Genomic DNA, 144,179 nt, shown 5'->3' on the forward strand with positions numbered 1-144,179 from the left:
GACAGCTGGCCCAAACTGGCCAGAGTGATAATATCCCACACCATGTGGCATCATGTGGGGCAATGAAACTGGGGGGAACTGGCCAACTGCTCAGTGAGCGGCTGGGCATTGGTAAGCTGTATCTACTTGTTTTGTGTAGTCTTGTATCATTGTTTTTATTATTTTTCCTTCCTTTTCTATCCTATTAAAGTGTCTTTATTGCAATCCACAAGCTTTATCTTTATCTTTATGAATGTCAGAAGATGTTAGTCCAACCCAGAATTTTGAATGAAAATATGACAACTTCAATCCGGTTTTGTTAAAAGATCCTGAAAACATTTAAGATAAAAAGAGAACTTTCCTATTCTTTGTTTCAAAATGATTTTGTATCTCAATAACATAAATGGGAAAAAAATGTAAAACAATTTTATTCAATTATACTGTTACCAACTTTGCACATAACTTTTAGAACGATTGAAATCTTTATTATTTTTTTAATTATTTCCATCAGGTAAAAATTTTCTATACAAGTCCATAACAAGAAAAATCTTTCATTAGAATTGCATTCCTAAAATTCAAGACAGAAATTCTCATAAACTGTATTTCTAGCAAAGGAAGTCCAGGAGGGACCTACTGGTCAAGAAACTCAGATTGCCTCATGTTCTGCTTGTAAAATGTGAAATTTGTGACAGGTTTGTCTTGAAAACAGCTAATCAAGAGTAGCCCAAAATAGCATTGGAAATTAAGCCATCAAGTAGTGTGGAGTATCGGGATGCAGTTCTCTTTCTCTGCCTTGATTTAGCAACACGGATCAGCCCCACAAAGTTCAGGACCTTGCTTTCAATGTTCTGAAGATCAATCTAGCAATGTTAACTTCTTCTGAACATAAAAGCTGGGTACATTAATGTTCTTTCACGTATGCAATCCTTACTACATTATGATTGGAACTGTATTTGTGGTTTTGATGCATTACTCAAATTAAGGAATAATTCATAAACTAGATAGGTTTATCATCTTGTTGTTTCTAGATATAGGAATCAATGAGTTTGCAATCAATTCTTGCTTTTCAGAACAGGTTGAGGCAAATAGTTTTACTCTACTCAGTCACTGAATCTCCAGAACCTATAGAACAGGCAGAACTTTCATACTTATTTGAGCTGAAACCAAAATAGCAAAGGATCATAAAATGCACTAAGACAACATGTCTTGTCAAAGAGACTCTCCAGCTGCTTGCCTGCTCTGGTTTTCCAGTTCCTCAGCACCATTAAAGACCATGACATGAATGTTGGCTTTACTGTTTTCCAAACAATGTTCTCAAATATTTTTCATTTGCCTACAAACAGCTGCATGCACATTTGGTAATTTCAGAATGCCACAACTATTACAGAGGAATGCTGCATTTCTTTCTCTCTCTCTCTTTTTTTTTTTTTTTTTTTTTTTTTTTTTTAATCAGGCTGCAGTTTTCTGGATTTTATGTTTTAATTCACAGGAGGAAAGAAAGATCAGTACACCAAAGTGATTTTTAATTTCAGAGACTGCTTTGGTATACTGGTTGTAGCATTCTCATTTAATGAAATACTATTTATAAAAAAATCAAAACTGATTTCTAAAACAGTGCTATGACTGCATAGTTTATGAAACTTTAATAGCTGTTTTAAGTGGTCTTAGCAATAATTGTGGAAGTAAAGCATCCAACATCCAATGTATTAGATCTACAGTTTATTTATTTCAGTGTACAATTGTGCAGAACTCACCAGGATGATTCAAAGTGTTTGGGAAATGGTCTGTAGTTTAAATCTAACAAACTTCATAAAATTTGTTTTATGTCAACTGATAGCAAAGAATTCAACATTGTGCAGCTCATGTTCTAAGCTTCCAAGTTTCTTTGAAATTGTTAATGAGTTGCATTACAATTCTCAAGAAGCTGCATTATGGCAGCAAAACATTTGCTTCCTTACTACTCTGCAAATATTCATGTGCTTGCTACCTCTGACTGCGTTCAGACAGCAATCCATATTATGTACTACAAAGACAATCAATTACATCATCAATGCATAACTTCTTTTTATCCAAACAAACAAGGTTCTGTCCAGAGTTCTGTATGAGCACTCAGAAATTCACTAGAATTAATTGTACAATTTATACCACCAACACATGTCCCAGGTAAAACTCTGTCTTTACAGAAGACAGGCTTTTTTTTGTCCATCTCAAAACACGTGCCATTTCAATCTTAATTAAACCATCCAAATAAAGCTGAAAAGGGACTTACAAGGTTTACAGATCTTGTGGTGCTTCTCAGTTAAAGAAATAGTTAAATTTCAACTATTTTTCATAATCACATAAGGTCCAAAGATATAGCTTAGAAGGAAAAGTACAGTTTGACATGTTTTTTCTTCAAGCGTCAACAATAATTGAGAACAATATAGTAATATGAAGCAATAAAAGCAGTTTAAAGCTACAGGAAAGTCAGAACCTACTATTCAACAGGTTGCATGTGTGTGTATGTATATACATATTTATGTATGAAATATTTATATGCATCTTACAGTATTTTTTGTTTAAACTACTTTCCTGTACCTTCTAGAATTGTTTCTATCCCCATAATATAAATATTCCTAAAAAGAAAATATTTGCCTAAAATTATTTAGGAAATGTTTTTTGAGAGCATTGAGTTTCTCTCTTTCAAACTTGTAGTTACACCTCAAAAAAAAACATAAAAGGCAAACTTGTTAATTTTGGCCTTTAGCAAATTTGAAAAAAACAAACATAGAAAACAATCAAAACATATTCAGAATTTCACTGTACAATAATTAGCTGAAAAATGTTAGCGTTTCACTAATGCTAGCCTAAAATCTAAACTCAAGGCAAAATCTAAATTCCTGTCTGCTTTTGAGGAAATAGGAATTTTACTTCTACTTTACTAGAAACAGGATTAGAACCAAAATAAATTCAAAATGAGTAAAAAACATAATACACTAGTATTATGTTTACTAACAATGGAGGCTCAGTAAAAAGAATACAAGGCAAAGAACAGAATAGTGCACTGTGGTTTTATTGATGGCAGCAATGACAATCTGCTTCTTTCATATGTAAAAAGTATTCAGCTTCACATAACTAAGAACTTTAAAAAAGTCTCCTGTGGTATCAGGTCCAAATTCTTTCTGCTCACGCCAGCTTTCTTTGTCCCACCATGTTGCCTGGAAAAAGTCAGAAGTTCTTTTAGAAGTCTTCAGCAAGTTGGAGCTGCCAGTGAATTTCCCCTCACCAGGAGAAGATTGCTGAAGAGGGGAAAGAAAAAAAAAAACACAAGCAATAAGTACAAAAACGCTGCTCTTTGTGCAACGTACACTTTACTGCTACTACTTTTTTTTCTCCTCCAAAAGAGTATACATCTGCTTTTCTGTACTTACAGAGATATGTATTTAGAAGAATAAGTCAGAAGATTGCACTTCAATGCAGTACATACATGATCGCTATAATACAAGAGAAGAACACTTTCTGGCAATGACTTCTTACAAAAATTCAATTTCTCCATTGGTAAGGACTTTAATACAAATTTCATAGTAAGTTTGAAAAGGTGTAGATTAATCCTGTCACTGCACAAAAGAAGACCAAGAAACAGATAATGACCAAGTACTTATAGGTTCGCAGTCTTAGGTTCTTTCAAGCTCCTCCAAAAGCCTTGACCCTTCAAAAAACACATTTCTGATTACTGTTCCCCTTCTTTTTCATACTACCATGACATTCTACCCAGCAAATATAAAGTCGGGACATATTTTTATTGCTGTTAGACTCTAATTCTTGTATCTTTATTCTCTAGAGGGAATATCTTAACTTACAGACCTGTTAAAACTAGTATTTGACTAATTTGAACCGAAACAACCTAGTCTGAGTTCAAAGGGTCTCTGATGCAGTGCTCTGACAAAATTCTGAGTTAGTGTCCTCTACCTCACACTGCTGGATATTAATAAACCATTTCTAGGGCAATTGCATCTACAGTGAGGTATTGACCTTAACATGATTACTCTATTGCTCTGCCTTCATAGTAATCACTAAGTCAGGACTTCCCGCAAGTCTGCAGCAATTTTTCTTTATACCTGAAGTACAGAACAGCATGGTGAGCTTTTCAGAAGGACACAAATTATATTAAAAATAGTAATAATAATTAAAAAAAAACACCTCAGGAATTTAGTATGTGTCAATACTAATTCCAAATTTGCAAGGGCAACTTCACCTAAACAAGTATGCTGAAAACTAATCCAGGAAGCAGTGAAGTTTTATTTCTGCGTTGTTGTACCAGTGCTAATAAGCCCTTCCTGTCAAGTGGTGCAACCCTGTGCAGGTACGTATACAGTTTTGGGGTATAGGATGATATTAATTACTGTATGAACCTCATGGTTCATCTTTGATATGTCCCTATCATACTCAATATAAACACGGCCATCAGACCTTGTTTTTAGAACAGCCTTATTTGGTTTTGAAGACAGGGCACCTTGGCATTTTTAAATGTTAAATATTGCAATATGACAATTTGCAACAGATGATTTATAATATAGTCATCAACAAGAGCTTTTCATCTCTTTTCAGGAAAAATCATTTTTACATGATAGAGAGGTACAAGGGATATAAACCCTCTTCTTTCAAGCAGCAGGTCAACGATCTGGTAAAACATCCTTCAGTGGAAAGCTCTGGTAAGATTATTTCTCACTAAATTCCTTAAAAACTTCCCCTGATAAATCACGTCATCTAACAGGTTATTGAAAACTTGAAATAATATATATATATAGATAGATACCATGTTCTCAGAAGCTCTTGGGAATAAAAAGGAAGAAACCACATAGAAATCCACTTCCAGAAACTGACATTCAATATTCTTGAGCTTTCACATATCATGACACTGTCATACGAGTCTAGGTAAGCTGAAAACAAATTAGAAAAGGACTATGTTCGATTTTCTGCCTACACTTACAATCAGAGAGGAACTGACTACATCCTCCACTTACTTTTGGTAAAGTTTAATAGATTTTAATTACTGGTTTCTCTCTAGTTCAGCTGTCTTCAACCACCTCATTAGGTCACATGTAATAAATACATTTCTAAGTTCAACTTAGTATAAAATCTATAGCAGCATGAGATGTACTATGGGGAACTGTAAGACACATCTGATAAATATAATCACCACAGTGTCAGGATGAACATTTCCTCACACCACCTTACTTATCTAACAAGGCAAATGACATCAGCTATACTGGACTCTACATAAACTTCAGGAATCAAACCTAGCAGGTGAAAGCTACTCTGTATCACACAGAAAAAGCTTTTAAATATAACATTACAATATTTTTACCACCAAAAAGACTGATGCGTTCTTAAACTGAGGAAGAATTGCCACTGTTTGATGCTATTCAGCGATACCCCCAAATGCCTCACTAAGAGAAGGTAATGGGATATTCAGTTGTTCACATATTCACTACAGCACTGTGGCAGAAGGTGGGGGTGGAAAAACAACACATTACAGATCCTTTGTAAAATTAAGGTTTGCCTTGACTAGAACTAGTATAGGAGCTAACTAAGCTTAAGTAGAGACCCCATCCCCTGCCACCACCCAACCCTTATACAGAAAGCATGTCTTGCCTCTCCATTTTCTTCTTCTGAGTGATCCTAGCATCAAGAATCTAAGACCAATGTATTTAATTTCATGTTGTCAACTTCTTTTTGGTGTTAACATCCCCTAGCTGTTATATTATTTCATGTTGAATTGCAATTGAGCTTAATACTGGAAATTTCCTAAATACAAACTTTTGTCTGATATGGAAGATAATTAAAATAGCTAGATATATGAAATCATTTTAATATAAAATACACAAATAGTCTAATTGAATAACTGTTACCCATTTAGAGATAGCTTCCACTTAGTTAAAATGGAAGACAATTCAGTTACTTCAGCCTAGGAAAACTGCATTTAGTATTTTGATTCAGATGGAATGAAATTTCAATCAAGAAGTAAATTGCATTTTTTCCACAATGAATTGCTGTTTACAGTGATTATTTAAGGTACACACAACTCCTTTATATTTGCAGAAGATGAAGCGCGCAATATTCCAATAAAGTAAGGCTTACAATATTAGTCAAAACTTGAGCAAAGTTTAAGCTGCCAGTGATTGCACACTGCATTGGGCTAATAAGCTCAGTTTGGGATGACACATTGGTGCTAACTGTATCTTGAGTAGACGCTGAAGGAAACTGTCCTGGGCGAAGAGAAGACAGATAAAATGCCTTATTTAATCACCTGAGGAAGAGTGTTTTAAATTAGGATTAAAAAAAAAAGAATATATTTTGAAGTACTGTCAATAACAGATGTACTTTCTAAAGCAAAATAAGTAGTTGCTGAAAATTTTTATTTAGCTTTATGACAGCTGCTACTTGTTAACAAATGTTTTTCACTTAACCAACAGTATTTACCATCTGAATCAAACCCCGTTATTTGGAGATGTCTGACAGAAAACAATAGCATTTGAATGGGGTGGAAGACTAAAACTTTTTTTGTTGTTGCTGTTTTTACAGTTGGTAGATTTTGATCCTTAATCTGCTATCAGTTTTAATCAGGATCCTACTGGAATTTTCAAAGCAAGGTGCAAGAAAACCCACACAGAGCAACCTGTGCCTTATAGAAGTTGTTCCCTACTTGTCAACCATTTATTCACTCTTCTTGAGGAGTTACTATTATTCTCTCTGGATATCTGTTTTTCCCTCTCTCCCAATCGGAGCTAAACCAAACACTGTTTTCCAGATCTGCTGTGCAATTTGAAAACATAAAAATTATTACCTGAAGACAAAAACAATGACAAAAAAGGTTTTGACTGCCCTCTACACTGAGCACATTTCATTAGGCTGATCACACTGACACCTCCCTGAGCTGAGGGAACTAGTTTAGAACGCAGCTCAGTGCATGCACCTGAATAATTTCTGCACACTTTATAATTATCTCACGACACATTTATTAATAGTGACTGATACATTTATTAAAAAAGAAAATTTAAGGATATGTACAAAAATCAGAATAATTATCACCTTGACAAGAATCAGGAATATTTTTTTTCCTTATATTAGCAGTAATCCCTCAAATGAAAAAGTTAGGTGAGCGTATGATCAAAATGCAAAGTCTCATATTATTGCATGTCAGAAATATCAAAAGCTGCAGAGATCAGCAGCACCTAGTTGGAAGTGAAGGAATGGAGAAATGAAAGAAACTAAAAAAAAAAAAAATCTTATAAAAAATAAACCAGCTAGTACCTAAAAAATCAGATGCAAACAACAAAGACACTGAAGACGTAAACCAAATAACATGCATCTTTGCAATGATTTATTCAGAACAGAGTTAATGAACTCTTGAGAATTAAGGTATTAGAAAATCCAGAAGTTAAATGAATGCAGTACAGCATATTTAATTTGGTTAGTTTTTTGTTTTATCTTTTAATGAGGAAAAAAGTTTTTCTAGTAATTAAGTTCTGTATTTGCTTGTATAATGGTAATTACAGTAACTTATTTGTTCAAGAACACTCGCGGTCTACCACCCAGTGCCAAGGGCTGTTATACAAACCAACTACTAGCAAAGTTGTAGAAAGTTCTCTCACAAACTTCAGAGACTGACGAACACTTAAGTATACAAAAATTCAGATCTACCTTTCATGAAATTAAAATCCATAAATAAAATGTCATTAGCATATATTTACCTTTTAATTCTTATTAATCAGTTTCTAGCTCTTGGGGGTTGATAAAATTGTTGAGTAGGTCGTGTGGACCGCCTTGGCTGACCATCACCTCCTCTGCGGAATTCTAGAGTTTGCTCATATGTTTCTTCTTCATCCTCCTGCAGGCAAACAGCATTGTTTTAAATAGAAGAGTAGTTAAATGCATTATACATGAGTAGGCATATACATATATACACACACATATGAACGAATGCATACAATGCATACATGCATAGAAACTGCTGCTTCTGTATGGATGACCACTTAATAAAGGGAGTGAATAGTCCCTTTTTATAAACCTAAGAAAGCTAACAAAAACAAAGTGAATAAACTCAAAACCCAGTCTTCAAGGCAGCCACAGAAGTTTTAAATATTTGCAGAAAAACAGCATACATAATAAAACAAAATTATTCTCCAGGAGTTATACAGGCAACAAACTCAAGAAGCAAAACAACATCAGTAACCTGCCAGAGCAAGAGAAATATCAGCTTTCAGGAGTTTAGAAATGTGTGTGAAATGAAACAAAATAATTAGGGAATGGAAATACACGGAACAAAAATCAGGCAATATGCATTCTAGAAACACAGATCTGAAAGAGCAGATACAAATCTGTGATGCAGTAATAATCAAAAAGCCTACAAGTATACTGGACAGCAATTTAGACATGAATTTGCTACATGCAGCAATAAAAATAACCTCTGAATAATGAGACAAGAGGTAATTACATGTTTGCAATATTGCATTCACTCCTGGTTATCTCAATGCCAGAAAGATACCGACAAATTACAAGGGATTTCAAAAACAATAGAAATAATTAAGAGACTGGAGAACAAGTTGCAAAGGAAGACTACAACAGCCACATTTTTTACTTTAGCCAAGAGATACTGAAAGGAAAATGATTCCTCTGATGCAGTATTTGAAGGTGGTACAGAGTGAAGAAGACTTTTAAGAGAATCACAATTTATAACAAAGAGAAATGCAAAAACAAAATTATACACTGAAAGTAGAACAAAATGTTATTGAGCAGGAGTATGACTGTCAAATGGTTTCTCAGTCGTAATTACTTTTTTTTTTTTTTTTTTTTTTTTTTGATTTCTTAAAACCAGCTTCTAGCAGATACCAGGTTCCCTCTAGAACATGGTGCAAGAAATCCATTTCTGGGAAAAGTACTGAGCATACAACTCTTAATTTCCTTTTATTCACAATAAAAGAATGTACAGAAACACAAACTAAGAATATTTAATGATTGATTATAAATTCTGCAACAATATCAACACTTAGGAACTGTCATAGAGTGTAACATGCACATAACGAAGAACAAGCAAATCAGAGCAGTAAAATATTTAATTACAAGAGGCTAGAAAAAAAAAAAAAAAAAAAAAACAAAAAAATACAGCCTAGGTTTCTTTCTTTTGTGAAAAATGAAATCTTACTCGAGAAACAGCACATCATTCTGAATCAGCTAAAATGTTGATAAACGTGCATTTTGAAACTGAGAGGTTCACACAACAATATTCTTTGTGATAAGGTCCGCTATTTAAAGGGCTTATCTGTGGTCACAGCTATATTTCCAGAACAGATTAGGCCCTACTAGGGAGAGTCTGCAATAACTGTAGAAGAAAAGAGAATTTCAGCATAATCAAATAGGGTATAATTGATTTAAATCTTTTAGTTTCACTGTAGCCAAAGGCTGAGAACAATCGAACTCCACAATAAAACTTACTTCTCTCAGTGTACCTCTTTTAGTGCATGCAGCACTGTTCCCTCACACGAAGAGGTTCAGAGACACTACTTATCCAAAGGAAATACGAAAGCAGAGGTCTAACCAAAAAATCCACACGTTTTGCAATAGTTAGCCCTAGTACAAACCCTGAGTATATGAAGCAATCTCCCATCACTGACAAGGCAAACAATACTCGCATCAACATTTTAAAAGGTAAACTAGGTGCCTGAAGCAATGTCAATACCTCTAGCTCCTTCAGTACACTCAAGAAGCTTCAATAGTTGAGAATAGGTTTCGTATTATTTGCCCAAAGCAAACAGCAATTGCAAGTTTTCTTAAGATTCTTTCCAAAAGCTTCAATCTAAAATAAAAGAGCTTACTCTTCAAGAGTAAAATTGTAAACCATCAACTGCTTGATATCTGGGTTCTCCAGAACTGGAAGACTAATTGACAGCTACGCATGAACCAAAAAATTAGCAATGCATACTGGTATTTTCAAGAGACTGCAGCGAACCAGACGTAAGTCGTTCCTTTGTAACCTTGTTAGTCTTAGCTCAAAAAGATCAGAAATTAAATAGTTTAGTGCATAGTGCCTCACCTGTAACAAACAGCCTCTTTCTGAGGGTAAGTATAGAAGAGTATATATAAGTATAGATTTCTACATCAGCAAATCTTCATCAAATTTCAGAGACAATGTTGTTGATCCGCTGAACTCAGTGATATCAAATTAAAACTAGAATTTGTCTTAAACATGTCTATTTCAGTGCAGTATGAAAAGCTTCAAATGCATTCCAATTCACGTATCTTCATTAAGAAGGGCAAAAGCAATGTATGAAATCACATTCACTTTGTTGAGACTTTGCATAAAATGAAAACAAGCATTGCAGCAAATCACACGAGCTAGCAACAGAACGCCTTTCTATCATTCCTTCCTTCCTATGTACTGTTGCTCTCCACAAAGTTACTGAATCTCTTTGAAGTCTGGCATCTTCATATCAGAAGATAATTTGATGTTTCTTGAGTTACACCTATTCATTTGAACCCATCTGGATCTAAAATTCACAAAAATAACATTTGGCCAAACCATAACTTCATTAAATATTGCTTCTTGTTTTACAAGTAATTGCATCTCTTCTCTTCCACCATTTCTCGTTCACTGACCCTCATCCACCACTGACGTTTTATCTCTTTTGATTGCCGTTTTAGTTTACTTCCATCTTGCTTTTTTTTTTTTTTTTTTTTCCTGGGTCTACGTCCTTCATCTCAATTTAATGTGAAATCTCTCTAACCCATGCTCAAAACTGTCTTCCCTATGCTGGAATAGCATCCAACCTAGGCAAAACTTAAAGATCACTAATGTTTACTTCCATGTTGCTTCTGTTCTCCTACCTAGCAATTTCAGCCATCTACATATCTTCTGTTACAAATCTGTAGTCACTTAAGTCACACATCTAGTTATCAACTCTATTTTTCTAGCCTTAGCTGTTCACGTTCAATTTATCAGTTGCTTGTGACTCATTATGAATTACACAATTTCCTACCTCTTTATAATGTAATGTAATAACTGCATTACATTTTATAAAGCAGAGATGGCCACAAACCTCTGATGCTGTCATTCTCTTTTTGTCAGAGTATTTTCATTCTCCAATTACCAGTACATGTTTTATACTACTGGCTTTATCCAAAAACTTGTGTTTGAGTAGACAAACAATGTAAGCTGAAGGATGGAGATAATGTTTTAGGATTAGAGACAGAGTTTTCTAGTACTTGCACAATGGCTACCTAGGGTTATGTACCCTGACCTGTCACTAAACTCAATAGCAAAAATACTGGAAACCGGCAGATTCATAGGAAAAAGCAAATAAAGGTTTATAGTGCAAACAATTAGATGCAGAAAAGTCACTGCAGCAACTGATAAAAATGACATGAGTGGTGGATTTTAGCAATTTTTAGGGATTTCAAATAAGATAGTGCACAAGGAAGCCTAAGTCATTGGGAATTGCAGCATTCATTCAAAGTTTTGCCCTAAGAATTTACTGTTACTATTGCTATTCTAACTCCCTCTCGTAAGACAGATAAGAACTCAGTAAGTATAAAACAGGAATAGCATGCTCAGTGCTTTTACGTTGGACCCAGGTATTCCGAAGAGCTTGTACCACCACCATACCTTATCAGCTGAGCTTAGTGAATCAGCAAGTTCAGTCAAGCTAAATGACTAGCTGCATGCTTTTACATACACTACAATGGATTTCACAGATGGAGAATGACGCTATAAATCCAATATTTAAAATATTTTTAACAGCTAATTTACTTTTTAAATAACACTCTTAGAGCAAAGTAAGCTTGCATTTCATAAAAGTTTTCTCAATGAATTTCCATTGCAAACTTCCATACATTAAAAATAACAGTTTAGAAACATATATATGAAGTGAATACTTATTCCAAGTCAGATCCAAAAAATCCTTTGGCACTGAACATTCTGCCTATTTTAATAAGGGTTCAGTGCTTGAACGACTTGTTCTGAACATTTTTGAGAAAGATGAATTTATAGTGACGCAAATATAGCAAATCTGCACTTAGGCTTGGAAAATCATAACCAGAGCAGTCATGTTTTAAGTTTTATTACAGCTTGCATAACTCTTGAAAACAATGAATATATGGATGATGGCAAAGAGCATGACAGAAGTCACAGGCTTTGACTGCTGCATGCTCTGCCCGTGTATATTTAGGATTGCTGTTACAAGTAACAGCTGAGCAGCTCCATCAGTGTGCTACCTACAAACATGTTTCCTCCATCTATTCCTGCTTACCAACAGAAAACTCTGTTCTGTTCACTGTGCCCTTCTGCTAAAGCATTTCAATCTGTTAATCCATGGAGAAACCTTCCAACAACAAATCGGTGTATAGCTCTCTGTGGGATACTACAGATGAGCAGCAGAGCCTGTGCAAGGATGAATGAAGGAGCAGCACGAGGCCAAGAATCACAAGAGAAAGAAGAGACAGAAGCCAAAGAAAGCATACAACATGTTCTCTTTCAGTAATGTCAAACCACTGTTTCAGTTTAAGCAGTGATTTTAACATCATCCACATAGTCAGAGCACGGAAAACTTGCTGGATTCAGTAGAACGGTGTTAGTTTACTTGAAAAATTAACTACTCTTTCATCTGCATTTCAACTCCCATTTCATGGCCCAGATTTTATGCTTCTCTGCACTGCTCACTTTGCTGGTGACAGCTTTCTCCTGCTGTTAATACACTAAGTGGTCTCTTGCTTTGTTAGTTAAATCCGTTTCTTAAAAAATTGTTTCTTTTGCCTAATCATAGAGTGTTGATCTCCTTGAGTATTTTAAGTATTGAATTTGCAGTTCCAAATCAATCAAAAATAGACTGTAGGGTTTTCCAGACAGATTAAACAAACAAACAAAAAAGTCACACTAGAACAATAATGAAAAATTCACAAATTTCCTACAAAAAGCTAAATTTAATCTTTAAAATTGCAATTTATTACATATCTGATATTTGGAAGAAAAGGCATTGTTTGAAGTGCCTATAGTATTCCCATAAACTTTTAATAAGGTTTTATCCAAATATTTAAATGGATTCTTTGAATTCCAGAACTAAGAATGAAATCAGAATTTTGAAAAATAAATAAATAAATAAATAAATAAATAATAAAATTGTCATTTAATAAACACCTGAAGTTATATCTTCTTAGAACAGGGGTAGGACAATTCCAAAAATTGCTATCTAGTGAGGTGTGAAAAGTACAAATAAAGGAAATTACCACTAATGTACATTTTCAAGGATCTTAACCAAGTACTGAATTTGTGACAAGCGCATTTTTGAAGTGTCTATTACAGAATAATCCAACATATTTGCTCATAATCAATTTTCTTTGCAAGTTATGCTTATTACTTAAAATAACACTTCCTTTTGCAAAGTAATCTTTGAGAGGGATAATCTTTGTCAGCCTGCAGATGTTCACAATTCTTTTTCATAGCAACATATCTATATTAGACTGAGCCTATAACCATACTGATTTCTCAGTTAAATTATGAATAAGAAGGACAATTGGGATTCAAGGTTACGCTGCCAGACCTGCATAGCAATAACCCTCATGAATGTCAGATGCTCAATACGCAGTTAGACCTATTAAAGTGCCTTTAAATGAGCCAGGGTAGCATCACATTTCTGGAAAAACATACTTTTAGTATGCTTACACACATGGTATAAGACATTACAGTAGTGTACTACTGATGACTGAAACTACACGTAACTAATTGTAAGGATACAGATGTATTTAAATCAAATAATATATCTTTAAAATGTTGTCTGTAGTAATTACATGACAAAGATTTTTTAAATTAACCTTTCAATTTAGAATATTAATGAGAAGTTGCACAGTTATTATTTTTATTTAGCTCCTCCCTGGATAATTTAGCATTCTTAAATTAGCCCCCACTGTAATTCATATCCTTCTAACACAACCATTTTCATCATACAGAATCAATTGGTTCTATGTTTCAGGATTTTACTTCTCTTAGCAAAAATAAGCTGCTCTGATTTCTTAAAAATTGAACAATATTATGATTTTTAAATTTAAAGGAATTGCAATGGATTGCAAGCAAATTTAGAAGCCAAAACATGTTGTCCAGATTTCTAATTGATTTTAAATTATCCTTAAGACCAAAACCATTAACTCTTACTAAAACAGGTACCTTTATATAGCATCTGCGAAAATAAATTGAGAGGAAGGCAAAGCTAATGATAACAATATGAAATCTGATACTTTTTCATTCTTGAATCAAGAATGAATGTGGAAAACAATCACAAGACACATGAAAGGCAACACACATTTCCAAACTCACAAAACCAGAGCAACAACACGTAAGCTAAATATACTTTCATCCTTCCCCACTGTCTGTATCACTATCTTTCTCCATACATATATATATAGATAGACATCCAAATATATTTTGCGGAATTGATGAAGAAAGAGCTAAAGCAAGCTCTTTTTCTTTAGTTTTGGATGAGAAAGCTTTTCTGAATCTGGTATCTAGAATATTCACAAAAAAAGCTTAAGGAGAAAAAACCCTGCAGAACACACAGGAAAAGACTCTTTAAATTATTCAAATAAGCATAAAACAAAAATCCTAAACCAAAGTATTTGCTGATGTGCTTTTCCACATTTTTCCTCTCTCCCATGAAGAAAGCACTGCTACTGTATTGACTTGTGGATAGAACCACAGAGGTGGTGAACTGCAGGATATTTGATCAGTAGACTAGCCAAGACCTATTGTAATGTATGGAAACAGTAGCATTATACTAAAAACAGCAGCAAAAACAGAAAAATGGTAACAAAATGGAAGGATCACGTATATTGGATATGTTTGGCCTTCCGGTATAAATAGATATATATATATATTTTTTAAGCCATAGACTTATTCTGAATTGGTAGGAATCTGTAATTAAATTAATCTGTTCATTGAATCTATCTATATATTTTTTTCTATTGGTCCATGCCCCATGAAATTTGACTTTGGCCACTTCTGATAATGAAGTGCAACTTCATCAGCAGTAGGGACTAGGGCTTCAAAGCTGCTTCTTTCTCAAGCTGTTTCTTTCAACAAGCCCTTTCTTAAGGGCTTCAAAGCTGTTTCTTAGCATCTGCAGCGTTACAGTGGCATTACTTTCTGCCTGTAAAGGACATGCAGGATACACAACTGTAAAGCATATATAGAGTATACAAACCCTTCTTGCATTGAAAGCCATGAGCCCTTAAGCATCCAGCTCAACAACCATAAACACCTAGCTGCATATGGGACATTACATGTGTTAGGTAACTAGTACAGATGACAGATCACTGTAAGACAGTGGTAACAGAAATAGCAATGTTAAATGTATTACAGAAATTACTGAGAGATTTACTACAAAATACTACAACAGCTTTGATTTTCCTTAAAGGAATAAAATTGAAGTGTAGTATGATACTGTATTGTTTAATAAAATCCTCTTCCCCATTTGAACTGTAATTTTACAATAATTGTTTGATGTCATTCCATATACAGCCAAAATAATTCCTGCCCATTTACGTACACATTTAACCTACTTTAACTAGGGCCATCTTTCTCTCCTCTGTTTCTCAAATTATGTGAGATTTTGACTTATTACACAAGTAAAACACTACATTCTACTTTCAAGCTCTGTATAAAACCTTTAACACAACAAATCCAGTTAAGAGTTTTCCTAGTGTGGGAATAGTCAAATTCAAGTCAGATTCCAGCTGAGTGTTAAACAGAGCTGATTTTCAATAGATTCTGGCAGGACAACATACATCCCGAGTTTTGAGTAAGACAAAAACATGTGATAACCAAATGCTGAACAAAAATTGTAGATTCTTCAGAAAAAAAAAAAATAAGAAATGCAAAATAGATGGATGGACAAGGAGGAGGATTTACATACTTGGATCTGAGACTGCTAACCGCAATGCAACAGTTAACTTGGACTCAGACATCAGAACTTCTTGGTACTTCATTGCTTTTCTTCAACTCTGAAGACAAAGCACTCATTTAGTTTCTAAGCAGACTACATTCCCATTACATTTCCATAAAGCTAGGATTGAGTAAACCCGGGGCATGATTATCCTACAGATAATTCCCTAGCTTATCTGTTCCCTTTAAGGGTATCATGCAGGTTATTCAAACTTGCCTTCATTCCCTATGGCATATAAAAATAAATCTGTAGCTTGTTGTGAAGTTTGGGCTTATGATGCAAACATTCTTTTCTGCAGGCTGGCATTATGTTCTCAGTAAACAAAACATTAATGAATCTTAAAAGTTCTTCAGAAATACATATTTAAGCCATTCACAACATACCCTAAAAGCAAAATTGAAATACTAACTTCAATTAGTAATAGCTCTTTCACATCGAGCAGTATCAACATATAACTATGAATGCTTATTTTTAATAGTTTCTAAAGGAAAAGCACTGAAGTGAATTCTACTATAGAAAGAACATTCACACAGCAGACATCAAATTTTTTAGCAATTCAGAAAAAAAAAAAACAAAACACAAACTGACAAACTGGAAGTGTTTAAAAACAAAAACAAAACAAAACAAAACAAACAAACATGAAATCAGAGTAACTACTTTAAGGAGTTATGTTACTATAAGAAGTAACTATGCTAATTTTGGGACTACAACAGCAAATCAAGTATCCATTTCCCCCACTTCTCCTACATATAATCCCTAGCCCTTCCCTCCTCCTTTCCTTTCCTTTTTTTTTTTTTTTTTTTTTTTTTTTAAATAAATTATACATCCAGTTTTTCAGAACATCAAGTTGAAAGATGAGCTCCAGAAAGGTCTTGTTTATTCTGGTTACACAGAAATAGACCTAAACATACTACCAAAAAGAGTACCTGCATAGACTTTCAGCATTCAGTTTCCTTGCACTAAGTGCATTCTTTTTAATTAAGTAAAACCACATACTTCTGGAGGGAAAACGAAGCATTTGCTGTACTGCTAAACCTATTTTGGTATGTAATTTGCTGCCAGCAAAATTTAGGAAGAAAATGCTAAATGGCAGTATGAGAGATTATCTATGCTTTTCTGTTGGGGCACGAAAACAGTAACAAAACCTGACCAGGAGATCAGTGAGCTTCCGTGACCTTTTATGCGAACCTTTTCCATTTTCAGCAGATGCTACAGATAACAAGCACTGGTTGCATTACTGCTAAGTACGTATTTCCAAACGTAGCAACATTTCTGGAAGAAATGTTCAGGAAGAAATATGTTCAGGAAAACTACCTCTGTATTCTTCCACATATTAATTTAAAAACAATTTTCATGGAGCATGCTAAGTATTTCAAGGATTATGTAGTATAAATGTTGGAAGTCTACACCCCTTAGATGTTAGAAATTATTCATTAAAAAAAAAAAAAAAAAAAGCAAACCACAATATAATAATAAAGGCCTTCTCTCTAGTGCTACTATTAGGGAAGATGATAGCTCTGTACCTGCAATGTCATAATCCAGTTCAAGTATCAAAATTTAAGTATATGATTCTCAATGAGGATTCAAAACAGCAATTCTTTACATTGTTTTATAGCTAACAACTGTAGTAGTACAAAAGCAGTAGCTTTGTAGTAGAAGACTTGAAGAGCTCCTTCCATTCAGTTTGTTGAAAAAGTTAAAGGCTGTCCTGATCACAGTCTAGAGGAAAGGCTTTGACATAAGGCTCTCAAATCTAACAGCTGAACTCTGATGGCCAAAAAAGTTACATTAGGTAAACTAGAAACCATGAATTAATTTGAAATAGTAAAGATTACGAGTGACTGTAACCACTTACCAAGATACGTGATGAATTCTTCATTCCTGTAACTTTCAAATTACACATTTTTAAAATTAAATTATATATTTTTAAGGAAAGCTTTCTGTATCAAATAGAAATTAAATTCAGCAGAATTCTACATCCAGTTTTATAAGGTATCAGGCTGAAAAAGCAAGTCATTTTTACACATTTCTTTTTAGTCTTTTTTTTTTAGACCTGAAAGAATGGAAATATTAGAACAATAAGGAAGGCACGGAGTTGAGAAAGGTAATTTAATTACAAAAGCTTCATTCTCTGAACCATTAGTCTTCTTATCATGACTTCAAGACTCCTATGCCTCGTTTGCTTTGAGAGTTTCCTTTAAAAATCCCCCAACTACAGTTACCACATAAGAGGATCAATGAAAAAACAAGGTAAGCCTTTCTCATGCTCAAACTACGGACAAACACAGAAAGAGAGAAAATTGCCTCAAACACAGAAAGGAGAAAGCTACATTTGCACTACTAATACATACATAAATACACGTAACTTAAACTGAAGCTAGCATCTAAAGGAATAAGACTAAAATGACTTCTATCTCCTTCTGACTCAGCCTTTAAAAAAAATAATAAAAAAAGAGGGAAATATATATATACACACACATATGCAAAAATAGTTTTATATTTACAAAAAGACAACTTGACTAATTTAGCAAAAACATTAACACACTTTGTGTGAAGTTTAAGCAAATATTCTCTAGAACTTTGAAAATTTAGATATACCAACCAAGTTCTGAGAACACTTTTTTTTTTCCTTAGGAAAGTTGTCAGACAAAACCATTTCCTCATCTGTTTATGCTCCTCAGAGACATTTCAAGAAAATCTGATTAACTGTTGCCATTCTTCAACAACATGAACAATAACATCCAGCTCAGGTAATATGCTCGTTTATTAATATTTAAAATGTCTCTCTTCCGAGTGAAAGAAGCTTGCAAATGACACTATTAATATGAAGAAAAGAAAGTACCACTAGAGTCCCTGCCGTCGTTACAAGTCTTACAAAAGCTTACCCTACCAGAATAAACCAACAAAAACAGAAAGCAGAGCAGTAATTCCATATTCTTTTTAAAATTATGCAGAGAAAACAATCCCTTTTCTGCAAACTGCTTTCACACTCGATGTGTTGTTACACTATGGAAGAGTTCTTGTTTACAGATATTGTTATGGGTAATGCTTACAAGTCAAACAAGAAGAGAAAAAAAGTCTTGGACATTAGCCATGTCTGTCCAACGAAGCCAGTGCACACATAATGCTTCAATTCAACATGTGCTGTACACAGTATGAGGGAATATGATGTAGAATGATATGCACATACTCCACTACTAATTAGGGTTGTCATAGCTTCTCTTCTGCAATACCAAGCCTTTGGTACCGTGTCTCTCTTCCCTAGAAAACAATCAGTTGGGAATACTATGCCAATTTCTCCGGTTTCCTCCTTAATTTAAATCCTTTGTATTAAGTAATGAAGGAGGACAAACTCGGTACCCTGAAACGTGAACGAAGCAGGAAAATCAGAAGAGAAACAGGTGACAAGTCCAGTCCAGACATTTTTACACATCCAACCTCTTGAACACACTTCAAGATGCAGAACGGTGCTTAAATGGGAAGAACTTGTGTTCAACCTCAACAAATCCCATACTGAGAAAGTCTTGAAATAAGAAAGTTTTTAATCACATGGTAACAGGATCGAACAATACTTAAAACAAGTTAAGCCATGCTATCCCACACCAAAACACAAGTCACTTTCAAGGAAGGTATTTAGTGAGGAACTCACTCAAAACAAACAAACTAAGGAGCCCATGTCCTGTGATCTCCAAGTAATCATCATTGTATGAAGCCACATTCAGTAACAAAAGGAAAAAGCAGCAGAACAGCGTGATGCTTAAAGCATCCTATTTAAATTATCACAAATGTTTATAGTAACAACAAACTCCAAAAAGATTGCATCTTTAATCTGATTTGCACAGCTGGCAACTCGCAAGGATAGGTCATAATGAATATTAAATGCTCGAGTGGGTGACTAAGAGATATTCTGCAATGCCTGATAAGCATTTGCCTAATGATACAGACAAAAAATTGAAAGCCGTTGTTTTATGACCACTTAGCGTAAATTACTTCCTCTCAACTGAAATTTGCCTGCTTTTAGTTTGTTAAAAACTAAAATGTGCTTCCTCTAAGTGTCAATTATTACATTTCAGCCAAGGGCCAGTAACTTTCAGAGGAATAGTTAACTTCAGCTGTAATCACCTGTCTGAATTCAGCAGATACATGAAACTAAAGTCCCAAGAAAGAAAAGAAAGAAAAATGTGATTGATTTATTACAGTAAGTGCTTTCCACAATGCTTCTCTCCAAATTTAAGGCAATATTCCCAATAAGTAAAAAAATAAAAAAAGATTTTTTTAAAGAAGATTGACTAAGTAATGTTTCATCCTCAGAGGACAAAGGCAACTGAAATCACCATATATTATATATATGGAAAATGAGACCCATCACTACAAAATAGCAGCCTAAATCTAAAAATGCTTTAGTAAAGGGGCAAGATAACCCTTTGTGGAAACTAAAGTAGTAACTTTTTAGATTAAAATGATTTGGTAAGTATGTTTCACCACTCAGAACAAAGAATAGTCCCAAATCCTCAAAAACAGCCTTCATTTACTTACGTTACTTCTACAAGTAACTAGGAACTATAAAATGGTTCTAGACACTTTCTTACAGCACGGAAGCCAAACAACTATAAATACAGAGTTGTTTAGATGCAACTATTTATGGACAGTTTTTCTATGGTGATGTTAGATTTGGTTAAGTAGACTGTACAGTTCTATTTGAAGAGTCTGGTTTCTACTATAGACAATGAGGATAGAAGCAAGGTAAGAGATCCAACCAAGACACATTTACCTACTGCACCTACTTAAGTACTTAAATAGAAAGACTTCCTGCCTGACACAAAACACAGTAAAGATCATGGTGTGATTTTAAGACCATCCAAGCCAAAGAGCCAGAGCTGCCATAACAGACAGCAGCCAATACTTCCAGTCAGTTGTTATTCATGACACTGCAATGGTCATGAACAACACTAGATTCAAAGTCTTCATAAAACAGATAGGCAACAGCTGCCAGCAAAAGTCATTTCCAGCTAAGGGCACAACTACCATTAACTTTTTACCATTTAGTGTCTGGAGGGTGGGTGGTCCAACACCTTCATAATGCCCATATAAGCTCACTTCTTTACTTACCTGAAATAGGTGATGGGTATAAGAAGGTTTTGAATTACAATTTAAGATTTAGATTTTTTTTTTTCTTTTTAAGAATTTTAAATTTAAGATTTAAGAGAATTCAGCACTGTTAGAAATATTTAAAGCTCTGTGAGGTACAAGACACAACATTACCAAATTTGAGTTCACAACAAATAAAACAAAACAGGACAAGATAAACCAAAACAAAGTAAAACAAAATGTCTGCCAGCATGAATTACCCATAGTTCAAGACTGTTTTCTTTCAGCACTTTCCTCACTGGAGGGCCTTAAAACAGATGAGCTGAAAAGTGGTTTTTCGGACTCCACAGAAAACAAATTACAGAAGAACTAGGATTTTACATACCTTGATAATATTTTTTGCTCCATCTCTTTAAGCAGAAATACAGTGCAAGATACAGGAAGAAGAAACTAAGCTGAACTACAGACTGCACTTTAACATTTTTAAGTGAAGTGCTATAAAGAAAAGGCTCCTATGAATTCAACTCTAGCTTGTTTTGAGAAGAACCAGAATAAGGCCATAACATACATAGGAGGAAAAACTACAATCTTTATTTCCTTCATACAACAACAGAAAACAACAACAACAAAAAAAGTATAATCAGTGCAAATGGAGGTACGAGGCCTATCAAATCATTAAGGAAATACAGAATGTGAAAGGGAAAGCAAGGACTTGGTTTGGGGAAAAAGTGTCACAAGATTAGTACTTAGGCTATATACTTTACTTACTAAGGAAAAAATCCTACGTATTAAGAGAATAAAATTAAGACTTAAGGTTTAAAGTATTATCTTGACTTTATTTATTTGTTTCCACAGAACAGACTATTAATTAAGTCAGAAAGGCCCTTAATGTTTCATGCTTTTCAGTTGTTGGTATAATCTTACATCTTTTACAAGAAAAAGCAAGCAGTTCATATTTCTACAATGTTTTCTGGTGATATTTTTGTTGAGATTATAATATTTTCATTAAGTGACCCTTGCTACATTGAGGGAAATAGGTTACAGTACTGTAGCGTTACACACAAGATACTGAAGAACAGTGCAATCCAAATGTAATTTTATTACTAAAAATACTATGAATTGCATTCCTTAGACATATTTTGCAAGCACTAAGAAAAAACAGTTTTAGTGTTCTCATATACAATCATCAATATGGCTATTGAACGTGATTATTGAAAAAAATCCCCACTTTTTGATTTACCTTATGTGAAATAAAGCTTTATCTTCTATACTTCCAGCAGTCAGAAAGATAAATAGCAGCACACTCAGAGGGACTGAAAAGTTGCAAGGGGTCAGGGCAAACTTGTGTGATGGACAGTATACATTCAATTATCTAAGAGTCTTAAGATCACCTAACAACACTTTTTCCATTAAAGTGGAAAGTTGAGTGTTATACTGACAATGTCAGGCAAACAGGATCTACATTCAAGGAGGGGAAAACAGAAACAAACTTTGTACTGATGCAGTCCAGTTTCGTATTATAGAGTCAATATGAGTGGAGAGTAGAATGTTAACCAGCTACAGGTGAAGTCAGTTCCCCAGTTTACAAAAATGTAAAGAATTTTCATTAATTTCCTATTTTTGATAAATGTTGCCAGTAGTAAACCAGAAGCTCAGGTTTATTGCTTAAATAATATGTCATGTCACAAAAAAGGGGAGTTGTGATATTTTGGTGATTCTTTCAAGTGACTCGTTGAGCGTTGCTGGTTTTTTTCCTCTTATCCCATTGATAAACTTTCAACACTATTTTTGATGGTCAAAAATTAAATTCTATATTTGAGTACCAAAAAGTATGCTGGGAGAAGCAGCAAAGAATCATCTCACACAAAGTCTAAACTCATGCCTTTAAGTCAACCCACTACAGCTTTTCTTTAACAACTCTTTCAAAAAAAGCCACTCTGAAAATTAGGACATTAGTACTCACATGCATTATATTTCTATGTTAGTAACAAGGCTTCAGTACACATGGCTAAGAAGGACTTAGCCCTCTCAAAGTTACCTGGAAGTATTGAAACAGAACTCAGCATAATGCCTCTTAAATGGGAGGGGAAAAAATCAGAACAAGGTCATTATTGCTGGTAACGTTGATCAAAGAAGAATAATTACTGAATTCAGTTTAAAATCTGTTTTGTTCTCTTGTAAACAGGAAACGTTAAAGTTACTTAAATCTTATGACAAAAAATTAAGTATTGAGGAACACAAGAACCTCATTTTGCATTTGTGCATGCTATCTAGACTTACATGAACACTGAGACATGGAAAATTAACCAACAGTGTTCAGCTTAAAAGACAACCCTGAGTTTCAGAGCTCAACGCCAACTGGTAACTAAAAACTGCAAGTGCAGAATGAGAACTAGAGCTAGCATCTGAACACAGAAAAGTGAAAAAGCAAAATGCTAAATAACTTTCTCCTAGAAAAATCCTACAGCTGCAAGGAACTTTTAGCAAAAAGATGCCAGAAAGAAACCACAAAACTTTTGTTTACTGTGAGGATGTTGGTTGGCATTTATGTTGCATAACTTCAATGACCTAAATTTAGTTGTTTGAATTTAAGCTTTTCATCTAATCTCCCTTGAGATTAAAAGCCCCTTGAGAATGGTACCTTTTATTTCTGATGAACTAAAAGGCTTTATTTCTTCCCGGCAACAACCGAGGAAGCCTCTAACTAGAACACGATGCAGCATTACATTAAGACCATGCTATTTCAGTTGCAGAATCCTCTCTCCATACATTCTCCCACCATCTTGTGTCAGCTTTAACAAACTCTGAAATAAAACAAAGCTGGGGAAAAAGCACTCCATCTGATTCAACTCATCCTGTGGCTACATGACTGATGATAAAATATGGGAGGAGAGGGACCTGGAAGAACAGGTAGTTAGTTATCAGCAGAAACAGAAAGAAGGACCACTGCTTCAAGTTGGCACTCCACTATTAGTTCTACTTAGTCCTAACACCAGGCCACGTTCTCAGACAGAGAGCTAATTTTCAGAGGGTTAAAGGAAAATAAAAACTATTCCTTAAGATTACCATCAAGTAGGATGAAAAAAGGCTAACAAGTATCCAGGGTTGCATTAAGCAAGGTATTACCAGCAGGTCAAGGGAGGTGATCCTTCCCTCAATTTTACACTGGTGAGCCTGTATCTGGAATGTTATGTCCAGTTCTGGGCTCCTCAGTACAAGAGAGACCTGAATGTACTGCAGAGTCCAGCTCAGGGCCACTGAGGTGCTGAAGGGACTGGGGCATCTCTACTGTAAGGAAAGGCTGAAAGAGCTGGGACTGTTCAGCCTGGAGAAGAAAAGACTCAAGGGGGAAGCTCGTCAATATATATATACCTGAACGGAGGCTGGAAAGAGGACTGGGCTCTTTTCAGTGGTGCCCAGTGCCAGGACAAGAGGCAACCGTGACAAACTGGCACACAGGAGGTTCCCTCTGAACATCAGGCAACAAGTCTTTACTGTGCATGTCTGAGTGCTGGCACAGGTTGCCCCAGAAAGGTTGTGGAGTCTCCATCCTTAGAAATATTTAAAGGACACATGGGCACAGTCCTGGGCAACCTGCTTGAGCAGGGGGCTTGGACCAGATGACCTACAGAGGTCCCTTCCAACCTCAACCGTTCTGTGTGCACAAACATAAGCTTACTAACAACCCAGAAACAGGGTCAAAATATGTACAGTCATATAGTAGGAAGTGCTGTATGATTGTAACTCAACTAGTGGGATATAAAGAAATAAAAACATTCATTTCCATAGAGACAGCAAATGCATAAGCTGGGAAGAGCTTCAGATACCTTTTAAGTAGAAAAAGGCCATCTCAGAGGCCATATGGGCATCTGAGAGCTACAGGCAACGACACAAGTTAAAAGACCACTGGCAGAAGACGGTAGTTGATTGTTCAGCCTCTGCAGCAGTACTAACATGGCTATATAACCAGAGGTAAGGGTGAAAACAGGCACTCTCAGCTCATCATCAAGGATTCAATGCACAAAATACAAATACTTTCTGTGCAGCTTTTTGTAACAGTAAACAGCAAATAACTATACACTCCCTTTTTTTTTTTTTTTTTGAAAAAAAACAGGATGTACCTCTATTTCCACATCATTCACAAATAAAGCCTTTTGAAATTCAACTTCCATAAGGCTAATACCTTCTAAACCTTATAGAACAGATTGAAGGCATACACCTCCACCATAATATTCAGCAAACAAATCATTGAAGCAAATAGAATCACAATACAAAATAAACTTGTACAGATGTGTAATTTTAGCCATACATTCACACATAGTAAAAACCTTTTAGAAAGACTGTTTTCTAGCCTTTACAGAAGAAAATACAATGTACTTGAAATGAAACAATAATAATAATAATCTTTGTTTAATAGAGGAAGCACAACTTTTAGAGAGAAAATATGCATAAAATTGGTTAGCTGACACGTCAATTAAAATATAGTCATTTTAAAACAATACAACTTAAATTTATTATACACAAAGAATACTACGTGATAACATTGATCAAATAGTAGATTCATATAGATAACTAAGAGTTGAGAATTTGTTTGTGTACTTGCCTCAACTATTTTTCTACACGTGCAATTAGCACTCTTTGCATAAGTAGGCATTCATTTGTGCAGGGTTACATATTTTGTACAGACTATGCAGTTTATATCTTTGTATACGATTTGTTATCACATACCCATGTGTCTGCATGAACAGGCCTGATGTTGCTGAGAAGCACCTCTTCATAATTTCCATAATCACAGAACTTAACAACTGCAGTTGTCCCAGAAGAATGGAGAGCTTCAATTTCTGCCCGGTAGAACTTAAAAGAGAAATTTTCAAAGGTAATAAATAGCGTGAAAACAGCCTTTTCATTTTCACTTTCTCCTCTACTCCCCACCTGGGTCAGCATTAAGTTTTGAGTAATATTTGTACCAGATACTTATATATTAAACTTCTGCATGGCCCATGACTGCAAGGACAGGGGCTGTGTATTTAGATTATTCATTGAAAACATGTGCTGCTTATGACATTAGACTGAACATTTATAAGACTTTTTTTAAAGGTCAAATTAATCATTAATAAAAATGCTGTTGTATACGTGAAGTGCTACTGTAAGACTTTTTTTTTTTTTTTTAAATGCCTGATAGGCACCTGCTTATATATATACACTATACATACTGATACCTATTTTAGCACATACTAAAATATGATAAAATTGCTCCTTCAAAAAGTCTTCATTTTTCAGCACACTATTTCATTTTTGTGACATCTGCAAACTGATTTATATAAATATATGAAGATATTCAGTCACTTTATAACTTACTGAACACAAAGAAATCATTATCTCCTAAGACGGTTAAACTCAGTACTGTATTTTATCACACTAGTTCAAAAACTGTCCTAGATGCAAGCAGCAGCTTTTATTATACCCATCAAAAAAATACTCTAATGCACTGAATACTTTTCAGGCAACAGTTTCGCACCTACTTATTTTGCAAGTTTCCAGAATTTCAGTACTCATCTATCAGCAATACAAAGTACTTCTCAAAACAGGAAAAAAAAACTTAATATATTTTTATATTTCAAAATAGTTCATCCACCCAAGATATACATTCTTATTTGATAGAAATAAAAAAAAAAAAAAACAAAACTTTTCTTTAAAGAATTAAAAAAAAAAAAAAATTAAAAGGAGAAGATGATGAAAGGCAAGCCTTTTGCCATAAAAGAAAGCTCATTAACTGGAAAAACAGCTGAAGAGGAAGTATTTAAGCTTTTAAAAATTAGTAAAACAGAACTCTCATGCAATATAATTAATTTGTTCCACAAATTATGCAGCTAAATTCTTTGGTCTACTGGTGATAATAAAAAGCAATCCTTCTGCTGTCTTCTTTCTGCAATGACTGAAACAAAAGAAATATTTTTGTTGTTGTTGTTTCTTAACAGTCCTGTTCCTGCAGAATGGGTTTCCCTTGCAGTAGTGAGGGCTGCACACCGACTTATTCTACAAGAAATCTACCATCCGTCTACTATTACAGACTGTTCTGGATAGCAGAACATCTTGGTTTTTGTTCCTTGGAAAATAACATGGGCTGCTAGATCCATGTTCATTCCTTCAAATTTTAGGCACTTGGATGAAATGTTTTAATTACAAGCTCAGTCGCCACATGTGACAGAAACAGTCACCTTGGAGACGACTTAATTTAAGCACTTTTGGGAAATGAATGCAAGCCATATCTCATTAAAATAAAACAAAACAACAACAACAAAAAACGGAACAGGAAGCTAGCCACAAAGCACAATACACAGCTATGAACAAAACCCCATGTCTTTGTGCTGGTGTGCTAAGTCTCCCCTCCAGCATCTAAGAAAACATTGAAGATACAACTTGAAATAGTTGTTATTTTGTAAAGGCATACCTTGTTGTCTTCCCAATAAAGAGCGAAACATTCATCCCCAGGTCTCCAGCTTTTTCCATACTCCATGTGAATCGATGGTTCCATTATTTTCTCTGGTTTGATAGGCCCCGATCTCCTTTTGGGTCCAGTGTTGTAATACAAAATTTTATCATCATAAGATGGAATCGTAGTGGGTCCTGATGATTTGATAGGACCTACACGTCTTCCTTTCTGATGATGTTCCGTATCTCCATTTGGTACAGCATTAAAATTATCAGTTCTACCAGGGTTTTGGTAATCGTTGTTTACACCAAAATGTTGCTCATTTTTTACCATAAAGGTTTCGTTATTTATTGTTCGTGCCTTCCTATCACAAAAGTTTTCAGAATTGTGTATTTGGTTTTCCCTTTTCCCACGTTTCTGGTTATTGTTGTCCATAGTATCTTGAGCAGCAGAGTTCTCCTTGAGTTCTGTGAAGGACACCCCTTTTCCTATTCTGTTCTGCATGTTGTTATCCCTTTTTTTAAAAGAATTATCACTCTGGTGAGCGGCTATGGGATAACCCATATCCTTTGGCCTATCATTTCTAGGATAATGTCTGTCACTTTTAATTTTTTCATCTGTCCAATGCTCTAAAGAGCTATGCCTTTCAGGACCTCTGTTTCTGGGTAACCCCCCACTTTCCAAAGCCTGCCTTGAATTTTGAAAATCTCTTTGAAAACGAGGGGGCTTCTCATTCCTTGGCTGTCTCATATCATTGCGAGGAATATGTCTTGAATGATTTTCTCTGATGCCATTCTGTTCTGTAGTCATAACTTTGGGCTGTATTTGATGTGGTGGCTGAAATTGTAATTTTGGTTCTATAAAGAAAAAAAATATTTTAATTATTAATATGCTTCATATAAGCGTAATTTTAGACCCTAACTGATAAATCAGCAGTAGAAAAGTAAGCAGTATTTAACTTTGTGACACGGAAATGGAATTGTACAGACAAATTTAGCAGACATTTGAACTGTAATTTTTTGTTACTGGAAGACATAAGTACTGCCAAGACAAGTGTGCGTGTGAGTTATTATTAAATGAGTAACAACCACTTCAGAGAGGAAAAACAGAATTCCAGGGCGAAGAAAGGAAGAGGAAGGAAAATGAGGGGGAAAAAATACTTGTCATGTGAATTGAAATTTTCTGTAAAAATAACTTGTTAACAGCTATTCAGCATTAAAGGCAACAACTAGAAGTGATGAAATGAACACAGCAGACAACCTAGACATAATGGGAATAGTAACAAAGTCCAGAACTGTGACAACCCTAATCAATGAGCCATAGCAGGAACCGCTCAAGTGTTACCTTCAAGAGATTCAGCCAGAACTCTAACTGATGATAAGGAAAACATAATTATCATGGACCTTATGAGACAGAGCAAACTTTTCACTGGATGTTGGGCAGGGCTGGAGAGAGGTGAGCAGGACAGAAAGATCATGGAGCTCTGTGAAGCTTAGCATGACTACAATCCTGATAAACATTTTACTGCAAAATTTGACATTGAAACCTGTGGTTTTTACATATGTAAAATGTAAATTTTTGTAAATTTTTATATTACTCAAAAACGAGTTTGATAAATGTTAAATTTCTTTTAAAATTAAAAGATTACTTTTTAAATCCATAAAATGTATTTGTTGGTTGTTTGCTTTTTTTTTTTTTTTAAATAATAAAGTCTTCCTCATAAGTTTAGAAATCTACCTCTTATCTATCCTTGGAAAGTGGAACATGAAAATATAGTGGTTTTTTGTTTTCTATCTGTAATTTTTCTGCAAGAATCACTGTTTAACTTTCCCACTTCTGTATAATACACAGGAATCTTCTCAATTCAATTTCTTCTAGAAACGTTTCTCTTCCTAATTAATTCACAAGTCTCCATTCATGACTTTATTCATTTACACATCTTGGTATAAACTGGTAGTAAAATCCTTGTGCTTCCACTCTTCCTATTTTCATCTTAAGCAGCAGTCACTAACTCTGTCATTAACGTGAGGAATAACATGTGTATTCCTCACGTTAATTACAGATTAAATGACTGAACTGCTTGACGACTTCCGAGTGCCTACTTCTTCACAGACACTCAGAACAAAGCATCAGACACTAAGAAGTCATCAAACACTCAAGTACTCCTGGCTTTCCAATGCCATGAACATTACTGCTGGTACACATCATTAAAGTTGTAGAAAATTCTAAAATGCTTCATTGTAAATCTTATTGTTTAATATTGTACAATATGAAATTCATTAAAAGAAGTCATTGACAGAGGAAAAGTTGTTCCAACAATAGAAGTAGAAACAGGCTGAATAGAATAGGCTGTTTGGACATTTTAATATTTTGCTGGTTGGCATGATTTTAGAATTTAAATCTTTCATCTGCAAACTTTGATCATTTTTGCAATTAAGAAGCATTTACTGAGATGGGTGTTCACCTCAGACAGCACAAGGACTACTTACAATTGCAAGACAATCACAAACCATGCAGGGCAGTTATTATCATACTTCCAGCTTTTCCTCAATGCATTAACTATATACGTTTTCTGTTGTAGCTGCAAAAAATCCCCTGAAATTTCTGTTCAATTTCACAGCATCTAGCAAGCAATTTTAGCTATTGTGTAGCCACCTTAACAAAACTACGTAGTCTTACTAGCCACCAAAAAAATCTGGATATAGTACATCTCTGAACAGCACTTTGATTCAATGGAGTGTGAAATTGCCTCCCCAAAATGGCCAGTTGAATGACAGAGGAACATTTAGGGTATTTGCCAGTTTCCGATAAGAAGTTACAAGCATTCTCAGATGAGACCATATTTTCTGTCTTTAGAAAAGCAATAACCTTCATAATTTAAAAAGTAGTAATTCAGAACTCAAATGCTATTCACCTACTTAACATAATTATGTGCAAAATAGAACCTTAAGAAACAAGTTTCATTTAAAGTTATGAGACCCGCTATTCCCCTAAGAAGCATGGAGATTTAAAACAGTGTAACAGCTATGAAAAAACAAACAAACAAACAAAAAAAACAATATATTTAACTGTTGACATGAATACCTCCACGCAGAATTAAGTAGATACTCCATGAGTTCACGTAATCTGTTTTTCAAGCAACGGAAATTTTAGCAGTATGTTATTATGTTAATGATTTATTTAACAACAGGAAATTTCTAACTTACTAATTGCAAGTAAACAGTAGGACTAGTGGACATTCAAGTTAGTTATTGATATCCAACATAATGTGATCACAATACAAAAGCAACAAGCTTACTTTAAAGGATGTCTGATTTTTCAGTTACAGAATGCATTTTAAATAATACGGAAAAAAATCAAGTAATACTAAATGTTAGGCACTTGGAAAAAGATTAGACAATTTCTTAACAGTGAATATACACATTTTTTTCTAGGCCTATTTACTGTGACACGTGAAAGCTGCTCACAGAACACTTGACATTTTCCAACTCTAACCTCCAGACGCATCAAATCTGATGATTTCTACAAAGATTCAGCTATTATGGTAAAAATGCACTAGCTTCTCAGTGGACTATATCATACACAGCAGTCCTGAGTTACCAGGACATGCCAATCTATCACTTAACATTCAAAAGTAATCCGTCTACGAACAAAAACTGTCAAATGACAGTAAGTGTTACTTGGTCAATAGCAGTCAATGGAAAAGCCTCAAGATAAAAATATTACAGGTTCTTCACAAAGATGGGCTGTCTGACCGAGTAGGTCTGACTGAGTAACTGAAAAGAATCTTAGGGATTCTAGAAGAAGTGAAGTGATGAAAGAAGTTATTCAGACATCGTCTCCGCTAGTAGCAGCAGCTGATTTTCACAGCATAGCTGAGGTTGGACCTTGAGAGGTCCTCTGGTCCAACCCCCTGCTCAAGTAGGGACACCTGGAGCCACTTGCCCAGGACCACATCCAGATGGCTTTTAAAATCTCCATGGAGAGAGAATCCACAACCTCTCTGGGCAACCTGTGGCAGTGCTCAGTCACTCTCAAAGCAAAGCGCTTCTTGTCATTTAGAGGAAACCTCCTTTGTTTTGGTTTGTGCTCATAAGCCTCCTGTCATGTCACTGAGCACCACCAAAAGGAAGAGCTTGGCTACATCTTCTTTGCAAGCCTCCTTCAGGGATTTACATACTTGGATGAGATTTCCCTCGTCTTCCTTAGGCTGAAGAGTCACAAGCCCTCTCAGCCTGTTCTTGCCCCACCTCCAACAAACTACTAGCCAAAGTTCCCAGAAAAGTTCCTACAGAGCAGTAACAAACACATTAATTTGGCATTTAGCACGAAGATTTGGTCTGCTATCCCGTCAAAGAGGGAGATGCCTCAGCACCGTCATTATCATTATAACCTGAAGTTGGGGAAAGCGGTCTGGAAGTCCATTTCAAAATTAATGACAAGGCTTTTGTCTTCTCTTGGGTAGTTTTAATTTACCCAGGAGAAATGGTAGCAGTCTTCTCAAAACTGTCACTCAGTTATTTTAGCCATTTTCGCATTTGCATGTGATGATTTATATATTAAGACTGCACAGAGCCACCACAATTCTCTCGCCTACAAGCAACCAGCAGGACCTGCTGCAGCTGGAAACCTCAGCCAATGCAATTTAAACAACACCACCCTATGTGCAATGGGTTTTCAGAAGTACACTTTCCTGTAGCTCTCTCCTGTGGATTTTTTTTCATGTTTAATGAAGTGGTTAAACTCAAAGACGGTGGCCTTTCCCACACCAGTGGCAATGATATGTGTTTTTTCCTCCAATGGGAATTCTGTTTTTATGCATACCTTTATGAAAGCACATCTTTAAGACACTTACTCCCAGAGCAAGTTTTACCTCAAATCAGCCAAAAGGCTCAAAAATTAGAGGAAAATTAATAACATATTAATGTAGTAACCCTAATGTATTAATACTACATTAATGTATTAACCCTAATGACATACCTCATGTCAATTATGACACCTTATGTAAACTCCAGTTTACTCAAGAGTTTTGTTTGTCAAATTACATAAAGATCAACATTATTGTTTCTAAAGTACACTATTTGGGAATATATAAAGCACAGTGGAATAAAGCATGAAAAAGATAGTTGAAGTTAGATAATATACGCCAGCCCAAAATTGTCCAAAAGAAAAAAAAAAGTTAGCATACTAAAAACCAAACCAAACCAAAAAAAACTATGTACTACACATCCTGGTTTATCTCAAGCAAAACACTTAAGTAGGAAAAGGACAGAAATTCTAATTCAAAAGTACATAAACGCCTTTAGCCTTTGGACAACTCTGAGGCTGGATCCCCAAGTGTTTGAGTGCACGTCTTGCTGCTTGTGACAAATGTTCACTCTCCACTAGTCGTATTTCCTCTGAGACATCTCCGAGCAAATGGTTAAGAATAATACAAGACAGTAAAAAATCTGTGTCAAAAATCTGTTATAAACCCTCCTATATGGTCAGCACCTCCTTTGTCACGCATCTCCTGCGGACAACACTGGTAGCCAAGAACGTAAGGGTTACTGCAGCTAAATTAAGTGGGATGCTCAGATCTGGTGTAAAGCAATAGCCCATGGGATAGTGATGTTACACATCACTCAAACCACTAAAATGCATTGTCTGCAATTATGGAATGCATATCTGAAGAAGAGAACTGATAAATGGGTTTGCTTGGAAAAGAGAAAAAGCAGTCTGAAAGAATAAGGCCTTTAATGAGAAACTAGGAAAGCTCAATCCACACAGAGCTAACACAACTGATGGATAACATACAAGTCAATTATATTTTATAAATGCCTATTAGGAAAACAAATTCTGAAAGCTCTCTTTAACAAGAAAGGCGTATTATTATATGACAGTTAGAAGCTAAGCATAGAAAAATCAGATTAGAAAAAAGATTGATTTTCTAAATGCTGATCTTAATTGCTCAAGCAATTAACCTTGGAATAAAATTATTTCACCACCTTTAAATCCCAACTGCATGTTTAAATTTGTATTTCAGTCAAAGCCTAACTATTGTCACAAGAAACAGAGACTACAGCCTAGGACTTGCTCCCACCTCCTAAAGAGCCCTTATTAAAAGAACAGATAGACGTGCCACCTCTAGCTTGCTTTTTCTGTCATCCCATTATTTTTATTATTATTTTTGCTGCACAGAAGATTCACTTTAACAGCAAGAGCATGAAACATCCACACCGAGCACAGCACCTCCCTTGGGAAGACTGCAGAATTGCCTCTTCAATCTGAAACTGCAAATGTTTTGGCCTGGGTCAATGATATGACCAAAAAAAATATGTTTATCACCAACTATACCAACTAATGATAAAAAATTATTTCAAAGTTAATCTTTTCTTGAATCACTCAAAGGTGTAGCTGTGTCTGCCAGAAGTTTCTGGTTTTTAGCAGGTGGAAACACCAGCTTGTTCTCTGTCCTCAAGAACCACAGAGAGATACAATATTGAAAATATGCCTGGTCCTAAGCACTTTGTCTGGTCTTCCTTAATTCTACAGTCAGAGCTCTTGGCACTGTTTTGTTCCCCCTGAAATCCCTGTGCTTACCTATTTGAGCTGGCAGAGATGGATGAACTGTTCCTTGTAACCAAAGAAAAACAGGAAGAAGATTAATGGAAAAATCTTTGTGTTCAGTAGCAGAAATAATTTAAGTACAAGCAAAGAAGTTTCCAGCAATTTTTGTCTACTTTTTTTAATCTCTCACAGTCATCTGGTTTCTCTGTCCACACAAAACTCAAGCTAGTTAAATTTAACACAAAGTTTTTCACAGGTGGCACCAATCACTGAGTTAAAAATAAATAATAAATAGATCTGCAGTAGAAGCTTTTTTTTTTTTTTTTAAAGAATTCCTTGCATTTCACTTAAATGAAGAACGCTTCCTAAATACTATGTCTTACAATTAATGAACTAGCAGATCATGCAAGAGTCAGATATTTAATTGTACCTTTTGACAGCTACAATAGCTTAAAAATAATATTTCTGTAAAAAAAAAAAAAATGAAGACATCAAAAACACATGATATCACAGTGCAAAAGATCCAACACACCTTATTTTCACTAATTCGTGCGTGTTAAATAACCAAGCAAGATACAAAACTGTTTTGATTTATAAGTATTTTTCTGCTTGGTCTAAATCCAAGTAGGCAAAGCTGCCAAATCAATGATAACAAATCAAGCAACTGGTTTGCAGTACCTGCTCACAAACAGAAGCACCTAGCTTGGTTACTGATAATTCAGAAGTGATTTTAGAAATTCTCAACAATGAGCAGGAAGTACTGAGGTTTCAGAGGGAATTAGAAAAGCAAAGAGACATACAGAGAAGAGCAAATCAATCCTCTCTGTGCTTGAGAAGAAACCATTTCTCTTTTTAGACACTTTCTCCCTAGATCAAATAAGCCATTTTTGAAGAAAACGTGCTACAACACCAAATTAAAAATATTTATCCCAGTTCAGCAAAACTGTCTTTTGGTTTTGCTTCTGTATAGGCACTCAATCAGTTAGAAGGAACTTAAATCTGCCTGAAAGATAAAGAAGCCTAACACCAGTGATGATGATGAAGTGGCCGTTCCTGTTAATCACATGCTCCTGAACACAAGCTTTAGTGTAAGGGTAAATAGTGCACACCCACGTACAAAAGCACTGTCCCTAAACAAAGAACCTCTATCAACATCTGAAAAACAAACTGGGCTTTTAGAGACCATATTGGACAGCAATGCACCAGAGATACTGCAGAACAATTAACTTTTTTTTTTTAAACTCAGTGGAAGCTGTATTCTGTGATTCTACATAAAGACAGCAAAACCTGCCTGCCTGGGCCTTCCTTAGTACAGCTGCTCTCAGAAAATAAACAAAGGGACCCGTTACTGGGTAATGCTACATGTAATGTTACATGTTTAGTTGTTTCTAGCAGTTCCTCCAAGGCATCTTCTACTACTACTACTTTTTTTAATACCAAGGGAAGATTGAATCCCAGAATGGTCTGGGCTGAAAGGGACTTTAAAGATCATCTAATTCCAAACCCCTGCCACGGGCAGGGACAACAACAGATACACGTCTCTACTGCAAACTTACAGTATCAAATGAAATGAAAAAGCAGCTAGTAACATACACACCCTGTTTCCTGCAAATGCTTGGACACCCACTGCATGAAGAAAGAAATCAGAGTGGTATAATCACCCCAGATATATATCAGGACACTGCACACAATTAATACTTGTGTCATCTCAGCTTGGAAGGAACTAGTTAAAAATTTAAATAAGAATATTTTCAATGACAACAGAGGCATAAAAATGGCAGAGAAGTAATATGTTCAATAAATGGTTTTCTAAGAAATGTTTGAATTCAAACTGCACAGGTTTTCCTCAGACTTGGCAAAGAAAAATAGGGCTTCTGAGACAAAAAAAAAACAAAACCTGTAATTCAGCATACGCCGATGCTTTTCTTGAAAAATCCATCTGAAGGGCAGTCTGCAAGATAAATTGAACTCTGGCATAAAAACAGAGGATTACTCCCATGGGATTCACACACTCAGTAAGGAAAATAAAAACTGACCAAATGAAACTGAGCAACCAGTGTACAGCCCAGTGACTTCCCAATAACAGGAAGAAAAGTGATTATTATTTCTTCAGAAGGGAAAAAAGGCTTTTTTTTTTTCCCCCAAATAATCAGAACATGGTTTAAACTTCAAAAATGGTATCAAATTCTGTTTTTGTTTTTTTTTTTTCCTCCAAACAGCATGACCTCCAGAGAAGGACACCACATCAAAAATTATAATTCATAAAATGATTTTTACAAGTGTTTAAAAAAAACCTGCATGCCATGTTACAAAATATGTTACATTTTTGGCAAGTGAGCTTGGAGTCTAAGTTTCCTCAGAATTGTATTTTTCTTCCTACAATGTTTATGAAAACATTTTATTTTTAGTTAAGAGGAAAAAAATTACACAAAAGTGGAGTGTATCTATGCTTAAGACACATAAATGGAGATTATAAACCAAAGTATAAATGCTACTGTAGGCATTTTTTCTAATCAAAACCCACTATGCTTTAATACACCACAGAACATTGCCTACATATGTGCCAAATCCTAAGAATCATTAAACTCCTGCTAAGCAAAAACTATCAATCAGCAATATCATTTTAAAAGAAGCAATTCACTCCTTTCATAGTTCTTGCTAAAATACTATTACTTACTTACTGTTAAATTACTGACAATAAGAAAGGCTTACAACCCACAGGGATTATATCTATTATTTTTCCTTTAAATGTCTTCAGCCATACATAAAAGCCTTCTCTCAAGATATCTTCTCTCTAATCTCTTGGATAAGATAAACACAAAACTTTTCCAAGGAAAATCAATTTGTGTAACGAGAAAGAAAAATTACTACCACTGTTTCTATTTCTATTCATCATAGAAATCTAATTCATCTTTGGTAAACAAAATGAGTTGCCAGAAACAGATCTCAAGCCTAATTCCCCACACGTGCTTTTGAAAATGTGATCACGTCAGCCTATGCAGCTTAAAGTTTTCATTTCTAACTCAGTAATTATTCTTAAATACAAATACACAATTAACAACTAACCATAAATTCACTGTTGTACCAAAAGATGAATATTTTACACATTTTAATACACATAAACTACAAAAATAACACATTTAACAAAAAGTTCTCTGATTCAACTAACCAAAGCAGTGATGTTCTGCTTGTCTTTGAGGTGCAGGTGCCAACTGATTTTATGGCTGTTCATGCTTTTTGCAGCAAATCTCGAACACAGCAACATTTCAGTAATTTGCATCCACACTGAATGGAAAAGCTATTTCACATACAAATTAAGTGCCTCTTTCAGTGTACATGCAACCTCATTAACTTTAATCAGTGTATATACCTTAGAGAAAAAATATTCCCACTGGTAAATTACAAAAAATGTCTTTTACTTATAAATTGTAGCCATGCAGTCTCGGTCACAGAGATTACGGAAGGCTCCAAATCAACATACCGAAAAGCACCATTCATTTCTAAAAAAGTATATAAACTTCTGTTTCATTTAAACTTTGCTTTTGAGTTGCAAACATATTTTTCATTTGAAGAATTTCCAAGCTGTAGGAAAAGCTTCCTTGCTTCAGGTGTTCTGAATCTTTTAATGTTTCCACTATAGTACTAGTAGTACTAGTGCCAAATTAAGAGCAGGAACAGAAAACTGATTTATTATTATTATTGCTAATATTTTAAAATCAATAGCACAGGTCAAATTTCTAGTCAAAGAAAATCCATATTGTTTGATTTACCAAATAATGGAACTCAGGTCTTCATTTGCAAATCAACAATGGTCTCATGCTAGAAGTATGTCAGCAGAACTCTCTTAAGACATATATTGGGAACTGCAGCAACAAGCCTGTCAACATACCCAAGTATGTTTCAGCATTGCCATTTAACTGTTCTTTAATTTTACTTGCTTTTATGTCCCTTTTCCTTGTTTGCAGTTTTCTGGATACATTTAACAGCTAACAGCTTTAACCTTTACACCAAAAATTTAACATCAACATCTCCAAACTCAAAAAAATCTGTTGACCACTTTACCTTAGACATCATACGTATCTACAATAACTGCACTTGTATATATACTTTTATATAAACACACACCTACATATATACCTATATATACCTATATATTTTCAAATGTCAATTGGATAAATTAATGCTTAATAAATTCACCGTTTTCCTCCCAGAATTCAGCAATTCCTCTCAATACAAATTAAGTATCCACCAGCTGGCTCTGTGTAAGATTAGATTTTTTTTTTTTTTTTTATGTATTTATTATTAGTTACTTGTCCTTCATCATAATTTCTACAAATTCCAAAACAGTGTGTCATTTCTCTTCAGACAGAAGTCACGCCTTGCCAAAAATTACTGGAGATACTGGTGAAAAGCAGCAGTATGCCCCTTTGAAAAAGGCAATACACGAAATTTGATTACACAAAGCACTTCTAAATCTACAGTGTAAGAAACCAGTTTCAAATAGCTGTGAAGAGTAAGCTATTTGGATCAGACCTGAAGGCTGAATTTCCCTAAACATTTAGTATATTCTGTCCATCCTGATTTTATCATACTCTCATCCTTTAAGGACATTAAGTGCCTCTATTTATTCTCTCACAATTTTAACAGCCTTTAATCAGTGAGACGGTTTTGACTGCATGCACTTCATTTTCAGTTATTGACAGAATGCTTGCTGTATACAGCCTGGCTTCTTCCAGAAAAAAAAGGCAACTAAGAGTTTAAACTACATGTAGATGAAAAAACAATATAGGAAGTTCATTAATATTATCAATGGCCATTTAGTAGTTCCCAGGTAGAATACAGCTCTATTTTTTTCATTAGCATTGGAAACATGACTTAGGCGAGTTGGAGGATAAAGTTATTATATTGACATTTACTGTATATCTGTCACTTATAAAATTCTGCCATTTTTTACTAGCATTTCTTATGTTTGTGTCATTAACTATTTCTGAAATTATCAATCATCTCTTAAACACTACATCTTGCCCATTCATCAGGTGTAGGGAAAAACAGGAACAAATATTGCACATTTTTAAAGAAATCTTCCAGGACAGTATTCAACAAAATAATTAGGAATCACTACAGTAGGAAAACAGAACTAAAAAGTGTTTCCATCATTAAATATTTTCTTTTTATTTTTTTCATGACCACCACCTTCTGTTCAGTTTTCATCTTTTACTACAAGCCTATTTTTCACTTTTTTTTTTTTAAATCCAGTGAAAGTAAACAAAGCATTATTAACAGACAACAAAGACTGCATCAGAACTCAATTTGAAATCATTATATATAAATGTTGAGATCCCTAAGTGCACTCATTCATTAGAAAACAACGGTTCATACAAAATAATACAACATTTATTTCACCCTTCAGGGAAGTGTTATTTGATAGGGAGAAAAAAATTACAACTCCATCACAAAACTTCATGTTAAATAATGGAAGCAGACATTTTCATTTCACACTGCCTACTGAAACATCTCCAAAGCCATACACAAAATAACAAATTATCTCCTTTTATTACTCAGCTTACTGTGAGTTGTACTTTAATATTACAGCAGCCTCTAGAGACCTCAAGAGGTATGAAAAATCAACTTTTTTTCTTTTAATGCATCTGTCTGTTAAAGCTTCTGAAGTATAGAATGATTTAGACATAAACAGGCATACTGATTCATAGACTACATTCGTGTATGGCTTCTTAAGAAGGAAAAGGAAATTAAACTAAAAACCCAGGTCTTCTAAGAGATTATTTGTCTTCCTTCTTTCAATATTCCTTCCTTTTGTTCAGTCCCTACAGTTATTAAACGTGAAAACAACGAGAAAATGGTTGTTTAATATTTTAATAGCAAAAAGGTGGGGGTTTGTTTTGATTTTGTCAGACAAAGGGAACACAAAAACAATTGAGCATATTGCTATTACTAAATTCTAAACTGAGTGCCACACAGAATGTGTTGTTTATAAGCTCAGGAAGGAAGATTGGTGTTACCAGTTTTTCCTTTAAGTTTGAACACGAAGAAAAGCCCATTAAAGTTGCAAGTGCCTTCATCAAATTAGATTTGATAAGTGGGATTTATCCCACTTAATTTCAAAATTACTAACTTCTAAACACCTAAGCCTGAAATAAACAGCCTAGATTTACTTTTATTTTATTTTATTTTTTTTTTAACCTTGGCTTTTGACAGTCAAGAGAGAAATACAAACTACCACACTGAAATTTTTTTGACCTTTTTTCAAAGGAGAGGAAAAGCACTCCGTTTTTTACTGCTGACTGCAACAGAACTTCTAGGAGCCACCTTCTAAATGACCAAGTTAGAAAAAAGAATGCCACCAGCTCTGCCCAATATTAGTTCCAGATGCATCAATTTCAATGACTTACCCTCTACTGTTAGAGTACCCATTTTGGATTCTAAGAAATCAAACAATGTGCTTGGTGCAGACGGTCTGGCGTTTCCTAGCTCTTCTTCGTCTTCAGGTCTTATTCGGCCTCGGCCCTTTCCTTTACCTGTAAGGGTAAAAACCAGTTATTTGGGGGGTGAGGGAGGAGGAAAATAAGTATCTACACTTTTTAAAATTATTATTATACTTAAATTATAAAATGTCTGTATTCCCCATCTTAAAAACAAAAACTATCACTGACAAAACAGATGCAGATATTTTCCATGTAAGGATATTAAAATCTGTGATTTCAAATTCAAAAATTTTGAAAAGGTCATAATACATAATTCTTTTCTAATTATTATGTATTTCTCAGGTTTGCAATGCATTCTAACTTGCAGGAAAACAAATATGTATATATACCTTATATAACTACATTAGTAATGCACTGTAAACAAATTATTTTGCTCATGAACACTTTGTTTTGAAGCATTTCTTTTCAAGTTATACCTCTAGGTGGTGGTCCCTGAAGGGGTTTCTGTTTGCTACTGTTCAGAAGAAAATTTAATGCTGCCTCTAGATTGTTACTGTTATCCATAAGTGCCTGTCTTGCTGCTTCTTTGCTGAAACCCATCTCTGTTATGTGTTTTAGAGCCTTTTCATCAACCTGGAAAGACACACACATAAATTATCATAAATTACAAGAGAGACTTTACAAAAACACTAGATTTGACTTTAATCTTACATTAACTGAAACACTTTTTCACATTTCATAGATAAACTTTTCAGATTTACATATGATATTCACAGACAAGCTTTCCTAGTTCTAAACAACCAGCTGTTAGAGATTTTTTTTCAATTATTTCTGTTTAGTTCACTGACTTTTTGGTTCTAGTATTAGATGGTTTCAAGCAGAAATTCCTCTTTTGTACTTTTTTCTTCACTGTACAAATTTAACATTCTTCAATCAATGTAAAAGGAATCTCTCAAAGCAATACTAGTATAACAACTAGACTTCAGTGAGACAGGAGATATAACAACTCAAATAACTTTCAAAACCATATTTTACTATCCAAAAATTACTGTAATGAGCAAGACATGACTTTGCAGAGCTTGGGTAAAATCCTTATATGCTTGGCTATGTACCCTTCATCCTTCAATGATTTCATGTACCCTTCTTAATTCCCAAATTTAACAATATTCTTTGATCAAATGTCTGCAGATTGAGTAACTGAATGAATAGCAATTAGAAAGGTCTTTAAAGTACAGTGGACTAAAACATAGTATCAATGTCTAACACAGAATCATCATCCCACTTGAATTCTACTTTCAGTTGGCTAAATAACATCTTATTTTTAATAATAGAGTATAATGCTTCCTCATCTGGGTCATTCTCCAAAATTTCTCTGCATGAGAACAAGGGTCCAAGAGAGATAATTACTGGTGCTTCAATATCAGCAAGCCTGCTTCACTCTTCTCCCTCCTGAAGTTAAGTAGCTGCTTTGAGCAAGGAGAGAACTTCTAGTTTACTCTGTATCTCCTCCTTTCAGTAGTAGAAATTCTGTACACAACAGCTATGTTCATCAAAGACCAGCAAGAAATGAGGACTTGCAAATACAGTACCCGTACTATCAGCTGTGGATAAAAAAAGCCTCTTCAATAGGTTACAACTTGAAACCCAAAGGCAAGACAACTTTTCAAATACAAAGAGTTTTTGTGAAAGGAGGTAATATCTGAACTATCCATTGATGTGAAAAACTTTCCCTTCAACTCCATTTACACCATACAGATCTTGTAGGTTCTCTTATAAAAAAAATGAAAAGGCAAAGAAAATTATAGGACATACCCTATTTGTAGTACTATTAAGAGAGAAGGAGGATTGACCTGCACAATTTACTGATTATCTACAACGAAAAAGCAGGAACTACTTCTTTGGTTCTTGTTTTGTAAATAAAGATACAGTGCCTCAGGTTTCTCATAAGGTAACACACAGATGGGATAAAAACCTTTATCCTAGTTTACTGAATTATTATTGTGAAACCTCTTTCAGTCAGTCTGCTTTCATCACTCAAACCAGAATCAATCGTTCATTGTTATTGTGTGCGCGCAAATCTCTGTTCTGATTTTTTTTTTTTATAACAGACTTTTTTTTTTTTATAACAAAGACTTTTTCCAAAGACTTTCAGATTGCTGAAGTGAGCAAAATAAACTTCCATGACTGCCAATCTTATACACAATGAATTTAATGCAGTGAATCGAAAGAACTCTTCTCATTTAGCATACAGTTATGAAATACACTGGAATGTGATATTTTAATTAGGAGGAAGAGTTCAGGTTCTCCAATGGTAACCCACTTTACTCAAAATATAACATTATTTGTGACTATGTCAGCATGACATGTTACTAGAAAAGTATTTCTAGCTTGGTATTTTAAATATCACAAGTACCATGTACTTTTCTCAATGTCAAATGAATGAATTCTTAAAATAAATATTAAATTAATTCAGAAGAAAATCTACACTAAAATATCATTTGATATGGTGAAATCAACGGATGGAAGTCTTCCTGTCTAAAACGATTTGATAAATGTTGACATGCGAAACTGTTGAGCTTATTTCAAGAAAATAAAACTAGACTGCAACGATCTATACCACACATAGTACAGCTCTTCTTTTGTGAGGTTTTAATTTTTACTGGATAATAGGATAATAACACTTTACAAAAATCACATTGAACCTCATACCTGTCTGAGTAAGGTACAAAAGAACACTAACTGTTCTAAACAAACTTCAAAATAAAATCAAATGAAAGCCCTTTTAAAAAGGGTCTTTTATTTTTTTTTGTTAGCTTTGTTTTTTAATGGTATGCATGTTTAAAGTTACTATTAAATCTTACACCTTACCAGTTCTCTGTAGACTCCTTCATTTTTTCCCTCAGGTTTCGTTATCTTCTCTTTCTGGAACAGCTCCCTGTTTCGATTCCCTCCAGCATTCACACTCAGATTACTTCTGCTACTACCACCACCTCCTCCAAATGTCTTGGTCTTTAGATAAGCAAAAAAAATAACATTTCAGTAAACTGAACTTATGAAAATATGCCTTAATATTTAGCTAGTACAAGAACTGCAGTAAATTTGAAGCTGCTGTATTTTTTATGCTTATGCTTTGCATCAACAAATAAAGCACTTAGACACACAAAAAATGATGAATTTATTAAATAGGACTTCAACATTTTTCCTCTTTTGACCAAATGAGGCTGTAAAACATGCATATTATTCTAGTTTTTATGAGTTACCAAACAAATCATAATTTCCATTTCCTAAAATGGAAAACCAACAGGGGGCATAAAAAACAGACACATTAGAACAAAACTTCCTAGCTGTTTTACCAGGCTGAACAGAAAGAATCATGGGGTTTTCAGAAATGAAAAAAGCAAATGAATACTAGTAACCTCTATTGCCTACTTTGATCTTGTTAGCTGAATAGCAAAAATCACCTATTTTAATAGGGCTATCAAATCAAAAGTATAGCTACAATAAAACATTAGGATGCATTTATTATCTTTATTCAAATAAAAATATACTCAACAATCCAAAAGGATTCTCTGTTTTTGATTCATATTTTCAAGAAAATACATAAACAGAATTTTAAGAAGGCAAACATCAGAAAGCGTTTGTCAGTTAAGAGAGTTAAACTAACAAGAAAAGATCAACTACAGGAAGTAAAATGCTGCAACACATGCATTCTAACCTCCTTGCTCTTTGCTACTTCTGCAATGGCAGCTGTTCTCTGTTTTTCAAATTCATCGTTGTCAGCAGCAGGTTTTACAGTATTTGTCATTTGCAGAGTCTTTCTGCGATCGAGCTCTCTACTGTCGACTTGCACATGAGACACACATTTCTGGTAACACAAAATAAAGATTTAATTAACTCTTCTGTCTACTTTCATTTGCAGAAAAAGAAAAACAAAAACGTATTTGGAGCACAGCTTTAAATAATACAATCACATACATGTACACTGAGTACTAGCTACAGCTATAGCCTTTGCTGCAAACAACTCTGGTCCACCAGAGATGCCAAAAATAATCACTTGTACATTTCCAGCTTATTTCATGATGTAGCTAATATGATTCTTGTAAATACCTTTGTCATTTAAGAGTATAGACGGGTGCCTTCAAGACATTGTAGGAAAAATCAGAGGTCCCATACAACAAAATTTTAAGTTTGCAATTGAGAGAAAAATATTAAATATAAATTGGCACAATGAAATGACAAGATCAAAACCTATGCCCTCCCACCCACCACCTCCTCTTTAAACAAAGTCATTTTTTAGTATCCAGATCATCAAGATGTAAATGTGCATTAATAGTCTATATTTAAATGGAACTACCTCTTCCTAGATATCAGATTTTTTATGAAATGTTTTATGAACTATCATGGCTATAATTTGTAGGTTACAGCTGAATGACAAAGAAATATACTATACCTGCCCAAAAGGCACAAAAGGGGGAGGGCCACCTTCCGTTCCAATATTACTCCTACTGTGTTTTGCTAAACTCTGTAAAAGAAAATTGTTGCGTCAGTCACGGAAACAGAACACTGTGCCAGCTGGACACTACATGTGGCCTTAAGAAGAGTACACATGTTAACTTGATTAGCAGTTCTTCAGATAAAGAAAAAAGAACACGCGTAACAGTAAGCATAATCATTATTAATATTTATGGAATAGAAATGCTCTAAATAGCTAGTCAGCAATTGGTAATCTAGACCTGCAAAATACAAGCATTCTCAAATAATATAAATAACTAGTCAACAACAGAAATGAAATGGATTTGTAAGATACTGCTTTAAAATATCTGCTCATAGTCAATGTGTTGTTTCTTTCTTTACAAATCCTGACAACAGCAACAACCTGCACAAGAATGAAATTCATTGGAACTGACATAATGGTATGTGCTAGTTATTTCATACTAAACAGATATATTTGGGTCAGAACAGGACTAAGGGAAGATAGGCCCTTAACGACGATTAAGATGCTTTAAAAAAAAATAAATACATTTTTGCATAATGCATTTATCTTCTTCATTTCTTATTGCCCTTTTTGTTGTTATTGTTGACTTTTTTTGTGTGTTAAAACACTGGGACAGTCATGCATGGTTACATACATCACTGTAATATATATTTTAAACTTAACCCTGTATTATAACCTATAACCCTGAGTTACTTAGATGTATTTATTAGAATTACTTATATGCATTTATTATCCTGATGTAAAATTGATTTTATCTCCATCACAAAACTGCAGTATAAACGTCTATATGCTTTACGCCATTATACTACCATATATTATCAAGGAATTTCAAAAGGTAACTAAGATATTAATTCAGCTAAGGTTTTACTAAGTTAAGGCTTTTGGCCCACTCTTGAAATTACCCACTTTTATTCCATAAGCAAAGAACATTTTCAGAGTCATCTATGATCATTAAACATATCCAAGGGTAAAAATAAAATAAGTAAACAGACAAACTTTTCTTCACGCCCCACAGTAAAAAAAGTTGATACAACATTCAATAAATTATTCAAAACAAAGCACTTGCAAGTGCAAAAATCATAAATTTTTGCTGCTTTAGCACCAGTTCACTTAAAAGTACCTTCTTCAAATTATGAGCTAAGCAAGGGATGATCACTGGAGCACACCAGTACATTCTTGCTGCTGCTAACTAAACTCGCCCAGTACATTTCATGGGCAAGCTTGTTCCTCGGGGAGGTATTCTAGGTGAAGGGTAAAAAACGCCTCTACAGCCAAGCATGGTACTTCACTACATGGCACTTCACGCATGATTCATTTCACCCAACTTTTCACAGCATCTACAACGTAAATGTCTGTATCTGAGTCAGTGACATCAGGTTCTTTTTAAGAGACAAAGGCAAACAAGGACTGCTAAGGGAATATGTCACCCTTCGGATACCTGACGCCTTAAAACCTGCCTGTTCTTCCCTACTGACTGTAAAATGACTTTAGGGTGACTAAGTCCAATAGGTATCTTACATTATAGACATCATCTGAGGTTAGCGTCACGCATGCTGTCCTTACAACATGAGGCACTGAAGTCTGGCTCTGTAGAAACTATTCTAATCCCTGAAGCCACTGGTGCTAAAACAATACCAAAGAAGAAAAAAAAAACCACTACCACCTGGCCCTTCAAATGAGGTTTAAACAACCTAATTACCCCCAGAACACTGAGAACACTATGAAGGAATGATTATTTGGAATTCTCATCTAAAGAAGTCCGTGGAGCATTGTCTTCTATTTCTAAATAATCAAGAAAAAAAGATTACATGGTAACCTTTTCATTTACTCCTTCCTTATTTATTTACTGCCACTTAAATGGTGACACTTAAAAAAAAAAATGGAAGAAATTTAAAGGCAATAATTACCTTACAACAAATTTTATTGCTACAAAGAATACAACGCTTATTCCACTTGAACTGCATTTGTTGTGTGATGACACTGCATTCATTCTGTATACACAGTATTTGTAGTACAAGTCTGTTATTACTAAAGTCTGATTCCTCCCCAAAGCAATTTCAAATATCATCCTGAATGGAACAAAATGGTAATGCAACTCTAAGCCGACAGGCAGGTATCAGGGCAATAATTTAATACTGGACAAATAATTTTAATCCCAAAGCTTTGTAAAATTCTTTGACTTAATAGCACTGATTTTTAAAGCAAGTATAAACAAACTTATTTATTTCATCTTCTACACAGGAAGCCCAATTAACGCTCCTCAGATATCATAGTGGAGAAACAGAAATTGACTTGAAAAAAATTGAAATAGTCACACAAATACAAGTTTTCTGTCTTTTTATGCAAACACTGTTCAGTATTTCATTTAATCCTGACTGGCACGATTAGACAAGGAGTGGCAATGTCCTTTCTCAAATATCTTTGAGAGCTGACAGTCTTACTTACTGTCAACCATTCAGTTTTGTAAAGCTTTCTGAATGGGAAAACATTAAGTTCATGGGGAAAGTGCTACCGAAGGAGCATGTGGCTTCTATAGACTTGTTTCAGCCCTATCTGTCTAGTTGTCAGCCCGGATATAGACGTGGATCTATGACTTGCAGTGGCCATGGTTCACCTGTCCAAACTGATTTCTTGTTCCTCGTAGCTTTGCAGCTGACATGGTCACATTCTTGCTGCAAACTTGGACCATGTTCTGTGAGCTGTTCAGGGAGGAGAAGAAATTGAAAGTCCAGCAAACTCTCTGCAGCTTCCTGGGGAAATGGACATGGAGGTACTCGTCTCTGCCCCCATGTAACCGAGGATAGGATGCAGGGAAATTACATAAAGCTTTGCCAGGGGAGGTTCAAACTGGACATTAGGAAAAATTCCTTTACCAAGAGGGTGGTCGAACTCTGGAACAGGCTTCCTAGAGAGGTGCGTGACACCCCACGCCTGTCAGAGTGAAAATGCCCTCACTACAATGCTTTAACTTCTGGTTAGTCCTGAAGGGACTGGATCTTTGTAGGGCCCTTCCAACTGACCTGTTCTCTTCTATTCAAACTGCAAAATGGAACCAGAGAACTCAGGGAATAGCAATAGGCAATAATTAAATTCCTACAATGTATCTAACAGAAAATCAGTGAAAACAAACTCTTTTGAACATATCACATAAAGTCAACCTAAGCGGCTGACAAGTGCTGAAAGTTGCCCTTACCAGCACTATGGTTATAAAAAGGTTTGCTTTATTGTAAGCAGTTGTTGTTCTGTAGTTATTTCCTGACATTGACTTCAAAAACTAATTAGTATTTACAGAACAATGTTTCTTTGTTGAAACACAGGTAGAATAAACACAAGAACTAACTTGCCAAAACTCACTAGTAAAACAAACATGAAAACAGATTGTTCAAAGTATCACTAATAAAGCTAGCTGATTCTGTAAAGCCTTCTCTTTCCAACTAATTGATATTCTTAAGAACATGTAAGATGTTTGTGTCCCTTTTTTCAACCTTGTAGCTTAATGCTTTTATTTGGAAAGAAAACTTACATGTTTTATAGTCAATATGAACAAAAATGATAATATGGGATGGTTCTGTTTCTGGTCCCAGAACCCTTTTTTTAATCAAGCAGGCAATTTCATTTAGATTCAGGATTATTAATACATTTTTTAATATTGTCAATGATAAAAGCACAAAAAGAATGCCAAGCACACTCTCCATTCTGGTTGATTCTGTATCTCATGTTCAAATTAATTTTGGCCCAGTTCGCTCATATCTATAAAATGCAAACCAACATCAAAGAAGGCTAGCCAAAACAATAAACAACTGTGCCAAACTTTGCATCAGCAACAAAAGTACCTTACAGTGAAACGGTCTTTATAAGAAGCTACTCTTTGTTTTATATACATGGACATAATATAGGTGTGTGTCTCTTTGTAGTAGTAGTATAAGTAGTGGTAGATGCAGCAAGATTTTGGGGCTATTTGTAGCAGGGTCACAATTTCTTGTCCTAGGCATTTCCACGTATTTGTGAGGAAGTCCACCTAAGTTTCCTGCAGCAACCATGCTAAAACAAATGAAAAAGAACTTACAAGTAGTTGTAGATTGTTGAAGGACTTTAAAGCCTCCAATTCATGTAATCATAGTTTTACCTAAAGCACTGATGAAATCTTCAATGTAAGCTACTAACTTCAGTACTTTCTGTAAAACTACTTCTTTTTGTTGCCTCAAAAATTTACAATTACAATCTACAGATTGTACAAGGCATCATTCTTTAACATTTTCATACCATAAACCACTGTTCTGGTGTCATAATGGGAAGTGACCAACCATTAGGGAAGTAACCAAACAGTCTAGCAGACAACGCCAAGTTGGGCGGGAGCGTTGATCTGCTCAAGGGTAGGAGGAATCTACAGAGGGATCTGGACAGACTGGAACAATGCACCACGGCCAACTGTATGAGGTTCAACAAGGCAAAGTGCCAGGTCCTGCACCTGGGGCACAACAACCCCATGCAATCCTACTGGCTGAGGGAAGAGCATCCGAAAAGCTGCCCAGCAAAAAGGGACCTGGGGGTATTGGTTGACAGCCAATCACAGAATGGTTTGTGTTGGAAGGGACCTTACACATTATCTAATTCCAGCCCTCCTGACATGGGCAGAGACACCTCCCACTAGATCAGCTTGCCCAGGGCCCCATCCAACCTGGCCTCAAACATTTCCAGGGATGGGACATCCACAGCTTCCCTGGGCAACCTGTGCCAGTGCCTCAGCATCCTCAGAGTGAAGAAAGCCAGATGAATATGAGCCAGCATCGTGCTCAGGTGGCCAAGAAGGCCAACAGCATCCTGGCTTCTATCAGTGTGGCAAGCAAGAGTAGGAAAGTGATTTTCCCTTTATACTCAGCTCTGGTGAGGCCACATCTCAAATAATGTGTTCAGATTTGGGCCCTTCACTACAGGGAAGACACTGAGGTGCAGGAGTGTGTCCAGAGAAGGGCAACAAAGCTGGTGAATGGTCTACAGGACAAGTGTTATGAGGAGCAGCTGAGGGTGCAGGGGCTGTTTAGCTTGGAGAAAAGATGACTCAGGGGAGACCTCATTAATCCCTACAACTACCTCAAAGGACGTTGTAGTGGGTTGGGGGTTGGTCTCTTCTCACACGCAACAAGAGATGAGATGAGGGGAAATGGCTTCAAGTTGCACCAGGGAAGGTTTAGGTTGAAAACTAGGAAAAATTTCTTCACTGAAGGGGCTGTGGGTCATTGTAACAGGCTGCTCAGGAAAGCAGTTGAATCACCATCCCTGGAGGTAGTTAGAAGACATGTAGATGTGATGTTTAGGGACATGGTATAGTGGTAGACTTGGCAGTCCTAGGTTAAAGGTTGGACTAGGTGATCATTGTGTTTTTTTCCAACCTAAATGATTCTATGATTACTGCACTGAAATACATTCAATATGGTTGACAAATGTTTTCTGCCCCTGCAGATTAAAAAAGGAATCAGTTGCCATGCAAAAATAACTTTCCATTTCATTTGCAACAATATATTGATCTATTTACACATACTTGGCTTCATTCTTAAAAATACTTGGACAGTAAAGTTCTAAAAGCTTCTTGTGGAAAAGTTCACAGCTGACACATTACATTTAATGACAAAGCATAATTTGCATCTGGTAAAACAAGCATTTCCAGTGGTGTTACCTCACCCTTTGCAATTCCCACTTTTCTATAAGATGCTCCACTTCACCTCCGAGAACTGCAGTGTTACTGTCATCCAACAACAAGAATCCATTTCTCACTTCAACAATTCCTGAAAGCTTAATTTTTGTTCCAGGTGGAGTGTTCAAGCTACAAGCAGAAACAAAACCAAGTATTTCACATATGTTTATTAATATTTTGCCACCAAAAAGAACACATACAAAACTATTCCTATTATACTTTCAACATTTTCATATTTCATAATAAATGATTAGCATCAAAAACCTTTGCAATAACTCCTTCAACAGGCACCGTAGTTTTCAACAGCTTTTTTGGAACACTTCCCATTCATTACACAAAGATGCCATATTGCAAATTAGATTCTAACAGAGATGAATGTTTGCAAATTGTCTGGTTGGTTAAAATCCAATTTAACAGTACCAAGCTAAGGATGTGATTTGTCTAGACTAACAGAAGATGTCTCAAAGTCAGTTGTCTAAGAATAAGTTCCTCATCCTAAGACTCATTTATAGTTAATAAACGGAAGATTTCCAGATGGTTAATCATCTCGTTTGTTTTAGACATTTAACTTAGGAGAAAACTAGGAACAGTTGAGAATGATGCCTTCTATACATTGCTAACAGCCACAACTGTTCCAGAATATAAAAACCATGCACCTTGTGGTGCTTCTTCGCTCATTACTCCATGATTTAAAAGCAGATGGATGCTCTCTGTGGTCAACTCCCACAAGAAGGTACCTATCTTCTTTTCATTTGAATCTACCCTATAAAAACAACAGCAGATGCATAAAAGTATCATGCATCTCCAACTCCTAATTGAAAGATGTGGCAAGCAGCACAATCTGGAAATGATTATTTTTACAGTAAGAAACAAAAGAGGACAGTGTGTTATAACCTTTCGAGTAAGAGATAATAACCTCTTCAAAATATGCTAAAGCTGTCATTGCAGTCACAGAACCATACCACATGGTAAGGAACACTCACAGAGAAGTCAGACAATTTTAGCATTAGTAACTTAAACCTCTGCACTATTAATGGACTTTCTATATTGTTCTGACAGAAGCAAAGAAAATAAGATCAGAAAAAAAAAAAAAACAGACAAGAAAGAAAACAAGAACTTCTGTCACTACTACAGAAAGTGATGAGTTGTGACACTGGAGACTTCATCTAAGAACTTTTAAATTATGTCTTTTACTGGCTGTTGGTCTTGTGTGTACTGTTTGCTCTAGAATCTAATGCAGGACTCTGTTTGCCTTCCTTTTCCGCGCTTTTTATACTCCCATTGGAATATGATATTCCAAGTTGTGAGGGCTCAAGCTAAAATTAAAATATCATCAAGTACTCTACTTTTAGATCATCTTCACTCTGAACTGCAAGCTGCTTCCTACTCAGAATGAGCAGTATAACAATCAAAGACGACATTTAAAAATGAAGTACAAAAGGTCTACACATCTAGCAGAGACAGACAGAGGAAGAAGATGCTTTTTAAATAGAAAGTAATCTGGAATGAAGAGCAAAGCATACCATAACTCCAGAGACTACACACTGGAGATCTTTTTCAATATCTTAATGACTACACACACAAGAAATCCCCATGTTCAGCAGTAATTAGCTCTTCTGTCCTTCATTTTTAACTAAAGAAAAAATGACTAATTCGGTACAAGTTATAGCTTTGTCCATGGTAAAGCAACACTAATTGCATGAGGTTAGGTGCGTCAGGGCTGTGACATTCTTGTTACCAAGTCAGACAAAAAATCTGCGAAAAAAAATTGAGATTTGTCTCAAGTTAGCACACACTCATAAGCCTGCTTGCCTTGTTAAGTCTGACTCAACAGATGGCTGCAAAAATCCTCTTCAGCATAAAGAGCATTGTAAATTACATTCATATACACTTCTGCATGCTACTTTAAAGTTCTCCTGTATTTCCAAAATCTGAGACGGAAATGAGAATAAACCAAAAAGCAAAGTTGCCCACCTTATTTTTGACATACTACTGTATTCTATAGCTGTGCAGCTTGTGTGTCCATCAGTCATCTGTAAACGTAACATTCTGGGAGCAGCCTGAGACTCTTCATTATCCTTTGGTGCAGCAACATTGCGTATTTTCTGTATTTGCAGAACACATGGCCCTTCCAGCTATTTATGCAAAACAGAAAAGACAAAAATGTTAACACCTTGAAGCAAGCACACTGTAATATCTAGACACACTAACAGATGCCCCCAGGCAAAGCAAAGTGTAATTTAATTAGGCAGTTACGTTCAATTTCTATCACTCACATACAGTATGTTCTAAAACATGTCAAAAATGGCTTTTTCAGAGAAACAGCTGTAATGATGCTTAGTACATCTCTACAATATCAATTATAGAAAAGAAGTGAAAGATTTGGAGCGAGTGTACGAACAAAAAAAACAAGACTTCAAATACTGTATTTGTGGTGGAGGATTTCTCAAAAGCTGTAGAGGTTATGTTCATTTGGAAATCTACTTAAACTTGGAGCTTTTGTATCATTTCTTTCAATAAGTGAATATCTGAAAATGATAGTATAAACAACAGTATTTTCATTCATTTCTGTCTAACTCTTATTTCTGACAGTAACAGTTAAATGACCAATCCTGTTTCTCCTATGAATGGAGTTTTCTTTCCCCTTGATTTCAACAGAAGCATAACTGGATAATTTAATGTATAATAGGAAAACAAGTCCCCCTCTATCAACTAACTTCAAAAAACAAGACACAAAGAGATGACGATTAATATTTTTCTCTTCTAGAATTTTTGTACAGAAAGATTATTTCTATAGTAGTGAATGACACACCACCACACTCATAAATTGTTTCAACTCATTAAGCCTGGCTTATCATAAATTAAAACTTTTTTTTTTTAATATAAAATGTTTTCAAAGTACAAATGAAGAAGTGTTAGTTATATGAGAAGCACTCCTAAGTGACCACAACTAGATCTGGTACTCAGCTGAACAGTATCTTTATTATGATTGCAATTTCTCTCATAAATGTTAAATAAATTTTAGTTCTGGGCACGTGTTTTTGTTTTTAAATAACTGTTTGATAGACCCCTTACAATTCTGGAGCACAAAGAAATTAGAGCTAGGCTAACTATGAATATATATGCAAATAGATTCAGGTTTTCTTATACACTGTATCAAGCATGCATTACAATAAAGCACAGCTGCACATTTGACGAGCTTAGACAATAGCGTCTGCTTCTCTAATGATGAAAATTACATGTTACTTCAAAGAAACAGGTGCAGAAGAAGAACAGAAGAATGGTACTCTTAAGTAACTATGCTATATTAACAACCTATTTGTTTATACGGACTTAATCAGGTTCTTAGAGCTTCCCTGTCACAATTCAGCTCAGTTTCCCTCTCACCACATAAAACGACCACGTAGTGATGGCAGAAGTCCATCTTCCTGCAGAAGGAAGACTACCATCACAAAATTCCAGGTGAATCCAGAAGACCTATACCAGTAGTCTTTGCATGGACTACTTCAAAGAATCACTGTAACCCACCATATAAAAATCCTCTTAACTTGGCCAAGTTACAAAGACACATGAAGGCAATGTTAATATTTAAGTTTCCAAGTAGCTGTTCTCACTGAGCACAATGAAGAGTCACATGAAAACCAGTAATAGCAAGTTTTTACATTCAAGAGAGTTCATCAACCCAAAGTTAAAAGCTCTCTAGACCACTCTGCAGTACTTGCTCAAAGCTCCTTCAAGCCACAGGTTTCACACTGCTCTCTTGCAGTTTTTGATGAAAATCCTTAGATTCTGGTAAAATAACCATGTTGCACAATGCCAATGAAAGAGTAAACTACAACTGTAGTATCTGGAACATGAATGAAGGCATTACCTAAATGATAATATGGGATTATATAATAACAGAATCATCTAGGTTGGAAGAGACCTCCAAGATCACCTAGTCCAACCTCTGACCTAACACTAACAAGTCCTCCACTAAACCATATCACTAAGCTCTACATCTAAACATCCTTCAAAGACCTCCAGGGATGGTGACTCCACCCACTTCCCTGGGCAACCCATTCCAATGCCTGACAAACCTTTTGGTAAAGAAATTCTTCCTAATATCTAACCTAAAACACCCCTGGTGCAACTTGAGCCCATTCCCCCTCATCCTGTCACCAGGTACATGGGAGAACAGACCAACCCCCACCTCACTACAGCCTCCTTTAATGTACTTATAAAGAGCGATAAGGTCACCCCTGAGCCTCCTTTTCTCCAGGCTGAACAAGCCCAGCTCCCTCAGCCGCTCCTCGTAGGACTTGTTCTCCAAACCCCTCACCAGCTTCGTCGCCCTTCTCTGGACTCGCTCGAGCACCTCGATGTCCTTCTTGTAGCGAGGGGCCCAAAACTGAACACAGTACTCGAGGTGCGGCCCCACCAGAGCCGAGTACAGGGGGACAATCACTTCCCTAGACCTGCTGGACACGCTGATTCTTATACAAGCCAGGATGCCGTTGGCCGTATTGGCCACCTGAGCACACTGCTGGCTCATATTCATCTGACTATCCACCATCACTCCCAGGTCCTTCTCTGCCTGGCAGCTCTCCAACCACTCCTCTCCCAACCTGTAGCTCTGCTTGGGGTTATTGCGCCCCAGGTGCAGGACCCGGCACTTGGCCTTGTTGAACTTCATGCAGTTGGCCTCAGCCCATCGGTCCAGCCTATCCAGATCCTCCTGCAGAGCCTTCCTACTCTCAAGCAGATCAACACATGCACCTCACTTAGTGTCATCTGCAAACTTACTGAAGGTGCACTCAATGCCCTCATCCAGGTCATCGATAAAGATATTAAAGAGGACTGGCCCCAGTACTGAACCGTGGGGGAGGGACTGCACTAGTGACCGGCCTCCACTTTGGAGGATTTGACTCCATTCACCACAACAATTTGGGCCCGGCTATCCAGCCAGTTTTTAACCCAACTAAGCATACGCCAGCTCAAGCCATAAGCAGCCAGCTTGTTGAGGAGCACGTTGAGGGAAACGGTGTCAAAAGCCTTACTGAAATCAAGGCAGACCACATCCACAGCCTCTCCCTCATCCACTAAGTGCCATCACTTTGTCATAGAAGGAGAAAGATTGTATACAAAAAAACAGTTGCTCCAAAAAGTATTTGTTAACTGGACAGGCAACTGCACACATATTAATGAATAATCTTAGTTTTTCAATGTGAAAAGTACAGTATCATCTTCTACAATACACAGTATTGCACTAATGACATTATAATATTCATACTGAAAGTTTAAAATTTATTTATGTGAAAACTACTAGATAAATCTGAACTCTTGACCTTGAAACGGGAGAATGAGACAAAGGGTAATGACTGGAAGTTGAGGTTTAATGAATTCAAAAGCAGAAGTAAGGCATACATGTTATCAAGTGATAATGAATTTCCAGAGTAAATTACTTTTTTCTATAACACTATTTTAAAATACTTTTAAAATTTTATAACTAAAATTTATTTTAAATTGGTGCCAAGCTGGAATGTGAAAGATGATAGAATTACTTTGTTGACAGCCCTTTCAGTTTCCTGATTTCAGTACATCACCCTTCTCTTTGATGTCTTTTACTGACTACAGTAATGTGTTTCTTTTTCATTCTACTGAGATTTTAAGTGAAGTATTTGTCAAAATTATTCAAGCGTAGACTTTTAAGACCACCTTCATAATTTCAAAATGAAGTGCATCTATTTACTTTAAGAACCACTTGTCAAGCAGACCATGATTAGACAAAGCCTAGATTTCCTCAGCTTATATTTGTAGGTGAAACCTCATGTAAGAGCATACATGACTCTTGTAAAGAACAAAAAATGAAAACAGTATAAACAAATATCCACATTATAATGTGATACAATGTATTCAGGTCTTTCTAGACACAGTTTAAATAGACTAAAAGATAATTTACTCATATTTAGTTAACTCATAGGCTTCTTCCATACAAAGAAACATTTAAGTACTTCACATTGTGTTCAGAAAAAGAGTCTGCAATGTTAACTATGCACTCTGACTGGAGGGGGCTAGTAGATCAACTGTTGGATATACTATGCAGAACAAATCAAAAGCCCTTCCAGCAAATCCTGAAAGTCACTAAAACTATTTAATACCAGTGGTCTTCAAACAGTACTTACACTTGCCACAGGGTCAGCAAGTTAAGACATTGCCGCACACAAACAGGATGGCAGCAATTATCTTTAAAACAAGAGATGTTCCAGATCAAGCTAGAACCAGAAGCATACTAACTTGCCAAAGTACTGTGATCAAGGTAGAAAATCTTCTAATAAATCAGTCCCATCTGATCTCAAAGTTACAGAGGTAAAATCTGAAACAATTCCCAATAGCTACCTAATGATTTTTACGTAATGTAACAACTAGACTATAACCTACTGTTTTCAAGATACTGCCTGCCTAGAGGCATTGCTTTGACACACTCAACCTCATCTGAAAACTAAAAAGTCAACCTTTCACAAGGACTTTGCTATATCTATTATATCTAGCATTATCTACTTTTTCTCAAAAATACAGATGGAATCATGCCTCTTTAAAGCTCCTGAAATAGGCATTAGGAGCTAAGAACACAATCAAAACACTGAAAAGGTGAAGAGTTCAAGGATGAGAGCTTACCTAAAGCTGCTAAATAGCTCTCTCTAGACAGACTATCACTCAGTTCCATCTGTCAGCATCACTGCATGCACAGCCACAAGTACCTAAGCCTGTCAAAATCATCTCAATTATAAAAGATCAATGAAAAATTCATTTTTGACATACGCAGTTTCAAACACAGAGCAATCACTCTCAATGGAAGCTAAATACAAGCACCTCAAGACTGAAACTTTTTAATGCAGATCAGTTTTAACCGGAACAGCAAATTCAATCATGCCTTAAAATAAAAAAGGCTGTAGGAAACCATGACATACACAATCAAAGAGATGGTAGCAGGCAACTAAGCACTGTTAGTTATACTAATGTACTGGCAGAAATTGGGAAGTGTAAGAGTAACTTAAAACAAGAATTAAAATATGTAGCAAGTTATGTTCTAACTGCTTACCATCAGCCTGTCAGCATTTGGAAAGCATTTCTCTGATGTTAGAAATGAAATCCTTTCTGAACACTCGTGAAATGAATGTTTCAATTGTAATTGAGCATACATACTCAAAAGAAAACAAAGCTATACCCTAAATGTAACATCATTACTAAATTGTACATTATAACTTGTTATAACAGACTTCCTTGTATCTTCATTACATTAAAAATACCTCACATATATGCATGGCATACAGTCATCTGGATGGAAATGCGAGGGTTCAGCCTTCTTAAATCCTATGCAAATGTGGCCATCTTGTGGTTAATGGTGGTTATATAGATTTTTAAGGCCACACAAAACAGATATAAATGAGCAAATAAAAGATTTTTGTGTATCAGTGACTAAAGTTGACAATCACATATATGGTCAACTGCCCACATTGTTTCACATTTAGACTCTATTATGTCTTTTATGAAAATATTTGCCTATCGTCTTAATGCTACAAATCAAAGTTATTTTCCATGCAAGATGAACAACAGAAATGTGTAATTTTTCTTCCCTCCTGAAGCATTTCTGAACCACAGGTACCTTCTACTGAGAGGTTACACAAACAATTATTTTTACACATCTCAAAATAGGCAGCAGCACTTACTAAGTAGGCAGATTTGCCTAACTTCACTAAACGAAAACTGTACCGTTAGGAAAGCAAAGATCAGTGTACTATCTACTAGTTTGTGCTAAAAGCTATAAAAAAGTAATTCCCAGACTTTTTCTTTACAGTCCATACTTCTTTTCTAAAGCTAGAGGATTACCTTTCTCTAGCAAAAGGTTTACAGAGTGTTTTTTTTTCCTAGAATAACCATCTAAAAGCTATGATTTAAATAAAAAAGTTGATTAAAGTAAGACCAAACTAAATTTTAGCAGAAGTTCACACATAGAAAGTCCAATCTCCTTAGCAATGTCAACAGAAGCAGACAAGTTTGGAATTTAAGAAATAAGAAAACAAAAATGAATGTGCGCCACAATTTTCCTTCATCCCATTTTCTCTGGCTTCTCAAAACCCCCATCACCACTGCCAGAAGTTATCTACAAGAAAAAAAAGAAAAAAAAAAAAAAAGAAAGCTTTTTCCCCCTGTTTGTATTTTTACTCTTTATGACTGAAAATGAAAGGAATAGATACACATTGATTTCTCTCAATTACCTGACTATATGGGAAATAGAAGTGCCTTGAATCAAGCAAACTTGAATTTTAAAAAATTTGGATTGGATTAGATTCCTGCAGCACACAATCCTACTATCCAGTCTTCCATCCCCATCAACAGTAAGACAACCCCCTGCAGAAATATATCAAGCTCTATTCACTAACAACAATGACAGAATGACAGATGCATTAAAAAAAAAAAAAAAAAAAAAAAAAAAAAAAAAAAAAAAACTTAACTGCTACAGGGAAGAGATGTTCCAGAATATTATTGCACTGATTATTAAGCATCTTTTTTTTCAGTTTTTAATCTAGATTTCTTGAGTAGTTTAAATCAATTTCTCCACCAAAAATTCTCTTCCAATTTAAACTAATCTTACTCCTCTTTTATTACTTTCTTCTTTCTGATATGCTTACAAACTCTGTACCTCCTCCCTGATTCCAAGTTTGCTGCCTGGAAACATACTTTCCTTTCCACTTCCCACTTATCCTAGTAATACTCCCTTGTACTCGCAGTATCTCAATTTTACCTTTCTCAAAAACAATGACCAAAATTATACAATCGTCAGCTGCAACAAAACCTCTGCAATGTCTTCCCAGATATAGAGGTGTCTCAGAACACATCTTTATTCCACTTTCCTTTTCGCAGCCGCACTGCACTGTTTACAGGCAACACCAACTTCTATAACCAAGTTTCTCTCCTCTGCATTGACTCCCAAATGAGGGAGTTCTAAGCCTACAGCAGGACTGTCAGTCCCTAAATATGTGATTTCACATTTTATACACGTAACTTTTGCTTACTTAGACACAGTAATCACAACTTCCATACACCTTCCTTATTTTGCCACAGAAGTTAGAATATCCATACTGAAAATGGAGGCAAAGTATCAAGCTAGGAAAAAAAAAAAATAAAACCATTTATCTCTTTGTTAAATATTTCATTTAAGAGCTTCTTTTATACTGAAATCCATGAGTCTGGATTTTAAATCATTGAAATCACATCATTACTCTCCCTAATCATTACTTCCCTTTTATCACTCTTTTCCTTTTTCAGTGGACAATTTTGGTTCTGAACATACACTGGATAACCTTCAATTAAAAGCCTGTTGATCTACAAATTAGTTGCTTATCCTCTAGCTCAGTAAGTCAACATAAAAACAATCACCAACCACTCTTCCCCACACACACACACACACACTCATCTTTTAAAATATAAATTTTTCACAAATCAACAAAACATCTCCAAGCATAAAGGTCACACTTGTAAGTTTTTCCTACAATCTACCAAAAAATGCATAATTTCCAACATCTTTTGCAAGAACAGCACTCTAAGTCTTGTCATCCAAGTGCAGTGACTTGCTTTTTACTTTGCGATCTGAAGCACTCCAAAAGACAAGGTCAAAAAACATTATTTCCAGTATTTCCTATGTCTGCAACACACTTAAAATTGTTTGTTTAGTCAAAACTGCTAATCTAAAAAAGTTCACTCTTGTATTTCTCACTGGAATTCTAAACGAACAACATTAAGTGAAGAGACCTTTTATGAATATGCCATCCAACATTTGGAGCTCTGGGCAATGTACATAAGTACATGAACTTTACATTCTTTTTTTACAGGTCCGATGACTACAAGACACCATACACATTGCCTACCTTGAATAGCCTCAGAAATGATTTTACAATAAACTAATATCAAGCCTATGTTTTCTGTTAGTAATTAAATTGCATAGGTGTCATAGCCCTCCTACCCTCAAGCAAATCAGCACTCCCACCCAACTTGGTGTTATCAGTAAACTTGTACTAAGAATGCACTTGATCCCCTCGTCCAGATCATTGAAAAAGATATTAAGTAGAATTGGCCCCAGTACTGAGCCCTGGAGAAACTGCTAGTGACTGGCCTCCAGCTGGATTTAACTCCATTCACAACAACACTTTGGGCCTGGCCACCCAGACAGTTTTTTACCCAGTTAAGAGTACAACCATCCAAGCCATGAGCAGCCAGCTTCTCCAGAAAGATGCTGTGGGAAACTGTGTCAAAAGCTTTAGGAAAGCCTAAATAAACAACACCCACAGCCTATTCCTCATCTACTAAGCATGTCACCTTGCCCTAGAAGCAGATCATGTACATCAAGCAAGACCTGCCTTTCATAAAGCCATGGTGACTGGGCCTGAACACCTGGCTGTCATGTATGTTCTGCCTGATGGCACTCAGGATGATCTGTTCCATAGCCTCTACTGGCACTAAAATGGAGAAGTTACTAGGTATATTCTCAAGTAAACAGCTGAACAATTACCTCTAAAGAAACCCAACAGTAATTCAACTGTGGAGAAAAAAAAAAAAAAAAAAAAACTATAAAAATCACTTCCAACTGAAAATGTTTCAGTTGGAAACTAAAATAGCAAACCTAAATATGAAAAGCATTATAATGCACCCAACAATACTTGGAGAATTATATTCATCATAAAATGGTTTGGATCAGAAGCCACCTTACAGATATAGTTCCAGACCCCCTGCCATGGGCAGGGATTCCTCCCACCAGACCAGATTGCTCAAAGCCCCATCCAGCCTGGCCTTGAACACTTCCAGAGATGGGGCATCCACAACTTCTCTCAGCAACCTGTTCCAGTGCCTCACCACCCTCATAGTAAAAAAAAATTTACCCTCATATTAACTAAATTTGCCCTTTTCTAGCTTAAAACTGTTACCCCTTGTACTATCACAACACCTCAGAGTAAAGAGTCCTTACCCATCTTTCTTATGGGTCCCCTACAGGTACTGGAAGGCCGCTATAAGGTCTCCCTGGTGCCTGCTCTTCTCCAGGTTGAACAATCCCAACTCACTCCCTCAGCCTGTCTTCACTGAAGTGCTCCAGCCCCACTGTCATTCTTGACTCCCCTGGACTCATTACTAGGCCCATGTCCTATAGGACATACCTACTATGTCCACGTACTTCTTATGCCGGGGGTCCCAGAGCTGAACCCAGTATCCTAGGAGGGGTCTCATAAAAGTAGAGCAGAGGGGGACAATCACCTCCCTCAACCTGCTGGCCACGCTTCTTTTGATGCAGCCTGCTTTCTGGGCTGCAAGCACGTATCACCTGCTCTGGCCCTTCAGCAACCAACACCCCTACGTCTTTCTCACCTGGGCTGCTCTCAATCCATTCCCTGCCCAGCATGTTATTTGTCCCTGGGATTGCCCTGACCCAGGTACAGAGCATTGCACTTGACCTCGTTGAAGTATTTAACCAAATATGTTTAGATTTTGTCAATACTACAGGATATGAAGTGCAGAATTCAGTAATACTCAATTAAGCAACTGCAAAATGAACAGTGTAAAAACAGATGATGAGAAGTATTTTATTCGTTTTCCATACTTCAAAAACAGAATGCTGACGGGGAAGAAAAATATTCAAATCACAGATATAAGAAAAAGCCTAGATTTATTTTTTTTTTCATTTTTCTAGGTGGAAAAAAAAAAAAAAAACTTTAAGCACTGAAGTATCTTTAACGGTATGTTATTCCAAATCATAAAAAGGTAAACAATCTATCAGAATTAATTCATAAACTAACACCTTGGGAAAAAGGAAAAAAAAAAAAAACGATAATATTTTGAAGTAGCACTTGCAAAAACAGTTCCATATAGTAAGAAATAAAATTAATAATACTTCTTCCAGAAAGTTGTTTTAATAAGTAATGGGTTTCATGCATGGACTGCTGTCTGGCTAACCACTATGAACTATCACCCAAGCATGGTATCTCTCAAGTGGGCTTTTCATAGCTGACAATGATGTTCCTCTGTTGTTGTTCCAGAAGCTTGTGGTATATCAGTCACCACCCCATTCGGACAATAGCATCAACAGAAATAAATCCAAACAGCTCTTAAACAGCCTCTCTCATCAATCTTGCTTTCTCAAAAGAATGCTGCCTTGATTTATTGCTATAGTGAATTTCAACAGTAATGAAATATGTTTCTCAAGAACCTTCACATCAAAAATACAGATCATCAATACTGGGAAATTAGGGATAATGATTTGAATGGAGAACTACCACTAGCTTTAAAATAAAAACTCCTTCATTTATCCACTCTCTTAAATGAATGCAAGGAAGAAAACAGGAAGGGTATACCAATGAGGTCAAATTCAATTTTTATCTAAACATACAGTGTATATGTCAAAAATATGGCATATCTAAACTTTGAATATAATACTACCTGTGGAATATAAAGCATTGCATCATCTGACATGGTTTATCCACATAACCCATAAGCTGCACAACCACAGGTAAATTACAAAGTTTATAACCTTAATCGTGTTTATCTGTGGATATTGTGAAGACAGTATCAACATTTATCATTGTGTATCATAATTATACAACTACTTTCCTTTATTCCTAACCTGCTTTGCTGCACTCATAAGAATAAAGAAAAAAAAAAAAAAGAACTTTTGATACTATGTCAAGATCAAAGAGGTTAAACTGTTTCTGAGCGAAAAGGAAGTTGTTAGGATCGTTCATGTTTATTTGAGCATTTCAAAGTTCAGAAGTAAAAAGTCTTCATTATAAAGCATAGTGAGCAAACTAATGTAAATATATTTATTGTATAATGCACTCAAATATTGGCTTCATTTGTATGTTGAGTAATGACAAAAACAGACTAACGCAGTGCAGCAGTCTGTCATCACACAGAAATCACAACAAAAGAAGTGAAATAATATTGTCTACCTTTTCCACCTTTCCACCATTGATGTCACTGGGGAGGAATTTCTTGCCAATAGTTCTTAAATCTGTCTGAAATTAACAGAGAAGACAAGAGAATATTAACCTAAAATATCCCATTTTAAAAAAAAAGTATTATAAAAAGCAAAAAGTGCATTTCTTCTATACTGCCAATCACTTGTACACTATTAAAAAAGTCCCTCTAACCTCTAACCCTCCATATAAGATGAAAAAAAATCAACTACTTAAAGTAATTTTCAACACATTTTCAAAGATAGTTAAAAATGCTTTTAATTGTTGAAAAGAAATGACTAAGTAATGCTTACTTATTAGACTCAACTCTGATGTTTAATACAGGCAAACTTCTTCCTTTTTCATCTGGCACTTAAGAGAAAAGCATTTTTAATTTTTGTGTTTTTACACATACAAATCCATCATCAAAGGTTGGGAACATTTCTGCAATTAAACCTAGAGTAAAAGTCTACATCACATTTCTATTAAATGCTTTTCACCTTAAATGTCTGCCTGATTATTTCTTTTGGAAGTGAGGTAAACAGCTATGTGACATTATTCAGCAACTATGCAACACAGCTGTTGATGGTATTTAACTGAAGAACTCATATGATCAAAGGAACAAATCTCTACAAAAACACCTTCCCCTAACCACAGTTTGGACAAGCATATCAATCAGGATGATGCATGACAAAAGGATAGCCTGGATGGCTTATATGTGCAGCATGTTAAAATATTAAATGGAGTAAAAACTAATTAAACTTTACACATCAAGTTTTTGCATAGGGACCTGGACAGGTTGGATCAATGGGCAGAGGCCAATGGGAGGTTCAACATGGCTAAGTGCTGGGTCCTGCACTTTGGCCACAACAGCCCCATGCAACGCTACAGGCTTGGTGCAGAGTGGCTCAAAAGCTGTGCAGAGGAAAAGGATCTGGGGGTGCTGGTTGATGCTCGCCTGAACATGAGCCACCAGTGTGCCCAGGTGGCCAAGAAGGCCAACGGCATCCTGGCTTGTATCAGGAATAGTGTAGCCAGCAGGGCCAGGGAGGTGATTATTCCCCTACACTCTGCTCTGGTGAGGCCGCAGTTTGAGTACTGTGTTCACTTTTGGGCCCCTCAGTACATTGAGGCCCTGGAGCACATCCAGAGCAGGGCTATGAAACTGGTGAAGGGCCTGGAACACAAGTCCTATAAAGAGAGGCTGAAGGAACTGGAGTTGTTTAGTATGGAGAAGAGAAGGCTCAGGGGAGACTTTATTGCTCTCTACAAATACCTGAAAGGAAGCTGTGGGGAGCTGTGGGTTGGCCTCTTCCCACAGGTAACTAGTGTTAGGACTAGAGAGAATGGCCTCAAGTTGTGCCAGGGGAGGTTCAGGTTGGAAATTACGACATTTTTTCTTAGAGAAAGCAGTCAGGCATTGAAACAGGTTGCCCAGGGAGGTGGTGGCATCACTGTCCCTGGGGGTGTTTAAGGAAGAGGTTGGACGTGTGCTTAGGGACATGGTCTAGTGGGTGATAGTGGTGGTAGGGGAATGGTTGGACCAGATTATCTTGGAGGTCTCTTCTATATGAATCTTAATGATTCTATAGTGCACTTACATTTCTTAAGACTAAAAAAGACAAACAAAAAAACAGTAGTGCAGACAAAAACACTTACGTTTTCTAAATTCCTTGGCTTGAAATAATTTTGTTTAAAACAGGACATGCTGCTGCAGATTCCTATATTGAAGCTGCTTATTTATTCAGGTCACAAACGCTTCCTTCTAAAGAAGAAGGGCTAAGCAGAATTGCTACTAGAACTTATACTAACTTGCCATTAACACATGCCAATGAACTACTGTATCTAGAACTGAGTAGCACTATATTTTAGCATGTAAAATGCTGCAAGCAAGTGCTTCATTCCATTTTTTTTTGGCTGAGTAACATTGGCATCCTGTAGAGAGTAAGAATAATTGTAGGGATGCTCTGCAGATATTCAGAGTGAATACAGTAAAAGAGCGGATAGATGCTCAAATTGTTTTCTATTGCAAAACACAGCCATAGAGCGATAAAAAAGCACATTTGGTTTTCAATCTGAGCCCACATGATGAAACCAATCTGTCATCTGTCAGTTATTTATCTCTGAATAGCACACAAACTTCTATAAACTGTTCTGCAATGTTCCGTATCCATACAATTGACAAGTCTCCAGCAAGATGCTTTGCAACCACAGCAGCAGGAAGGGGAAAACACTTCAAGTCTGTTGCAAGATCTTATACAAAATAAAACCATTTGAAGAACTGAAGGAATGTTTATGTCCGTTTCATACTTATTTCGGCAATTCACAAAAACACCTTAACTGGCTTCTTTCTTGGTTTCTTTTGTCCAAAATTACTCTAACAGTTAATGAGAGGTGTCAGTTTTTGAGAGATGGAATCTAAAACTCACTTTTATCCTGTCTTTCAAGCCACACCACTTTCCCCTAACTTACCCAACAGGCAACTTAATCTTCTGGGCATCAAAACAACTGACAATGAAAAAACATTGATAACCAATTAAACTGGCTTTGAACACTGGCATAACATTTTTGTTTTATTGTGATTTTGATTATCCATCAAACAAGCTGGAAACACAGTACTTATTTGTGAATTTCCTTGTCAGCAGAAATAATTACGACCAATCCAGATTTCTACAGTAAATCCAGCAACTGTTTGTAGTTACATAAAAATGTACACATTGCATGCTTTAAAGAACAGCATGCCCAGAAGTCAAACTAAGGATGTTTTACTCATCCCAAACTAATAGCTTGCACTGTAATTTCATGCTCGTGTCCATACATAGCAGTCCTGATTTTATTATTGCTTGCACTTTGACTTCAGATTTAAATTTGAAAAAAAAATATTTTCCTACTACAAAGTGTGTTCATTTTTCTCCCCCCAGGTTTCACAGTTTGGAATAGAGGTCACATCCACATAAAATTAAGAAATAATTCATATATGCCAGGAGGGAGGAAGGCACCTTGTCCTTTACATAAATCACACAGACAACTGTATATTTAATTAGCCTCACACACTTATACCTGACCCTTTAGATATATTGTTTTTAGCATGATTTGTCAGAAAAAAAGTTCACAATCATAACTTACATTAAGGGCAACTAGGATAATGTCATTTGTATTGACTTTTTCAGATGAACTTATACAAGCTTCGATTCCTTCATCTGAAAGATACCTGTTAAAGAAGAAAAAAAAAAAAATATATATATATATATATATTAGAATATCACATTATTTATATAACAGTCAAACATTTGTTTTGCAGGTAAAGATTATTGTTAGCTTCTATTTTCTATGCTAATGAAGCACAGCTTAAACAACTACTTAGAAAAAGACTTCATGTAGTCAGTTCCATTATACTGAGGTAAGATTAAGAGAATCATTTTTTCTTTTCAAAAAATAACAGCAACTATTTTCAACACATACCCACAACCAAGATTACAGGAACCTGGTTTAAAAAAAAAAAAAATCAACCTCTTTCTTTACATTACCCAGTATTATAGTGACATACACATGCATTTGTAAGGAAAAAAAAATATCAAGCAAAACAAAACAAAACAAAAACAAAAAGAAACAAACCACATCTGTTTCTAAAGAGCATGATGACACAGTTAAACGCTCAAAGGCTGAGCAATACAACACCACCATCCAATACAATTAATAAATAAAATTTGTTCATCTGAAAACTAAGGAAGTTAATCCATTACAAAGGGATTTGGCTAATAAATTCAGAAGGGCTGACGATGTCTCGAGGTCCCTTCCAACCCCTACAATTCTGTGATTCTGTGACCTATTATGACTTCCAAAAACACTTAGCAAAGATGTTTTTAGCTCAACTCGAGCGGTCAGAAATTGTGATATTTGTTATTTATCTTGCCTCACTTATTTCAAGCCCCTGCTTTCATTCTTACATAGCTGGCTATCTGTTTTCTCTGCAGAGCACTTAGTTTTCCTTTAAACATCACAGCAATCACTCAATAATTGATAATTGCTAGAAACTGAACCTGAAACACAGTACTTGCCCAAATTATATTCTCATACTAACTACCTAACAAGAAACCACCATTTCTCAAAGAACAACACAAGATGTATGAAAGAAAGCTTAATATGCTTTAATAAATATTAGAAATATGCACTCCAGAGTACTTCAAGTAATACTTAAAGAAAGCAACATCCAGGTGTAACATATAACTCTAATATAAACATGTGAAGGAAGAATCGATAGACCTTTTTAGTTCTAGCCCAGCTAACAGGAACAGCTCCAGCCCTGACAGCGTTGCCAGACTAATTAATGATCCCAGCTGAGCTCTAACCCAGACACCTGAGAGGAACTAGCTGTTCCCGTCAGACACTGACATCTAGCAAGTCCTGAGGGAACAGAATACCACCAAAAAAAAAAAAAAAAAAAAGGCACTAAAGAGGGAGGGTGGAGAGAAAAAACACACGCATATGTAACAACGTGAAAGAAACAATCTGATTTTACATATAGAAGGCACACACTTGAGAATAATAAGGTGGCAGGATTTGTTAGCCTGCGCAGGAACATAGGATTTCTCAGCAGTGTCTTGGATCTCACGTATTGCCGCCTGGGAAGACACGAAGTGGCAATTCCTACCTGGGATTAGCAGACGGACCTCATTAGCTGGAGTAGGCGTAAAGTGGGACACAATTCCCACTCTGCCAGGGGAAACTACAACAGGTATGTCCTAGAGGGAGGACCCTGTAAACCACACTGGAAGCCTTGAGTAATTACAACAGACTTCTAGAGAGAGAAACAGCACAGGAGATACAAGTTTACCTCCTGTTATCTTCAGTACAAAGTTGAATATCAGCTGTACCAGGCTGGGAATATAAAACCCACGAGCTGAATTCGAGACAAGATGTGGAAACATTCCTCCTCCTCTGCAAATTAAGTAATTCTTCAGTTTCTGCTGAAACTAGCAGAACTGCAATTCTGTTATGAGCTACAGTCTTGTACTTAGATGTAGGCACTAACATTTTCCAGCAAGAAAAAGTATATATATTTTTAGCGAGTAAACAACAATCTGACCCAGAATTAAATTTTCCCGAGATGGGATAAAATTGATTACTTCTGCCATCATAAAATTCGCTGCTGAGTCATGCAGCAATTTCTCACTTCAAAGTGAAGACTGAAACAGTGCTGATAAAATCCCACTCTGCTTTAGTCCAAATTTTCAGTTTATAACTTAGCAGTTAGTTTGTCTCATTACTTCAGAGGGCTGTTTTGAGCCAGGAAAGATAAATACACACAAACAGCAGAAAAGGCCTTTCATTTTCGACTTACACTAGTTTAAGCAACAGCATTTTGGAGACACATTGCCCACACCTGACTGAAACCTCCATCAGAGTTACAGAGGCACCAACCTATAACCAAATGACATCTGCAGACATCTGCTACCCTGATAAAGCAAGCACCACAGCTTTTCAGCAAAAGCATGAGTTAAAAGCACAGTTTTTTAAATAGTTAAAAAATTTAAAAAAATAAAAAATAAGCTCTATCATCATCAAAGTGGGGTGATATTTTAAAAGCAAAGAACCACCACCCTAAACTATACAGGTATTCATTATTGAAAAAATAAATTAAATACATGAGAACAATTCTCAGGAGCAAAATTACTTTCAAGAAGAAAGATCAAATCAGTAATTATCTCTGCAAAACTATATTGAAGAACTTCAACAGACACAGAAGAAAATTTCTGAACTGGAAGCTTTTCAGGTGTTGCTTCTGTGCAACAGGGAGAAAGAAGTGCAGATATCACCAGAAATAAATGGTCAGGAACTGCGTAGGGAACAAATTGTAACCAGAAAGGCTGTACACACTAAGTAATCAAAACATACATTTCTCCTACCTTGATAGAAGCCTGGAACTAGGGTATGTCAGGCCAATCTTTCCTACTTTGCCCTAGTAACTCTCTTATGGACTGCTTTATACAGACAGTACTCCAAATGCACATCTAGGTTTTCTTCAAATTTTTGCAGAAAGCTCTTACTTAAGATAAAAGAATTTGTTCTCCTTACCCTCTGTTTTATCTCCTGTAAGAACTAGCTACATTTTAGTTTTGAATATTTCCTGCTACAGGTCCAGAAATTATTTCATTTAAAATAAATAAAAGGAGTATTTCTAAGAATTTTTTATTTTAAAGTAGATGCAGTTGTACAGGAAAACATATATCCATATTTCTCAAGCATTAAAAGGGAGTTACAACAGGCAAAATTAGCCCTTCAGTAAGCATAATCCTCAAAATGTATGGATTATAAAGCCTGAAATTATTTTTCCAGACTCCAGAGGAAAGAGAGTTTCCTTTTCAATCTGCTCTTAATGTGCCGTGATGGGTATGTGATGGGTAACGTGCTTAATGGGTATGTAATGTGCTGTAGGTAGGACCTTTATAGCAAAAGGTCACTTGGTCTTTTTGTTCACTCTATTATAGAAAAGAAGAAAATCTGAACCTGAACCAAACCCAGAATCAGAGAAAAATTCCTCAGAAGTCAAAGAGAACAGCCCTGGAGCTCAGTGACTCATTGCCTGCACCCACGTTACCTGTTCTGCACATTTTGCAAAATACCACGACCTACAGCAACCCCAGATAATGCAGGGGGAACGACGAAGTGATCCTATTACACTAACCCAATGCATTTCTACCGCCCAGGGCTGGGAGGCAATCCTAATCCATCCATGAACTGTCTCACCCTGCTGGAACCTGCTGGTGAACTCAGTGCCCTGGCTAATCCCTGCTCTGCACACCTCCATCCCGAGACGTTTCTTCTCCCTTTGCTTTGAAAGGGAAGGGGGCACCAGGAACAACCCGGCACATGAATGCTGCTGGTACCACCACCTCCTTCAGAAGAAATTCCCTTGGGATTTCCCCTGAAGAAGCATTTCAGAATTACACAAATTTGCTTAAGGAGAAGGAGCAGGTAAAAGAACAGTGAAATAAATGACCACGAAGTGTGGAGTGAAAAAAGCCGAGAGTCACAAAGCCTTTTAAAAAGTAAAAGGCTAGCCAGCAGCTGGCCACTGACATCTTACACTGACAGCAAGGAGACAAATTATTTCCTTCACATGCAATGCAGATAACACTATCCTGGGTGATGAGACTGAAAGGCTTAAAAGGAGGCAACTAGCTTCCAGCTGGCAGCTTGAGTTTTGGCTCTATCCACCATACGCTTAAATAAGCTAACACTATTTTTGAGGAAATTGTGTGTGCGGGTGTGTGCACACGTGTAAATCACTGAGTTTTTTAAGGAACTGGTAACGGTAATAGCATAAATTGCGACAACTTTTGGTTTCTAAGGAAAAAGTACTCACAAGGCTTGTACAGCCTCCGAAGCTATAAACTGAGGTAATGCAGACAATTGTATTGATTTCAAAGGAATTGTGCCAAGTAATGCTGTATGAGTCACACAGGGATTTTGGGGCTTTCAAACGTTAATACATATTAAAAAATAAGAAATAAAATCAGTTTACAATCGAATGGGCTCCAAGCTGCTTCATACAGCTGAGATGTTTATCCATGGATCATTCTCTTGGGAGAGGAGACCAGAAGAGAGAGGAAACACAGCAGGGAGAGGAAAATAAATGCTTCTACTGTGATTCTTCCACATTATGTTTGCCGAAACCTGAGGGATATTTGTCTCACATATTCCTCCCCCACACATCCAGATCGGCTCATCTGAGACATGCAGCAGTGCAATCCTCTTAGCAACAGCTTTCGTCAGAAGAGCATCTCCTCTTTAAACTAAAAGCACCTGTTCTTACACCTCGGGATGAGCGCTGTACCCACACTATTATTAAACAAGCCATTCGTAATGCATCAGCATTTTCCATGTGAACCATTCACATATAAACCCAAATCTGCAATTTTTCTGTCAAAATGTTCGCTATAAGCTCCTACAAAAAATAGTTTCAGTAATTCTCCCTAACACACAGAAAAACATATTCTGACTCCTTCGTTCCAAGCACGGTATCACCCTAACAGCCCCCTTTCTTTCCCATGTTACAAATATCCATTCTCCTTTTTGATATTTCCCGTTGCTGGGGGCTGTAATTCTGTAGTACCAGTCACAACTGCATCTCTAGCTATCTCATTTTATCCTCTGCTTTACTTCATCAGGAACAAATCACACCTGACATGCCCTGCACAGACAGATTTGTTATGGCTACACTATTACCACCTGCATAAAAGCAATCCCTGGTATCAAGTAAAATGCATTTTTGCTTGCCTGCTCTGTACTGCTGGATCAAATACTCTGTGCCCATACATGTGCATGTGCACACACAGAAGTTTTACAATGTTTAATTTAAAAGCTTTATTCTAAAATTAAATCCACCTAATATGCAACTTTCCTAATGCACAAGCAGCTTTCTTGAAATGCTGGGTTTGCTATTTGCAATTCACAGTTCATGGTCAACCAAAAATCTTCAGCTACCTTCAATCCTTTTCCTGTACTGAATTACAGAGGATTTCTAGAAAAGTGTATTTTCCTCCTATCATCTCTACAATTAATGTTTTATTAAAGGAGAAACTTTCTTTAGGGAAACAAATAAGGGAAAATAACATCAATAAACATGCTGTATAAAATTCACCTATATCAGATTCACTCCTCTTCATAAAACCACTGTGACATTAGCAGAAAATGCAAACTGCCTTACCAGTATTTCTTGTAGTTCTGTCAGCCACATGAAACAATCCTGAAGTTTCATTATATGTAAATGTAACATTGCTATTTTCTATGTGTGTGTACACAAAAATCAGAATGTTCCTTCCATTCCTTCCCACAGAAAACAGATTTATACAATCATGCCACCTACAAGGTAATCTCTTAAACCAACAATATTTGTAGAGAGCATTCACATTTCTCATACTTTCTCATCGCACCACGAGCGATGAGAGAACAATTTTCACAAAGCCAAGTGCAATTTAATGCACTTGTGGGAGACCACCACTGGGTGCCACTATTGCTCCACAGCAGAGCACTACATCTTACACTAGCTATTTTAGATTTGTAGTACTCTTTTGATAGGGTTTCAAAGTGTTCTGCTGAATTTCGGTTGTATAAAGGAATTAGACCACAGTACTACAAATTTTATTGAGGGACTATCATTAAAGCTGTTTAAAAAAATTACAAAACACATTTTGAAACGTTATTATGGTAAACATGAAAATCAGATTTAAAAATCAGGCTTCTTCTTGCCCCATAACCTGCATAACAACACTGGGAAAGCAATTGACGTTCTTCTTTCTTTAAATAAAACACTCAGAAGTTGAAAGGATGGTGTAGTATTATGCAAACTACCAGTGAAAATAAAACAGAACCTAAAAGGTGAAGAACGGGGAAGGTTTGAAAGGGTTCAAACATTCTGCCGAAATCAGGGCCGACTTCTTCTTTCTTTCTCCGCAAGGCAAACGTCTGTCAGTAATGACAAATAACCTCCACTGTAGTGTCAGTGGCATTCCTGGCAATTTTACGATTACTATTCAGACACCCAAGACAGTGACAGTTTCCCAACATCTAACCCCGCTGCATCACCTGCTGTTCCCTCTTGTTTTCTCCACATCTGTGGGGAAAAGACTATGCCATTGCTTTTTTCAAAGATCACGTTCAAAGACTTCTTCCCTCCCTCACATTGCTCTGTATCTTGTACATACAGAGATGATCACAGCTAGCCAGGCGTATTTTATTCTCCCATCACCCCTCCCACTTGTTAATATTACTTTGAGTCCTAACCCTGATCACTAACAGCTTTGCATTCCTAAGGAGCTTTATCTTGCGTTTAAGCCCAGAGCGTCATGCTCCATCACCCAGGTGCTTAACAACAGTATCAAATAAAATCTGACCTAGAAGATGCCTCTTATTTTGGCGGTGAACCATCCTGTAGCCATTCTTTCTAGTCCGGTCCATGCAGTTTCATAGCTGCCTTACAGGAACTTAATCTAGATCATTTCCCTGTTTTACTCCTTAAAGATAAAAAGAAAAGTCAGAACAGACTGTATTATATCACTATTAAAAAGAAAACGTTTTAAGTATTTGCTGTCATAATTCCACTTATTTACATCATCCAGAAAGCTGAGAATTACAGAAGTTTGGCTGCAATTAGATCATTATTTAGATGAACAGACACCAAGTCTGTTTTTAAAATATTACTGACATGCATAAAACTGCTGCAGAGCCAAGTCAACACCTGAGTTCCCCATGCAACTAACCATGTCTCCAAGCTTCCTACTTTTTCACTCTTGGGCTTGTCCTGCTTTTTTAAGTGCTGTTTCCAACTCTCCAGCCCAGGTCAAGCCAACACCTCAGCAAGACATCCATAAGAAACGCATTCTCAACCTCCAGTTGAGAACACACGCATTTTGCTGACAAAATTTAAAGCTTAAATCTCCCTCCTATGCCTATGACACTTGACTTTATATTAAAACATTTGCTAAGAAAGACCATGTATTATTAGAACTTAAAAATGCAAGCACTGTTTTGGTTACTTGGCGGGGCGGGGGGGGAATTGTTTTTAAACATTACATAGTAAAAACAAAATATCTGCCCTCGGTTCCCCCTGGCTTCCTTTCCTCGTGTAGGGAAGCAAGCACAAGTTAATTACCTTGGAGTGAAACCTATTTTGTCGGTGAAACTGTGGCCTAAAGAAAGCCTAGCAAATGCTCAAGAGCCCAGGGAAAGGAAAAATAAAATAAAATAACCAAAGTGCTTTAAGCAATATCAATATTGTAACTTCATCCTAAATTGCTCCCACCCTAGAAGGCTGGATAAAGACCAGGATAAAAAACAAGATAAAGACCAACAGCTTCAGATCCTTACAGTCCTAAACACAGGCAATACCAGGCACCGTCACTAACCCAGCTTCTCATCCATTTTCCAAAAGACAAGGACTAATTTTATACCAAAGCTTCATTAACCACTGACAAGTTTCAGAATTATTCATGAACACGATGGACACGCAACCACAGAAGCATTAGTCCATTAGCAGTTGGCCTGACGAGTCCATCACTCCCCTCATGCCTGCCCAGACCCACACATAATTCCTCTTCTTTATTACTGGCACATGTATTTTCCTGACAGCCTCCCTAAAATTGCTTTTCCAGAAGTGAAGTACAAAAAACAAGTTTTCAGCACGCTCTACTGCATCCAGGTTTGGGGACTCCAGCACAAGAAAGATGTGGAGCTGTTAGAGCAGGTCCAGAGGAGGGCCACAAAGACGATCAGAGGGCTGGAGCACCTCTCCTACGAAGAAAGGCTGAGAGAGCTGGGGCTGTGCAGCCTGGAAAAGAGAAGGGCCCAGGGAGACCCCACTGCAGCCTTACAGTAGTTAAAGGGGACTTATAAAAAGGATGGAAAAGGACTCTTCACTTGAGTAAACAATGACAGACCAAAGGAGAATGGTCTTAAACTGAAAGAGGGTAGGTTCAAATTAGACATTAGGAGAAAATTCTTCACTCAGAGGGTGGTGAGGCCCTGGCACAGGCTGCCCAGAGAAGCTGTGGATGCCCCATCCCTGAAGGTGCTCAAGGCCAGGCTGGATGGGGCCCTGGCCAACCTGGTCTGGTGGGTGGCATCCCTGCCCATGGCAGGGGGTTGGAGTTAGACAATCTTTAAGGTCCCTTCCAACCCATTCTACAATTATTCCACAACAGAGAACACACACCTTAAAACACTTCAACACTTGCATTAACGAAGTATTTATAATAGCATGTCCCATAGTGTCCTGTCTGTGGCATTATGCTTCTCCCACGTCTGTTTTCTTCTCTGAAATTACTACTGCAGGGAATGCAAATCAATTTCTTAAGACATAAAAAGGTTCAAAATTCTGTTATGAGACTGGCATGACATTTTTCACAAGCATTTCACAACAGAAAAGTTAACTTAACTTTGTGGTTTATTGAAACTTAAAACCAAGCAACACCTGCAACACCTTCGTTACTCATCACCAATGACAAAACCATCAAAAAAAAAAAAAAAAAGACAGACTTAATCCTCTATTTCATATGCCACATCTTGTGTAAATCATGAAAACAAAACTGAAGACCAGAATCAACTCCCCTTTTTTAACCTCAGTTATCAACAGGCAAACACCAAATAACCACCCGTAAAGCCCTGAGCAAGAGTCAGGGATGGCAGAAGCCAGAGCAAGCTGCATCACCCCATTCTGTGAGGGGCTGGACTTGGGATGTCCACTGTCCTTCTCCAGGAAACCCATTGGGAAAGGGTACACGGGTACGGTGAGCCCACATGAGCAGACAGGAGGCTACTAAGCAGGATCCTCTCTGACAGAGCTGTGCAGCTGCTGGATTTACTTCTCTGCGCTTCCAAAAAGCTCCGACCAGACGGCCTCCGGTGAATGCTGCAATGCTCATCTCTTGTAGCTGGCATTTGTATGCGGGGGAGAATCGAAGAGCTGAGAAATCACTGAAGCACAGGATAAAAACTACCAGGTTGCCTGATATGCATGCGGTAACTTTTAATAAATGTTATGACTGCGCTTTCAAGGTATTATTTGTGATATACTGGAAGTGCTGTTAATGCAATTTTAAAGTATACACCAAAAGTAACTGCCCTCCAGGCTTATATAAACTTAAGTAAACAGCTACTTTATTTTCAGCTCTGTAACAATAGCAAAAGCTATTGAGCAATGCTTTGACAGTTGGTTTACATTAAAAATGATCCAACGCCATATAAACGTTTCATATTAAACATGTCAAAATCCGAAGCGCTTTGTAGGAATTAGGGAATTAAGTGGTCTGAAAGGATGAAAAACAATGGGATTTTCCCCCAAATAAAGAATTGGGGATGAAAAGCCAACAGAATTTCCTTCCCCCCAACCACCAGCTGCTTAGCATCAGCCTAGAAGGAGCTTTTGCCTCTCTCACACAAGCCTGTTTCCATTTGTTCAGTCCCTCGTGAACACAGGAGACAGAGAGCATAACTTTCTTTACTGGAAGCATCAAACCCCGTGCCCCAACCCAGAGGAAACCCTGGGTCACAGCACAACGCAGACACCGAAATCACTTACTTCCCCACCACGTCGGTAAGGCTGGGAGTGTCTGGGTCACGCTGGGAACTTGTTCCGCTCCCGTGGCTGCACGCTGGCTTTTTATTACAAAGACTACACGGCGGAGAGAAGAGCTATGCACATTTTTAGATAGCTACACACAGAATCCCATAGATACAGAAAATGTTACTATCAATTTCGAGAAACAGCCAAGAGCTCAGGAAAAAAAAAAAAAATACTCAAGATACTATCAAAAATTAAACTGTGGAAAATAAACATTTCATGATGAAAAATGTGCTTCGTGTTTTTGTGACTTCCCAGAGCTTCATTCCAATGCCGTTGTTACTGATGGCTCGGGCAGAAGAGTAACGTGGCAGCGAATTTTACACGTAAAAAACAAACTAGTAGGCATGCTTCAAAGGAAAAGGGAGGTCAATTATGCCAACCACACAAACTAAAAGAAGGCAGCACGAAGAGTGATCAAAAGAATATTCTGGAGGATTAATTTGATAAACGGTAACAACAAAATAAGATGTTCAAAGCAGATGCGAGAAGCTTGACAGATGACAAGGCTGATAAGTGACTGACACGCAGAAGGAACGATCAAGAAAGCAAGCTGTAATGCACAGGCTGAACGTTTCCCTTTATTTCTAAACCAAATCTCTACAACTGAGACTTGGAAGGTTTCCAAACTAAAGTTACTGTTGAAACGTGTATCTAAGCAAATTGATATTACAATAGGAAAGGTTTCAGAACAACAGCAGCAGTAACAAAACTGTTTGCCCATGAGCTCAACAAGAGCCCAAATACAAACTGCTGACCTTTTTAAATCAACACCTGTACCATAAGAACAGAAAACAGCATAAACGCTGCACAGTGTTTTTGAAAGGAGCAATCACTTTTAATCCTAGAAATTAGAGACCCTGGTGTGCAAACCTGCATAAACCACATGGAAGACCATAATTTGTAGGCTTGTGAGCATGTGCGTGAAGACACTACTTCTTGCAGAGGGAAGACGTCCCCCACAGAGCTGCCAGACAGACCTCTGGGCAGGATGAAGAAAAGAAGCAGGAGGGCAAGGTGGCAGAGACGATGTGAAGGAAAGACTGCTGTAAAGACAGCTTTTGATAGGATTCTGCACCAAAAGGTCTTAAAGAAACTGTATGGTTAAGCCAGAAGGAGGAGGAATCCTCTGCCAAGTACTGAAGTACAGGAAAGGAATAAATGCAATGGGGCTCTGCCCCTGAGCGTTAATTAATGAGATATATCACGTCTCATATGTATGTGTCAGATCAGGTATCTGAATCTGAAATCTAAAGCTCACTGCCCTCTATGACCACTCAACAAGATGTCAGGAGGATTTCAACATTAATAAGTGACAAGTATTGCACATGGAGAAGAAAACAATTGTACCACCACATGCACAGTACTAAGCTCTACCTCAGTTACCATTAATGAAAACAACACAGTCCCGTAGTTATTTTCTGGACACTAACTCATGGCTCAGCAGCAGCCCGAAGCACACAAAGCACACCAGGATCTATTTCCAAATCAACACAAGACAACAGTAGAAAACCACACAAATCTGACCAGAATTAAGTGCCGCCGTGGCTGTACATAACTTTTAGTCACAGATGCTGCAGAAAATAGCGAGTTATTTAATTTTCAATGCAAACTGCCACCACAGGTCACAAAGTGCAGCACAGGAACAGGTTCCCTGGAGTGGCTGCAAGCCCCTTGGACTTGCTGAACACACAGCGAGGTGAAGTTACAGCTGACCTGATCTACAGTCTTACTCAGAGCAAAAGCTTGAAGGAAGATGACTTTAAGGACCCCTTCCAAACAACCTATTATCTCAAGAACCCAATCCAATTAGCAAGTCTACCTGAAACATTACATTTTAATATGCAAACACAGTCTTGGTTGTAAATGAGAATGGCACTAAACTACTCCAGGGGAGGTTCAGACTAGATACCAGGAACAATTTCATTACCGTGAGGATGGTCAGACACTGCAACAGGATTCCTAGGGAGGTGGTCGAAGCCCCATGCTTGTCAGCGTTCAAGAGGCATTTGGAAAATGCCCTCAGTAATGTGCTTTAACTTTTGGTTAGCCCTGAAGCGGTCAGGCAGTTGGACTAGCTGATCTTTGTTGGTCCCTTCCAGCTGAGCTACTCTAACTCCAAGTAACCTAAAATTATGCTGCCTTCAGTTAAAGCATTTTACTCTCATTTCTGTGTATGTTTTGTTTTGATATATAATTGCTTTTATTTTCACGACTTTCAATTCAACTGGAAATGCACCACTATTTCACAGATATATTGATATTGGACCTTTAGGTCAGCAGATTTCCTTCCCTCCCCCCGCCCCCATTTTTTTTCATACCTTGGAGCTATTTAGCTTCTTTAAGTTAATTTGGTAATTAATCCTTTTAGCAAATAATTAACATACACACTTTACATTTAAGTAAAGGAGAAAGTAAAAGTCACTTGCTGACCCTGTTACAAAGAGATAAAGATATCAGAATGCATCCAGCACTTACTTATGCACAGGAGGTTTTCTGCCTTTTCCCTGGGAGCATGAAGTGCTCTACCTGAAGCTCTGCTGAGGCAAAGGTTCAAAACTCATTGAACTGACTTGAACTGTCTTCAAAACTTATAAAAGTGTGGCAACATGCTATCCTGATTCACTGACATTTGTGAGACACACAGCAGAGTTGACAGGTATGTGTAACCAAGCTGATTACAAGGCTCAGCGTTCCATAAAAAGCCAGACAAGAATTAAACGAGACCAGATCTCAACTTGAACAATAGAACTGATCAAGTGGTAATTTACTGTATAGGAAGCTAGTATGTATTTTCATCAACTAATGACTTGGGAAAGAATTGAGAATCAATAATGGTTCCAATACTGAAACCGACCTGCAAGAAACTATCACATAAATAAATGTAGGCAATTGAATCTTGGTGTTACTGATATTGATTTTATTATTTTTTTTAAATCATTCACAACTACAACTTCTAAATGTTATAGAACTACTTTTAAGAATCTGAATACAATTTTGCAATTGATATTTTTGCTGGGTTGTATGTTTGGTTTGTTTATTTAAAGGTTGCTTTCCTCAACATCCAGTAGGCACATGGCCGTTTATTCCAATCTAGCATCATCATCAAAAGCTAAGATCTCACCACCACGGAGTGGACTAAATGACAGAAGTCTGCAGTTTTGTGACACAGAGCACCCTCCACCACTAACATCACCCTCTCAGATGACTTTAATTGAAAAAGTTGACCAGACAGAAAAGCAATGAACCCCTTCACCTACAGAAGCCATTCTCTTCTTCAAGATGAGCACAGAAGAAAGCAAAAAATTTTAGTGAAGATATGGAGAAATACAGTAGCAAGTTCATCACGTATTACCAGCAAGATTTAAAAAATAAAATCTTCATTTGGGTATGAAATAACATGAATTGTAAGTCATTGTCTTGCTGTCAAATTTTGGGTTGCATCTTAAGCACATTTTTGTCAATATATTTTGTCAGTAGATCCTGAACCACTTTGGTTATTTTGTTTTTAAATCAATTTAGTACTGTTTCTCTTTTCTCAAACTGATGTTACAGCCTTCTAAATTTATGTAATTTATAACCATGTTTTTCTAGATTATGAAATGAAGGTAAATACAGCAATTATAGTGTTTATGCTAAATTATTATTGCAAGGTACAAAGTGAGGCTGCGATGCTTCTGGCATTCCACTGCACAAAAAAGCCAAGTCTACCAGAAAACAACTTGTTCTCTGCCAAAATAAATGGAAACATTTTAAAACTTGATCAGGAAACATAACAGCAAAACAAATTCCATTAGCCATACCAAAACTCAGACAAAATAAAAGCAGATCCAACATAAATGCAAACATGAGTTAATTACCAATTTTTCTCCCTTGTAAAATAATGGTTAAAATATTTGTAATTTCTGAAGTCTACGAATTGTTTTCAGAAATACTTCCTAATCATTGAAATCATATTTTTACCTTCTTTTTTTTGGACCTCAAAACTAATACTGTATTATTAATAGATTTGAACATCTAAACTATTTAAAAAATGCAAAACCTTTTATGTTTTGAGATTTCAGCTTAGCAATGTCAGTAAAAGCACGGATCTCCATAGAAACTCTCCCCTTTCTCACCTGCCCATTTATTTTGTTCATTTAACAATTACACAAGCATAGCCACTATTTCTCAGTACTTTTATTTAACCCATAAGGATGACAAGGTTCAGCATACAGAGAACTTTTATCAAGGAAAGGGTTAATTTCAATTTCTTTCTCTTTCCTATCTTCCTCCTCCTCCCTGTGGACCTAAACAGCCCTTATTCCCAAACCAAAAGACTGCAGAAAAACTCTAAGTTGATCTGGTGTAATAACAATAACACACAACAAGGCAAATAAGATACCTTGGTTTTATGATCGAGGTATGGCACGACAGCTTTCAAATTGGCAGTTCACAATATTCCCAAAGAGAAAAGTACAGCATATAATTATGTTTTTCTGAAAGCACACAGTTCTCCATGATAATGTAGTACTGTTACACTTGTATATACGGGATTTATGCCCTAGCCTGTAGAGCATCACCAAAGCAGAGAATGGCTGAGGTTGGAAGGGACCTCTGAAAAGCCTCTGCTCCAACCTCGCTCAAGCAGGGCCTCCCACAGCAGGGTGAACAGCATCACATCCAGACCACTTCTGAAGATGCAGAAGGAGGAGACCCCACAGCCTGTCTGAGCAGCCTGGGCTCCCTTCAGGAGCACCTTCCCTTTACAGACACTGACTAGATCCTCCTGAGCCTCCTCTTCTCCAGGCTGAGCAGTCCCAGCTCTCCCAACCTCTCCTCACAGAAGAGGTGCTCCAGGCCCTTTGTCATCTTGGTGGCCCTACATGAGATACTTCCCAGCACATCCATGTCTCTCTTGTACTGGGGGGGCAGAACTGGACGTGGCACTCCAAATGCTGCCTCACCAATGCTGACTAGAGGGGAAGGATCACCTCTTCACCTGCCAGCATTACTTTGCCAAATGCAGCCAAAAATACCATCAGCCTCCTTTGCAGCAAGGGCATGCTGCTGACTCACGTTCAATTTGGTGTCTACCAGGACCCCCAGGCCCTTTTCCAGAGCTGCCTTCCAGCTGCTCCCACAGCACACTATCATTTATCCACTCAACACTATTTTTATCCTCAATATTTGTCTCTCATGTCCCACATTAACTCTAAAAGCTGAGCCAAATTACCCAACTATACTTTGTGGGAGTAGGTGCAGCAGCCAGGCAAACGTCCCTTGAGCACCCCTTGCCTCTTCCTGCTCTTAAAGCGTTACAGACAGCTGGGAGAGGAGAACGTAGCTTTTAGGTATTAGGACAATTGGGTTTCCTGTGCTTCCCTCTTTAAACCATGTGCCCCCAACCCTTTTAGCCTTTCCCAAGAAGGTCATGGTGTTTTCTCATTCCCTACTCATCAGTCTTCTTTTTCCTTGCATCACCTTCTCCTCACCCACACATCTTTCTCATGAAGCGCTGCACCCAAGCTGGGCACTAACTCCAGCCCTGAAGAAAAAGAAAGAACATTTTCAGGCATCTATTAACACAACATTTGATTAACAGCCAAAACAGTTGCCTTCTCTACCCTATTCAACAGCATGATACTACATCATACTGTGCATGGGGTGTAATGAATAACAGGAAATATATATATAATTTTTCCCCCCTCTGGAGAACTGCTATTTACGAATCCTGTTACACAGTTGATTATCCCACACTCACACAAAATAACTTACAAACAATTGTGCCTGCTATATATAAGCCACACTTCCCCAAAAAAATAAGGAAGAAATATTACGCGTACAGGACAAAACAGTGTTTTTTTCTTGTCACAACTTGTCATGCCTCGTTCTTAAATTTGTGTTTGCTGTTGCTTGTCATCCGATTACATTTGTTTATGAAACCGCTGAAAAATTATCAAACTGTTTACAGAACATAATGTTCGCCTGTTTTACAATTCTCATTTTCGCATGGAAAAAATCTGAAGAGGCAGTAACAATGGCTAAAGCTTATGAATTCTTGCTACCACCAGATTTACAAAAGCATCAAGTATTAATCATTCGGTTTTACATATAGTGAAAAGGAGGCATTTCACAGGTAATCTTGTTATCCAACTTTCAGCCAACAATTTTAACCTAATCCTTCAACATGGATGAAGATAATCCAGATAAATAAATCGAAGACACGAAATGAGAAAAGAGAAACACTTCATATAATAAGAGCCCCACCTCACCCTATAGCACAGAAGTATCACAAGAACAAGAGGAGATTATGAAATGCCTTCTGGAAAAAAGCCTATTTCTCACCACTACTTCAAGTGGATTTAGAGGGGAGAAAAAAGAAGAACACTTAACACTTTACTAACTTTTCTCTTGAAAGACTTGTCCTACAGTTCAGATTTAGGAAAGCATTTGGTCATCTGACCTTCCCCTGCATGCTAATTGCTAATGGCTGGACCACAGGTCTATCTTGAGAGCTGGCCTTCACGTACAGCACTTGGTGTTTAACTGATGCGAGCCTGCAGGAGGCTCAGCCGTGTTTACAGTCCTCCCACGACATCCTGGATCACAGGTCACAACATCCTTCACTTGAAGTTTGTCAGTTATCACTCCGGTCATATATCAGATGAAAGCGAACTGGCATGACCTGTAACTCCTTAATGCACATGACAAAAAGAGGATTTACTTTCTTCGAGGGTAGTTTCTCAGTGACATTACCTCAAAGTGAGGAAGCTTCTTGGCAACAACTGCTAAAGACGTGAACTCCACAGCTTGCATGCCAGCCACCTAATACAGGCAGAATATTCCTATAAATAGGCCAGATTTGTTCCACGCAGACGGCGTGTGCTTATTTGAGGTGGGTTACAAAGGTTAACCCACACACAGCTTGGCAGCAGAACTCGACGCAGGCTATTCTTGTTGCAGGATGGCAGCCAAGTGGCTGCTGGCAGCACCTTACAACAAAATTATTGCTATGACGAATTCAGGTGGCTGAGCCAGTACAATAGAGAAGAATAAATGTGTCTTTCCCAGGAGAAAAAGAAGGGAAAAAAAAAAGAAACCATGCCTATCTGTAGCAGTGAAATTCGGGGCAAAGATTATCTGGAACCTCTCAGTGGCAGCTCCAATCTTTTCTATGGAGACATAGCACGCTTTGCCATCAAATTAGCAGCTTACAGTTAGTTCAAGCAGCTACAGCCACCTTTATCTCCAGAAGGTAAATTAATTCCCTTCCTTCATTTAACAAAGCATTGTATTTGTGCTATAAAATATCTTAGTTTGTGAAAGCCCTTTTGTAAGCTCGTTAGGCAATTCAGCACGTTTCCCCAAGCCCAGCCCCTATGAACTCCCAGGAGCTGACTGATTTTCACTGGAAAGTCCGGACTTATCTATACTTCTTAAAGGACATTTGTCAAGCTTTGTATCAAGGTGAATTAAAAACATTGGCTCTAACCTGCCCTCCTACAGCTCAAGAAGAGAAATGTTCACTTGTTAGCCTGAGCTGTGTTAAAGAACTACTTCTCATCCTACCACAGCACAAAGGGAACACACTAAAGCAAGTTAGTTTCCAGCATACCGTAACAGCTCTGCATTGCTGGAGATATGCTCCTGTATGCTGAAGTTTATCCCCTTCTGCTCAGGGCATGCCATGGCAAAACATCTCAGAACACCACTTCCCGATTTTACACACAGGTACAGCGTTCCTGAATATTTATCTGATTCCTGGAACCACGGCACGCAAAGCAAAGGTATGCTCGCATTTTGAGAGATTCAATGTATAGAAGAAAAACTTCACAGACGAAACTGAACTACTGCACCCTAGAAGGAATTCAGGCAATCAATACCAAGAACTCACAGACACGAAGGAGAACCTCCTTCATAAATCAGCTACCCAACCTCCAAGTCTCAGGCTCGATCTTCAAAGAAAGACCACCCCTGCTCCCGTCTTTTCCTCCCTCTGCCTCCTGGGTGCTGAATTCCCTTTTCTCTCGGAAGACCTGAGGTATAAATAAAAGCTTAGCTGCTGATCCAACAACAACCGTAGCTACATTGATCTGTGTTTACCTCACAATTTGCTCATTGTTAAAAACTAATGAAAGGATTTGCAGCCCAAAGGATTGTTCAATTTCTCCTAATTCATTACCTCTTCCTATAAACCTTGCTTCTCTTTTTACCCTTGGCCCATCTCTAATAACAGTAACTAGCTACAGTAACACCGCTACTACAGACAAAAACACTTCACTTTCAAAGAGTCCTCTGGATAACACTATGGATACACCATAGGATTTGTTTATACACTGATCACCTCTTTTCAAACAGATTTTGGCAGTAATTCTAAATGTACATTACTTTTATCCTTCTACAAAATTGTTGTTTCCTACCCGAGCTGCAGACTATGAATGGTAATGGTGAATCAACGCTAAACGGCTCGTTGCAAGTAAACGAACAGGGAAATTTAGCTGCTCTTTGGTTCGTTCCTAAGTTGCAAAAACAGCTTTGGGTTAACAGAAACATGCTGATCCCTGCATTGGAAGCCAATGCCACAAAGAGCAGTCATTCACAGTAGCTCACTGAGCTGGAATTTCATTTCTTTCCACAGTTCATGCATCTTGACAAGAAACACATGCATGACAGCTACTGTTAATACAGATAAAAGGGTAAAGACAAAATATAAGGTTTCAGAGCATTCAAAAAACACAGAAATTACACAAGATGAAGGAGAAAAAAAACACAGAGCTGGCTTTTCTTTCAAGACTTACACTGGATTGGATCCAAAACCAAGATAAATTATTAGGCAGCAAAAGGCTCTTACAGTAACTGACAGCCTGGAAGAAGAGTTTTCAAAGACAGTCCTTTGAGCGGGGACATACAGCAACGCCTCGAAACAGCAACAGAGAAACAAAAACACCACACAGGCATTTCTCAGCAAGAAAACAAGACATTTCTGGAAATTTAATTCAAGCCAATTCTTATCTTCACCTGAGCTTGCCTTGAAACATTCTACACATGGCAAAAAGTAGGACTGGGTGTCCTACCAACAGAGCACCATGAGAGCCCTCAACTACATTTCTCAGACTCTTATCCTTGTCCGGTGTTTTAATATTATGAAAAGTAACTTTCAGTTTCACATCCAGTATTCAGTACGAAATACAAACCATATTGTTATGGTTATAGCTGTGATCATTTTCAACCAATGCTCTGATTTGTTTAGAGGGGAAAAAAACAAAGATTTTTGCTGGTTGTTGTGACCCTACTCACATCTGTCACCAGCCCAGTTCAGGTAACACCCTGAAGTTTTTGGTGTCACTGTTTTATATTCCTACACACAGAGGTCAACATAGAAACTGTTGTCAAAGTATTTGCTCCATTACAATACAGATGACTTACAATCTCAGGATTTATGAACTCAAGGTTATGCAGCATCATTCCTAACTAGCAATCTGATTATTTTCAGAGGTGATCACACCACAGCATACCTTTCCTCTAGAAGCTGCACATCCAGAAGGTTTACCATATCAATTACACCAGCTTAATTAGGAAGTAAAACTTTCACACCTAGCTTAGCCTTAAATTGTCTTGCGTAAGTACAGGAGAAAAACTACAAACATAATTTAATGTCAGAATTTTTTTCACTAAGTAGTGGAAAATGAACTGCAATACATTAAAACAAGCATTTACTTCATTTGCAATTAAATATTCCTATATTTCTGCTGTTATCGATAAACAAAGTAACATCTGTCATGTCAAGTCACAGCACAGTGAGCTCCAAAAACTTCAGCCCCAAGCTGTTACTCTCCAAGTCAAAATACATCAGGATTGTAACAGGATAGGCTGCATGGTTTTAGATATGAGAGAAGCCATGTCTGGAAAAAAAAAAAAAAAAAAAAAAAAAAAAAAAGAGTTATATTTTCTTTCTTTAAAGCTATTTTTTAGTTTTAGAAGTTTCCTATAAAGAAAATAACATCATTTATGAGCCAGTGTTAATAAAGAAATCATGCAAAAAATTTTCAGTTCAGGTTGAAGATTTTATTTTTCCCCAGAGAATTGGGGGCAATCAAATGCTTCAAAAATCTGCCAAAAATGAAGCTCTTCCAGTAACAGGGATCTTGAAACCTTCATTCAGACGACTTAAGGCATCTAGTACCACCTGAGACACCGACAGCTTCCAGTTCGGATGTGTGCTGGGCTGCTGTAAGCCTCGTGCTGTACCTGCCAGGTAGCAGAGCCTCTGCTGCAGCTGCCTCGTAAAGGAGCGATAAAAACATTTCTCTGCCTCGTAAAAACACCAAAGGGGAGATTGAATTTGAAGTGGGAAGCATTTCGAAGCAGAAGGTGGATATTTGGATGAGCGATTTTGTAGTCTTTTTAATCCATGTCTAAACGTGGAAAGCAAGACGGGTATTTACACCTCCTGTGCAGAAACACTGCAAGGACCACACGCACAAAACACACTCCTTCCTCTGCCATCTTCTTCCGCATCCTCCAAGGCACAAGAGAGAGTGTTGATTTTATATACAGTGATTTATTACATCTGTTGCTATAATTAAAAACATAATTAAAAAGCAAAACCAATTAATATTGTCGACCACAGTCCAAAAATAAATAAATAAAAATCACTGGGCTGTGTTACACATCCATCTTAGCTACAGCCTGAACAAGCCAGACAACAAATGCTCCTTTAAAAACAGCTCAGGTGGAGAGGAACATTTTACCAACCGCCACGGATCCTCTGAGCTGGGCCCTCAAAACCAGAGGGTGAAGCAAACAGCAGCAAGTCATCCAGAGCCTCAGAGGCACACAGAAAAGGCTAATATACACTTAGAAAAAAAAAATATATATATATATAGATATGCTTCTTTGGGTTTCTAGCTGTGGAACCTGCAACCACACCAGACCCATCCGAAAAACTGGTGAGATTCAGTGACCCCAGCTGCAGGGGCCCTTCAAGCTGTTTGAATCCAAACGAGGCACTCCCTGCTCCGTCTGCAGTCCCCACAGCAATTTGTCTTTCTTACCTTGGGCACCTGGCTTAGAAGGAGATGAATGGCCCTTTGGAGGTAATTATTTCTGTAAATTTAATGGAGACTTAAGAGCAACCTGCTCAATATGGACATCTAATTTTTAGATAACTGAGTTTGGACAGAGAATTAAACTTCATGTCTGCTGTTGGAGCGCAACTCCTAACTATGCATTCTTTACAACAGGCATCATGAGCTCAAATTTCTGAATCACAGTTTAAGATTTACCCAATATACAAAGGCAAAAGTGCCTTTTGGTTTGTCAGGATGGAAGATACAGTCTGCAAAACAAACAGAATCTTAACACTAAAAAAAAGAAATTCTTTGCCCAGAAATAGCAATTAAAAGAATTAAAAATATATATAAACATATCCTAAGTCTTCTGAGAATCCAAGGAAATCCCCTCCTGTTCTCTGAACATCAAAAAAAAAAAAAAAAAAAAAAGTATTTCTGTTAGGAGGAGCTACACTCTTTCCTACTCTCTTCTCTAATAGGAAGATGGAAAGTGCTACTCCACAGACAGCCTTGTAGAGGACGTGCCCAAGAAGGTACTGAATCATATTACTGTCCTACACTCTGATGACCGGACCTGCTGCCTCACGAGAATGATATGGATTTATCTGGACAATTCCAGCTGCTTCAGACACTAAGTTACCTTTACACCTACAGCACCAAGTGCTGCGATAGATTCACGAAGCATGCTGAAGTCAGACGGCATGAAGTGAGAATGCCTGAGTTATGTCCCTTCTGGAGATCGTCACCTCCAAGCACACGCGCTAGAGCAGCTCTCACAGCCAACAGGATGACAAGAGCCATAAAGTGCTCACATAGTCCAGTCCAGAATATTTTACCGTCAGCAAGTACAGTAACAAAAAAAAGCCTCTCCCTGTAGCTATGACAAATGGAGCACGCATTCCTGAGTGCTGATCATCTGTTATTAGGACTGTTTGTTGTTCTTTTTTTTTTCTCCTGTTTGTTCCTTCTTAAAATGCTTAAAAGGTGTAAGTAAAGATACAAAACATGCAATATCTCACCTTCCATTCTATAACAATCCTGAAAAACTTCTTTTTTTTTGCATAAATGAAGCAAGCCAAAGCATGTATTTTTCAATTAAAAAAAATGGAGAAATGTACATATTTTTTTCCATTGTTACCCTGAAAATTAAGGGACTTGCAAATACTTGCAAAGCTCAGTAAAAGCTCTCAAATTGCCCTACCAAAACTATTATTCCCCTATACCAAATCCTTAACTGTCAGTACAGCTTTCATTTTTAGTTTTACTTCCTCCAAAAACGAGCCACATCATAAGATTTGTAACAACAGGAACACCACAGCAAAGTTAACCGTGTGTTCAGTACTGGAGTGGTTCTAAAACAGCAATAGTGAAAGTTTCAACAAAAACATTTCTAAAAGCATGGTGACAGAAGCATCTGGTCCACACAAAAACTTCTACCAATAAACTTATCTTGTTTTGATCCCTTCTCACCAAACCTCATCCTTCTGCATGAGGCTGTTTTTTCTGTTCCTATGTTGCTTCCAGAGCAATCCAAACAAAACAAACAAGCGAGCAATCCCCACTCCTCCCCCCCTCCAAAAAAAAAGACACTGTTTAAAAGAAAAAAAGCTCTCCTCAAACAGATGAGACTTTACTAAATGACTGCCTCAGAAGGGAAATACACTAGAGATGGAAAATCATAGCAGCTGAATAACGTACAGAACTGTAATGCCTCTGAACTTCTGCGAATGCATGTGTTTGTTTTCAGCAAAAATTGCCACTATTTTTTTCACTGAAGAGATGTCAGCCTGAACTTCTATTTTGCCTACCACAAGTTTGCAGCAAATGGCATGCAGCCAGTTAGTTAATAGTAGCAATAATGTAAAGCCTCTCTTACTTCTCTCAAGTCAACTTTATAACCACACTTTCACATCTAGACAGAAAACTCAGGAATAGAAAATGAAGTTCTTAATAACACACAGATATAATATATATAGATATAATGAAAATCTACAGGTCGCTTTCAAAACTATGTATTACTTCACATGAAAGTATATTAAAAATGCAGTAGGGTTTCAAAGACAATACTAGAAAAGAGAGAAAACTAAACATCAAGGTCAAACTCAGTCTTTTTTTTTCAGTCATTCATGACATGGTAACATTTCCACAGGACCTCACACACACACACTTCACCTCGGGCAAAGGCAATACCATAATCTGCACTCTTTATTTTTAACAGCTGCTATTTGTACTCCACACTCAACACAAAATTATGCTCCCCCTAAGCTTTTTTATTATTATTACTGTTAGGGTTTCAGAGAATTCATCTGAAAAATATTAAATAATTAAACCTGCCTTCAAGTGCTTCTGTGAGGTGAGATGACATTACCTTCCCTTCACGATACAGAATTAAGCGCAGCAAGATTTTGGCTAAAAGTGTCAAAAAAAAAAAAAAACATTAGCTTTAAATGCCCTGCTTGAAACTAACTTCTTCTCTGAGCAAATAGTATTTTCCTCTGAACTTGGGAACATGCATTGAATGTACAATAGCCACAAGCTGCATGTACCTGAAAATACGCACTCTAGCTCTCCTTGGAGCCCTGCTTGGATCCATCCCTACGCAGAATTAACACCCTCCCACTTCCCACCCAGCCTCCTGTACCTGATAAGCATCAGTCTCCTCTCAATCACTGTCCACAATTAAGGAGAAGTGATACAGAGGGACTTGATAACAGTTAGTGGGAGGCAGGTAAAGAATATACGTTCCTAAGTATATTGAGAATATACTTACAGGCAGGTTGGTATCTGGCTTTATTTGGGCAACATGTAGCATTTTCTTTGTTTCATAATGTCAAATACACATTATAAAGTTTCCTCAGGACCTTAGAGGTTCAAACATGTTTTCTATAAACCAGAACTCTAACTCACACCAGACACAGAAACATATTTTTATGCAATCAACTGAAAGATTGTATGCAAGACATTTCTCTTCTCCCTTCTCCATACTTGATCAATAAGCTGTAAATGCCTACCCAAGCGACACAGTAAGGGACTCTGTCTTCCTGTACACTCACTGTGCTTACCCTTCATGCTCATCTACTTGTCTTTACAGATTTCGTTAAGGATCTACCCCACTTCTCCTCAAGACTACATTCCTCACGAGAACGTGAGTCTTGAGTCCGTCTCTAAAGAGGACTGCCCCCATCTCTTTGGCATTACAGATAACCCTCTGAAAGATTGAAAGTCACTTCCTGCAAGGCTTCCGGCAAGGCTATTACTCCGTTACCCTCTGTTAATTTCTCTGTGGTAAATGGTTTGACAAGAAATTTGGCTTTCACGTTCTTAAGTCTGTTCAAGTATCCACATCACACAGAGCACCGATCTCAAGCCTGCTTTGTCCACACACTGGTGTTCAAAGAACCCGTTTTCTTTCCTGAACCAGGCACTATCTTGTTTTTCCACAAGCAGCACTAACTCCTCACTATCACAGAGCGTCCAAAGGAGGGCAAAGATGGTGAAGGGTCTGAAGGGGAAGACGTATGAAGAGCGGCTGAGGTTCCTTGGTTTGTTCAGCCTGGAGAAGAGGAGGCTGAGGGGAGGCCTCATGGCAGCCTGCAGCTCCCTCATGAGGGGAAGCACTGTGTGCTGCTCCTAGGACCCAAAAGTTCAATGGATTAACTGAACTCCAACTCTATCTTCTGGAGGTAACGTGACGATACATAAGCAAAACCTATCCAACAATAAATACAAGCGTATTCACAGCTCCACCTGTGTCTACCAGTGAGGTGAGATGTGATAACTTGTGAGCAAGCCACAGTGTGGGGGGTGTTGTACAAGGAGTAACACCGGAGATGTTGTACCTGAGACACCCAGCTTCAGCCATCAGTAGCATCTACTTACTGCAGCTTTCCTTTGACTGAAAAAAAAATAAATCTCTTTAAACAGCTCATAAGACCAAACACTTCAAGCTTTGGTACAAAGAAACGTAAAGGGCCATGAGAAGTGACATATAAGGACAAACAGCAAAGCTAGAAGAAACTGAAAACAAACAACCAAAAAAAATAAAACCACCCTCCAGAAGACCCTATTTTTTGCTGATATCACTTCAACCAAGGCCATTCAGTTGCCTTCTGAAGCCCTGTGCTCTTTCAACAGTATTCAGAAATGGTATCTAAAAAGAACAGAACAACACGAAGTCTTTATTGTAGTAAATAGGTAAGTATCCAGTTTTGTCAGAAAACTTGTTGCTTTGTTAAAATGTTTTCCTCTCCTTTTCTGCCTTTTTATTGCTTTTTCTCTTCTTGCTTTAGAGCTATTTGACTGGAGTTAATACGCCTGCAAATGTAGAAATGTGGTGACAGGACACCCATGTTCTCGTTAGCTTTTCAGTGTATCACAGATTAAATGAAACTTTAAATTAATCGTAGTTCTTCATGAATACTCATCCCCCTCCCATCACCTACTTCAGATTCCCCTTTTTCTACAATTTTTACACACAGTTAAATTCCAATCTACTTCCCTCTGAAGAGTTGAAAGCTAAACACTGTAGTATGCACCTGCTGTGATGTCTGCCACACAAGAGATGGGTAGTAGCAAGAAAAATCTAGAGGAGCAAAATAAAGAGAGTAGTTAAGTTCCTAACTTCTGCTTTCTGAAAGAGAACAACATGACTAACTGAGAGCTAGGACAAGTCACTGTGCCTCCTCATAAAGGGAAAAAATGTTTTTCAAACTTCAAGTTAACACCCTGGTCTTAATTATTTTTAAGACATTGCTTCAATCAAGACAAGATGCACTAAAGCTACTGCTTGCTATGAAGAGAATCTTCTTCCAAATTATTCTCTTATGCTTTGCAGAATAATTATCTGCCAATAACGCTATAAAAGAAGTACACCTACCTCTTAGCCATTATTGTTTTGGACAAATTCTGATAAAATCCTTTCTGCACCCTCTGAAATTTTATCTTTCAAGACATACATAAAAAGCTTTTTATGTCTCACAAGTCTTTCAAGAAATGGTCCAAATGCTCCAGAGGTTAAAATACACACAGAGACAAAGGGGGAAAAAAACACCAGACTGACTCACTAACCCTAAGAGGTATTTTGCCTGAGATGCTGAGACAACTCCCAAGGAAGTTTGATTATTTACAAAAAGTGGAATGGCATCAAAGAAGAAAGAGTATTTCTAGAGTAGTAGACCGAGCACTGTCCCAGAATAGATGGTTCAAATCCCCAGGGCCTGAGCTATCCATTTCACCTATTCTGAAACAGTATCTGTTGAACTAATGAGCATAGGGAAGTAACAGACACTTTTGCCAAATTTATCCTCCCTCCTTCTGCATTCAGTGCTTTGAAAAAGCAAACACTTCTCACGTGAAGTCTAGTTTCTTCATGTTCATTTAACTGAACAAACCAAAAAGTTTTTAAAATGCAGCGGAATTCAATTGCCCCTAGAAAATGATGATTATATATTCATGGAGTCTGTCCAGCAGCCCTGTCACACTGACAAATTCAAATCAGGCATGCAAATTTCAGCCAAATTTGAGAGAAGCAGAAGTCTCAGGCACCAAGTTCCCTGAAGTTTCACAGAAATCAGCTGCCAGGTAGAAGTAAAACATAGGAAAATCTGCAGTTGGACTGTGGAAAAGGGAAACAGAACCTGGCTCTCACCCACTTTGAGCAGCAGCAATCAACTGGTCAACTGAAGCACCTGCCTAGCTCCAAAACAGCCATAACACACATCAATGCTTGCCAGAGGGTTAGGTGAGAGGAAGCCAAACATATTACGGGGTAGGACAGGTGAAAAGGAATTGAAATCATGATAGTACACAGGCATTAGAGGGCACCAAGGGCAGTGCAGCGAACAGTCACAGGACGCAAAGGGGAAAGTTCATGAGTTTAGTTTTAGGAGTGGAGGGCACAGTCAGATGACCGTAACTCTCAAAAGCTTATTTTCAGCTTGCTTTTTATTTCATCAAGCCAAGTAATCATTTGACACTATGACTCAAAACTGGAATTACTTACCATAATACACAATTTACTTGAAGTTTATGCCATAAAACTCTGATTGAAAGTGAAATCAAGTGTGTGGTACATTTAGGAAGTAATACTAATTTGTTTTATTTTTTTAATACTAATTTAAAATATTTATTTTATAGTAATATTAAGCTAAACAGTACACAGTGAAATGCGTATCTGTATTCTGTAGAAAAACACACATCGTGGTATGTGATGGGGTCAGGACTTCAATGGATGCAAACAGACAAGCAAGAGCCTAGATAAGGCATCTCAAGAAACAACTGCCTCCCTGCTGAGAACAAGCAACTGATCACACTTTTCATCTGGTGAGAAGCAGAACAGGCGTATTGTCTTCACGGGGAGAGGTAGCATGATAAAGCTAGATCTTACTCCGCATGTTTAACATACCCACCAAGTCTCATAAAAGCCTGTATAAGCCAAGCCCCGCGTCTTGTAATCGCAAATGGGTGTTCACACTCCTGCACTCACTCTTCTGTCAAGGTTCATATACCCAAGGGGCCAAAAGGCACCATGCAATCAAAGACTACGCACTTGTAATTTTGAAACTTGCACGTAATTTATCATGCATTACATTTAGCTAAATAAGCTGTAAATTAACTTTTTTGCTGAGAAGAGGGGGGAGTAAAAAATACCACTTCTGTATCACATCACATTTTCAGACACTTCGTACTTCCCTCTGTAATGATAAAGACTGAATAATACATATCTATAATGTACCTGCCTTCATTTTCTTCTTTCTCCCTGTCTTTGTTAGATCACATATTTACCTAAACTCTCCCTGCTTTGAGGATCCTGTTTTCTGTCCACCCTTCTTAATTTGACATGTACAAATTGGATCAAATACAAAACACCTTTCTTCTGAAGATTTAGTACACACAGAATAGGGTTCTTCACTATGAAAAAGGCTGAAGAAGGGGTTTAAACATATCTATATGGCCACGAGTAATATTAAGGAGATAAAATGGATTGGTTGTTCGGTGTCTCTAAATTAGCAACAAGGAAATACAGCAAATTTAAGAAAAGGGGTTTTCATACAACATTGTATGAAGAATATTGATTGAAATATTCTGTGGCTACTAAAATTTTACATGGGTTCAAAAAACAACTGCACAGATCCATCCAGAAGAAATATATCAAGATCTATTTAACAGAAAGGAAACATCCCTCTGAGGAAATTGCTGAACAACCAATAGCTAAAAGCTGGGAAAACATTCTGAGGAATTATCTCTGTGTGTCTGCCACACTCTCAGGCTGCTCTATAGGCATCAGTTATTGGGCATGACTGGAGCCACAATATTGGGACAGACTTTGATTAACACAGCAAAGGACAGCACAAGATCATCAGCTGTAGAGACTGAGCAAGAAATAACGTGCGTGGGAACAGAACAATTCACGTTTCTTGGATCTGTAGCAAAGTTCACTCAAAACACTACTTCTGCGCAAAATGAAGAGATTGTTCAACTTTTGTATTAGTCTCAAGTTCATAAATCTGATAAATCAGAAGTTTAAGTAGCTGCCAGACCAAAAAAGGCATTCCAGTAATGGTTCAAATTAAGTACTTACATTCTACACATCGCATTTTCTGTAATGAAGTGGTACATCAGTTCTTTTACTACACATTACCATAGCTTAAGCTTGTATAAGCATGTCAAAACTACATTAAACGCTGCACAGTCTAAAACAGATAGATGTACAATGCTTTTCAGTGGGAAATATGACCATTTTTCCCCCTTCAGGGGAGGTGGACACAGGGGAATGATATGCTGGTAAAAACACGAGTAGGTAAGAAGCATCACCACAGTGGTTCCTTGGCCAACAGGATCATGACACAGCTCAATAGTGAGCACTGAGCCATATCCCTTGCAACAACTAAGGTGGAGGAACGGCTGGACAAAAAGCAGATCATGATGAACAAAAAAATTTGAGCATGGATCAGTGTGCCCATACAGTGGTAAAAGACTAAAAACATACTGGGGTGTTATTAGATTTTGCAGTCAGCTAATCAGGCGTTGTGATTGATCCCCTCCTCCCAGTGCAAAGGCACATCCAAAATACTGTACCCAGTTTCAGGGATCTCCATTATGGGAGAAGACCCAAAACTGGAGACAGGCCACTGAGATTTTTGGGGGGCTGGAGTATATGTCAAAGGAAGAGAATCTGTGAGAGCTTTTTTTTTTTTTTTTAAAATGTTTGTTCAGCCTGGAGAAGTGCAGGCCAAAGGAGGTTCTAACTTTTCCCCCCATTACCTGAAGACAGTGTAAGGAGACAAAGACAATTCCAAGAAGTGTGGAGTGACATGACAGCATCCGAGAGAGAAACACTTAAACACATGAAATTCCCACTACACATAGGGGAGGAAAAAAAAATCTTACCAAAGAGTGGCTATGCAGAGGAGCAGACCAATTTGCAGATACTCAAGGCTCAGCTGGACAACACCTTTAGCAAGCAGATCCAACAAGGAGTCAGTCCTGCTCTGAGCAATGGGTGGGACTGGGATGACCTCCAGAGGCCTCTTCCAAACTGGTTGGTTGATTGCTTTGCTTTTTATATTTTGAGTGTCTCAAAAGAAAGTAAAACCTGGCATCTTTATACAAAGTAATTCCCTAAAATGCTTCCTCCAACCACTATTTTGTATTTTTTTCCAGCAATGATACTTAAAAATTAATGATACTGAGACTGGAATAAGTAACATACACTGTTCATGCATATGAGTAACAAAAGATTATATTTTTAGTAGTTCAAATATAATTTTGATCATATTTAATCGCCTAATTTAGCTTATCAACAGTACTCATGAAGGAAACAATTAATATTTCTCAATTCAAGCTGTAAAATCTCACTTTATTACCAGAGAAAAACAGCACTGAACCATAAAACTACAAAATGAAAATTGGAAACATTATTAATTGGTATTTTGTTATTAAAGCACATCTTCCATATCACAGTTAAAGAGCTGGACTACTTCTGCTCGAAGACACTTCGTATTAATTTCAGTAATAATAGAAGCTTAACATCCCCAGTGTCTGCTGACTCACAAAGCAAGTTGCTAAGCAAATGACTCCAGTTGTATTTGAAATATTTAAAACAGGTTTTTATCACCAACCCAGAGTCCCCAAGAATAGCTGCTGTAGGGAGGAACTGTTCTTACAGAACTGGTTCTAGTGCACTAAGTAAAAAAACAGAACTTTTGAAGACATCCCTCCCTCCTAAACATCAAAACAGACAACAAATGACATTATAATCTACTGAAAAGACAAGGATGAAAGATGAGTACTCATCACTGAGACAAAGAGGTGTATTTATAACTGAAATTGCCAAGCAGAAAGTAATTTTTTTACAGCTGTGGTCACTGATGCTTAAAATACAGATATACCTATTACAATCATTGCATAATTTTAACTCAGCATATCACATGTTCCTGCATGCGGGTAATTTTTTAACCAGGCAGAAGTGGCAGGTTTCTTTTTATTCTACTTTATGATAAAGTAGCCATTTCTATATACCTTTAACACTAGATTTGTAGTACATTTACCAAAAAAATCACTCAAGATATGTATAGAGATGCATACTTGTGCAATGTAAAAGAGCACACTAAAACTGCGTTTACAAGCAACTCTTTGAAAAGCTTGAAGAGCGCCAGCAGATTGGTAAATGCAGCCTTGTTAACAACGATCGAAGAAGGTAACTGCCTACAGCCACAGATTCATATATTTCTAAAACTGGAAAACACTACTGCACCCATTAAAGGGCTTCCAAAACTATTTCTGAGTTTCACTTTATCAGCTGCACGCGCAATACCGTTTAACCACAGACTTACAGCTATACGTCTGTAGAGGATCAGCCAAATTACTGCTAAACAGAAGTCAGTTACCCATAACTGCAGTTTGAACATGTAAACAGATGAACACTTTCCCCCCCTGGCAGTATTTTTTATTAAAATGCTTCGAGCTACAGCAGCAAAGTTTTACTATAGCACTTTTTTTTTTTTTTTAAAGTTAATAAGAATAAACCAGACTGGTTTAGCTTTTGAATATCAGGTATATATTAAGTATACAACTTGATATATCTGCTTCCTTCAGTTACTTGGAATGTCATAGTTACAAAAAAAAAAAAAAAAGTTATTATTTTGGACCTAAAAAATAAATAAAAGCAGCATAGACAACAATCAATCGAAAAGTTGCAGAGGAACTTAGGAAGTACTCTCCACAAGGCAGAATCCCCCCAAGGTTGTTTCTTTGACTAGCTGAACTGCAACTCTCCTGACTATCAATAATTACATAAGTGTATCACACAGATTTATATCCATATGTTATAGGGCTGTTACATCTGCATTAAAAGCCACACCAGCGAATAGGTTTTGCAAACCAAGAATCATGACAGTGCTCATTATCCAGTCTGTTTTCAAGGAGCACGTGTTTGATGGATCATGTTTTTTACATAAGTGCCCTCTCAGCACTCCCAAGCAGCTCATCACTTCAACAGAAAACGTAACTCATTCAGATACCACTGCCATGCACAGCGTCAGAACCAGACCCCTGGAAACCACCCACCTTCTCTCCAGTTCCTTCAACGACTTTCTTCCTCTCTCCCCTCCAAATAACAGCTAAACAAGAACCTCAGCACTTGCAACACTTTCATCTATAAAACAGAACATGTTCTAAGAAGTTGGAAAATGTAATACTTCATTAATATTACCATTCTAAAAAGTAATTAAGAATTTAACACCTCTGCATTGCATTTCAAGCAGTCTTGGATGCAGGATCTCGATTTAACAAATAAAAAAGTTATCCCCCAGCAAACTCACACTACCCTAATGCCTTTGGAAGCTTCCCCAATCCCCACCACACAACAGCCCTCACAGTAATTACGGCAACATCACCCAAAATAAAGTGTAAACATGCTTCCATAACAAATGGTGTTTCAATTTCTACTCTTCTGTGAAGAAATAATACTTAACAAGATGATCTAGCTGTTTAAAGTAGTATTTTCCGCATTCAGTATATTGCCATCGATACCAGGGTTAAGTAAGTGACCTTGTATTTTCACAAAACGTGGAAATAACGTTATTAATGCATTTGGTAAGGAACCTGGACAGTTCGCACTTCTGGTCTGTGCTTTAATGACATATCCTGATTTACATCTATTAAAGTATTTTAATATGGAGGTAACTATATATTGTTATATTCTTTTACTGTTGCAAAATGCAGAGTAAAATTTCACCAGATTCCCCCAAAAAATGTTAACGTGACTCAACACAACTACTTAATCGAAGAGAGATTCTGTGATAAGTGCACACACGGTTATCTGGCAGTAATGGTGGTAGTACAAAACCGTCAAGCCTAAATCTGGAGATTAAATCTAGAGATTTTACCAAGTAACATACAGAGACATGTCCAAGATAACCTCGCTAGCCCCAAAGCTGGCTAAGATAACCTTTTAGCAAGTGGCACTGCTGTGACATGGTGGATGCTACAAACAGTCCCTGCAGCCAGAAAGCACTGGACAAGAGCTCTTGCCTGTTTTGCTCCTTGAGGAGATCTGACCCTCCGTCATTTGTAACAGACCAACGCAATTGGACATACAAAACACACAACGTAAAGAGGGCTGTCTTTCTTTTTATAATGATTTTTTTTCCTTCTCCTGAGATACAAGCTGTGAATACTATTTCTCACTCATATTTCCCCAGGAAAACGTTGGCAGCCACCCCGAGGCGTTAAACTGAACACAAATATCCTAAGGCTGGGCCTGTGCCAATGACACAGCTGACAGCGCACCGAGAGTATCTTGAAACTGTCTGAATACACATGGCTTTTTCCTCTGCTGGCTTTCCTCAACAGCTTTTTTCCAGACGTGACACAACAGGAGACGCTCCTGGCTGTTCCTGGAGCACTGTATGAGGCAAACAGCAGGAAAGGAAAAGCCGATCTTGACCACGCTCCCCAAGCAGCACACACGATGTCAGCAGGCGGCTCTCTGACTCAGAACAAGCCTCGTGCTGTCAGTGTTGTTACTCCTATCTCTAATACCTATGCTAAACTTCTCAAAGTGAAGTGTTCAAAATGATCCCATTGCAAGAATGCCCATCATGCTTCAATTACTTACCAGTGATGCAAAGATGATTTAAGACAGCAACTTCTTTTTTCCCTTAGGAGCACAAAGCAGCTCCATCGAAGGTTGTACATCAGTCCTAGAGCTGCCCAGCCTTCCTAAATTCTGACACCTCGCAACTCTGCATTATATTAAGTGCATGCAATCTGATTAGAAACACTCACATACTATTCGCCTCCCCCAGAGAGCCTTTCCATCTTTCCATCAGCAGTACTAGAATTAATTATATTGGAATTCAACATCCTCCTTTTGCTCTGAAAAAGCAGAAAATGTACTACTCTTGAAAATATGTACAACATGAACAGCTTGGAGATTCGGTTAAATTTATTTTAACTATATTATTGCAACTACCACAGAACAAGCAAACCATGAAGCATCAACTAATTGTACGGGATATTTAAAATCCAACATTTCTAAGCGTAATTCTACCTGTTAAATTAAGCTTCGGGACAGCTGCTGTCTCTCTACGTACTCCTCCATGTATTACTATGTTAAACCATATTTTATCCAGAAGAAGTGACACTTATGTAAAATATGCAAATATAAAACCCCACTGAACACCAGTTTGTTCATGGTCCGAATGACAGCACCACCTCACCCCAAAATGGGCAGCTACCCTCCCAACAGCTCTCTGCTCAGGGGTCCGGGATCTGAGAAGTGTGAGCACACAAACTGCACAGAGCAAACCCACGAGGTCTCAAACCCACAGGTCTCAAGTCTCAGAACATGCTTTCTGGAAGCAAATTCTTTGCAAAGGGCTTTCTTCCGACACCTTGTTCATTTATAACCAACAACTAGTCCAGATGTCTGAAATTTCCACGTTCTGGAAGGTGCAGGCTTTCTGACCAACAATTTTAATCTCCAGTCAGATTTGTGAGAGGGAAGAGGGAAATCAGCCCCCAGAAGTCATTGTGTAACAAGCTCCATCCATTTACCCTGTTTAAGTGCTGATAGCAACTAGCTTATCAGCAGACTAACTGATAAAAATATTACAAAACTCAGCAGACATTTCAGTCTCTGGGATAACGTGCGCTGTTTCACATTAGGTCAAAGAGCATGTGGACAAAGAGGCAGGAAGAAGGAAACTACTACGAGTCAAACCCTCTAGGTGACATTGGCCTTATCTGCACCTCAAAAAGAAAGCAAAGCCTACAAATTTCCATGACTATGTGACTTCTGAAGTAAGATTAAATACACACAGCATCTCCAAAGTCTCAAAAAGGAGACAAGCCTACATGCCCCTACAGAAAGCATTCATGGGAGACAATCAACCTTAGATACACTACACCAAAAAAAAGCAAGGCCACTGAAAAGATGGGTGTTGGAAAACTGTCCGTCACAACTTCCACCTTTAAATTTGTTCCATGTAAACTAAAACTTTTTCTTCCCCCTCCACTGTGAACCCTTTACTCAACAAGTAGCAATATTCTTCATACTCTTCACTCAAATTGCAACAGTTCTGTTAAGTCAAGGACATCTCATGCTAGTGCTTCAGCTTCTTAGCAGACTCTTCAGAGGAAGCCAGCAGATAAAGGCTACGTTCCCAAGAAGGGTGTATAAATTGATTTGAGATCTGGTATATCAAGGTGACAGGAGAGGCTCTCCCAGCAGCTAATAAAATCCTGGAGGCTGAGCTGCGGTAAGACAGCAGAAATCACAACGGAGACAGGGTGCAAAGGGGACTGCCACACTTTGGCTTCTCTGTCCTATTTCTCAAGGCCCTGTTCATTTGTCTCAAAACTCCCACTCCCAATTAAAAGGAAAAAGACCTTTATTCAGTAAGACTGAAGTGTGAAAAACACTTACCTACAACAGAAAAGTAAGAACAGAAATGGTGCTCACACTTAACCAGTCTAGGTCTAATGAAGTTCCCCTTCCTCAAGGGTGGCCAGAGGCAGATGATTCAGATAAAGAATGTAAAACAGCAAGTATCTGAAAGTGCCCTGAGTAATTCCTGGCTTCCAGCTATTTGAGGGCTAGTAGATAAGCTCCATCCCAGAGTTACACTTTCAATGCATCTACCCCTACCTGATTTTGTCAAATTCATATTTTAACCCACTTGAATTTTTCTGTATTTTATAATATAATATGTATTTCTGTATTTTACCTCCCTTATATCTTTCTGCTCCAAATTAGCACGTGCCAATTCCGTTCCACGATTTAATTACACATTGCTTGAGAAGCTACTTCAATTTTCATCAACTAGCACGTTTAATTCACTGGGTGGCCTAATTCTTGTGTTAAGAAAAATAGCTGTCTTGCTTTCTATTCATCATTTCTGTATGCTCTGCAGATTTCGCAGACCCCTGTCACCTCTCCCCTTATTGTTCTGTTTCTCAGACTAAAGATCTCCATCTTCCCAGCACAGAGGACCTTCCACACCTCTCATTTACTTTTTCACTGTCTACAAAACCTTTGCTCTGCTGGGACAATTACATTAGCACATACCGCTAAAAATTAGGACACGCCATTCATATACATAATGACTTAACAGTTATTTTATTCTTTGTGAAAAATTCCCAACAGCTTTCTTTGCGCTGCTTTTTAACCATTAATAATAGCCATATACCAGTTTATTGGAAAAGCTCGTAAGATTACATCCAATATCACTCATTTGTTACCACTTAACAGCCTCTTTAAAAGGAGTTTCTTGTCTCCCTTAACAGAAGGTACAACACTGGACTTGTTCTGCTCCTCCAGATTGTCAATGACATCAAGAATTCAGTTTATGTCTACCCACTATTCGTGATCGAGCTAGAATCAAACCGACCACACCAGACAGTAAGGGATACATGTGAATGACAAAAACAAAAAAATGCAAAATTGCAATGATTGCAGCACTTTACTTTGCTACAATTTACCAGCACTTCGAGCTTTCACAGTACCAACCCAAGCTCATAAAAACATACAGTGGTGTTAAGAAACCCAAAACAGAGATGCTTCTCCCCTGTGAATCATTGTTATCCCTGTGTCTAAGGGACATTTTCTACCCAGACTCAGCTTGCTCCATATGCAGGGACCAAATTCAGCCATGCCTGCCAAAGGAGCTTCAGCGGAACAGCAAAACAACGTGTAGGAAAAGCAGATTGCCTTGCAGGATCCTGGAACCAACTGCTTCCCCAAATTCCTGCTGCGCTCTTAGAAAGAAGAGTCAGATTGTCCCTGCAGGCATTCCCTACCTTTGCTTCAGAGCTTGGATCATGTTGTCATTAGTCCTATAAGGAAAGGGTTACAACAGACTAACTTAAATCAACTGTTACCCAGCATGCAGCACATTACTTGCTGAAATAGATAAAAGTCAATTTAAAGTAGCTCAGCATACACCAAGTACACAGCTTTCATTTACAAAACATATAAAACCAAAATTACACTGATCGAAGTTTTCTCATGGACTTCTAAACACTACTCTTTTGTTTCCAAACAACAAATACAATTCTGATTCTTCTTCATCTCCAGAAATAACCTTTTATAGTCAGAACACTGTCTACATAACTTTGAAAAATATATGAAGTTTTACAAGACTATGTGCTTTTCCCATAGACCTACTAATTTTTACACTGCAATAATCTGTACTACTCAACAAGCAACTCACTTGTACATTTAGCTGTACTAAGGAATTCTTTAGCTATCCAGTTTGCATGTCTTTCTCTCCCATGTTCAGAGATCAGTCATCAGACCTGAGACCAGGGGCAGCTAAACCTGCAGTAGGGCACGACACACTGCTTGTTTTCAAAAACATATTGGAATTTATTACATCAAAATGCCAAAGTTCTGTGAAGATCTAGGACATTGAAGAAGCTCTGGGCTGTCAACTTCTCTTATGAAGTGAAACCTGGGTGACTTCCAAAGGCAAAAATTGTTGTTGCAAGTCAGAGAACTGTTCTGTGATTCATGGTTTGCATAAGGAGTGTGTACTCCGCAGTTCTTTTGGACTCCACAGCTAGTAAGAAAACTGGGTTCTGTAACTCTGTTCCATTTAGGCCTATATTTTAATGTGAACACTGGAAATTTGGTTCCAAAACTCATGAACAGAACTATCACAATACAAGAAGGCAACTTTCTTTGCGTGTCTGATAATTTAAAAAAAAAAAAAAAAAAGTTAACACAGAACTTCATGTTCCAAGGCAGATTAACTTTTCCACTGCAAAGTAATACAAACACACCTTATCTGAGCTCTGAAGTTGGAGACAGTATCACATCCTGAGAAGCAGCACCCAAGGGAGTGTGCAAGGAAAAGTAGCCTCAAAATATGTGCAAGTCTAAAGACTTGGTCAGTGTGCAAGTCTAAATGTGCAAGTCTGAAGACAAGGACGTCTTCTCTTCAGGGAAACAGCTCTGCATGCTCACTACAGGGGCCTTTCACCCACTTTCATGAAACACTACCACAAAGTAAATAAATAAGTAAACTTTAAAAAAAAAAAAAAACATTCATTAGCTACCTTAGCTACCACTCTTACATCTACTACATAGGGGAACTTTATCTCTCAGAAGCTTAAAAACCATAACTGATATACTGAAACAAACTTAAAAGGCAAACATTACAAATTTCCAGGGCAGTGGATGACTTTAACAACACCGACTTGAAATATATATAAATAAAATATATAAATATATGTAATACTATCTTAACTAAGTTTTGTTAATGCTTTATTTGAAAAATAACTTTACTTCATATTCAGTTATAACAAAAAAAATAATTGCAGAAATTCACACAAGCATGTGTCTGTATCAACTTTTCTTACCACTTTTCTTACCTTTAAAGTTCTAAGAAAGTTACGGTCAAATCTGGTTGGAATAGGCAGTATCTTACAAACTAGAAGATTTGCAACTTTGGAAGAACAACGTTCTTCCAAAAAACAGTTTGCTTTGTTGGAACACCAAGTGGTGTTGCAGTAGTTTAAATGTGGACCAAAGTCAATGCATAAACTCAGTTCCACTTTTGTGCTAGAAAACATACCACTTTGACATGAGTAGACAGCAACACTAGGAATAAGTTTGGGACTGAAAGTGATTCAACCACCCGTGTAGTCAAGTATAGTGAGAAATCTACTGCATCAAATATCACAACTTAAGGCTCAGTCACACGTGTTATGACTTTAAGATCTACTAATAACAAGCGGATAGAGAAGTCACATGCATAAGAGCAACAGAACACTGAAGCGCATTGATGCCTACTGCTGACGGTTTCTGAAGCATTATTTCCTTTTCCACTCCTCCTCAAAAGTGTAAGCATTCATGCTGCCCTTCCCAATCCAAGTAGGCCAAGGCATAACTCCAGCATACCAGAGTATCATCCCACTACTGCCCGATCATATTTCAGTCACTGTCTTTGGATCGCACCTGGCAGCACTGCAAGAATAACAAGTGTTTATTGCCATTCAACAGAATATGCCCCAAGGACAGAGGCAAACACTGTGGAGTAACAGAGAGCTTCAGGGGGCACCTCATATTTTGGACTGCCAATCCTTAAAAGCAGTTTACCCATGGCCCTCAATCAACTGACTATATGGTAAGACACCCAAGAACTGAAAATTATGTGATAAAATTTTGGATGTATAATAGAAAGCAAGAGAAGAAAAATCACTAAAGTAAAAGTTACTTTTATGGAACCTTTCTCCTTTTTGAAGAGCAGTAAGTATAGGGGAGAGGTGTGAGCATCAAGTTACAGCCAACACTTCCCTTTAAGAAAACTAATCTTATGAAAGTTAGCACGAACACTTTTGATTCTTTCAGCTCACCAACAGGCAGGAGTCACAGGATTGTGTACTCTAGAACTGCTTAGATCAGTATTTTTGAAACATGATACACTCATCCAGACCTAAAGACGCTAGTTTTCCCAGCCTGCTTAGTATTATCACAAAGCAATGCTGGAGAAACTACCTAAACCACACGATGCTGTTTTAGTGCTTTACGTGTTAGCCATAAATGAAAGCACAATCCAGCAAAGCCACTAGATTAAACATCGCAGTAAAAACATCCACAAAATGCCATGGGAAGTAATGACATTTCTCTTTTAAGTTAAACAGTTTTTCCTCAATTACAGCTAAACAAAGTTGTGTTGCGCCTTGGTAATCAACAAGGAGCTTTTGCTTTGAGAACGACTTGCCAGTCGTTAAGGAGGCAGAGTGCTGACTAATAAGGGAACTACACTGATCAATTAAAAAATAAATAAATCCGCTTCTAGTCAATAGTGCCAAAAAGCCTCCAGGCTAGCAAACAAGATGCAGAGATAGCACTATTCGGACTCATTGAAGCGCGCTCTTCCAAAGCACACAAAACGTTCAACTCGGGACTAACTGGGGAGAAAAAAAAAAAAAAAAAAAAAAAAAGAAAAGAAAAGAAAAAGAAAACCTGGCTTCAAGCCTCAAGCGTTTGACTCCACTTGTCCAACCTTATTGACCACCACAGGGTTAGTTAAAAGGAACAACGCCACCCCAAAGCCACAGCCCTCAGCCAGGAGGGTGCAGACCCGGGAGAAGGGCAGGCAGGCAGCAGGGGCACGTCCCGGGGCAAAAAGCCCCCTGCCAGCCCTGCTGTGAGCTGTGCACACACCGGCCCGGCCCCAGCTGGCCCCAAAGGCCAACAGGAGAGGCCTAAAGGGCCCCACACACACCCGTGGGGAGCCGCCGGGACACGGGGGGGGCTGGAGCCTGAAGGGGGGGGGGGGGGGGGGCGGCCATCGAGCGCTTCACGGCGCGAGTCGAGACACAAAAGAAGCGAGCCCCCCCACCCCAAAATAAATAAATAAACGGATAAATAAAACACCACCGCAGCACGCGCTGATATAGCGAGTTACGCCCCAAAGCCAGCAAGCAACGGAGGGGCCGGGAGCCACGGCGCCGTGCCCGGGACACGGCAGGGTCCGGGTCCGGCCCCCGCGACATGGCGGCGGGCGCCCCCACTTACCAGCCCGACTCCCCGAGCGCCGCCCTCGCCCTGTCGGCCATGGCGCCTCCCTCCCGGCCTGCCTGCCTGCCTGCTCGCTGCCGCCGGGGCGGGCAGCGCCCGCTCGGTTTCCCCCCCCGCCCCTCGGCCCGCTCCGGGCAGCCGGCCCGGCCGGCTCTCGGGCTAGGGGAGGGCGATGGAGGGAAGGGACGGGAAGGGAAAGGGGGGGGGGAGGGAAAAAAAAATAAATAAATAAAAAATAAAAAAAAATGAGGGGGAAGGAAGGGGAGGAGGCGGCGCAGGCAGCGACGAACAAAGCCCGCGACCGGCGCCAACCCCGCTCCACACCCCCGTGTGGCCGCTATGGGGAGGAGGGAGCCCGGCTGGAAGCCGCTGCCGCCATGGCGGGGAAGGGAAGGGAAGGGAAGGGCTGAGGGCACGGCGGGAGGAGGAGATGGCGGCGGGGCCCTGCCCGCGGCGGGGCTCTGCCGTGTGGCACCGGCCGTCCCGGGTCCCTCGGCCCGGAGCCTCCGTCCCGGAGCCGCTCTCGCACGGCTCCTGGTCGGGATTTGTGTGGGGAAGGGGGTGGCCGAGGACCTCATTTATCTCCAGTGGGAAGAGTGTAAATAAATACGGGTAGCACTAATAGCGTCGGGTAGGATGAGTCCCCTCGATGTCCTCGGGGTGGGTGGTGGGGTAAGAAGTGGGTTTTCGGGGCAACAAGATGTAAAAGAGGCTGTTTCTACGTTTGTGTCTCTCTTAATATTTTGCCCTGAAATGAGCATGGAACTTTATGGTCTGCCTTTTTAATGGGTTTTTATAACTTAAAAGTATGGCACTTTTTTTTTCATTTTCACTGGTATATGTATCTCATTACTTCAGGCTACTTCAGTAATTGACAAAAAGTGTTTGTTTGTTTTTTTTTCTTTACCTATATGCTCTAGTATTCAAAGAAATAAGAAAAAAAAAAAAAAAAAAAAAGAATGTGAGCAGGTCATCAGTTAAGAAAATGCCTATCTTAGTCTTGGTCCTCAAGGTTTCTGCCTGCAGGTCAGTGCGGCTGCCTTTTGAAAGACCATGACAATTAACATTAATCAATCGTGTCTATGTGCCGTAGCCAGACAATGTCAAATGTTAATTCTTTTGTGCTGTATGGAAGTTCCAAAACTTAGGTACCAACTTTGTGTATTATGTATGGGTCATTCTCATCCTTGGGATGTTGCAAGTTTCGTTCTTCTTCAAATCAAAACTTGCTGTTTTTTTTGTTGTTGTTGTGGTTTTTTGTTTGTTTGTTTTTATCCACCCAAAAGCCTGGCATTGCCAAACTGACTACCAATCACTCAGAAGAAGATTTACATGTCACAAGCTGTGACTTCTGCTGTACTGACCAACACTGTTGTCTCCTATATGCTTTGTCCTTATTCATACTGCATTGAATCGTCCTATGTAATATACAGATATAAACTCTTGGACAAAGGTTTTGTTGCCAACACACAGATTGTCCGGCGTGGCTCCTGTTTTTCAATAAATTACACTTTTTTTTTTTTTTTTTCGAACCAGTTACAAAAACTTGATGCAGAAAAAGAAAACAAAACCTACATTGTTGAGATGAATCTGAGCAATTTTTTGTGTTGTACATATAACTCTTGAAGATTTTCTGATCTGGAGCCTTAGCAGAAAGAATATACTCCTAGCCCTCTAATGAGATTCTACGTAAAGTAGACTGACACATCTTTTCTGGCAAAATCTCAAAACAATGAGTGTCAAGTCATGGAAGTTTCAATCCACATGCTGGTCATTTAAAAAAAAAAAAAAAAAAAAAAAAAAAAAAAAAAGGAAATACTAAGTAGGAAACTGCAACAAAACATTTTTGATGGAAGTGCATAGCAATCACCAGAGCCATCTACGCAGATCTGAATAAACTGAGCCAACCCAGTCATGTTGTTTATGGAGTGAATAACCATATGACTTCGGGATTTTTAAAGTTTATACAGTCCCATGTCATGGCAAGACTCCAGATGAACAAGAGTTTCCAAAGCGGTAATACCAAGGAGAAGTAAAACAAGAGCCCTGAGATATACCTACTGTGTGCCTGTACCAAAGTTCTTAAATTAGTAGCCTGACATCAAGAGAGTCATTCTGAAATGTTAGTGGCTGAGTCACACCCTTCATTCCAGCAGTTTTGCATGATGAACAGTAGTAGCTGCTGACATGGAAAAGTAGCAGCAGCAGATAGGTGGAATGGTAGTGCCAATTCAGTTACTTATTATGCAAAATAAATGGAAATAAAAGAACCTCTTATTTAGACTTTGACCTGGCTGCACATGAAATGATCAAGAAAATGTTGTAAACTTTGTTGTAGCTCAAAAAGGGGTGCCTGTAGAGCCAATTAGTAAGGGATGGAGTATGACCTAGGAGAAGATAATGAGAATTGCAGACTGTATGCAAATATAAGACTAACCTTATATTAGTTTAAGACATGGAAGCTTTTCCTAACTTAAATCTTCATCAAAATCAGCAGGCAATTATACTGGTGATTTACACCAGCAGATGGCTATCCATTGCAACTCATGGCACAAAAAGCCATCTATAAAGAAAAGGTAGTAACCGACGCTGTTCTTCATCAAGGTGCTTAGGCATCCATTCTCACAAATTCATTATATGCAAGATGATATATAAATATATACATATATATACATACACGCATCTTTTGTACATGAGAAGTTCCCATTAGTGCATGTTTCTCTGCGAGCAGAGGGCACTGCCCAATCTTTGCTATTTCTAGTTGCTGATAGCTGTGCTGCAATGCGAGGTAAATAATTAGGTCCACTCTAAAACAGGTGGTGATACAATGCCTGCCAGGCTGACAGAAAGCTGCAAATTGGAGGAATAAGACCCTCTGTAACAAGTGTTCATGATAAAACATTCTTAGAGCAGACCTTTGTATCCATCCATCGCCTTTTGAATAAATGAGATTGCTGAAAGTAATGAATGTCAGACTACTTGGGGCTGTACAGAGACTGAGCCTAGACTCCAGCACACCTACAAGGGGCTCTGTGCCTACATAGTTTTCCCACAAAAATACAACATTGCATCATTCTTTACAAAATTCACGTAGACTCCTTATGTCCAAAGTATAATGTAGTTCGATATACTTCACTGAAGTTGAAAAACTCATTCCAGTTTCTCATTCCGAGCACCTGTTTCAAGTGTTAGCTGTTGAAAAGTGTGAGGTTAAAAGGCAAGGTCTGTGATGAACAAATAACACTGCTAAATTTACACATAAAACTTCAGGATTATTTGTGATACAAAATCACTTTTTATAGTATCTTTGAAAAAAGAGTAATTTTCAGTCACTGTGATGGCTTGCATAAATGCACCCACATGCCTAACTGGTTGACAGTTGCATTTAAAAATGCTTTGTGTGTAAATCAGCTATGTTAAATTTAAGAAATACCTCAACCAGTTCCTCTCAGAATGAAACAGGGAAGTGTCATGGAGCAGAGGGCTGGCAACTTCTCAAGGGAAGGCAAATCAGGAACAAAGCACACTAACAGGACAGGCAGGAGCAGCAACCTCACCATAAGGAACCACTGGCAAGTCCAGGTCTGGATCTGGGCCAGAGATGGTGTTCAGGGTCAGACACAGCCCAGTGGTGACCCAGCATGGCCACCACGACAAGGCAGGTCCAAGCTTGTGCCAGGAAGCCCAGCTGGTGGGTCTGAGTCCAGGTCCAGACTGAAGAGCTACAAGCCCAAGTGCAGACCTTGCTGCAACACAGCTGTGATGTAGCCCAAGCAGGGGCAGGTGGCACACCCCCAGCTTAAAAGCAGTCCCCAAGGGAAAGAAAGGGCAGGGCATCACTTCTGGCTTCTTGACAGCAGCTCTTACTGGCACTGAAGCCAACCTTGGACTCCGCCAGGTAGACTCCTTGGCTCAGCCAACAAAACTCCCAAAAGGGGGATGTGCTCCAGGCCCTGTCAACTAGTCAGTTCTGCAGTTGTGTTAATGTGGGAACCAGTCTGAGGAGCAACTTTTATCTTCATGTATCTCTGAAGACGGGTTTCTCTGTTTTTTTTTAATGCAGAAACAGGCTTAATAGAAAAGCATTCCGAATCATCCAAAACCAGGGCGCGAGACATAACAACTTATTCTGATATGTCTTTTACAAAGGGGTTCAGCTTACAAGGAAAACTGGAGAATTATTAAACTGGAGAATTATTAAACTGGAGAATTATTAAACTATTTGTCTTCTTCAAAGAAATAAAATGCATCTAGTACTATTTATCTTCAAAGTGCTATACATGAAGTTATTTATATTTTAATGAAATCTTCCTAAATCAATACAATTGTTTCATTAAGTTTTAGATGTATTAAATTTACTGTTTAGATACTATATGTGTTCAAGGTATGACATGGCTATTTAAAGAGGTAGAGTGGTAAATGGGGAAAGACATTATCTAATATGTCATCTTAGTAGTGCTAACTGCAAGTATGCAACGATGTCCAATAATGTAATGTAAGACCAAAGTAAGTTAAAGTGACCCCTCACCTATGCTATGCTCTGCCTCTAAACCACATATAATTATGCCGTACAGCTTGCTTTTCTCCATTACATTCAGATTATTAACCAACAAAGTGTAAAGTATTACAACTTAATGTTATATGAGTATCATACTGCTTGCATATCTTATATTTATTTGCCTTATTTATTAGAAAAATAGGAGGCTAAGAGGAGAAATTGAATTTAGGCAGCAACTAGCTCCTGTTGTTTATTTTAGCAAAAAGTAACTAGATCCTGTGATTTCTTCACAAAGTCCACAATGTGTGCAGTGTGGGATACAGTAACGGATGGAGGCAGTCCCTCTTCTGTAGTACCAGGTAATGACAGGCATGCAAAGATATGCCTAAAAGGCAGTACCTCCTGACTGCTGCTCATGTGATCCAGGACAACCTGATCTATGACCAAGATGTCATTTCCACAGTGATCTGTAATTGTAAGTACATAAAGTGTTTGTTCTGCTTGAGGACCTCCTTTAGGGCAGTGGAAAGGCAGAGAACAGACAGAACTAGCACATAGGGCAAGACAACAAAAGTTAGGTGGGCACTTTTTGTATCAACCCCACAGGTTCCCTTCCATGGCTTGAAACATCCTGGCTGCCTCCATCTCCTGCCAGCTCAGGCTCTGCTCACTGGTTCAGCAGCAGGCTCACAGAAGTGGGGAGCTGAAGCTAATGACTGTGCCTGCCAGAAATGGGCAAGAGCTGAACCCAGTGACACTGCACGGGTTTGGCATCATGCACCCCAACCTTGCATGCTGAAACCAACAGTGGGATGGAGACCAGCCTCTGTGGGAGGCTCCCACAAGGACAATAATGACAGTTTGGTCTCCATTTTTATTTCATCTTTTGCACAGTATGCTTTCTTCATTGTGTTATATAAAGCTCCTTTTACTGAACACAAGAGCCAACAATCTCTACCCTGGATATGTAGCCCAAGGTAACTGGGCCCTGAAGGTAAATGGCCTTCACTTCATGTCACTGTACTTCTAAGAGTGTGCTGGGGTTATGGAGCTGTTTCTCATGCTGTTTTCATGAGCCAGGAGAAAATATGCCTTTTTATTGCTATTATTTTCCTTTCTCTGAAAAACCTGCCCTGGGCCATAGCTTAAAAGGAGTTTGGAAGCATATTTAATCTTAGAGGGATTCTAGATGGCCCTGGTAAACAAAAGTGACGGTCTCTCAGTGCCCTGTGATGGGCCAGTCTAATCTGATTTGGCTGCAGTCAGGAGGATCAGCTTTACTGCACGCATTGTTGCTGCGCTTCAACCAAAATAAGCGCGGCTGCTTGTGAATGTTTTATCTTTTTTGTCCGAAGGGAAAGGGCGGTAGTCAGCACTCAGTCAATATGCATATTCTTTTTCTGCCATAAACTTCCCCAAGTTGTAGACAAGTAGTAAAGAGGGCTAGTTACTACAGGTGTTTCTCACTGGGGAGGTGTTTGCTGCGGGTGAGTAGCCAACCATGACCAGTTTGTCTCAAGACAGTCAAGGGTCTGTCATCTGTTACGGAACTTGGAGAAGGAATTGACTTTTCACAGAGTAAAGAGAAGGGAAAATTACATAAGTAATGATTTTTTAAAAGGGGAGAGTGAGGAGAGAGGCTTAGAAAGGAGCAGGTTGAAGAGATGAAGCAGAACAGAAAGAGATGAACAGCAGGCACATCTTGAAGCCTGGAAATTGTTAAGAATTACAAAGTCTTGGATATAGTACCACCACCTATAGCCAGAGACTGTGTAGCAAGGTTGGTGTTGTAAGGACAGATAACTTTCACTAAGGCCACATATAATATTTTTGTCAGGCTGCTGTAATTGACTTTGCCATCTGGCTGCCTCCTCCTGGACCCTTTCGGTTTGAACACACTCGCCACTTTCTCCTGCAAGTCACTAAATGCACGCAGGCTACGGTGATCTTGAAGATACAGTTCGTGCTGCCATTATGTCAGTCTTAAATACAGCATCATTGCTGTCAAAAGGCAATTATCAAGGCACTGTGGTTGTCAGGATAAGGCCATTTATATATGGCATAATGATGCTATTGCTAAGTCTATGCATGGCTGCTTGTCAAAACTTGGACGGTTCTGATCTGAATGTTAGCGCAGACAAGGCACTGCAATGATCACGAGGGTACGATGGATCACTGAGTACAGCAGAATGTAATCTCGTATAATTATGACACTGGCAAGCCCCCTCGGAGGGCCAGCAGAAGGGCTTGTGTTTGTCAGTGATGCTGGCACAGCTCAACCTACTGGTCCTCTGGACACTGAATTGGTAAATAGCCAGGGAGCAGAGGATCAAACAGCATATGGCTTCGCAGACTTTCATCGGGCTGCAGTAAACATCCCAGCCCTTAACAGCTGTGTCTCATCTCTAACAAGATTACCTTTAAGAGACTGATACCTTCTGCACTGAATGGAAATCTGGAAATAAGTGTGCTGCTGTCAAGGCTCTGCGTGCACTCAGAGGCTCTGCAGCCTCTTCCTTCCTCCTAGGGCTTTGGCTGCCTGTGCTCCAGTCCAGCTCTGATACAGTGCAGCTGTAGCTTTGGATCAGGCTGCTGGGAAAAGAGCTGTGTGAGAAGGAGCCTCATGGGGGCCTCCTGCCCTTTGCTTGCAAACTGCGCTGAAGCTCAGGCCTCCATCCTTGAGAGCCCTGAGCGGAGAGCTCCCGCCTGTGTCTGGCAATGTGCCTTGCTGATCCTGAACCAATGATTTGACTTCCTGACTTGACCTTGTCCCCACTTTACCACTGTTTAGTAGATTATCATGTTTAGTAGTCTTCATAGAATCATAGAATATACCGAGTTGGAAGGGACCCATAAGGATCATCAAGTCCAACTCCTGGCACTGCATAGGTCTACCCAAAAGTTTAGACCATGTGACTAAGTGCACAGTCCAATCGCTTCTTAAATTCAGACAGGCTTGGTGCAGTGACTACATCCCTGGGGAGCCTGTTCCAGTGTGCAACCACCCTCTCAGTGAAGATGAGGGTGGTTGCACACTGATGTCCTTCCTAATGTCCAGTTTAAACTTTCCCTGCCTCAGCTTAACACCGTTCCTGTGGGTCCGATCACTGTTGTTTACAGAGAGTAGGTCACCTGCCTCTCCACTCGCCATCACAAGGAAGTTGTAGACGATGAGGTCCCCCCTCAGCCTCCTCTTCTCCAGGCTGAACAGGCCCAGTGACCTCAGCTGCTCCTCATATGTCTTCCCCTCTAGGCCCTTCACCATCTTCATCGTCCTCCTCTAGACACTCCAACAATCTTGAATATTGGCTGACCCTGGCCACCAACATGGTACCTTCTGAGGTACTGTGGGATTGTGCCCTTCTTGGTAGGATCACCGCCCTCCTTTGCTGTCACCCTCAGCTCCCAGCTTGCCTTCCCTTGCAGGGCAGCCCATGCATGCTGCCTCCTGAGAGCTACCTCCCTAGAGCTGTAAACTGTGTTCCGTCAAGAAACGTGTCCCACCAGCAGTCAGTTCATGTCTGAAACAGGTATATGTGTAAACTGAACAAAGCTCAGTAACAATGGAGATATTGCTGAAGGCCAACTGCTATCCATGCAATCTCTCAAAATGGTAACTGCCCTCCATTAGAAGAACAGTAGGTAGGGAATCTCTCTGAAGACCTCTGCTTTCTTCATGCTTTTCCTGCCTTTAAGTTGAATTTGTTATAGTTTTTCTCAGTGAAACTAAAGTTGATAGTAATGGACACCACTGGGCAGAACCACTGATGAAGGGCTGCATGGTGAAATCACAGTACACATATGGAACTGATGAGTTAAGGAAAGCACTTAGAGCACTGTTCCAGGCATGCTAAAGGCCTTATAGGATATGCGTCATGTGAGAGGGTGCCTCACACAGTGTTCGGGTAGCTCTCAGGGTGACATAAAATACCTGTGGTATGGGCATGGATGGAAGACCTTAGAGTTGCCTACCCACCCTCACTGATGCCCTTGTTAAAACTAAGTCTATTCCTCTTAGGGTAGGGCAGCAAAACCCAAATACTGAAAATGGTAGAAGCCCATAGTGGTAGAACCTAGTGCAGGCCCAGGCACCATTATCCTGCATAGTACACTCATGGGATATGGCCTTCGTTTTTAACATAGATTAAATCGTATATTGCAGACGCACGGAGAAGCAGTGACTACCTATTATGCAGCAATATATATGGCTGTACAGTAACTCTGTATATTGGTTTTGTTAATATTACTACTAAAAACATAAAGTTTAAATTTTTTATATCCACAATACCACAGAAGACATCATCTCTCTCTATGGTCGGTTTGGGGCATAAATGGTCCAGCAATCTGTGTCAGCACTTGACTTAATTGCAAGGTGGGAGAAGAAGACCAAATAAATAAATACTGTTTTCTCACGGAAATCTAAGAAGGTTATTTTCAGATCATAAAAGATTCACTCTGTAGTTTTCCTCAAGTGCCGTCATATGTTTGTGCTTGAGGAAAAGCAAGTTATTGGAAATCTATGCCAGGCTCCAGCTAAGCAGTTGACTTTCTATCCTTGATTGAATACACACTAAACAGGCAAGAATGTTTTTGTGTTATTTCCTGGCAGTGAAAATATACTATGTCATGTATCTTTCCTATTCAGATGTGGAAGCTTTTGCCTACCACTGCTTTTTCCCTGTAGTCTGCAGTCCCAAATCAGCACAGTTTGGAAAAATAACTAAATTTCTTAACAGCTTTCAAGAAGCAGCAAAATCAACTTCTGCGACACTTATAACAATCAAATGTAATAACTAGGCAAGTTATTTGCTGACCTTCACTTATGAATGATTCAGTTCCTTTCTCTTCTGATTCTGCTTTTATTTATATATCTTTTCTGTCTCTGTTGATTTTAGTTACTTTTCTGCCCTCAGTGTTCCTTGTTTCCCGCCTGTTAGCAAACACAAGAAACAAAGAGAATCTGAAAGAATCAGCAGATCTTCATAGTATTTTTTTAATCTTCTTTCAACAGAGAACTGTGCCATATATTGTGAATAGCTGCAGAATTATGAAGGGATAGAACCATCCTTAAAGCTGCCTTACATGTTTTAGGTTATTAAAAGAAACATTATTTTTTCCAGCTATATGTTTCACATAACTTTTAGGTTAAATTCTGCTGTTCTCGGAGGTAAAGAATGAAAAGAAGCAGAAATGCTGGAGCCCTGAGCAACTTCTCATTATTCGCGAGTATACACTTTGAACTTACTTGGCTTCGATATTTATCCTGAGTGCCTAAGATACGGAGTCCATACAACAACAGGGGGATAAAAAAGAAAGGAAGAGCTTCGAAGACAGAAAAAGCTGCACAGCCCCAAATCTGCATCTGCAAGTGGGCTCCCACTGCCACAACTGTTTTAAAAGCCATATCTCCCTTAATTCTGTACAAAGGTTCAGTTTTTCCTCAGCCTACAGAAAACAAAACAAAACAAAAAATGATTCAGTTCAGAAGCAAATACATGTGCTAATTCAGCAACTACTCTATGCAGAATCCAACAGATGAGAGCCTGGGGGACACAAGTATGCTCCAGAAAGCACAGTGCTGTCTGGCAAATAAGTGAACCATTGAGAACTGGCACTCACCATGAAAAACAAGCAAAAGGAAGAAAGAAAAAAAAAAAAAAAAAGAAGAAGAAGGGGAAAAAAAAGGGGGGGTGAGAAATGAGAGATCAGAACAAAAATTTCTAGAGGAAGATAATAACAATTGAGAGAATAAAGAAAAAATGACAATAACTGGGCCACAGCCTAGAGCAAAGATTTGGGCTACATGTGTCAATGGGAATTCAGTCCAGTAAAAATGCAATGAATCAGAATAATTTTTTATTATGAAACAATAATATGTCACATAATGCTGCTAGTAAGCAAACCAAAGTAAACACAACATACAAATATACAGATAGGTCATTAAGGACTCCCTTCTTTCTCCTGGTACAAATTGCCTTTCGGCGTGGAGGGGGAATACAGATTTTATAAGTTTATATTTTTCCCTCATCTGCCTGCAAAGCCAGAAATAATCAGTACTCTGTTCCACCCTCTATAAAATTCACTGAGGCATTCCTTTAATTATGCTTACAAATGCTTATGCTTGTGGGGCTACAATGTGAACCAGGCGCCTGGCTGGAATAAGGGGAGCTGGAGAGAAGAGATGCTGAGGTTTTTATTTTAAAACAGATCCCTGTTCTGATCTGATTCACACTGCAGTCCTGCAACCACTTGTGTTGACATAGGGGTAGAAATTAATTAAGTCAGCACTGATGTTGAAGACAGTATATCATCAGATCATTGCCTCTTTGGAGAAAACAAACCCATTATTTGTGGAGCAGTGCAGCTGCAAATTAGAGGTGTGAGGAGAACGCATAACTGAGGGGCATATGAAAGGCAAATGTGAGAGGGACAGGAAATGTGTGTGTGGGAAAGGCATGTGGAAAACAATAGAGGGAGAGGGAAAACAGGGTTAAAATGTGGTATGGATGTCTTGGCCAACTCACTGACAATTTTTGTAGAGCCTAATTAAAACTTTCCAATTTTGCTAGGTTTGTCTATTTTCAGATTTTCTGCAATTACTGCTGTAACTGAGACTTCTCAGGTTTACATCAGCAGCTACGCAGGCATGGGACTACCATACTTTTATCACTAAAATTGAAACAGTTGTTTCCCATTAAAGCACAAAAAGCAAAGCAGCAGAGCAGAATCCACCAGCAGTTTTTTATCTATGCCAGTGCTTGCAACCACGTTCACTTAGCCCTATAAACAGGGTAGCCTGCTGTTAACAAATATCGCCTGAAGTAAAACACTAAACAATCTAAAAGAACCTTTTATACCTATTTTACATATTTATTTCCAAACATCTCCTAACAGTTGCAGTTAATGCATTAAGGTGCCCAATCCCTACTGGCTGTGCAAATCATTCTTTCCCATTTACGCCAGCAGTATTACCATGGTTACATTATGAGAATGTCTTAACCTGGCAGGTGGCTTATCAAAATGCCTACTACCTAGGCAATCCTGGTAAACAATCTCTATTTTTCCATCAAACAAATTAGTGTATCACATGCTCTGTTGTCCAGATCATGGTGCAGATCATTTGTTTCTTTGTTTCTGGGTTAAAAAATAAAAATAAAAATAAAAATAAATAAAATGCAATTCTCTTAATATTACTACTTACCCATTGCAAAATTCCTAATGAATCATTTTATTAAAATGCAGTTTCCTCTACTTGCACTTTGATATATCTAAAAATCTCTGTAAAGTCAACAACAATAACAATAACAAAGCCTTTTGAAACCCACAAAAAGCCAATGTAAGGTTTATGTTTATAACTGCAGTTAAGAATGGATTTTAAATCTGAAAAGATCCCGTACCAGCTGGAGGCTGGCTAGCTTTTACTTGCGTGAGAGGATTATTTGGAAGATGCAAAGCTCTGTATTATTGTTTTTTAACTGATGTTTTCAAAGATAAATTCCTGAAGCTTTGCATATAGATTCAGATGTAAACAGTTGTGGTTGACAATACCAGAATTATTTTCTCATGGAAGTTAGAATATTTGGCTACTAGGTATCCAGATAAGTCACTCACACACAAACAGCAAAACGTTCCACAGAACTTGAAGCAACATGCCTTTGTGAGAGGATGAAGAACCAGGAATATAGAAATAAAAGTGAAAACATAACAGTTTTAGCATTTGGCTAAAAACTGCTAGCAGTTTTTTGGATTGATGCTACTGGTCATTGCAAATCATAGCCTAATAGAAAGCCTTAATAGCTCAGTTATTTTAGCTGTAATTCTAAAGATGTTGTAATTGGCCTGAGTCCTACATGCAAAAGCTTGCTTATATTTTTGTTGCCTGGCTTTTAGTGAGGTGAAATGCTAAGGAGCAGAGAGAATTTTCATTCTTAACACTTTCACGCTGTTTGCCAAGATGTATTTTCTTACCTGAATATATGTCAATGTAGTAGCTTAAATATAAGTACCTAAAGTATATCACCCTGAAGCATGTAGATGTTTCACAGATTCATTCATATCACTGACCCATACATTTTCTGTTTCACTGCAGAAAATACCGATCTGTTGGGTTTCTCAGCTTATGGGCACCTCTCCTGGCTCATACTGACTCCTCTGCCACATTGGTGAAGCTTCTTTCCTCCAGTTTTGAACTGTTGCTTTCAAGTTCAGAGACTCTGAAATCTCGAGTCACTTAAAAGTGACTCCAGGAACTTTTTGCAATAGAGGAGAAAGCTGAAAAGCCTTCAGTATTTAAATAGAAATGTAAGTTTTGAGTATAGTATAAATGCTTCAGATCTCTTAACCTTATTCATCAATTAACATAGCTGCAACAGCTGGGTTTTGATCCATATTTTCAGAGAACAGTAATGCTGCTGATACAGCATTTCCAGTTCCGTCAGAGGAATACTGAAGCAGTTTTCAGAACATAATTTAAAAAGTACTCAGTTGACAGGATGTTTCTTCAGGGAACCATTGATCGCATTCTCAACTTGCAACAGAAACAGAGATAGTCTTCATTTTAATTTCAATATCAGCAATGCCTTAAGTGACGATCACAGCTAACCCATTTTAATGACAACCCTGAATGTTTAGAAACTCTAGCTATTCAATATACTTCTGTGCAGAGAAACAAGAACAGATGGATACTTCCTTAACACCTGCTGCTGTGGGAGTCTTTTGAAACACTTGCAAGTAAGAAATTATTACCGCTATAAAATGTCTCTCCGTTTTATTTGTTTAGAAGATTTCTATAGAGCACACATACAATTTATTTTAGGTTTCTGAAGTTAGGTTGTACTTTTGGAAAGCTAAGGAAGTATCACTTACTGAAGGAAAGCTTATTTCTATGCCTCATAAAAAGAGGTTTTAGGATATTAAATTGAAGATTTACTGCAATCTGTTGTGTAAGCAGGCCAAGAGATGTGCATAGTGTGCTACTACAGGAGTACTAGAATAGCTCCAGGGACTAAGAGCCCAGTCCTGCAAAGCAAAAGGAGTTCCAGCGAACAAGAGAAAGCTTTCTAGGGGGAATCACAGAAAACTGAAGCCTAATGCCTTTTTTTTTTTTTTTCCCTCAACTACACACATTGCAGAAAGATGAAGTGCAGAGATTTTTGCTCATAATTGTCTTAATGGCCTTCCTTGGGTGATTTAAATTTTCCTTTGTTTCTACATGTAGCCAAAAGGAGAAAGACAAATTATTTAATAGGTTTGGAAAGCTCTGCTCTCTCCATTCTCTTCTGAAGTTATATTCATTGCTTTTTGTTTTGTTTTGTTTTGTTTGTTTTTGGGGGGTAGTGTTGTTTGTTTTATAGAATCTCGTATGCAATAGATTAAAGAAATAAAAATGTAAATTCTAAGGATCTGAAAGTAAAATGTGATTAGGAATTTTTATCCACCTAGATTATTTAATGAGATTCATTTTCATTATGATCAAGAAATGGCCAAAAATAGCCGTAAAAACTGGTTACTTTAAATATTAAAAAAGAGAAAAGAAAAGAAAAGAAAAGAAAAGAAAAGAAAAGAAAAGAAAAGAAAAGAAAAGAAAAGAAAAGAAAAGAAAAGAAAAGAAAAGAAAAGAAAAGAAAAGAAAAGAAAAGAAAAGAAAAGAAGTTTGACTTATTTCCAAAATGAAAAGAACATATTTTCTTCCTGTCGTCTTTTGGCATAGGTGTTTCAAAAATGAATGCAGGTGATTGGGAATTTGGAAAATGGAGAGCATATCTAACACAAAAGTAAGGCATTTCTTCCAACCAGCCACTGAGGATTAACCATTAGCACATCACTCTGCTTCTACTTCACACATCACGGAGTTAAAAAATGAAATAAATAGACTGACTATTTACTCCAAACTCTCGCATAATAGAGGTCATAATACCTCACCCAGTAATTCCTGACCTATAATTTCAGACTGGGCTGGAGGACACCTTTGGGAAAGATACACAATCATAATTTAAAGGCTTCACATAGCAGCAAGCTCATTAATTCCCAAAGTAAGTTGTTTTTATTGTAAATTGCAATCATGCTAACATTATCCACATTATTTTAGCTTGAATTGATATGTTTGTCTTCAACCACATGATTTTTATACGTTGTCTTACTGATTTGTGAGTTCTGTGATCTAAGTCTCTTCCCAGTGTACATCCTGATCAAATAATCAGTGACTTTCCTCTTGGATAAACTTATTAAATGAAGCTCATTAACTTAGCTTCTGGCTTTAAGGTATGTTTTCCAAACTTTGCCCAATTAAAAAGATTTAGAAGAAACCTACAAATACTATTTGCTCTATATAAGAGTAGACAGAAGAAAATAATGATTTCTTACTCATCTCTACACTAATGCCATATATAAGCATACAAATACACTTTTCCATTTTCTTGGTAATTTATCTAAGGATCACAGCAATTACTTCAGACACTTCAAATATAAGGTTGTCCTGACAATTTACATGCATCTAGGATAAATCTTGTAATTTGTTTTGGCTTCTTTGGCTTCTGAACACATAGATAAGTTTGCTGTATGTCTAGGATGTGAATTCTAAGAGATAAACACTAGACAGTGTTTAATGTACAAGTTTAGATAAATTGTTTATCTACTCTGGGTGATTAGGACCTGAAGTACATGACTTATGAGAAGAAGCTTAAAAGAACTGGGTTTGTTTAGCCTTGAGAAAGTTGGGGGGGGGGGGGGGGGGGGGGGGGGGGGGGGGGGGGGGCGGGGGATTGTCTACAGATATCCAGCAATTGGGTGTAGGGAAAACAAAGGTGGACTCACCTTGAGGGTACACAGTGGAAAGGCAAGAAGCAATGGACACAAACTGCTGGAAAGGAAATTCTGATAAAATATTAGGGAAAAAGATTACTCACATTGAGAGTAGCCTGACATTGGAACAGGTTGCCCAGGGAGGCTGGGGAATCTGCACGCTTAGAAATACTCTTGACTGGACAAAGCCCTGAGCAACCTGCCAGACCTACTCTGAATGGAGGGTTGGACCAGGTTACTTCCAGAGAGAGGTTCCTTCCAGTCTAAATGATTCTGACTCTGAGTAATTAATTAGCTCCACTCTTCTTATTCCCTGGTGAAGCTGAAGTGATGCTGTAATTTAGGTGTGAAATGCAGACCTTTCTCTGTAGACCTTGTGCAATATCTGACAGCAGGAATAAAGACTTTTACCAGGCTGCTGATTAACACAAGCAAATGGTTATTTTAGGAACAACAGATGAATATTTGTACTTCTCTTGGACATCTCTGTCTCTCCTCTATGAATTGTACGGCTTCACTTTACAGCGCAACCTGATATGGTAAACTAGCATCTATTTCAGTTTTTTCATGGTAGACCAATATACAAGGTTCCTCATATAGACCATGCTGTAATTTCTAGCAGTGGAGTAGTAGCTACTGCATAAAACACTACTTCCTGCAACAAGAGGGATGGTTGAGATGGAAAGGGAGCACTGAACAAAGTAATTTTTTAATCTGGTGCTTTCTTCTTTGCTTTCATTGCCACTAAAAATGGTACAAAAAGTTATATTCTTGATACAACTACAAGATGTGCCAAAGCTAAATGCTGTTGGGCTTGCTTATCGGACATGCAATGTATATAATAAAGTTAACAACTTAATTTGTACCTGTTGTGTACAAACGATTCATTCTATTATCTTTACTTAACATTCTTTTACACCCAGTTAAACTCATCCAGTGAAATACCCATACATAAGAATTAGGCCTTTGATATGATCAGTAAATTAAATTAACTTGACTCCAGGAAGAAAAAGATAAGAAAATGCCTGTCCTTACAAGAAAGGTCACAAACAAAGAATAGGAAGACTGCACACTTAAGAAGTCCAGAATAGAAAGAAATAATGGCTTGAAGAATAAGGAACTTGCCTTTTCCTTAAATTTCTGTCTTTCTGATAGAAATCTTTTTACTTGACACTTCACTGTATTAGTAAATGTATGTAGGTCACTTTCTGGTTATATATAATGACTTAATACACCTAAAATGTGGCATGTTTATTGCATAGAAACCAAACATACTCTACTGCAGCAGCAAGAAACAAATAAACAATTTTAATGGATTAAACTGCAGCTAACTGTGCTGTTATGTTGTAAATATATACATCTTCCTCCCTGTTTTCCTCTTCAGTTTGAGGCTCACATCAAAATTCACATCCTTATATTGACAAGAGAAAAAAACTTCAAGTCAATACTTAAAACATTAGGAAAAAAAAAAAAAAAAAAAAAAAAGATGAAAACATGAATGTATTCTGTGGGTTAGTCAGCTACGACTCTAGACATGAAAAGTGTTTTGTCCTGGGGTGACAGCCTGGGAAGTGGTTGTTTTTCTAGAATATATCTTTTGCTTTAAAGGGTATGTTTCCCTCTGCTAGTTACTGCAAGTTCAAATGTAATTGAGGAGTTCGATGTACAAAATTAATCTCAGTAACAGAGCATTTTACACCTCATCTTTCCAAAAGCAAGTGTTTTTAGCCTATCTTTCTTAAAGCCTGGGCTTTGAGATCCTGAGACGTGATCTACTCAAACAACTTAGAATATTTAAATGGTGCAGATATATCCAGGGATGGTATGGATATGTAAAGGTTAGGCAACTCAACTGGAAAAAGAAACATTTCTGCCAAGGAGGAAATAAGTAAGACTTTCAGCAGTGACTATAGTGCGGTTTGTCAAGTTAATGCCTTTGAAATATATCTGCTTCAAAAATAAAAGAAAGAAACAAACAAAAGTCTTCCTTATACTTTTTGAGTGGATGCATGGTTCACCTGCCAGCATCCAGTTTGAGTAAAAGACATCGACTTAAACAGTGTCTTTTCAAGTTTTTCTGTAGACTATCTTACTGTTTCAGACTACAAGTTTGTTTTTCTTTAACCATGTAAAATAATTTGTTTTTTCAGCCTTTGAATCTTGGCAGATGATAAAGTGATCACGCCCAAACAGCAGTACCTGGAGCTTTCTTTTGTAACCACATCTCACCCACAACTTCTAACAGCCTCATTCAGTGACTCACTTGTCCTGTTGCTGTAAAATTTCTCTTTCTCTTGAGAGCAGGGAATAGCATCTTTGGTTATTCATCAGAGTGCCTTTTGCAAGTGTGTTGCTACTCGTCTGATTCATCTCCATTTTCTTAATCAAAAACTGAGAGCTTTGTTCATACAATGCATAATAGTATGTGGGCTTGCCTTTCAACCATATTTGTCTGATAAAAATGCATTTACAAGTAGATATATTGAAAACTCTGCAGCCATAACCAGGTTTGGAACTGCAGTACAATTGAAAGTATGAAATGCATTTGTATGTGTGTCTGTGAGTGTGTGTATGTACTTCTCCCTGTCTTCTCAAATAATAATTTAAATATAAAACTGTGAGTGTTATTTATATATCTACTCAAAGCTCTAGAGTAATTACTCTACAGTTTAAAAAAAAAAGGAGAGAGAGGGAGGGAGGAAGGGAGAGAGAAAGATGCAAATGTTATAAATCTTGCTTTATGTTTGGGGACTGTTCTAAACATAATTTGCCAGAAAGCTGCATCTTGTGTTTGCATAGTGTTTATCAGCCTTCACTATTTATAACAGATGGAACTAGGGCATTTTGAATGTTTCTATTAAACAGTAAATGACACTGCAGCATAAACACAATATTGCAGAAGTTTGGTCTTGCAAATTAAATTCTACGACCTGCAAGATAGCTTCCAAATTTAAAATCATCTTATCTTCTGTTCTGTAGAATATAACCATAGCACAATCCATGCTCACTTGCTCGGAGAGGGCAATGTTATTGCTGCATACTCTGAAACACAGGAAAAGGAGCCATCTCATCACTCTCTGCAACTTCCTGAGGAGGGGAAATGGAGAAGGTGCCAGTCTCTCCTTCTTAGTCATGCAAGGGAATGGCACAAAGCTGCACTTGAGGAGGTTCAAATTAGATATTAGGAAAATGTTTGTTACTGTGAGGGTGGTCAAACACTGGAACAGGCTTCCTAGAGAGATGGTTGATGCCCCTGCCTCTCAGTGTTCAAGAGGCATTTGGATAATGCCCTCGGTAACATGCTTTAACTTTTGTTTAGCCCTGAAGAGGTCAGGCAGTTGGGCTAGATGGTCTTTGTAAGCCACTTCCAGCTGAGCTGTTCTCTTCTATAACAGTGGTAATTCTACAAGGGTCATTGCATGGATTTCATAAGGCACTGTCACTTACGAAAATAAATAAATGGCCAGTCAACAAAGAAAATTTCTACTGGCAGGTAAAGAAACCTCAGCCTGATTCTGATATTCACACACTACCACCTTTCTGGTCAAAACATTTTTCCAAACTGATTTTATTTTAAGTCAATAGACAAAATAACAGCCCTGCTGCAGGGCACAGCTGGACCCAGCAACCAAAATGGCAGTACCTGAGGAAAAACATGTTCAGGAAAGGACGAAAGGACACAGAAGCAAAGAGAGGAATGAGGAAAAAAGCATGAGAAACAATACTGCAAACACCAGGGTCAAAGAAGGAGGGGAGGACATGCTGCAGGCACTGAAACAGAGATTCCCCTGTGGCCTGCGGAGAGACTAGGAAGTGGAGGAGAGGAAAATGATGGAGGGAGCAGCAGAGAGAAGCTGTTACGGTCTGACCACAGGTCCCCATCTCCCCTCGTGGATCAGGGGTGGAGGGCTGAAACGGAGCCTGGGAACGGGCAGGCTGGAAATGTGTTGCTTTTGTGTTTGTATTATTGTTTCTCACTATCCAAATGCACTCTAATTGGCAATAAATAAAATTAATCTTCCCCAAGACAAGATTATTTTGCCCATGAAGGTAATTAGTGAGTGATCTCACAGTTTCTTTAATCCAGGAGCTTTTTCATTCTCCCTGTGTCCCACTGAGGAGGGAGAGAGAGAGAGCATCTGGGTGGGCATTTGGCTCCCAGTCAGGGTTAACCTGCCACACCAGTGCATCATCTCTGGAGGCTTTTTAATCAAATGAATCCTTTGAAAAGATCACAGTTATCAAAAATATGTACAGGAATGTTTGTATTCTCAAGCTGAGCCCATGACAGATTTCCTTTGCCACTTTTGTGAAACTGGACACTCCAGCAAAAGATACGTCTTATCTCTACTCTAAAACCTATATTTTTTTAATTTCCCAAAGGTTATCCTCAGTAGTTTTCCTCATTTCTCATATTCCATTACAGGGCTTGGGTGGAAATGAATCCCATTACCCAGAATAATTTTTTAAAAAATAGTTCGTGCTCTCAGTACATGTTCAATCTGTAAGATGTATGCATAAGGTAGCATTTATCAAGATGTGAATACATAACCACAATAACATTAATATCTTTCCATAAGTCCCTGAAACATTGCTGGAGCTTCACACATGCTAAGCAGGGTTAAGGCAGTCTTCTGTAGCTTCCTGCAGCTCAGGCACTCTGCCATTATCACCTCAAATCAAGCGTGGTTGCAGACACAGCTTCACCCACATTTCTGACAATTCAACATATCAGATAGTGATAAATTTAAACATTGCTCTTAGCTTTTTATAGCAAATATATAAAACACAGTATGGTTGAACTTTGATACTAATATAAGCTATGTCACTATAAACACGAGCAATATCACAAGTTATATTAGACATTTCAACAACACCTAGCTCAAGTATCTTTAAACCTTCCAAAATATTTACAGTATCTGGAAGTGATTCTAATGGGTCTGAAGCACTTGCAGTGTTCAGTCAAGTGGATTGTCCACATATCTGAATAATTTTTAAGTGACTGCTCAGCTGCCTCTTGCTATTCCGAAGACAGATTCACCCCAGACATATCTCTTCTTGTATTTGATGTCTGAGGCTCTTAAAGCAATTGCAGTGGAATTTTGTGTCTCCATCCTATTCCATTCTCACCAGATGACCAGAAAAAGATCCATATATCTGTACCTTGTTCTTCTGGCTTGGAGACAAGACAGTGTGTAGATGGCAGGTATATAAAATTTTTATCACACAAAAAATGAAACATGTAAGCTGTAATTCCTTTAAATTTTGTCTCTGTTACTGCTTTCTCAGACACCTGCCCATTACACAAGACTTTGTGCCTGCATTCTCCCACAGAAATGAACAAACAAAAAACCTCTTTTATCCATAAAATTGAAATTCCTTATTGACCATATATGTGACCTGTCTTTCAATTAGTGACACATAATAATTTCAGTAATCATATATATAAAGCAGCTTAATAGATTTTTAGTTTTGTCTGGAGTGAAGAATCGTCTCCAAAAACCTTTCAATTTCAGAATAACATTAAACAAATTTGGCAAATGAAATTTTCCAAGTTTTTTTTTTTTTATTATTATTATTATTGTTATTATTAAAATACTTGGGTTTTATACTTTTGAAATTGCATGTCGCTGTTTCTAAGATATTGTTAAAAGTGGTTCTTCTATACTCATGATAGTTGTACACATTGAAATTAAAGTCAAAAAGTTCATCACAATATTAAAAAATAAGTTTCAGTTTGTAGCAGACTTTATTCCAAAAGGCTCCGATTTTTGGATTAGAGCCTTCACTACTGTCTTTATATTTAAAATGTAAGAATTTATTTTTGCCTCTGGGAGCCTTTTCTTTCTAAAATTTGGCATGACATAACTCTAATATTATTATTAATCTACATTGTACACAGTCAAGCCTATTCCTCCCATTTTCCTAAGTACCATAAAAACTCAGGGAGTTAAATATCTTGACTGCAAAGCTTAAATTCAATGTTTTCTTCACAATTCAATATTATACTGGAAACTGAATGGCTCATAACTATCCTGTTTTTAGCTGATACTGGAATGTGAATTTTAAACAGCTGATGGGGTTCGTGCAGCCAGCTATTTCATTCAAGCCAAACAACAGAACAGTTAGATTTCTGGTTGTTTTTACTAAGAGCAAACAGCAATAGAAGCTCGCATTCAAAGTTTAGACTAAGTGGCAGTACACGTCCCAAGCTGATGTTATTATGCATGTGTGTGTGTACACCAGGAGGAACAAGAAAATATTTGAAAGCACAGGAAACAGAAATAGAATTAATTGCTGCAAAGGCAGACAAACCCAAACTAGAAAACTTGGGATAAAATGGTATCAGGTAAAAGATATGCAAAGAAACTCTTCCATATCTTACTTTTCACCGTATTCAGGAAAAGAGTATTTCAAATTCATTTTTATAAAATAAACAGCATTACAGCACAGACATACCTGATTGTAAAATCAATTTCAGTAGTAAAAGCAATCTAACAATTCTCAAACTATTTAACTTCTCAAACTACACTTATACTGAGTTGTGTCTTTTTATTCCCTCTTATAAACCAAGGGGAGGGGGGCAGAAGAGCCCTATTTCCAAAATGTTATAGCTTGTGTATTACAAATTGAAGGAAAAAAAAAAATATATATATATATATATATATGTATCTGTGAGGCAGTGAGGGGTTATTTTGCATTTCATTTAAAGCCAAAGCATATAGTTCATAACTTAAAAGTAAATAGATCTATATTTAAGTGATATATTTTTCTTATGGAGTGATTTGCTACAGGCAAAACAGCAATGCCAATTTGTCATAAGGAAGCCATTATTCCGTGCATGCATAAATGGAATACTTCTCAGTTAGCATTATCTTGATCATTCAGTGATAAATCTATTCCTTCTTACATGATTAATTGTAACTGTTATAATTACTCCTGTCAGAGATAAAGAAATAGTACATTTCAAAAAAAAAAAAAAAAAAAAAGGCAAGAACGTCACCAAAACCCAAGCTCCTAATGGTAAAACCAGAGTATTCTGCTACAACATAGGGGCAAATCCTTATTCCTTCATCTCAAGGTTGCTTGTATTTTTAATCTACCGTGTTCTAATGCGAAGTGCATATGGTTTAAGGAGTCTGGTCTGGAAATCAGAGATCTGTTTCCTCTAGACTGACTGCCTTAACCATAAACCTTTATTTCAGCTTTGCTTGTCCATTCTCTGACATGATCTTGTATGCATACCTATACAATGGTGCATTAGTCATGATTGACCATATCTAAAAATCAGAGTATATTTAAGGGATTTAGGTGTTCAAATGAATGCCTTTCTACACAGGCATTGTAATAGGACATGAAATGACACACACAATCCCCCAAAACTGAGTGCCTAAAGGATTAGACCAAGGCAGAATGGATTCGTTTCTGGAATATATCTGTGTTTTAGTCTGATGTAAAAATAATTTAGGTAGACTGGATTCCTTCTGTTTTGATCACATCATCATCTCTCAAATGCAGCTGTTGATGTAGACAGCTTCCTCTGATTTGTTGTACATTAACAGCAGCCACAGTGCCCCAAAACAGCCAGGAGATGAGCCGTGCATCTTAGAGTTGTGGAGGCAATTTAACACTCCTGGAGTACACCTGATCCATCTTTTGCTAAAGATCGTTTCTGTGTAGTCTGGCTGTTTGGCAGCCACAGCAAACAGTTGCAGTACAGGAAAATAGTACTGAGACATGAGTATCCAAAGGTGAACAAGACTTGGATTTTCCACTTGACTTGGCATATGGACACCACAGAGCACTGGACATGCTTCACCAACACCTCTGTGCTTCCCCTGGCTGGCAGGAAACAGCTCTCACATTTCCCTTTGGAAAAAAAAAAAAAAGCCACAGTAACTCCCAAGGATGATGCGACAGAGAAAATTCCACTGCAGCTCCCAAGGGAACAGCTCCCAAGGATGATGAGAATTAGATAGATCAATGTCTCTTTTCTTCTGTTCTGTCAGTCAGAAGTACACCTTTGCTTATCAGAGGCACCGAGGTGTCATGTTCAATCAGTGGTGAAAGGTAGGAAGCTTGTTTAGGTCTTCTGAGGTCTTTTGGAGCTACCCACCTCCAAGCCAGGCCATTACTTCCCAAATGTCACAAAAAGTAAAAGTAGTGGTCTAAATCCAGCCCTAAGTATCACCGTCAGTGAAATAGACTTCTGCACCACAACACTGCCCTGGAATATGGCACTCAGGCTCAAATCATCGTGCACTTTTGAATACTCTTATGCACAACATTAACTGTGTCCAGCAAGTAAAAATTTGGTTTCTCTCCTATTGTAGAGTAAATTACTACAAGCTTTTCTGAAGGGTCCAAAACTTAAACAAAGTTTGATCTCCAATGCAAGATAGAATTATAGTGCAAATAAACCCCAGAGATATTCTCTCTGAAGATAAACACATTTCAAAGATTGCAAAGTGAAAACATTCCAAACATGCAGTTACATAAATTATTTTATTTTGTAACACAACTCAGTAAAATATTAAATTTTTAATGTTACTTTACTATAGAATATGCAAATTAACAGTTACAAGTCTACATTTTCCAACAATAGATGGCACTAGTAAATCCTGCATTCACAACATTAAATAATGTTTTAGTGTTTTAATATATGCAAAACTAATCATAACTGCCTAAGTAATATAGGGTGATCAACTCTGCTCTAAAACATTTATACAGATTTTTTTCATAGCAAAACAAGGAGTTATGATAGCAGGAGCAATATTTCAAAAATATTTTACTACTTGCAATGATTTATCTGAACTGGGAAATAAGAAAACATTCCACTTTCAAGTACGTTGGTGGAAATCACAGTTTTCAATGCCAAAGAATAAGAATAGGATTCTGTTTATTAGCATCTGTAAAGGTTGTTGTATACTTGCACAGGAGCAGTAGAATTATTTTTAGCTTTCAATTAAAAATTAGCAAAATAGTTTCAGATATAAGTTTCCCTTAGAACAGTGCAGAAATCACTTAGAGATGGACACAAATCCTGCAGATGTTTCTTAGTGCAACATCATCATACCTACTTCTTCAAGAGTTATCCTTCAGGAGAGGAGGAACTGCATGGAGTTTCCAGCCTCAAGAGCTAGTTATCGCAAGGAGTAATGCAAAAATACCAGGCTGCCTAAGAATGCTGCTATAGCAGATGAGAGATCTACACTATGACATGCACACCTCAGCATGGCCCTAGGTTAGATAACCAGAATTTTTTAGCAACCACAGAAGGCCACTAATCTTTGTATGAGATATTATCTGTGTTCTTCAGCAAGATGAAGGTAGGATTGAAATCAGCTGATTAGCAGCAGGTGAGGAAAGACCAGGCACAGGATTTATAAATCTGAGCCAGCAAACAGAGCACAGAGGACAACGACATATAAGAATTCACGTATTAATAAGTCAGACTTGTGTCTGTGGTTTCCACAATAGCTCTTTATTAGCATGTGGGTTGCTGAAATGGCTTCAGCAGAACAAAAGAAAAGGAGGAGGGGTGAGGGAAGAAATACAGACTTCACATCAAAGTGAGAGTGCTAGCTCTGTGGATATTTAGGCTGATGCAGCAGAGGTGTAAGAACAACATGGGGATGACTGACCTCTGTCTAAGCTGAGATAGCGCACTCCAGAGTCAACCTGCCATCAAGTGTCTTCCCTATTACAGACCAGCATCAGCTTAGATCTTGATAGTCATTACATGGCATTTTAACAAAAGCTGTTTTTTTTAAGACTTTAGGCAATAAAACACATGACTTCAGAAACAGGAAAAGGAGTGAGGTAGCAGTGTTTGTTTTGGTATTTGTGGTAACAACAGTTTCATAAATTTACTATCAAAGTTACTTTTGCCATTATCCTTCCACTCACCCTGTTGTACCTCACTCCTGAATAATTGCTGACTGTCCCTGAGAGGGAAGCACCATTGGGCAAGTCAGGAAGACCTGCACACAACTCTGAAACACAGTCCTCCTTCTCCCAGTAACATGGAGAACTCATTGCACGTACTGCGGCAAACATCCAAGTTTCACGCAAGGTTGAACTTTAGATGTCGTTGGCATGTTTGTAACAGCCAGGCTTAATCAGTCCCATTGTTTGGAAAAATTGGCCCTAAACAGAAATAACCATTCAATTTCTCATTTAATATCTTCATTTTTAATTGGCTTGTTGCATTCTTTATATGCATTGGAATCCTAGTACACTAGCTCCTCTGGGAAAATAGCACTCAGCAATTTGAAGCTGTTAGCTGCCTTGAACATAGGGGATCTGATTCTCATTTATGTTACAGTCGCTTTATATTGCTCTGACAGTAAATTGCATTTACACTCAGTAAATGAACAACCAGAGTAGTATAAAGTAACTTCAGCATGAATGAGAATTAGGCCCAAAGCCTTCCTAAGTTTTTATAGCAACACTGTTATTCATCTCAATTGGTGAGATAGGAATTGATTGACAAGCAACTTAGCAACACGGTATTACCTAGTTTGGAAGGAGAATTGAGCTAGGGATTAGAAAACCCCAATTCAGCGAAGGATATCAGACTGGCTATTAAAAGTCTGAAGTCCAACAAAACACTAAGGCCAGATGGTTTCAACATACATTTTTACAATCAGCTAAGTATAAAAAAATGAAATAGCTCCCCTGCTAGTTAAAGTATTTCAAAATTATTTACAGATGGGAATTCATGTTAATGAGTCATATAGCTAACTCCCTACATACCATCCTGAAAATTTACCGCCCTCAAGTTTAGTCCCAGTCAGTACACCAGAAAGGTTCATCTTTTGGAAATGGAAATAGATTTTCCTTGTTTTACCATGTAAAACCAACCATTTCAATTTCACGTCTAAGAGGTTTACACAGAAGTAGAGTAATAAGGGACAGAGATAATAACAGAAATGTCCTCAATGTGAAGGTTATTTTAATTGTAAATTCCCACGGCTGGAAGATTTACTCATAAAATATAGCATACAGTAGAAGTATATTATGGAGAGGAATGATATTAAAGATATATGCAAGAGTGGTTCAGGGGAATATAGAGCTCTCTATCTCTAGGTGAATGGCTCAGAGCCATATTTGGTGAAAATGCAAATTTTACCATTTTGGCAATTGTTCATTTACTTTGATTAAATGATTTGCATTAATCCATTTGGTTCCTCTGAGGCAGTCACCCCCATGACCAAGGCTTTGGTGGCCACCTAGCTCCACATGTGGGCAAAAAACTGAGAATACTCTGTTCTTTTCACCTGGACATATTTATCCATTTTTGTCCAAACAGAACTGAATGGTATAAGCCAACTGTGAATTTTTAATAAACACTACAGAGAAAATTCCCCCTGGGGACTTTTAGTTAGCTTAGCCTATATAGTTAACAGAACTATGATCTCACAAGGATATTTTATTGCCCATGTCTCCTAAAGGTATATTGGTTTAGATCTTTTCAATTGAATGCATGCAAAGGAAGAAGAAATCAAATGTATTCTGTAGCTATTAATCAAAGACTGGATAACGTTCCTGACCCTTCAAAAAAGCCATGGATTTGAAGTGGGGGGTGGAGTAAAAGATATTCTTATTTTCAGAGGATCAATCCAAGCAATAAAGCTGACTAACAAAGCAGTAATTTGGGTATTTTATTACACAAAGAAAAGATGAGAATTTATTTTTAAATTGTGTTTCGAGCAGGCTGGATATATGAAGAGTAAAATGAATGCCATCCCTGGAAGTGTTCAAGGCCAGGTTGGATGGGGCTTTCGGCAACCTGGTCTGGTGAGTGGTGTCCATGCCCATGGCAGGGGGTTGGAACCAGGTGATCTTTAAGGGTCCCTTGCAGTCCAAACCATTCTATGGTTCTGAGATCATTGTGATGCTTCTTGACACAGAGCCAAACTCAGATCAAGGTCATAAGCAAGGGGTGGTATGTCAACACTCTCTATTTGCTTCCATGACACAGGAAAATATGCACCTCAGTCTTGGTCTGCTCTCCAGAAACTCAAAGAATACAGTGACCTAATGCAACGCATGGATTTTGAGGTGGAGGAAAGTGATTGGAGTGTATCTACAAAACTAGTTGCAGTGCAAAGTCATCACATTCAACAGAATGCAAGATTTTTATTCCTCTAGTAACAGAACTGCTTAAACATACAGTGTTTTTGTGTGCGTACACATACAAATATATTTGTTTATATATACATGGAAAAGCTTTTCAATAACATTGCATCTAAGGTGGTTTTGTTTAGAAGAATATATTGACAAAATCTTAAGGACAGGAAGAAATACCTTAGCATCCTTTCAGCTTTTTTTTTTTTTTTTCCTCCCCATTGTCACTCACAAAGTGTTTTTTACCTTTGTGGATGTATCAGCCCTACCATTCCCAAGCCACCAGGTAAAGATTAATATAAACCTACTGCCCAACAGAGGGACTTGGTTTAGAATTTGGAAATGTAGCCTATGATAAATTAATATTTTTTTCCCTGTGTACAAACTTAAAACTAAGCTTTTGTCTCACTAATCAACACAGATAAATTCAAATGGAATATGAATAAACTGATTTAGATTTCACTCCTCCCCACCAATAAAAATCTCACTGATCATCACACTTCCTTAAGAGATTTATTTCTCTTAGGTACCACTAGCTTATCATTAGATCTCATTTCTCTCTTCCTTTTAACAGTGAACAAATTAACTATATTCCTTTATCAAGGTCCTTTCAATTGCTCATTTTACATATAGGGATAATCCAAAATGAATGAGACCTAGAATAAATTTCTATTATTAGTCATATATAATTATAGTTAGACAAATGCTACTTTAAAAAAAAAAAAAAAAAAAAAAAAAAAAAAAGATTGCATTCTGGATCTGGGTAGCAATACAGGTTAATATAGCATTGTCTGCACTTCCTGCATTTCAACTTGACTTTAATTACAATTGTTTGCTAGATAATAACTGACCCAACCACTCCTGTATACAAAGAAACTACTATCAGATACCTTATTTTAACTGTCTGGATTTAGAGGTAGGTGAAGGCAAATAAAGCTTCTGTAGAGACCATTAAATGATTGACCTTTAGCTTAGATGAGAGAAAACAAAATGAAAAATACTCAAGTGTACAGAGAAACAGATGCTTAAAATACCTCTTCAGAAAAGGAAAGAGGTTTTCTTCTGGTCCTTTCTTGAATGACCTTCTCCTGACTTTCCAATCATTCAGTTATTCTCTTTGGCTTTTCAAACACTTCTTCAGCCTACTGAACTCTCCAGTTTTGAAAGAAGTCTGATACTCTCTAATGCCAGCCAGACATGGGTTTTATTTCTTACAGCGTCAGCAGTACCTCAAGTACACAAAATAACAAAAGGCCATTACTGAAGGAAACTGAAGTTGCTTTTGGAGGAAACTCCTCATCATGAGAATTAATGGCAGCTATGCTCAGTAATAGGCTTCTACCATTTCCATGCCTTGTGCATGGGCTGCTAAATGACTGAAGGCAAAACTACAGGAGGTGCCAGTAAGTACTAAACAGCATGGTTGTAGCAATTATTGGTCCAAATTATCAAAGCTCAGCTAACAGCTGATTCACTTGTGTTAGTAATAAAGAGAGTTACTAAAAAGCCTTGGGCAATTCTCTAAAACCTCTCTAAATCCAAAATGTGAGACATAATTCCTTACAGCAACAGGCATGCACAAAGCCTGCCTTCAAATGGCACTAACTGCAAGGAATTGTGCATGCATAACCCCCTGCAAACAATAAATCAAGGCAAATTCCTCAGAGGTATACACAAACAATAGCTATCATTAATACTTACTGCACAAGTTAATGATAACAAACTCATGCTAACTCTTCGGGAAAAGTCCATTCCCACTTTTAGATTTTCAGTGCACATTAGCTTAAATATCTAAACTACACATAGCACTGAAACCTTTCAGACTCTGGAGCATCTTCTGAGAACTAGTTCATCAGAATGTTCCTTTGTATAAAAACACTGTAAACTGGAAGGTAGCCACTCAGAAAAACAAATTCTCAAATGTACTTCACTTCCCGAGTCATGGAGAGGAAGAGGAAGGGAGGAAGAGACATTAGTATTCTTAAATAGTCTTGACTACTGGAGCAGTCACTTTGAGGGCTGTAAGCAACCAGGGGCTAATTCTGTACACACAAATTTCAGGGTCCACAGAAGTAGAAGAATGAAGCCAACAAAGCAGTAACTTTTCAAAATTGAAAGAAAACTTTTCAACATAAGAGTTCAGACTGCACTGTGATGAATCAAACACTGTCATACCACCAGCCCCTCAAATACTGTCTACTTTTCATCAGAGAAAATTTCAGCCCAAACCCTTTATATTAGCTAATCCTGTCTACTGATCCCTTCATTTGCACCAAAATCTTTTTCTCTGTTCAACAGACAGATGTTTCCTTCCTCTCAGTTCCTTTCTTTTTGAACATTTTCTTTTGAAGGATGAGAAATAACTGGTACATAAATACTACAGCTGATATTACTTTCACTCTTGACATGTTAAAACAGATGCCATTTGAAATAACAAATTAGTGCATAAAGTTTTCATTTTTACACATTAAAAGTAATTTAGACAACAAATATAAAGGCTTAACAAATATATTAAGACTAAAAGATCATTACTTATTAAACTAAACAGAGGTAGTACAAGGAACAAATCAAAAATAGTGTGAATAAAATCAGAAAGTTGGTGGTGATTTGTTTCAGTTCGTATTACCAAATTAATAAAACTAAGAATCAGTTATGAAGCTGAGACAAGAAAAGAAATGCTTTTCACTGGTCTTGCATTATGAAAAAAATTAGTGTTGTACTTTAAAACAACTCTTTCCTTCCCAGTTTTCCCATACTAATAGGGATAAAAAAAAAAAAAAAAAAAAACACAAAACAAAAAAACAACAACACTGTTTTACTACTGTTTTCCCTTTGCCTTAAATTTCACAATTGTAAAAGTAGCTATCATTGCTCTTCTTCTTACTTTTCCTATTGCAAACGATAACCTAAAAACTAAACAAGATTGTTTAGCACAAGAGGTTTCTATGCAAAAAATCAAAACTTACAACAATCCTTAAGATAAAGTAGGGAAAAAGTAAAAAGTAAACAGAAAGATACAATTTCACTTCTTGGTCTTGGGATCTTTGATTTATGCAGGTTCTTCATACAATAGCTAGTACAGTAGCTTGCTTAAATACTCACATGTATGTGATAGAAATTAGCATTTGTCTAGCTGGCATAGCCAGGTGCCTCAGTTTTCACCTCTTGCACAAAACAGAGTATCTAAGATAAAGGAGGGACACTTCATTTATACCCTTTAGCTAACAGGGTACATGTTATGTATGACTTTGTTAACCCCTGGAAGTGATTCTCTTGTATTCAGTCTTTGATAAAATCTCTGGACTTCTTAAATATTGGGTGAAATGTTTTATCTTTAATATTGGGTTGCATGTCCTACATACAGTTAAAATAATCCAGTCATTTCCCAGTTGATAGACTTTAGGGCTGAGATTGCTGTGGTCACTCAGCCACACAGGAAAAAAGTCACTATTCTATCTATCAATAAGGTAAACTCCCAAAGTGTTGCAGACAAGTTCTTCATTGCCTGGGACATGACAAAACTTGGATATCCAAAGTAATCACAGTTCCCCAAAACATAAATTGTAGAGAATATAGTGTAGAGATACTGAAGAATCACCACAGGAGTTATTCAACATCCACCATGAGATAGAGCTGTGAACAGAACAGATTCAGTCTCCATGCTGTGCTCTCTAGCACCCTCTGATCAACGTTTTCTGGCATGCAGCCCCAAATCCAAGTTGGCTCTGTGTGCTCCCTAACTGCTGCTGAGGAAGTTAATAAACCTCCTGGAATTCACAGCACTGGGAGGAATAATGCAAAGACATGAGGGTAGCTGTATGGTGCTCAGCAGGGTGCTGGGACTGAGCCCGAGCAAATGAGCCCAGCTGGTTCTGCTGAGGACCAGCTAATTGCCTCTGAAACATGCACCCCAGGATTCATGGTTCACTATAAGGAGCAGGCTCCAGCTTGCAGGAGTCATTAATTGATCATTCAGCCATGGAGAAGTAGCTAAAACTGCTTTGGACTTACTAGTGCTGACCCTGGAGGCAGAGTAGTTGTGATCATGCAGCACTATGCCTGACCCAATAGGCCCTGCAGATCTGAATGAGATCTGCACGGAATCAGCTGTATCACTTTTCTCTCCATAACAGGGTAATTCACCAGCTGGATACTCACCCTTAATAATCAAGGGTTACATGCCAACCCTAGGCAGAAGAGGTGGTATGACTCTTTTTACCTTCTCTTAACAAGTAAGCCATATTTCAACCACTTTTTAAAAATGACTAATGACCTTGTGAACACCCTATACTCACGCTCATTCATCTTTTCACCAGCAGATGTCAGGTCATACATTCTTGCATGAGGGGAAATCAGAAAAATGTGTTATAAGATCTCATCAAGAGGTATTTTTGTGATCTGCTCAGTAATTTTTAGCCTAAGCAGAAAGTGCTTCTACATCTTCTTTCACTAAATTCTATTTAACGTCAGATAATTCCACTTAAATGTAATGTATTTAACAGATGGCATTTTCCCCATTCCTCATGGTCTCTCCAGTTGCATTTACTGCAACTGCTGGTAGTAAGTTTGAATACTGGCAGCAGTATTTCAACAGAAAGATAATTGCCTGCAAGATACCTCTTCCCTACTTTCTTTTTTGCTTTTTTCTTATTTAAGAGGATGGGAATTCTGTTTCTTCCGTGCCTCATGGTTCCTCCTGTAGACCACCTGCTGGAGGTTATTACAACTCCACCATCACATCTATGACATTTTTTTTCCCCTAATTTATTTAAATTTAACTATTTCTGATGAATTCTTCCTTAAGAAATTGTGATTCTGGCTTATGATAGAAGTTATTATTTCCATATTTGCAGTCTCACTGACATGAAATTCAAATAATTGTATTATGATCAGAAACATGAAATGGATTTCATTTTGCAGAAAGTTGACATTTCAGCCAGGACAGATGTCTGTTATACTGATTTATTTGATTAGGACAAAATACTGTGAAACATTTTTCCATTATGATACTCATCTGCAAGAGAAGATTTCTTATTTATGTATGAGTAGAATGAAAGTGCTTTGACCTAGGACTAAAGAAAGTTCCTTCTCTCCTCTTCATATTGCTATTTTATATTTCTGTGTATCTCTGGATGCTAGTTAGGTAGCAAGACTTGAGACTTTTCCTTAGCAAGCTGGCAAATATCCTCCTCCTCTTCAGCATAAAGTGGCACTGCAACACTAAATCTGAGCTAGTATTTTGGCAGAACAGGATGAGGCAGAGATTTCTCTTTTATGGCAAACTTGAGCTTCACCTGCTCAGGCAGAGTCCTCTTTGAATGTATATAGCAAACAAGAAATTGGTAATTCTCTAGGAGGGCTGAACAGAATTCCAACTCTTGATGGCCTGTTGTGTTGGGTTTATGTGGCAAGGTTTTGGTAGTGAGGGCTGCAGGGGTGGATTCTGTGAGAAGAATACAGAAGCTAGAAGCTGCTCCATGTTAGATAGGGGCCTGTTTCAGCTGGCTCCAAAAGGGACCTGCCAGTGGCCAGAACCTAGCCATAAAGTGATGTTTGTGCATCTGTGAGAGCAGATTTAAGAACAGAGAGAAAAGAAAAACAAAAACAAAACCAAAAAAAAAAAAAAACAAACAAAAAAAAACTGCTGGGCAACAGCAGCTGGGAGAAAGGAGTGAGAACCAGCCCTGCAGGAGGTGCTCTAGGCACGCAGCACAAGTTCCCCTAAGGGCTGTGGAGAGGTCCCTGGTGGAGCAGGCAGCCTATGGGGCAGATCTCCACACTGCAGCCTGTGGGAAGCCCCCGCAGGATCAGTTTGGGAAGGACGGCATCCCATGGGAGGGACACCATGTGGAGCAGGGGCAGAGAGTGACTGTGAAGGAACAGTGAGTTTGTTTTGCCTGTGACAATAATTGTTGAGTGATCCTTATCTCAACCCTTGAGCCCTTTCCATCATATTTTCTCCCCCTTTCCCTTTGAGTAGGGAGAGTGGTGGTAGTGGAGCATGGCTGTCCAGCTGAGCAAACTTGCCACACCTGTAAAGAGGAACCCTGTGGTAATATAATAGCTTTGGTTTCTTTTCTTTTTCTTTTTCTTTTCTTTTCTTTTTTTTTTTTTTTTAATTCAGTTTTCTTTCAGGGAGAAAAAAAAAAAAAAAGCATTACTGAATTTATGTCTCTTGGCATATGAGTTCTAATTAAAAAGTAGAATCTTTCAATTATGGCATCACATGTTAAGAATAGACACTTGGCTTCTTTGTCAATGGGGGACATATTTTTGGATCCCATTTACAAACTTCACTCATAACTTTTATAAATTTTCCTCACTTGATTAAAAAGTTTTATCACATAATGGCAACGTTGGAAGTTGTGAAACATATATGGTGTCTTGGTATTTGAATAACAAAGCAAACATTGTGAATCCGTGTCTGCCTTCCATTCAAGGATATATTTATCTGTTTACAAGACCTTCACAAATCTCCATGGGATTACAAGAGTATCACATTAAAAAAAAATAAATAAACACACAAACCATGCTCTTCCATTTTGTTTTTGTTCTTTTTGAATTTTGAAACACCTTGCAAGTGTGTGGAGTGGGTTTACCTTGATTGGCTCCCAGACCTCAACCCAGCCACCCTCACTCACTCCCCTTCGTAAACAGGACAGGGGAAGAATTAAGATGGACAAAGTTGTGGGTTTAATGAGAAAACCAAAAATTGCACATGTAGATAAAGCAGTCTGGGTCAGCTGTCCCAGCTGTGTCCCCTCCCAAACTCTAAATCCCCACCCCCAGCCTTTGTGGGGGGGGATTGCAGAGACAGCTTGATGCTGGGCAAGGTCTGCTCAGCAACAGCCAAAACATCTGTGTGTTTCAGCCACAAGTACAAAACACAGCAACATATGGGCTTAACTCCATCCCGGCCGTACCCAGCCATACAGTGAGCTTCTGCCTGATCTCTGTGGATATGGAATCTCTTTCAGTACTTCCTAAAAGATCTGATGTTCCAAGTTTACCAAGACTGGGGAACATTAAATACCTGCAACTGGATACTTTTATTCACTGTGCCATGAGGTCTAAATTACTTCATTAAAAGACAAACAAACAAACAAAAAAAACACCACCAACAATAAACATATTCTAAGCAGTATCGTCTAAAAATGAAGATTTAAAAAAAAATCCTCAAGCCAGAATTGTTTGAAAAGGATATTTTTTGTATCTAGAGCTCTTCATGCATTGTAGGAATTCAGATTGTACAATCATGTATCAAAGATAACCATTAAAAGCCATAGCATATTAAAAAGAAAACTTTGGAGACAAATTACTTTGACATGGCAAATAATTCTTGGCACTGACAGAAAGAAGCTGTGATGTGAGCAGTTCTCTTATTTTGCTCGTTATAATAAATGCCATCCCACAGATGGAATTCAAGCAGTAATTCCAAAAATATTAAATGATCTACTTTAAAAAATGAGTCAAGTGAGTCCTCCCTTTTAAAAGGCCGTGAAAAAGAAATTGTCTTTTTTCAGACTTGCCAGCAGAGAAGGGGATAAGCGGGAAGTACAATTGATCTCATCTAAAATCTTACAGTCAAGAACATTTATTATAGCATAAGGCAGAAAGTGAAAGATGCTTATAAATGAGATCCAACTGTCTCACCAGATGCATTCTGCTGAAATACTACTCTTCAGAGTGAACCTTTAAAACCTGAATTTGGAAAGCATAAGCCATGCTAAAATAAATCTAAGCTGATATATTCATTTGTAACAAAATGAATGTGACACATCATGGCTATGATGATATGTAATTTCACCCTGATAATTCAGTTTTCAGAGGTGATTTAATTTTTTTTAAAACAGTATTGAAAACTACAAGACATAGATTAGAATAAATTTCCTTGCCTCATACAGATATTAATTTTGACAATGTTCTCCCTAAAACTGAAATACAAAAGGTAAATCTGCTATTTTCTAAGTCATGTATGATGGAAGGGGTTGATACGTAATTATTTAAGTGCTCAGTAGGATTATCACTCTAATGTTTAAAGACTCAGCAGGAGTAGAAAAGGATAAGAAAATTAGAGCATGATTTATACATGTTACATTAAATAATCTTTCAGGCATTAATGCAATCCAGAAGAAGAATACTAACTCATCCTACTGCCCTGTGAAATTTGAACATAAGGTACGAGGCATTGTGAAGTTAAACTGCAGTGAGAGATATGACCATGGTATGGAGCTGTTTGATAAATGCTGTTGCAGCATTTGCCTTAGACGATCCTCAAACTGTGCCCATTAAAGTCAATGCAATTTTTTGTTGCATCTACAGGCAATGAATGAGACCTAGATTCTTTGTATGTGTTCTCACAAGCTACTTGATATTCTGAAATACTGTGCTGTCCTCCGTACAATTGTGTGTGTGTATGCAAATGTATGCAGACAAACATGCTATTAAGACCTAGATGTGGGATTGAATTTGGTGCCTTCACACTCGAATGTCTATCAGAACGAGTTACCATCCACCTCTCATATCATTGGCATGTGTAGTCTTCATTAACCAAGCTGTATTAAAATCACAACTCCAATATTTTGATTTAGCAAAGCGTTTAATCCTGTGCCAACTTTAAGTTGTAAGTAGTAGTGTTGACTTGACGGTGCTCCTCACATGATTGAACTTAAGCATGTACTTAATTGCTTGATTTGGGGCCAGAGTGCTGAGAACACTGTGGGAGGGAGCCTCGGGTACTCTGCTAAGCCAGACACAATTCAGGCCGTAATGGCTTAGTTCAAAACCCTTCCTTGCCGACAGGCTGAAACTTTGAAGAAGTTTTTTGTGGTTGTTTGAAAGGCTCATCGTGGCTCAAAATTCAAGGCAATAGGGGGAGTGAGGTGGTAGTACAGACTGGTTATAAACCAGAAAAAATAAGATCAGAAAGAACAAGAAGATTATGAGATACAGCAAAATGTCAAAACTAATAAGAGGAGATTTCAGCTATCCAGACACTCAGGAACAGGGACACAATAAGAGAAATAAATCAAGCAACAGTCATGTACTATATCCTCAATGTATTAAAAGGTGACAAGAAAGACAAAAGTTCTGACTTTCAACAGTGCAGCTGTTAGGAAATAGAGGTGGAGGACTCACTAATGACCACAATCCAGTTGGATTCATTACTGCAGACTGATACCACAAGAGGAATTAAATAAAAATAAAATAAAATAAAATAAAATAAAATAAAATAAAATAAAATAAAATAAAATAAAATAAAATAAAATAAAATAAAATAAAATAAAATAAAAATAACCAAGTACTTTGAACGTAGAAGAATTGAGAAGTGCTGAAGGGGATCCAATGGGTTAAGCACCTAATGGGAGAAGGGGAGGGAGGGAAGGACACAGAGGAAATGGAAACTGTTCAGAAAGCAATTACTGCATATCCAAAGGTTATGTGTATTATCCAACAATATGTGCAGTAAGAGGAGAACAAGAACATAGCAAATAAAAACAGAATTGAAAAAGATATTGAGAGATAAATAAAAACAATACATAAGCAGCTTAAAATTTCAGGTGCAGAGGGAGAACAGAAAATGTATACAATTAATTTAAGATAAAAGAAAGCAAAGATACAAAAAGTTCAAGCAGATAATGAAATGAAGATGGTAGAAGATGGTAGAAATAGACTAGTACCAGAGTATATCTCTAGTATATTAAGAAATAATCTGCAAAGAAAGCAGCAGGTTTTCAGGGTGAAACGAAGGCAGCATGATACTATGAGTTGGTCCAACTCCCATTTCTCAAGTCTGATATTACTACTACTGAAAGGTTTAAAACAATAGAGCAATCGACAACACTTGTTTTTAGACAAAATATTCTCCATTTACAACATACTAGGAAAAAGACGATCCTGCTTTCTCCATCTTACAGC

At 37.7% G+C, this 144,179-nt stretch overlaps 1 protein-coding gene across 1 annotated transcript; it reads right to left on the reverse strand.

Moving 5' to 3' along the window:
- Positions 1-1,685: 1,685 nt before the first annotated feature.
- Positions 1,686-107,019, reverse strand: TDRD3 (tudor domain containing 3). The gene is made up of 14 exons (XM_032187127.1): positions 106,829-107,019; positions 66,751-66,835; positions 63,619-63,684; positions 52,619-52,779; positions 50,632-50,773; positions 44,908-44,979; positions 44,173-44,322; positions 43,326-43,466; positions 40,934-41,090; positions 40,425-40,550; positions 27,484-28,322; positions 25,761-25,886; positions 7,713-7,849; positions 1,686-3,257 (listed from the first exon to the last, which is right to left on the reverse strand). The coding sequence occupies exons 1-13, from the start codon at positions 106,867-106,869 to the stop codon at positions 7,730-7,732; spliced, it is 2,226 nt and encodes a 741-aa protein (XP_032043018.1). The 5' UTR covers positions 106,870-107,019; the 3' UTR covers positions 1,686-3,257; positions 7,713-7,729.
- Positions 107,020-144,179: the final 37,160 nt, after the last annotated feature.

Source organism: Aythya fuligula, chromosome 1, assembly GCF_009819795.1.
Source record: "Aythya fuligula isolate bAytFul2 chromosome 1, bAytFul2.pri, whole genome shotgun sequence".
In the NCBI taxonomy this organism is placed as follows: Eukaryota; Metazoa; Chordata; class Aves; order Anseriformes; family Anatidae; genus Aythya; species Aythya fuligula.

Excerpts from the sequence above, each read along its gene's own strand:
- TDRD3 (XM_032187127.1), bottom strand. The coding sequence starts at position 106,869 with ATGGCCGACAGGGCGAGGGCGGCGCTCGGGGAGTCGGGCTG. Across the intron at positions 50,774-52,618 it reads AGTAGTATGTCAAAAATAAG|CTTGAACACTCCACCTGGAA; the intron begins GTGGGCAACTTT and ends TTCTGCTTGTAG. Across the intron at positions 40,551-40,933 it reads TCAGGGACCACCACCTAGAG|GTAAAGGAAAGGGCCGAGGC; the intron begins GTATAACTTGAA and ends TTACCCTTACAG.